This window comes from Phyllobates terribilis, unplaced genomic scaffold, assembly GCF_046119375.1.
Source record: "Phyllobates terribilis strain yellow unplaced genomic scaffold, ASM4611937v1 Scaffold_7__3_contigs__length_470593459, whole genome shotgun sequence".
In the NCBI taxonomy this organism is placed as follows: domain Eukaryota; kingdom Metazoa; phylum Chordata; class Amphibia; order Anura; family Dendrobatidae; genus Phyllobates; species Phyllobates terribilis.
The window spans coordinates 242,030,135-242,152,030 of record NW_027362767.1 but is presented as its reverse complement, the minus strand read 5'-3'; the positions used below and the strand labels follow the sequence as shown (position 1 = coordinate 242,152,030).

The window sequence follows — 121,896 nt, the reverse complement described above, 5'->3', positions numbered from 1 at the left end:
TACCTGGAAACCATCAGCAAGCAGCTGATGACTGATCTACCATTGTATTTCTATTAAGTGCCTAATATAGTGCACGTTTTTTTTAAGGTGTCCTTTGGAGCAGGGCCACTTTAAAAAACGTCTGGAAAAAAAAGCCTGAAAGTTTTTTCTAATTCATTATATATTGTAAGCGACATTTGCTGTTCTTATATTTAGGCTTTTGATTGTTTTTAACCTTTTAATGACCAGATTTTTTTTTCTACCTTTTTTTTTGCCCTCGCCCTTTTCAACATAGCCGTACAAGGGCTCGTTTTCTTTCTTTCTTTTTTTTTTATACGAGTTATAATTTCATTTTAATATATAATGTACTGAAAAAAAAAATCCAAATGTGTTGCAATGTTAATTAAAAAGCAATTCCACATTTTTTTTTTTTTTTTTTGGGGCGAGGTGTATTTTTTTTTTTTTTTAAGGATTTATTTGTGCAGTAAAAATGACCTGAAAAAAAAAAAAAAACTGATTCTTCAGGTCTGTACGATTACGATAACAAACTTACGTTGATTTTTTTTTTTAGATTTAATTGATTCAAAAAAAATCTGAATTTTTCACATTTTTTGGTTTGTGTTGCCATTTTCTGCAACCTCTAACATTGTAATTTTACACTTGATGGGGCTGAGTGAGGGCTTGGTTTTTTGCATGGTGATCCAATGTTTTTATTCGGGGTACATACGCTTTTTATTGCATTTTTTAGGGAGATGAAGTGATAACCAAAAAATGCAATTTTTTTTTTTTTTTATGGTGTTTACCGATCGGTTTGATTAATTTTATATTTTGATAGATCGGTCTTTTACGAACACAACGATACCAAATACATATATTTTTTTATTCCTTTCTATTTTATAAGGGATAAAAAAATGGGTGAGCTGAATTTTTATACTTTTTTAAATTTTTCTTTTATAGTTTAAAACTTTTTTCTTAGAATTTTGTAGCCCCTTAGAATCGGTATTTGATCGGTCGTCCCTTTCCCCACAAAGACAATTTTCGTGTTTGCATTTTTGTTTTTTTTCCTCCTCTTTTTTCAAGAGCCTTTTTTTCATTTTTCCGTCCCCATGGGCTTTTTTTTTTGCTGGGAAAACTTGTAGTTTTCAATGACACCATTCACTTTACCATATAATGTATTGGAAAACTGGAAAAAAATCCAAATAGGGTGAAAGTGAAAAAAAAAACAAAACAGAAAAAAGAAATTCCGCCATTGTTTTTTGGGGTTTTGTAAGCATTTTCGCCTCATAAAACAATAGCAATTCACTTGTTTAAAAAAAAAGAGGAAATCAACCACAGAAAAAAAAACGCTAATACACTTCAGGAAAATCATATAAAAAAAGCCTCAAATAGGTCACATTTCCGTCACTTGAAAATCTCATTATTTTTGACAGCTATAAAAAAAAACCCTCAGTGTGAACATCGACTAATAAGGCTCCAACAAAGACTTCTGGGGAGTTGTCTGCATTTCACAAGTCATATATAATTAGTATATAACCCCCAATTTTAAATTGACAGAAATAATTATTAGTATAAGATATAAAATCAAATTAATTAAAAACTAACTGGTCTTCACAATTTAATACGTCCGTCTCATTTCTCTCCCCCCCCCCCCCGGCTCTTTTCATTTTGGTTCGCTCCAAGTCTTGGCGCCAGAGACGCGCGGAAGACAGGACTACGATTCCCGAGATGCTTTGCGCACAACGCTTCTTTTTGATTGGCTGTTGCAGTAATCCGGAAGTGTGGGGATTGAGTGACGTCGCAGCATGGTGAGTTGGAGATCATAGATCGGTGTGATGGAATACAGTACGTGCCTTATTGTCCGGTGCTCTGTCATTGTGTGTGTTTTGTTGCAGGCGACAGGCATTGACCGGTTGGCCGGGGCCGGGCTAGTGGCGTTTAGCGCTGTACTGTTCCTGTATTACACAGTGTGGGTCATCTGCCTGGTAGGTAATGGCTTAGGAGCTGTGTGCGAGACAGAGGAAACCCTGGAGTCTGTGGGCCGTGTAGTACTACTAGTCCCAGCATGGCTTAGTGAGCTAAGCACAACCTATTCCTGCTGCCAGTGGCTACCCACCAGGACACGTACTACAAGTCCCAGCATAATTAACCTATTCCTGCTGCCAGTGGCTACCCACCAGGACACGTACTACAAGTCCCAGCATAATTAACCTATTCCTGCTGCCAGTGGCTACCCACCAGGACACGTACTACAAGTCCCAGCATAATTAACCTATTCCTGCTGCTAGCGACTACCCACCAGGACACATACTACAAGTCCCAGCATAATTAACCTATTCCTGCTGCCAGCGACTACCCACCAGGACACGTATTACAAGTCCCAGCACGCATCAGTAGGTTGAGGTTGAATACTCTGCTCAGGCAGCCATTGGGTACCCAGATGTTTGTGCACTACAAGTCCCAGCACACTGAGAATTCTGCATCAGCCCCAGAAAGGCTTCATTGTAACGTTCGTGTCATTAAACGCCGCCCGTAAATATTCATCCCCTGTAGCGGCCTCGAGCTTTCTGCTAAGAGTCGGTTGGCCATGTTGCCAGTCCCAGGCCAGTCTTCTTAGATCGGCCATGTTCTTGTAAACTCCGCTATTGCAGCTCCAAGGGGCAACTAATAAAGTTTAAAAAAAAAAAAAAAGTTTTAAAATAGTTAAAAGTTTATACCCCCCCCCCCCTCTATTTTCAGTATCATCGTGTCCATAAAAGTCTGATCTGTCAAAAATATCAACTTATTTAACCCATTACTTGCCGAAAAGAAAACCAAAACTAATTGTGACGCTTAAACTGCAGTTTTTCAGTCCCCCGAAAATGTGATAAGCGATCAAAACGTCGCATCAGCACCAAAAATGGTATCAGTAGAAACTACAGGTCCCCAAGCAAGAAATAAGCCCCGAAACAGCTTCATCATTGACGGGAAAATAGTTACGGGCCTCAGAATAAGTCGAGACGTATGATGTATTTTTATTTAGCTTTTTTTTTTTTTTAATAGAAAGTTTAGACTTTTTTTTTTCTTAAGCACTAAAATATATACACTGCTCAAAAATTAAAGGGAACACTCAAATAACACATCGTAGATCTGAATGAATGAAATATTCTCATTGAATACTTTGTTCTGTACAAAGTTGAATGTGCTGACAACAAAATCACACAAAAATCATCAATGGAAATCAAATTTATTAACCAATGGAGGCCTGGATTTGGAGTCACCCCCAAAATTAAAGTGGAAAAACAAACTACAGGCTGATCCAACTTTGATGTAATGTCCTTAAAACAAGTCAAAATGAGGCTCAGTATTGTGTGTGGCCTCCACGTGCCTGTATGACCTCCCTACAACGCCTGGACCTGCTCCTGATGAGGTTGCGGATGTTCTCCTGTGGGATCTCCTCCCAGACCTGGACCAAAGCATCCGCCAACTCCTGGACAGTCTGTGGTGCAACGTGACGTTGGTGGATGGAGTGAGACATGATGTCCCAGATGTGCTCAATCGGATTCAGGTCTGGGGAATGGGCGGGCCAGTCCATAGCTTCAATGCCTTCATCTTGCAGGAACTGCTGACACACTCCAGCCACATGAGGTCTGGCATTGTCCTGCATTAGGAGGAACCCAGGGCCAACCGCACCAGCATATGGTCTCACAAGGGGTCTGAGGATCTCACCTCGGTACCTAATGGCAGTCAGGCTACCTCTGGCGAGCACATGGAGGGCTGTGCGGCCCTCGAAAGAAATGCCACCACACAACATTACTGACCGACGGCCAAACTGATCATGCTGAAGGATGTTGCAGGCAGCAGATCGCTCTCCACTGTGGCTCCAGACTCTGTCACGTCTTTCACATGTGCTCAGTGTGAACCTGCTTTCATCTGTGAAGAGCACATGGCGCCAGTGGTGACTTTGCCAATCCTGGTGTTCTGTGGCAAATGCCAAGCGTCCTGCACGGTGTTTGGCTGTGAGCACAACCCCCATCTGTGGACGTTGGGCCCTCATACCACCCTCATGGAGTCGGTTTCTAACCGTTTGTGCAGACACATGCACATTTGTGGCCTGCTGGAGGTCATTTTGCAGGGCTCTGGCAGTGCTCCTCCTGTTCCTCCTTGCACAAAGGCGGAGGTAGCGGTCCTGCTGCTGGGTTGTTGCCCTCCTACGGCCCCCTCCACGTCTCCTGGTGTACTGGCCTGTCTCCTGGTAGCTCCTCCAGCCTCTGGACACTACGCTGACAGACACAGCAAACCTTCTTGCTACAGCTCGCATTGATGTGCCATCCTGGATGAGCTGCACTACCTGAGCAACTTCTGTGGGTTGTAGAGTCCGTCTCATGCTACCACGAGTGTGAAAGCACAACCAACATTCAAAAGGGACCAAAATATCAGCCAGAAAGCATTGGTACTGAGATGTGGTCTGTGGTCCCCACCTGCAGAACCACTCCTTTATTGAGGGTGTCTTGATAATTGCCAATAATCTCCATCTATTGTCTATTCCATTTGCACCACAGCATGTGAAATTGATTGTCAATCAGTGTTGCTTCCTAAGTGGACAGTTTGATTTCACAGAAGTTTGATTTACTTGGAGTTATATTCTGTTGTTTAAGTGTTCCCTTTATTTTTTTGAGCAGTGTTTCTTACAAGTTTGGTATCGCTGTAATCCTACTGACCTGGAGATTTGTGTTTCTGGGTCATTCTTAATGCAAAATCAACACTCTTAAAAAAAAAAAAAAAAAAAACTTGCTGACCTTTTTTTCCATTTTTTTCTTTTTTATGCCGCTTAATTTTTGCCTGTTTTTCAGTTTATTATATGGTAAAATGAATGGTGTCCTACGGCTATGTCAGTGGGTAAATAATGATTTTAAAAAAAGTTATGGCTTTGGGAAGAAAAAATAAAAACACAAAAATAGGAAATTACCCATTTCGGAAAGGGTTAAGCAGTATGGGGTTTTATCTTTGGAAATCATATGATAGATCCGATTGTATTCTTTCACAGACTGACAGCAGAGTTCTCCATTTCTTACATTTCCAGGCTTTGCTGTCATCCTCACATCCCTCCATCGCAGTTTGCCGGCAGACTCAGGCGCCCATTATAGCAGTGGTTGGCATGGATGCCCATTGATGATTGGCGTTGTTCTGCTTTTTCTGTCATCCTACAAAAACCACATGTCCTTACAACACGTTTCCCTGGTGCATTTTTATTCTCCATTTAGAAACAAACGTCGCACTTATGCCGAGAACGGGCAGTGCCGTGTGTCCCAGATATGTGCAGCGCGGGGTATGGATGAGTGGGCAAAGTATTAAAACTGTTCTCCTCTACCCATCTGTGTGTTTTGAGCAGGGAGAGGGGAATAAGGTGATGGCTCGAGGAACAAGTGATCAGACATGTAGAAATCCAACATGCCCAATCCTTCTGTCTGCCATCTGGACACCCCATATGCATTGTATTATAGTGCTCACCAACCCGTAGCTGTTGCAAGACTACAACTCCCAGCATGTCGTGTGCATGAGCCCCTTTGGTGTGATGTCGGCCATCAGGATAATGTTGACATTAATGCTGCCTCCTGTTTTCCTTTGTTTCCAGCCATTTATTGGCAGCGATCATGTGATCCATTCCTTCTTCCTCCCACGTGACTACGCAGTGCTGCTGCCCCTGTTGGCCGGGCTCATCCTGCTCCTCCTCATGGGTAAGTCATGTACCACACCAGGTCTGCCCGGACCCCAGGAGCCAGAAATACACGAGCTGCTGGTGCCAGACTCATTGGGTGTCTATGAGGCACCTTTTTAGGCCTCTCCAGCCCCACGACAAAGACCGAGCTGAGGACTAGTGCACTAGCTCATCTGTTACATCATTTCTTACAACTCCTATTTAGCCCCTTAAAGTGGTGCTCTTAGTGGCTGTAGCATCTACCATACACAGAGCCCCCGTATTGAATGGAGCAAAGCTGCACATGCTCCATCTTAGCCCTATTCATTGTCTATGGGACAGTCCGGAAATAGCAGAGCTATGCACTCGTCTTTATCCAGCAGCCCCATTCTTGAATACGGATGGGGGTTTACATACGATTTTAGGATTAACCTTTTAAATCCACAACATGCCCTTTAACTTAATTGTGGCTTATAGAATTGCTGCTCTTATACCACCAATAATCCTGTTCATGTATCTTCCCCCTTCTGTCAGGTGTCTTTGTGACCTATGTGATGTGGAAAAGTCGGAGTCCTAAAAAGAAGTCACAGTGAAGACTCTACAAAGTTACTGGACCCTTTTTTTTTGTATGCGACTGATTGAAACTCCCACCAACATTCCTGAGAACATTCCTGTCATCCATCATAAGGGACCGCATCTCCCAGCGCTGACCTGACCATGGATTGTTTAGGGTTATACCCCTGAACTGCAGCCCCCCATCCCCCTCTGCACATTGTAATACTCCGCCTGCAGACTGTACAGCGGTCAAACACTGCCATCTGGTGGCTGCACTGAGTGATGACAGGTTTACATTTATTGGCTTTCTCTGTCTAAAGACTGTGCTGCAGGTCTCATCTGTAACCCCAGACCATGAATTTGTATGATGATTGTGGTCCCCTGTATAATGCTGTATACAGTTACTGGATATGGATTTGATGATTTTTGGTTTATTATAGGAATATTGGTTTTAAATGCATTTAAAAAGCAACATGAAGGAGGAATGCGCCTGCGGTGCTGGGCCAGAATGTATTACTGATGTCCCTAATTATTCACATCATTGCATATATATGTGCACCACTGATACACCTTTAATGCATTTGGTATAGGTGTTATTTTGGGTATATTAAGGTATTACCTCTCCACAGGATAGGTGACAACTGCAGATCAGTAGGGGACTGACCACTGAGACCCTCACTTACCACCAGAATAGGTGCCTGGGAGCCACCATTTGAATTGAGAGGCTGCTATGAGACCGCGGAGCGTTACTCTCGGCTGTCTTTTAGTCAGTCCCATAGATGATGAAAGTGGTGTCAGTGCTCACCTGTGACTGCCAGTGCATTGCGACAACTGTCACTCTATACCCTTTCTGCCAAGGGTTCCACTTTAGTCATCCTCTACGGGACTGACGGACGTAGCTGAATTCAGCGCTTGGATTTCTTCCTTATTCTTATAGACCTTGATGGACAACTGGTGCTCCATTGATATTGGATACACAGGACCCCTATTAGGCCGGTTTCACATGTTCGGATATTTCCGGTACTGGAAAAACCAGTACTGGAGATGTCCGTGTGGCAACCGTGTGCCGCATCAGGATCACACGTACTGGCGTCTGGGAATCAACTGTACAGTTAGCGCTGTTTCCAAGCTCCAGGTGCTGAACGTTGCCCTCATCATTGTCCCCTACTTGCGCTGCAATCTGCACCAGCACGGGACAATGTTGAGAGTAGTATTCTGCTCCCGCTGTCTCCAACTGTAAAAATAAGAATAAAATAAAAAAATCCTTATACTCATCTGTCCTAAGTGTCCCCTGCTGTAATCCATGCGACCGCTCATGCCGAGGAGCCGGAGAAAATGACACGCTGCAGCAAGCGAGCCCTGGAGCTGCGCTCAGCGAGCGGTGTCCTTTCACTCACTGAGCTCAGCGCAGCTTCGGGGCCCGCTCGCTGTAGTGAGGCATACTCCCTGGCGCGAGCAGTCAGATGGATTACAGCGGGGGACACTTACGACAGGTGAGTATAAGGATTTTTTAAATTTTATTCTTATTTTTACAGTTGGAGACTACTATTCTCAACATTGCCCCCTGCTGGTGCCGATCGCAGCGCCGGCAGGGAACGATGATGATGATGGCGGCGTTCAGCACCCGGCGCTTGGGAACAGCGCTAATTGTACCGCTGATTCCGTGTGTCATTAGTGTGGGACGTTTTGCGGCCCGTGCAGGGGGTAAAAAACTGACATGTCAGTGTGTTGTGCCCACGGACACACGGTCCGTTTAAACACACTGACATGTTCACAGACCCATAGATTTGAATAGGTCTGCGTGTGTCAGTGTCTCCAGTACGTGTGGAAACTGTCACCACTCGTACCGGACAAACTAACGTGTGAAAGAGGCCTTACATTCAGTGGTGGGACCCACAACGATTTAGTAGTCATCCTGTAGATAGGTGATAACCTATTATTAGTGGAATACCCCTCTAGGATAAATATCAGCTCTGCCTATAGCATACGTTATCGCCTCCCCATGTGCCGAATACCGAGAAGGGAAACGTAACTAAATGCATTTGTTAATAAAAAAAAATTTTTATATTCCAGGTTCAGGTTCTTTATTTATTTTCTGTTGGCACTCTGAGGGATATAACCAGCTTGGTTAGAGTAGAGTAATTCCCGTCATTAAAGGTGATAACCTGCAGATTTATAGAGGCCCAACGCTCCTACAAACATCAGAATGAAGCTTTGGCCGCACATGCACAGCGCTGCTTCACCCCCATTGGGACTGCTAGGCGAAGCCTTTCTCTGGCAGTCCCATACACAAGGAGAGGAGCAGTGAACGAGCAATTATTTTTTTTTGTTAAATCAAGGAACTTTTCTTTAACATTTGTCAAAGTTAACAACAAGCATTTGGAAAAAGAATCATTATACATCTCATCCATATGCTTTACACACGGGCATTTGTATTTTCCACCAAAAGTATTTCAGCTGACAAGTCTGCCCCCCTCCGTTTTTGGTGTGCAACATAACAACCAGTCATGTTTTATTAGAGTATTAATAAGTTGAAAACTACATCTCTCGCCAGATCTACGGGAACCACCCTAGGGCACCTGATCCAATTACCCCATTGCTTACCGAATTTAGCTGTTGCTCCCCTTTTGATATTTACCTTCTTTTCCATCAAGCTTGTACTATTTAGACACCGGTTTATTTTGTCTATCGAGGAAGGATCATTGGCCAGCCAGGGTTTGGCAATGGGCTTCCTGGTTTGGTAAAATATTTTATTTATGGCCAGCTGGATTGGAGCCGAGCCTACCACATCCCCAAAAAGGCCCAAAACGCATGACTTGGGGTTGAGTGGAATTTGAAGACCATAAACTCCCGTGACTAGTTTGTCTACATTTTCCCACAACATAGTCAGTTGGGGACAGGATCAAAACATGTCCATTAAATCCGCTCCCTCCTCTCTGTATCGCAGATAGCCACCATCTATTCTGAGACCCATCTTGCTTATTACTTTGGGGGTCCTGTATACTCTGTGCACAAGGAATAATTGAGACCTTCTCTGGGTCATGTTCGGGGGTGCAGAGGGGGTGAGGAGCCCACTGACGCTAGTGCAAATTTTAACTGAATGGGCGTCCTAATCTTGGTCCAAATCTTGCACCGGGGCCAATCAGACCCTAGTTACGCCACTGGTCGTGCTAATCGAGATCTTCCCTGTCGATTCAAGGACCTTCTCCCACTCTTCCATAGACGTGGGAAATATTTCTATCTCCCAACTTACTGTAACCAAAGCTATGGGGTTTCCCAAATTGTTCAACAACAACTAATTGTATAGTAATGACATCAAGCCCTTAGTAGCTTTAGCGTTTACCACAAAGTCCAATACCCCATTAGATGAGATGTTGAGGTCAGAGATATTTTCCTGGGTTCTGATAGCATGCCTTAGTTGTAGATACTTAAAAAAAAAAATAAATAAATCTGATTTTCTCGAATTCTTGTTTCAGATGATCAAATAAACAGAAATATCCATCTATATACAATTGGTATACATACTTCAGACCCTGCCTTTTCCAGTTGCCAAATCCCCCCTGATGTAAAAGTTCCCTCAGACAAGGGTTATTCCAGATAGGGGTGTATTTAGAGCAATCCTTCATTCCCAGCCACCTCTTGCAGGCCCACCAAACTTTGTGGATAAGGACTAGAGTAGGATATTCTCTTGAATTACCTTTTACATTTATTAGATTCCAAAAAGTTTAAGAAGTTTTCACTTCCCCTTTTAGCACCGATGTCCCCGCCTCATGCATCCCCCTCTAAAGTGCTGGAATTGGGAGACTAGAGAGTATCCCCAGATATGTGGCAGTGCTGATCCCCCCCCACCCCCCTGATCTTTAGGTAACTGTAGCTTTTCCAGTTTTAATCTAGGCATGTCTCTGAAAATATTGTGTATTTTTCGAAACCAGTACTTGGGTATTGATATGGGGGAGTTAGAGAGAACACAAGGCATAAGGCACATTTTGATTAAATTCGTTCTACCCAGAGCCATTAGTGGTAAATTTCCCCAAGCACGAACTTTACTACTTATCCTAGTCACTATAGGACTGAGATTTAAGGGTATATATAATCTTGTGCTTTCCTTGTAATGCGGATACCAAGATATTTAAATTCCTGAACAACTGGAATATTTTCTAGAGCCAAGGTATATCTACTATCCAAGGGAGGAAGAAGCAGATTTTTACCAATTTATAGTTAGTCCCGAAAATAGCCCAAATTTCCCTATGATCCCCATTATTTATTTATTTTACTCACTTATATAGCACCATTAATTCCTCAGCACATTACAGACATCAGCATCACTGTCCCCACTGGGGCTCACAATCTACATTCCCTATCAGTCTTTGGAGTATTTGGGGAACTGGAGAACCCGGAGGAAACCCACGCAAACAGGAGGAGAACATACAGACTCCTTGCAGATGTTGTCCTTGGTGGGATTTGAACCCAGGACCCCAGCGCTGCAAGGCTGCCGTGCTAACCACTGAGCCACCATACTGCTCATTATAACTGGAAGTGAAATATTAGAATTATTAACGAATAAAAGGAGGTCATCAGCATATACAGCGATCCTTTACTCCCATATTTTAAGCCTTCTGTCTCGGGTTGCGTTCTAATACTGCAGGCTAGATGTTCTATCCTTTAAAGGGATATTCACATCTTCAAGATCCTAACCCAATATGTAATAGGTGTAATAATAATAATATTAGCAAATACCTCCAATTAGAAATGTAGTATAGTTTTCCTGATTCACTATTTCTCTTTCCTCATGTGCAGACATTGCAGGACCTTAGATATCCATGGTTACAACCACTAGCAGCTAGCTAACTGTCACTATATCAGTTAAAATGATTTTAATTGCTTTTGGGCCTCCTTCCAGCTCAACTCGTTTTCAGGACATTTATTTTGAATATAAGCCAATTCGGACATTTCTGAACGCAGCAACACCAAATATGTGTTGTTGTTTTTTTATTATTTTATTTTGAATGAGGCAAAAGGGGGGTGATTTGAACTTTTATTTATTTTTTTTTTTAAAAAACATTTTTTTTACTGGATTCAATAGCCCCCTTAGGCTATGTTCCCACCATCCGGAGCCGCTGCGGAGAAGCCGCCAGCGGCTTCCACTCAATATGCTAATGAGCAGCACCATTTTTTTTTTCCCACATGCAGACTTTCCTCATAGAGGTTAGGTCTATGAGGAAAGCCTGCATGCGGACCTGCCGGAGAAATTGACATGCTGCGGTCATGTCAGTTTCCGCGGGTGAGCCGCAGACACATAGTGGACATGGGATTTCTACAAATCCCATCCACTATGCTGTAACATCTGGCCGCTGTGGTTTGCACAAAGTGCGGTGCGTCCAAACCACAGCGATTACTGATTGTGTGCACATACCCAGAGAAGACTTGGAGCTGCGATCGTCTGATTGCCTGTCCTACACATAGCAGGGCTTCATAACAACCCATCGGCGCCCCATGATCACGTGACAGAGGCACCGATGGGCGTGTCTTGTGACGCGCTTCCTGTTATCGCGTGTTAAATGCCGCTGTCAGAGATTGACAGCACCATTTAACTTGTTAATAGCCGTGGGTTGATCACAAATCCACCCACGGCTTTTAGATGCACATGACAGCTGATCAAATTAGCTGTCGTGTGCCGGGAAAGATGTGGGCTCAACGCCGGAGTCCGAATCAAATGCAGGGACACGACCGATGACGTATCTATACATCATCAGTCATGAAGGGGTTACCCCCAAATTAGGTAATTCAAAGAATTCCACCAGTTTCTCCTTAATATAATTATAATTAATAAGTTGGAGCCAAAAAGGGTTAAGTCTCCAGCCCAGCGAATGTCTAGCCCTTAGTGGGTCCACCTGTACTTGGGATAGTAGAGGAGAGTGATCCAATAAGGATCTGGGAAGGTATTCAATATTTAACAGAAAAGGGATCAGAGGAGCGAGGGAGAGAATCAGGTCAATTCTTGAAAGGAAATGGGATGTTGAGGAGACACATGGAAAGATCCTGAGGGAAAGGTTCCCCTCCCTAAAAATATCTATTAGACCCATTTCACTAATAAGCTGACCGAAGGGAGACAACGTGTCATCACTCCCAGGTAAGCTATCTTTACAAGGATTACAAATATTACTAAAGTCACCTATAAAAATTATTAGCGGAATATCAGGCCAATTAGCAAGTTTTTCAAGTATTTTTTTTAGAGAGATATTTGAATATCGAGGAGAAAAGCCCCCCGTCCCTCTCCTGGCTAGAGAGCTAGTCAGGTATCGAAGTCCCTAAAGCAGAGCTCCCTCCATTGCTAAGTGATACCACAATTATGACAACAAAAAAGTCTAGTCTCTTAGTGGATCCAAGGTTTCAATCCAGGTACCGCATTAATTCCTTATGTCAGGAGGCCAAGTTCTGTCACCATAGCCTACATTAATTCAGGCTTTTTCGGCCCTCGTATCCTGCCGGATCTGACTCTCACAAGTGCCTAACCATCTTGGGCATACTTGGGAGAATCGAAGAACATAGTTGAACCGAGAGCCACCACTCTCAATTTAGCAGGATAAACAATAGAATATTGAATTGCCAGCGCCCTCATTCTCTTTTTAATGTCCAGAATCATAGATCATTTGTGTTGGACTTCCACAGAGAAATTCTAAAAGATTGAGATCTTTTGCCCACCAAGATTAATGTCTTCATTCTCCTGTGCCTTCCTTAGTATAATATCCCGGTCTTTATAGTGTAGGATTTTAATCAGAATTTGTCGAGGGGGTCTGCCCAATTGCCCGGGCCTTGTAGGGACTCTATGCGCCCTTTTCACCGCGAACAAGGGAGTGAGAAGCGCTTTGCCAAAGGTATCCAGTAGCCATTTTTCAAAAAACTGTCGGGGTATCCCCCTTCCACCTTTTCCATTACCCCAACTAGCCTGATATTATTACATCTCTGGCGATTCTCCAAATCACCCGCCTTAGCAAGTAGCGCCGCCACAGCTTGAGTATGGTTCTGAATGTCTGCGGACAGGAGGGTAGACATGACTCTACCCTCGACTGCCGTGGTACTCTCCGGCCCTTTCTGGACATCATGGCGGGTTTTGGAGATAGATTCCTGGATGTAGCCTACCGGGCTTGCCAGCCTAGAAAGTGTGGCGTTACATTTATTGACCTCAGTAATGACATCCATCAATGAAGGAGAATCCCTCGGGGACACTTATTTCCAGTAGGTGATCCCGAGCCCCCAGGAAGCCCAAATGTAGACACATCCATTTCAGAAGCTCTGTCCTCTTCCTCCTCCTGTGCCAAGGCATAGTATCTGGATGCTTTTGGGGATACACTTTGGGGCCCCTGCAGCTTTTCCCCCGGTTTCTCACCCATGGAGGTTGCAGTACTGACACTGACATCTCTCTGTCTCTTCCCACAGGACGCACGGGCGCCATCTTGAGAGCTCATCTGCTGCTCTCCATCTTCCTTGCTCAGATTCTTACTGTGGGTCATGGCCCCTCTTTAGCCCGCACACCAGGCACCAAGGATCTTTCAACACCTCTTTTACAGTCCCGCACTTACACTTGTGCCTGCCGCAGGGATTGATAGACGGTGGTGCAAGGAACCAGAGAGACCTCTCAATCGTCCTGGTCTCAGATGAGGGGATCAAAGACTCACCGCCGCGACCAAATAACAAACCCTGGAGCGCCCAGATCGGGTGAAGACCCGGCACTGTAGGTATTAAGCAACTGTGCCCCCTCTAGGTTTCCTCTCCTTCCCCGCAGCACCGCAACAAGGCACCAAGATGGCCGCCGATACTTCCACTGCGCGCAGCAGGCCAGGATCCCTTAGATCGCACTAGGACAGACCTCGGGCACCAGTAGTGGCTCCACGCAGCCCTTCACCCACAGGCGGGTTAGGGTGATTTTTCCCTCTGGAATAAGTGGATTCCCAGCAGGATTTTATTCAGGATAATGGGAGCTCTGCTCCAACACGTCCGTTCAGCACCAGAGCATAACCACGACTGCCAATGTATGAGCAATTTTAGAGCCAGGGGATCAGTGGTGGAGGGCCCCTATAGTCTTTTCCTCTACTGATCTATTCTTTCAATGGTGATAACTTTTAGGCGGTGTTTAGTATTTGGTGAGATTTTTACATCAGTATTTTACCATTTTGATCCCCATGTGTGTGTGTGACAAGTAAAATATTGCCCCAAAATCTATTAGCTGACTTATATTTCCCCTTTTATTACAGTAAGAGGGATGATGGGGGTCGATTCTTGTTCTGATCTTCCCTGCCGCTAAGGGTGGTCCTGATGGACTCCACGTTTGGATCTCTGATTACTTGTCACACTCCTATTCCCAAGGTTTCAGAGATCGGATGACGTTCCGGATTGGTGTTGTCTACAGTGATGCTCAGAGTGACATCTGTTGCATCATACTGCAGGGAGCAATGGGTTAACTGCATGGCGTACAATGCCACATACCCGTCATTATCCGAGCGCCTGCTCCCCAAGCGTCTCCTCGTTACAGGGCACAGTCATTGCACCTATTTGCACGCTGATTGCTGTAAATAGAGACAGGATTATAGGGTCCCAGGGGAAGGGGCCGTGACTTAAGAACAATTATAGGACCTGCCTGCGTCTTGCTGTGAGCAGGTAGGAGCCGTGACTTATATAATGAGGGTAGTGTGCCCGGCGCAGTGTATTTATTTATATAGTGCCATATCCTGCTGCTCCCGGGGGTCTCCTGCGTCAATGAGCCGTCCCCGGGGGGGAGGGGGGGAGAGCATAAAGTGTTACAAGTTGCATAATAGTTATTACACAGTTGCTACATATTAATACCCTGTTTTTAATTTTTTTATTTTTGGAACAATTAAGGTGAATGTCCACGAAACGAGCCCCAAGAATATGCCGATAATGGAATGATAATGTAATAAATAAATATAAATAAATAAATATAAATAAATTAAAATAATAAAGATGTTGTCCCCTTTCAGAATAGTTTTTCCTAGTAGCTCTGTTAGTAATAAGAAAAAAAAATGTAAATGGCGCCTTACTTACCCTTCCCAGGTCCAGCGATAATCACACCGCTTTTCCCCATTTGATGTTGCGTCGATTGTTCTGCAGCCAATCGATGAGCTCAGCGGTTCTGCCCAAGTAGACGGCACGAGCTGCCGAGCCCAATGATTGGCTACAATGCTGTCAACGTGCAGCGGCCGAGACTCAATAAAGGACCAGGGGAGGGTGATTAAAGAAAAGTTTGTTTTTTACTACTAATGGAGCTTGTAAGGAAAACCTTTTCGGAAAAGGGGACAAACCCTTTAAAGGGATTATGTATATAACACTAGGACATATGAACCTGCAGCAATCGGCTGATCCTTGGCCTGATGTTGGCAAAGCAGAGTTGAACATGTACGGCAATTAAGACGCACACTCGAGTCAATGGATGAAATCAATGTGAAACTTTAGACATCATGCAGCCCCTTTGCAGGTATTACCTTGGATTGAACGCAATGCATGTTAGCGCACTTAACCACTGAGCCACCCTCAGATTCCTGATTGAAAATAATGGGAGTAATGTATGCTGTCGATAGCTGAGCGGGGTGTATGATGCACCTTTCCGTATGAGATACTACCGGCGACTTGTATAAACGCAGAGGAGCCGTCACAGCTTGTCGGACACAGGGGAACCACAACAAAGCGAAACCGTCACTTGGCAACCGTGAAGGAAACTCCATGCTGATTTCAGCTGGGTCTCCCTGCCGCCCCACCCTCACCTCCTCAGACCAGCTTCCTGTGGATCTTCTGCAAGGTGCTTATTACTTGCGCTCCAGATTTTGACATTTGACCTTCTGCCCTTCTTCTGTCACCTTTACAAGCTCATCCTCCGAGTCGGCTTCACCGTACCAGCCGAACTCTGATGACATCATCACCGACATATAATATTTGGAAATTTTTAATCCATTTTTATTATTTTCCTATCATCTTTTTTTTTTTTTTAAATTTTGGATCTGTAACCAGCAATGAATTTCTATATCTTCCACCTGTAGAGTCCTTGAGCTTCCAGAATGATCACTGTCACCCTCAGCATTACCAATGGAGAAAATTAACAAGACCAGATCCCAAACTGGAAGCCGAGTGTCCGTAAGTATAGATCCTAGTGTAGTGGTCACTTTTCTCAGTTTTGTATCTGGCGGTTATCCATAAATTGCAAATCCCGTCTTTCTTTCTGCATTGTATCTGCATTAGAGCCGCGGCTCAGGCTCTCAGGGTCATGGTTTATGGGAAGGTAAAATCCACATGTACAATGTGCACTGACAGTAAAGACTTTTAGCTCTCAACACTGTAAGAGTTACGTTCACACGTACCTAAATGCTGCAGATTTTAAATCTGCTGTATCTCACTTTTTATTCTGCGAATGTCCGTGCGTATTTCACTTTTTGCAAAGCAGAAGGGTCAAATGTGTGGAGAGTCCGCACCCTTTCTGCAGTGACCTCCGCACTGGTATTTACCCCGTGTAGATTTTCTGTGTTTTTTTTTTTTTTTCCTGGTTCAGAAAATCTTTAGCATTTATGCCGTGCGGGAACTTACCCTAAGGCTTACTTACACTTCCATGTTTTTTTTTGTCAGGTGTGATTGTAAGGAGAAGGATATATTTCCTGCGTTTTATCATAATGTGAATTGGGATTTGCATTAGCAATGCTGATAATGTGTGTGGTTTGACAGGAACAGCAACAGTTAATGGTTGGGACTGGCCCAGTGTGGGAGGGGCTAAGCTGAAGGAAAGATATAGTTTCCTGTTGAGATGTGAGATAGGGCCCGGAGTGCATAGAGAAGAGACCTAAGGTCTGGTGTGAGCATTGCCGCATTCCATGGGTGTCCCTAGTAGTGAGAGGAGACCGGGAGAAAGAGATAGTGTGGTGCAGAAGCGAGGAAGACTTACTGAGACTCAGAGTGATTTACCAGATATGGGTCCTGGGAGAGGACATCTAGCAGTATGGTCAGTTTTTATAACTCTTAAAAGTAATGGGCCTAGAGAAGACGGAGTACATGAGATGAAGAGAGTGCCCCAGGTGGGAGTTCCAGAGTGTCAAGGACAGAGGAAATAAGTACCGGACATACAGGCACCACAGTTACCCAAAGGGGAAAGAAGACGCTAAACCACGGGTTCAATAAAGGACTCTTGCTAGCCGAACTGTAGTGTCGAGCTGGGTGGTGGTGAAGTAGTGAGGAATAGTAAAGGAAGAGAAGGGAAAGGGATTGAATTTGTGTGACGAAAATGTTATGCATTATCAAGGAAATGTTTGAGAAGATATGTACCTGTTATCTACTGTATATAACCTTCCCCAAATTTATATTCAGTAAAAGGTTTATTTTGAACTGGTAGTCTCACTCATTAAACTGTCAAACATCTGGTCCTGGCTAACCAGCAACATCGGTTAAATGCCGCCTGAATGGGCATAGCGCCCCCACAGCACAAGTCCACTCACCTAGCCAGGACCCCCACCTTCATGTAATGTGCCAGGGCGCAAGAGACGAGTACCTCGTCCCCGGCTACCGCCCCGCGGCTTATGCTCCAGGTCTCCACAGTACATAATTTTGCCTCCATTTTTATTTCCATTCATTTCTTTTTTCACTTTTGATTGACTCTTAACAATGGATCAATGAAAAATGTATTAAACTTGGATGGAAATGTGACGTACAGAGTCTGTCTTCCACATTTCATCTGTTTCCCCATAGTTTTTAATGGTCTAGTCTGATCTGCAAAACAGATGTGAATAGGTTACGCTCTGAGTCTCGCGGATCGTCCATCTTTGAACGTATTGATCAATGAAACTTTATCGGTCTGTGAGTGCCTGAAAAAAAAAATGGACAGCACACGGATGTACCTTACCGTGAAATCCCACAGACTGTATAGTCAGCAGATGTTTGGGCACAAAATGGTGCGTGGAAAATCCGCTGTCTATTACAGGATCAGCAATGCGGATAAGATTTCTCAAAATCTCAGGCTGAGAAAATCCTTTTCATAAATTAGGTACAGGCTTGAAATCTGCAGCCTGCCTATCTATTCCACCTATATTATCACAGATACAAAATGTGCAGAAAAAAGCCACTGCACTTCCGCCATATCTGCCGTACATCAAATCCGTCCTGGTTTTTGTTGCAGAATAGGCGCAGACTTCATCCTTAAGCATTGCAGGGGTGAAATCCATGATGAATTCTGGAAAATCTGTGTGCAAAATCCACAAATTAAGACAACGTATGCATTTACTCTACTTTTTTGCGCCCCATTAAAATTTAGACTGTTTTTCATCAGTATGATGGATCCAATTGTCATCCATGTGCCCATTTTTACCCACAGGGTTGCATCTGTTTTTGTTTTTTTTCTCTCCTATGCAAAAACTAAAATCTAACTAAGCTGTTGCTAGGTTTCCTTTGTTAATTCTGTGCATTAGTAATTAGTGACCAAAGCCACAGGACTGACCCCACCGCTTATGTACAGTACTAAGTGCTCCGGGAAGAGCCATGTATCCAGAACATGGACCTTTTCACCCCCCAGACGAAAAAACTCAGGTAAGCCTGATACACAGCGATGCTCCAGTCATCCAGCATCTCATATTCTGCTGATAGGAGGAATTCCAAAATTTAATACAAGCTTTGCAATTTTTTGGACTCTTTTTGTGATTTTTTTTTTTTCCTTGCATTTGTGCATTTTTTTTTTGTCTTTCAGTTCTTGTCATTTTTATCAAAACGCATCATGTGTTTCAGCCACTTTTCCGTAGACTATGCGAAAGAAAAAAAGTTAAAAATAATAAAATAAGTATGTAAAAAATGTGTGAACTAAAAAACACCATAGAAATCTCATGTAAAAAAATGCATAAAAGTATTAAGTATTTTTTTTTACAAGACCCCCCCTCCCCTATAAATGCCTTAACTATTCCTAATCACATGGAGTTTTTTTAAGAGCAGATCTGCTGCAAAATCCTTATCTAAAACCAATTGGAAAACTTTTCCTATTCATTTAATGTAGGAAATCCATTTTTCTGTTCCTCTGAAGAGTTTTATATAGTGGGTATTTTTTTCATGTAGAGATATTGACAAACTCCTGGTGGGGAAAAAAATTAAAAAGTACATGTCGCCTCCAAACTAGGCACTGTCCAATCATAAGGTTATTACAAAAAAAAAAAACCTCTTCTGGAAGCAAAAAACTCATCCAACAGCTTCTTAAAAAAACAAAAACATTTCTTGAATGCTTCAAAAATCTCCATGTGAGCATTACCTTAGGCTTCCTTAGCACAGATTTATTTATTTTCGGCTCGTCGGCAACCTGATTTTCACTTTTTTACAAGCTTTTTTTTAATTCACATGCATTCTATTAATGTGTTTTTTTCCCTAAAAAGAAGCCTATAGTAATGTGCATGAAAAATAAAGCCATGCCTAGAGCAATGCTGTGTTTGGGGAAAAAAAAATGCCAAAAATCTAAAATTTTACTGATAGTATAAAAAAAAAACCTACAAAAATACACAACAACTTTATGCGCCACAGCTGTCTCTGTATGTGGGAACCCCTCTCTAGTAGTAAATTGTGTGTTCATATTGTATTTAGGATTAATTTTTGGTTCTTCTTCCTCTTACTTTCCTATTAACGTCTGATTAATATTACGTCTGTTAATCCCATTGTTGCCAGATTAAAGGGGTTCTCCAGAAACAGAAAAAATAATGAAAACATAAATAAATTCCTAAAGACCTCTAAATAGCAAATCACATTTGTTTTTGTCTAGGGAGGTAATCACTGCATCATTAAACTGTCTGCATCTTGTTACACAGACAGAAACCTTTAATATTAATAGGCCAGGAGCTGGTGAACATGTGCAATAGGAAGTTCCCTTCATTTGTAGGAAGGCTGCCAAATACTACTGTCTGCCTTGTCTATCTAATCTATTACTGGAGATACCAGTACGGCTGAGGTAAACAGAGACTGCTCACACTGCTGTCCACCCTGTCTATCTGATCTACTACTGGAGAAACAAGGGGAACTGAGGTAAGAAGAGGCTGCTCACACTACTGTCTATTTGATCTACTTCTGAAGAAACCAGGGGCGATGAGGTAAGAGGCCACTCACACCGCTGTCCTCCCTGTTGGAGATACTGGGAGTGTTGAGGTAAGAAGAGGCTGCTCACACTGCTGTCCTCCCAATTTGTCTAATCTAACACTGGAGATACCAGGAGTGCTGAAGTAAGAAGAGGCTGGTCACACTGCTGTCCATCCTGTCTTTCTGATCTAACACTGGAGATACCGGGGCTACTGAGTTAAGAACAGGGTGCTCACACTGTTGTCCACCCTATCTATCTGATCTAATACTAGAGACACCAGGGGTGCTGAGGTAAGAAGAGATTGCTCACAGTGCTGTCCACCCTGTCTATCCGATCTAATACTGGAGATACCAAGGGTTCAGAGGTAAGAAGAAGCTGCTCATACTGCTGTCCAACCTGTGTATCTGATCTAACACTGGAGACACCAGGGGTGCTGAGGTAATAAGAGGCTGCTCACACTGCTGTCCACCCTGTCTATGTGATATACTACTCGAGAAACCAGGGGAACTGAGGTAAGAAGAGGCTGCTCACACTGCTGTCCATCCTGTCTATCTGATCTAACACTGGAGACACCAGGGGTGCTGAGGTAAGAAGAGGCTGCTCACACTGCTGTCCACCCTGTCTATGTGATATACTACTCGAGAAACCAGGGGAACTGAGGTAAGAAGAGGCTGCTCACACTGCTGTCCAACCTGTGTATCTGATCTAACACTGGAGACACCAGGGGTGCTGAGGTAAGAAGAGGCTGCTCACACTGCTGTCCACCATGTGTATGTGATATACTACTCGAGAAACCAGGGGAACTGAGGTAAGAAGAGGCTGCTCACACTGCTGTTCATCCTGTCTACCTGATCTACTACTGGAGACACCAGGGGTGCTGAGGTAAGAAGAGGCTGCTCACACTGCTGTCCACCCTGTCCAGGTGATATACTACTTGAGAAACCAGGGGTGCTGAGGTAAGAAGAGGCTGCTCACACTGCTGTCCACCCTGTCCAGGTGATATACTACTTGAGAAAACAGGGGTGCTGAGGTAAGAAGAGGCTGCTCACACTGCTGCCCACCCTGTCTATCTGATCTAACAATGGAGATATCAGGGGTGCAGAAATAAGAAGAGGCTGCCCACACTCTTGTACTGTTGCATCCATAAATGTCTGATCTGTCGAAATTTAAAATTAACTAACTCGACTGGTAAAAACTGTAAATAAAAGAAAATTGAAATTCCACAATAGTATTTTTTGGTTGCCACAACATTGTATCTACCTCAAAATGGAATCAATAAAAACATCAGGATTCCCTGCAGAAAATAAGCCCCAACACAACCCGGTTGACCAAAAAATGAAAGTGTTCCGGGTCTCGGAAAATGGCGACTCAAGTAAAATGTATATTTGGAAAAAACTAAAGCGCAAAAAATGAAACAGCCTGGTTCTTAAGGAGTTAAAGGAATAATCTTGTACTCAGTAAGGCCTCCCATACTTAGAACTGGCTCAGACGGGTGGTCACTAAATTCTAGCACTATGGAGCTATTGGGATGAGCTCAGACGGCCGTATTTCATGGTTCATACATGAATCACAACGCCTGGACTGACCACAAGTCTCCTGGTCCAAACTTGCCTCGTATATGCCCATGAGGCTGTGAGATCGAGTCCGGCACACCCCGCAGTCAGTCTGGACATTGCGATCACGATATGGGTCATGAAATATGAGCCCGTTCCAATACCTCCATGGTGCAGGTAAAATTTAATGACCGCCTGAATATTTTTTTCACCCCTCTCTAGTCCATATTTTGCAGCATTTTTTCCCCTAGAAGATCAGGCTTGCCTTTTTCTCTCCCGTCAGCTGATGCCGTATAATCAATGTGTGCTGACTTTTCCAGTGAGCTATTTGCAGTCTACAAATTGTCAATGGGATTGCTTGTGTGCCGTCCTCCCTGTACTGCAGTGATTTTAATGGATCAGGCTATTATATGGGGTGTGGGGAGGAGGCGTCCTCGGCAGAGATACAGGAGCAGGTGATCCTATATGCACTCTGCCATCTGAGCCGCCTGTATAAGGGGGGTATTTTCCATAGCTGGTGGGTGCAGATCTATAATACAGGGCACCCTCTTCCGTGCTGTCCAGGGAGGGTCATTGAGGGTGAGCAGGGGGTGCGTAATAGCACAGGGGAAAAGATATGTAGAAGGAAATACTGTACAGCAATCATCGGAAGAAGAAGCAGCGACGGAGACTCACTGTGACTTATTATGACTTGACGACACGTGGGGGCTGACAACTGTGACACATGGAAGAATGGAGGGGGAAGGAAGACGTGACTCAGTCCACAGTGCCATGATCAAGGTGAGCAGCAATTCTTATCTGTGCCCTGCCCCATCATGTGCCCATTCTGCATCACAGACCCCGGGCAGTCATGGACTAACATAACTTGGATCAGTTTCTAGACTAACATAACTTGGATCAGTTTCTAGCTTGCCTAAAATCAATGTCTTAATGTAATTCTTCACTTTTTATGATCACAACATTTTTTGGGTCAAAATTCAGTGCAGACTAATATCTGAATATCTATAAATCCTCTGCATTATCCTGCAGCCGCCACTAGAGGGAGCCACACTGTTATTCTGTAAGCTCCTCAGCTCCCCCTGGTGGCGACTGCAGGCAGTCAGAATATCAGGGTTTTAAATTTTGAATCCAAGTCTGTGCAGAGGATTTGGAGCTTTGTGTTAGGAACATTGCTTTAAAGATATTTTAAGAGTGAACCCAGAATAGTATGGTATAAAAAAAATACTTCTCCATTTGCAATTATTTTATTTAATGTATTTTATTTTCTGAAGCGGTGGCATAAACTTGTACCCTCTGTCTCAGATTCCATAGATATTTGTTTTAACTACTTGTTGTTGGTTTACTTTTTTTTTAATCTTTGGGAAATCTTCAGCAATCTTACGCTATATGTCACAAGCTCTGTTTGTTTAAGGCTCTGTTTTGATTTTTTCCAGAAATGGCAACACTGTCCATGGACAATATGTATTTTTTTCCATTATTTAAGTAACTATGTCTGAGCTGCAATACCAGCTATGACCTGTGGTCCACCGTGGCGCTGTCTGCTATTGGAACCCCATTCTTCACTTTATTCACATGTCAGACCTGAAAAAGTCTGGAGACACTATGGTGAATGTTATCCTGATGCAACATCATCCATCTTGACCACTTTGGCGGTGGGTTTGTGATGTTCCTTGGTAGGTTGTGTAATCCTCCAAATGATAGCCAATGGCCCCCTGACTGCTGCTGTTTGATACCAAGATGAAATCCTCAGAGCCATTGTCAGACCTTACCGTGGTGCAGTTGGCCCTGGGTTCCTCCTGTTGCAGGACAATGCCGGGCCTCATGTGTCCAGGGCCTGGTTGACGAAGACATTGATGCCAATGACTGATGCTCATGTTCCCTAGACCTGAATCCAACCGAGACCCTCTGGCACATTTTATATTGGAACATCCAATGCCGCAACGCAGCTCACAGACTGTCCAGTCACTCACTGATCCAGGTCTGGGGGGTGAGATCTCCTAGGACACTTTCCATCATGGCCTGACGGTTTCATGAGTGCACACAGGCACGTCGGGGCCTTACACATTACTGAGTCACATTATAAGCTGCCATGATGATTTCGATTGCAATTTTTTTGCATTGATTTTCGGGATGATTTGGAATCCAAGCCCTTCATTAGTTGATGATTTCGGTCTCCATTGATCGTTGATAACGAATTACACAATTTCTGTCTGTAAAGATTTGCAAATTAAATTTTGTGCTGTGCGATTTGAGGGTCCTGTGAATTTTCGAAGCACAGTGTATGTATGTGTGTGTGTGTGTGTATATATATATATATATATATATATATATATATATATATATATATATGTATATACACTGTGTTCCAAATTATTATGCAAATAATATTTTTTCAGATTTTCCCAAATTACCTATATGAATTGCAGTCATTGTAATTTTCCAGTCAAATAACTATTAGAGTACAATTGAAAGGTTTTTGTACAAACTGCCTATGATAACAGTATATTTTTAAAAAAATAAAAAACTCAAACTGCACTCAAAATGCATGTTCCAAATTATTATGCACAGCAGAGTTTTCAACCTTTTCATTTTAATAAAGAACAAAAAAAATGGTCATTTTTGAAATTCTAAGCATTAGCAGGTTATTACAAACTGAAATCAAACAGTTTTCACCTCAAAACTTTATTCTAGGTGATGTTTACATTTGCACATAGGACCGCTTGTTCGAAAGGAGCTTCTGAACTCTCTCGTCCATTGAATTTGTCAGGTTTTGGATGGTTTCTGCTTCAATTGTTTTGCATGAGGACAGAATACCCTCCCAGAGCTGTTGCTTAGATGTGAACTGCCTCCCGCCATCATAGACACTCCTTTTGATGATGCTCCAGAGGTTCTCAATGGGGTTGAGGACAGGGGAGCATGGGTGCCACACCATAGGAGACAAGAAGCTGCAGTTATCTGATCGTTTCTGTTACACAGAGGCGATGAGCAGATCGCCTGTAGGCAGTAGAAATGCTCACTTGCTATGAGCGCCGACCACTGGGTGGCGCTCATAGCAAGCGAGACATGACAACCACAGGGGTCTGCTGCAGACCCCGGGTTGTCATGCCAACTCAGCGGTGACCCGCGATCATGTGACGGGGTCACTGATTGGCGGGGCCTAGGACGCGCTTCCTTTGAGCGCGAGTTAAATGCCGCTGTCAGAGATTGACAGCGGCATTTAACTGGTTAAAAGCCGCGGGTGGATCGCGATTCCACCCGCGGCTGTTGCGGGCACATGTCAGCTGTAAGAATCAGCTGACATGTGCCCGGTTCAGTGCGGGCTCAGCGCCGGAGCCCGCGCTGAAATGGGGGTGATAGCCTATAGTGTACTAATACGTCATAGGCTATTAAGGGGTTTAAATTAGGCCATTGGGCCATTTGCTTTTTACTGCCCTTGCATAACATATTATATTATTCCAATATTTTATTGTAGGATCTATTAATTAAAATTTACTTTGTTACTTTAAGTTTGTTTCCATATGAAAAAGTTCAATGTTATATTTGATGATAAAGAAAAACTTCCTCAATTGTAGACATTTTTTTTTAATAAATGTCAAGGTCCGCAACTTTGTCCAAGCTTTTAATGTATTTGAGTATTTAATGTATCTGTATATTTGAGTTTGACATCCCTGAGTTAGATAGTTTCCTCTGGTGAATAGCAATCTTCAAATCTGACCACAGATTCTCAATTGAATTAAGGTCTGGGCTTTGACCAGGCCACTCCAAAATATTTACACATTTCCCCATAAACCACTGGAGTGCTGCTTTAGCAGTAGGCTTTGGGTCATTGTCTTGTTGGAAGGTGAACCTCCATCCCAGTCTCAAATCACTGGCAGACTGAAACAGGTTTTGCTCAAGAATATACCTGTATTTCTCACCCATCCATCTTTCACTCGACTCGGACCATTTTCCCTGTCCCTGCTGCCGAAAAACATCCCCCACAGCATGATGCTGCCACCACCATGTTTCACTGTGGGGATGGTGTTCTTGAGGTGATGAGCAGTGTTGGTTTGGTGCCAAAAAGTTCAATTTTGGTCTCATCCGACCACAGCATCTTCCACCATACATTTGGGGAGTCTCCCACATGTCTTTTGGCAAACTCAAAACGAGCCTTACAATTTTTGTGTGCAAGTAAAAGCTTTTTTCTGTCCACTCTTCCATAAAGGCCACCTCTATGGAGTGTACGGCTTATTGTGGTCGTATGGACAGATACTTCAGTCTCTGATTGGGAACTCTGCAGCTCGTTTAGGGTTACCTTTGGTCTCTGTGTTGCCTCTCTGTTTAATGTTCTCCTTGCCTGGGCTGAGAGTTTTGGTGGGCGCCCTCTCTTGGCTGGTTTGTTGTGGTACCGGTTTCTTTTCATTTGATGATAATGAATTTGATGGTGATCCGGGGGATCATCAGAGATTGGGATATTTTTTTAAAACCCAACCCTGACTTGTACTTCTCAACAACTTTGTCCCTGACTTGTGTGGAGATCTCCTTGGTCTTCATGGTGTTGTTTGGTTAGTGGTGCCTCTTGTTAATGGTGTTGCAGCATCTGTGGCCTTTCAGAAAAGGTAAAGTGTATATACTGACAGACATGTGACACTTACAGTTGGTACGGAAAGAATTCAGACCCCTTTAAATTTTTCACTCTTTGTTTCATTGCAGCCATTTGGTAAATTCTAAAAAATTCATATTTTTTCTCATTTCTCACTCTGCACCTCATCTTGACTGAAAAAAAAAACAGAAATGTAAAAATTGTTGCAAATTTATTAAAAAAAAAGAAAAACTGAAATATCACATGGTCGTAAGTATTCAGACCCTTTGCTCAGTATTGAGTAGAAGCACCCTTTTGAGCTAGTACAGCCATGAGTCTTCTTGGGAATGATGCAACAAGTTTTTCACACCTGGATTTGGGGATCCTCTGCCATTCTTCCTTGCAGATCCTCTCCAATTCCGTCAGGTTGGATGGTGAACGTTGGTGGACAGCCATTTTCAGGTTTCTCCAGAGATGCTCAATTGGGTTTAGGTCAGGGCTCTGGCTGGGCCAGTCAAGAATGGTCACAGAGCTGTTCTGAAGCCACTCCTTTGTTATTTTAGCTGTGTGCTTAGGGTCATTGTCTTGTTGGAAGGTGAACCTTCAGCCAAGTCTGAGGTCCAGAGAACTCTGGAAGAGGTTTTCATCCAAGGATATATCTGTATTTGGCTGCATTCATGTTTCCTTCAATTGCAACCAGTCATCCTGTCCCTGCAGCTGAAAAACACCCCCATAGCATGATGCTGCCACCTCCATGTTTCACTGTTGGGATTGTATTGGGCAGGTGATGAGCAGTGCCTGGTTTTCTCCACACATATTGCTTAGAATTATCACCAAAAAGTTCTATCTTCGTTTCATCAGACCAGAGAATCTTATTTCTCATAGTCTGGGAGTCCTTCATGTGTTTTTGAGCAAACTCTATGCGGGCTTTCATATGTCTTGCACTGAGGAGAGGCTTCCATCGGGCCACTCTGCCATAAAGGCCCGACTAGTGGAGGGCTGCAGTGATAGTTGACTTTGTGGAACTTTCTCCCATCTCCCTACTGCATCTCTGGAGCTCAGCCACAGTGATCTTGAGGTTCTTCTTTACCTCTCTCACCAAGGCTCTTCTCCCACGATTGCTCAGTTCGGCTGGACGGCCACGTCTAGGAAAACTTCTGCTGGTCCCAAACTTCTTCCATTTAAGGATTATGGAGGCCACTGTGCTCTTAGGAACCTTGAGTAATGCAGAAATTCTTTTGCAGCCTTGGCCAGATCTGTGCCTTGCCACAATTCTGTCTGTGAGCTCCTTGGGCAGTTCCTTTTGAGCTCATGATTCTCATTTGGTCTGACATGCACTGTGAGCTGTGAGGTCTTATATAGACAGGTGTGTGCCTTTACAAATCAAGTCCTATCAGTTTAATTAAACACAGCTGGACTCCAATGAAGGAGTAGAACCATCTCAAGGAGGATCACAAGGAAATGGACAGCATGTGACTTAAATATGAGTGTCTGAGCAAAGGGTCTGAATACTTATGACCATGTGATATTTCAGTTTTTCTTTTTTAATAAATTTGCAAAAATTTCTACATTTGTTTTTTTTTAGTCAAGATGGGGTGCAGAGTGTACTTTAATGAGAAAAAAAAATTAACTTTTTAGAATTTACCAAATGGCTGCAATGAAACAAAGAGTGAAAAATTTAAAGGGGTCTGAATACTGTCTGTACCTATTGTACATTGCACACAGGTGGACGTCCTGTCACTAAGTTTGTGACTTATGAAAGTAATTGCTTGCGCCAGAAATTTTTAGGGGCTTCATAGCAAAATGGATGAATACATATGCACATGAATATTTTTAGTTAGTTGATCCCCAAAATATAATTTATTCCTTATTTTTTTCTCACTTCACCAACTTAGACTATTTAGTGCAGATGCATCACACACAAATCTGATTACAAAAATATTTACACATAGTTTGTAATGTAACAAAATAGGAAAAAAGCCAAAGGGGAGTGAATACTCTTGCAAGCCACTGTAGATATATGTATGTGTGTTACAGTATATAGTCTGTATAGCTGTTACAGCAGATGAGCATCTGTGAAGGCTGATGACACATGGCTCACATGGTCGGATCACACCCTCTTGCAAATGCTCTGACAGTGCAGGACTGAGCCTGGAACCATTGTGTCATCCTCATTCTCTGCCGCCCGTCCATAGAGCACTCAGTGGTACTGTGCCAGTGCTGTCATTTTCTGCTTCGCTGAGTGCCCCTCTACTTCTGCCCAGTCTATCGCCATTCACATCTCGCCGCGGTCGTCATCGTTCCCATATCCGTTCATGGTGCTGTAATGATTCATATGTTTGTTCCTCTCCGTACAGTTGTTCTAAAAAAAAAATTCCCCTAATTTTTCTTGCCTTCGTTATTAGGGGGATTCCCGGGGAAGCTCGAGGAGACGCGGCCTCTTCTGGAAGCTCCGACAAAGATGGAAACTACTTGGTCTTTTTGAAATTGATAAGGATCATGAATTTTACCCACTGACCTGCGATCTGAAAGAAGGACTGAAAGATGCTGTTCAGGATGCCATCCAGAGGGAGGCCGCGGTGAGACAAGTAGAACGCCCACTGGGCATCTGTCTGGCCCTTTAAGGGTTATTTTAAACTTGGCAAGTTATTACCTGACCACAGTATAGGTGAAAAGTTACTGGGGGTCCCCCCCATCCTAAGAATCGGGTACTTGCATGTCTTTTTGGAATGAAGCAGTGGCCGCTCATCCATTTATTGCCTCTGGGATTGCCGGAGGAGGCCGAGCACAGCAATGTGCAATAAACACAAGGTGCCCGTCCGGCTTTTTAAAGCCCCCTTTTCTTGGGATTGCTGACGGAAAGGCGATAACATGCCAAGTTAGAAATACCCCTATAAGCTTATAATGACACAGCAATTTTTTTTTTTTTAAATTGTGCTTTCATTTTTACCTCTTCTTCCTAGAGCTATACTTTTTTTTTATTATTATTTTCCTGTCAACATATTTTACCATATAATGTACTGAAAAATGGGAAAGAAAAAGTTTAGTGAAATTACAAAAAAAAATAAAAAAATTCTCAGCTTTTTTTTTTTCTTTTGGATTGGAGGAGGTTGTGTTTTGGCGGTATGCATGTTTTAGGGGTGGTGACCCCCCCAAAGGGATTCGGTAGGGTCACCAAAAAAAATTTATTATTTTTTTTTCTTTATAGTGTTTATCTAATGGGTTAGATGACTTTATATTTTGATAAATCGGCTCGGTAATACTAACCATGCTTATTTTTTTGGGAAGGCAAAGAATTTTTTTTTTCCTAGTACACTTCATTTTTTTTTTTTTCCCCCCAATAACGGACTAAATATAATATTGTTTATTGCTGGTACTATATATTGCAATTCTTTAGTGTTGATGTATACAGTAAATTATGGTCTGCTATAAAGCCCGGCCTGTGGCAGAGTTTGACAGCAACAATTTTTGGGGTACGGAGCGGAGTCAACTCCCTCGCCCTCCCTATGACATACTATAACGTCCTGGGAAGAAAAGGCGTTAAAGGGTTCGTCCTTTTTTAAAATTCGGCCCATGGGAAGATCATCTGCTCATCCTGGTAGCTCAGGAATTGTCCTGATGCAGCAGACTCTTTATCTCAGACATATTAGCTGTGATTCCTGTTTGACTGGTGGAGGGTCCAACCGTTAAATAGAACTTAGGTTCCCGGTAGTGTCATTTGCTCGTCCGGTCTCTCTCCATTGACACTAAATGGCTGTTATCTACTAAAATTCCTTTAATCTGTCATCTGTTAATCCAGACAGTCCTAATCTAGCCCTTTTTATATCACAGAACAGCATTATAATGATTTTGTCTCCGCTTTTTGTCTCCTATATGACAGGTGGCGACTTGTGGTTTGTGCATGTTAACTTAAAAATTAATTTTCTTTATTTCAGCAGCCGATTCTTACAGATGAGGATTTCAGCGCTAAACTTACGCAGGGCCATGAGGTAGGTCTTAAGTGTAATTTTTAGCCTTCACTCCATCCTTCTTTTATAAGTGCGTCTGATTCTGAAAACCCATTTTCAAATACCAGCAGCTACAAAGAGTGTAATACTTAATTTTCCCTGCGGAGGCACTGCAGGGAAATCAAACACTTGTAGTCAGGTTCTTACAGCCAATTGCTGGTGGTTGCAGCAGCAAAACACCCTGTTATCCACTTCATAAATGGGGATCTTCAGTATTTCCTAAAAGATGAATCTTATAAGCTGACGGGTGTTTTCATGGTGTTCTTTCTCCCACAGGGATATGACATGAGGACGTACGCGGGGCCAGTGTTCAAGCATTTTCGGCAGTCTCTGGGTATATCAGAGGAAAGTTACCAGAGATCTCTGTCTTCCTGTGGACTGTACCTTCAATTCATTAGCAACTCAAAGAGCAAAGCGGACTTCTTCCTGACGTGAGTATAAAGGGTTAAGTGCATAAGTCACAAATGCTCTGCTGACTCCATAACAACGGAGTCCAGACCTCCTCTGGTATTAACATCAGCACAAACACTGCACCCCCGCCAGGAGTTTCATGGCCGAGCAGCTGCATGCAGCCTTACATCACCAAGCACAATGCAGAGCGTCGGATGGAGTGGTGTAAAGCCGCTACCACTGGACTCATTTATCGTACCGAAGTCATATTTCCTCCCTCGAACATGACCCAATTCATAGATGACTTCTGCTAATTTTGCGTTGGGTCAGACATCAATGGCTTTTAACCATGAGTCCCTCCAGCTGTTGCAAAATTACAACTTCCAGCATACTGTGAAAGCCAAATGCTGTAAGGGGCATGCTGGGAGTTGTAGTCTCGCAACAGCTGGAGAGATGCATGGTTAGATGTGATTTCAGAATTTCTAGACTTGCAGAATTTGTGGATAATCTCACAATTGTCTGTGCCGACGATGAATATCACATGTGGGATTAAAAGGTTCTCTCTTTGCAGAAATGACAAGCGGCTTTTTCTGAAGACACAGAGTAAGAGAGAGGTTCACTTCCTCCTGCACATTCTACCCAAGTACATCCAGCACTTCCAATCCTATCCGCACTCCCTGCTCGTGAAGATATTGGGTGAGTTGTACTTGATAGGGTCATATTCGCTTAACATTAAAATTACAGCACCAAGAAGGAAAAGCCATGGAATTATGGAGATCACAGGATGAATAGACAGGTTACTGATCTGCAAATGATGGAAACCTGGAAATAAAATTTTCAAAACATCTCGATTTCTTCAATCTGGAGTCTGAGCCACGTGCAGAATCCCCGCACTTACAGCCTCAGCAGCTATCAGTGAGTTTACTAATTGTTGTCAGAGGAAAGTTCTGCTGTGCTGAATGTACTTGGGCAAATCATCAAGATCCGCTGTTGGCAGCTCGTGTGCAATCACCGACCAATAACATCCCAGATGTGCAGGATGGGAGACAAGTCTGGAGATGCTGCAGGTCATGGTAGCGCGTTTAGGCCACACAGGCCGCTCACAGTAGCATAAGCAACATGCGGCCAGGCAGATCTGCGACGTCAGTGCATAAGACGCTGCCAGCAGCAGATCTTGATGATTTGCCCAAGTGCATTCCGCGTGCCAGAACCTTTTTCAGACGACCATTAATATCCTCCCTGATAGCAGCCGAGGCTGTAAGTGCCAGGATTTCTGCATGTGGCGTTTTATTTTCTATTTTCTCATTATTTGCATATCATTAACACACCTATCCATCCTGTGATTTCCATCATTCAACGACTTTTACTTCTTGGTGTTGTAATTTCAATATTGAGGGGTCAATATGGATACATAGATTTATACATAGCTATAACGATTGTGTGTGTGTGTGTGTGTGTGTGTGTGTATATATATATATATATATATATATATATATTATATATATATATAGGTGTGTGTGTGTGTGTATATTTCTTTAAACTTTATATATTTATATATATATCTAGACCTTTCTTGTCTTTTTCTCTAGGTGTACACAGTATCACCAGAGCTCAGGAGAAAAAGGTAAGAAGCCACGTGTTCTGTCTCCAATATATGTGGAGTTTTAATTATCATTTTCAAAATCTCTGATTACTGTCAGTGGAAGGGAACACTCTTATTTAGATCTAGAGGCCACAATGTTCAGTTCTCAGAAGTAGATATGATTGTATCAAATATACTGTCTGTGCTGCTGACGTCTAGATAGGCAGGATGACACAACTGACATTGTGCACCTGGGCTGTGTTCACACCACGTTCAGGTATCATATCCAGCATATGTCTTCTATAGACCTGACTGTATAATATACAAGGGCACACGTCAGGGCTTCACATTGTGCACATACAGTGGGGAAAATAAGTATTTGATACTCTGCTGATTTTGCACGTTTTCCCACCTACAAAGAATGGAGAGGTCTGTAATTTTAATCGTATGTACACTTAATCTGTGAGAGACAGAATCTAAAAATAAAATCCAGAAAATCACATTGTATGATTTTTACGTAATTAAATTGCATTTGGTTGTATGACATAAATAGTTGATAAAACAGAACTTAATATTTGGTTTAGAAACCTTTGTTTGCAATTACAGAGGTCAGATGTTTCCTGTAGTTCTTGACCAGGTTTGCACACAGTGCAGCAGGGATTTTGGCCCACTCCTCCGTAGAGATCTTCTCCAGATCTTTCAAGTTTTGGGGCTGTCGCTGGGCAACATTGAGGTTCAGCTTCCTCCAAAGATTTACTATTGGGTTCAGGTCTGGAGACTGGCTAGGCCACTCCAGGACCTTGAAATGCTTCTGATGGAGCCTCTCCTTAGTTGCCCTGGTTGTGTGTTTCTGGTCATTGTCATACTGGAAGATCAGCCATGATCCATCTTCAATGCTCTTACTGAGGGAAGGAGGTTGTTGGCCAAAATCTCGGGATACATCCTCCCTTCAATAGGGTGCAGTCGTTCTGTCCCCTTTGCAAAAAAGCACCCCCAAAGCATGATGTTTCCCCCACCATGCTTCATGGTTGGGATGGTGTTCTTGGGGTTGTACTCATCCTTCTTCTTCCTCCAAACACGGTGAGTGGAGTTGATACCAAAAAGTTCCATTTTGGTCTCATCTGACCACATGACCTTCTCCCATGCCTCCTCTGGATCATCCAAATGGTGACTGACAAACTTCAAAGTGCCTGGATATGTGCTGGCATGAGCAGGTGGACCTTGCGTGCCCTGTGGGATTTTAATCCATGATGGCGCAGTGTGTTACTAACAGTAATGTTTGAGTCTGTGGTCCCAGCTCTCGTCAGGTCATTGACCAGGTCCTCCCGTGTAGTTCTGGGCTGATTCCTGACCTTTCTCAGAATCATCCTTACCCCACGAGGTGAGATCTTGCATGGAGCCCCAGACCGAGGAAGATTGACAGTCATGTTGTATTTCTTCCATTTTGTAATAATTGGACCAACAGTTGTTGCCTTCTCACCAAGCTGCTAGCCTATTGTCCTGTAGCCATTCCCAGCCTTGTACAGGTCTACAATTTTGTCCCTGTTGTCCTTAGACAGCTCTTTGGTCTTGGCCATGATGGAGAGGTTGGAATTTGATTGATTGAGTGTGTGGACAGGTATATTTTATACAGGTAACGAGTTCAAACAGGTTTAATTAATACAGGTAATGAGCGCAGAGTAAGAGGACTTCTTTAAGAAAAACTAACAGGTCTGTGAGAGCCAGAATTCTTGCTGGTTGGTAGGTGATCAAATACTTATTTCATGAAATAAAATGCAAATTAATTATGGAAAAATCATACAATGTGATTTTCTTCATTTTTTTATTTTTAGATTTTGTCTCTCACAGTTGAAGTGAAGTTAATAAATAAAACAATAAAAATTACAGACCTCTCCATTCTTTGTAGGTTGGAAAACTTGCAAAATCGGTATTGTATCAAATGCTTATTTTCCCCACTGTATATATACCAGGATGTGGTATGTGTGTGCCAGCAATATGGCAGCCCAAAGCTCACACGTCACCAGCTTCTATGGCGTTTTGTATCACTAATCCATGTTTATTATCTTCCATTACAGAAATACTTTATCATTATGCAGAGCGTCTTTTTCCCGGATGAGCGGATCACTGGCCGGTGAGGTTGGAGGTCATAACTTCCCTGTTGTCCCCCTCTATCGACGTTCTGGTTTGTAGGTAATAAGCATTTTTCTCCGGTTTCAGCTACGATATTAAAGGCTGTCATGTGAGCCGCTGGACTGAGCCAGAACCGGAGGGTAGTAGAGTCCTGCAGGTCTTCAAGGATCAAAACTTCGAAGGAAATGTTATCTGTTTGGGTATGTTGTCAAATCCGGTAATCAATTATTCTTAAAGGGGTTTTCACTCTGAGCAATCCCTTTATCTTAGAATTGACCCCTTCCCAATGATAATCTGATCAGTGTCTCTCGCTGCCTGGTCCCCAATAACTGTGAATCTGGAAACAGGTGCATCACTTCCCTGCAGTGCCCCAGCAGGGAAAAATGAAGCATTACACAGCCCATATTAAAATTTATGGGCTGTCCGTGAATTGCTCGAACATGTTGTTCTTCCAAAAACTGAGGCACTCTTGTAAATCCAATAGGCAAGGGTCCCAACTTTAAAAAGCTGTAATTGCCGCAAAAGGAGGCTTTACAAAGTACTGACATTAGTGGGGGTGAATAGTTATGCACACTGAAGTTTTCAGTTATTTTGTCCTGTTTGTTGTTGGCTTCACAATGAAAAGAAAACCAATTGCCCACAGTTGTAGGCATGTTTTTATATGAACTGATGCAAACCCTCAAAAAACAGTGAAGTTCCAGGTTGTAAGGTAGCAAAACACGAAAAATGCCAAGTGGGTTAATACTTTTGCAAGCCACTGTACCTTTAATATCTTCGGCCTCTGGTAGAGACATATGGAGGTGAGTTGTCTACCCTGAGAACAAGTGGATTCAGTATTCTCTGTCCTTCTTCATGTTGGGAGGCCCGAATATAAAGAAGATGGTTGACCTGAACTGCCAAAATCGGTGGGATTGGACAACTTCGCATTAATGTGTATGGACACATTTAGAGGACGTGTCCACAAGAAGTTCTGCATGATGAAAAAATACATTAGAACTAAGAGGGGATCTTGGGGTTTCCATCCAGGCAACAGGAAGCATGAGGAAGGAGGCCATGGAGTCACGAGAGGGCAAACACTGAGGAACATCTTAGTAAGCACAAGTCCTGTGGGAGGAATTTATCAACACTGTGTTACGGGCCCGGGTGGTGGAACCTCTGTGCTTCAGTGCAAGGAGGGTCCAGAGGGGCGTAACTAAGTGCCTACTCGGACCGACCCAGGTCACACGGCGGCTTAGTCGACTCCGTGAACCAGGGAGGGACCGGGCAGGTGAACCAGGTGCCAATCTGGGACCGACCTTGTGTGAGAGCAGGCGACTCCCACGGGTCAGATGACAGGAGCTGACCGGCACAGCGGATGAGCACGGCAGGAAGGCTGGCGGGTGGTTCAGGTAGATAAGCAGGCAGGTACGGCTGATAGCCAGACAGGTGCTCCGGGTAGGCAAGCTGGCGGGCACGGCAGGTAACTGGCAGGTGCTCCAGGTAGGCAGGCTGGCGGGCAGGACTGACAGGCAGCGGGACCTGAGGGCTGAGTAAAGAGTTAGCACACAAAACAACAACCTTGCACAGGCACCTCCATTTTGGCCGGACCAGGACAGGCGGTGACGGGAACAGCGTCTCTGCCCGGCAGGAGGCAGAGACGCCGATGCTACAGTGCCCCCTCTTCTTTAGGCCCGCGAGAAATTTTTTAAGAAGATGAGGGGCATGAATGTTCTCCCTGGGTTCCCAAGACCTCTCCTCCAGGCCAAACCCCTTCCAATCCACAAGAAAGAAAGTCTTTCCTCCTACCCTCTTGGTGGCCAAAATGTTCTCTATCTCAAAGACGTCCTAAGCGGAGACTGGAGCTGGAGTGGTACCTGGATCGTCAGAGAAAGAATTAAGGACAACTGGTTTGAGGAGAGATACATGAAAGGAGTTGGGAATCCGTAAGGTGACCGGGAGTTTCAGCTTGTAAGCCACGGGATTAATTTGGTTCAGAACCTCGAACGGACAGATGAACCGCGGACCCAACTTATAAGAAGGTATCTTGAGACGGACATATTTGGAAGAAAGCCAGACTTTGTCTCCTGGAGGGAATTGAGGCGGATCCAGAAGTCTCTTATCAGCATGCTTCTTCATACGCTCGGAGGACTGAAGAAGGGCAGATCTAGTGTCTTCCCAAATAGCCGAAAATTCACTGACGAGAGACTCCGCTGCAGGATTGTCCACTGAAGAGGAGACGGGAAACGGAATCCGGGGGTGTCGACCGTAGACCACAAAAAATGGGGATTTAGTAGAAGACTCGCTCTCATGGTTGTTATAGGAGAACTCGGCCCAGGGCAGGAGCTCAACCCAATCGCTATGGTGAGCGTTGACAAAGTGCCGAATAAATCTGGTAAGGATACGTTCCTGGTTGATACGTTCCACTTGACCATTGGACTGAGGATGATAAGCAGAAGAGAAATCTAAAGAGACATCCAGCAGCTTACAAGTGGCTCTACAGAAGTGAATTGAACTCCGCGATCCAAGACAATGTGGAGGGGTAGGCCGTGGAGACGGAAGATGTGATGGATGAAGTCCTTAGCCAGCACAGATGCAGACGGAAGACCAGGCAGAGGGATGAAGTGGGCCATCTTAGAAAAGCGGTCGAAGACCACCCAAATGACAGTACAACCGGCAGAAACAGGGAGATCCGTGATGAAGCCCATTGCAATGTGTTGCCATGGAGCGGAAGGCACGGGAAGAGAAAGGAGACGGCCGGCTGGAAGGTGCCTGGGAACCTTGTTACGGGCACAAGAGGAACAAGCCGCGACAAAGTCCGCAACATCCTTGCGCAGGGAAGGCCACTAGTAATGTCGGGCAACGAGCAGAAAGGTCTTCCTCTGGCCAGCATGACCGGCTAGTTTGGATGAATGGCCCCAGAGTAGAACCTTCTTTCGATCCGGAACCGCTACAAAGGTCTTACTAGGTGGAAGATGAGACAGGTCAAACGGAGCAACAGTCATTACTTTGGCGCGGTCAATGATATGTAGAGGCTCCTCCTCTTGGTCGGAAGACAGGAATGAGCGGGATAGAGCGTCAGCTTTAATATTCTTGTCCGCCGGGCGGTAGTGCAGAGTGAAGCAGAATCAGGCAAAGAATAGAGACCACCTGGCCTGACGCGGATTTAGTCTTTGGGCGTTCTGCAAATAAGCGAGGTTCTTATTGTCAGTGTAGATGACCACCGGGTGCAGAACCCCCTCAAGCAAATAGCGCCACTCCTCCAGCGCTAACTTGATGGCCAGCAGTTCTCGATCTCCTATAGAGTAGTTGCGTTTGGACGAGGAGAAGAGCTTGGAGAAGAATCCGCAGGTCACCATTCGTCCGGACGAGGATTTCTGGGTGAGCACTGCTCCGGCCCCGGAGGAGGACGCATCAACCTCCAGGAAGAACTGCTCGTTGCAATCCGGACGGTGTAGCACAGGAGCGGAAGAGAAGGCCTGTTTAAGGGAGACGAAGGCCTTCTCCGCTTCGGAAGTCCATTTCCTGGGATTTGCTCCTTTACGGGTTGGCGCAGAGAATGCCTGGAAGCTCCTGACAAACTACGGGTAGTGGGATTTAGGACATCGTATATATGTTCTGACAAACGTTTTCTCGAAGTGCGGCTTGTGGACCCAACATACTGTTTATTACACTGTGTGCAGAGAATCACATAAACATGTCAGGAGCCTCCAGGCATTTTTTGCATGAACATGGAGGTAATATCACCTGCTTACGTGTAAGTGCATTGGAATCTGTCCCTATATCTCATCGTGGTGGGGACAGGGTTAAATTATTACGGAAAAAAGAAGCACAGTGCATTTTGAAATTAAATACTAGATATCCAACAGGTTTAAATATGAGAAATGAATTAATGTATTTGTATTAATATTCCGGTTATTTCCACTTGCACTATTTTACACTAGCTGATTTCCTGCTATATTCATTATAATTGTCTGTTTCTAGGTTGATATTATATGACTTATATTTAGCGAGTTATATTTATGGAGTTTGCAATTATTTTGTGAACCTTCCATTTTTTTTCTTTTTAAATAGAAACAGTCATTTCATTTAGGGTTAAATTCATTCATTTTGAGTTTTCTGAGATTCTGGACTCATGTGTAATTGAGCTTCTGAACAGGTGATGTCGGTGGGCGGCTACTTTCTCCATATGCCTTAAAAGTTTTTCCATTTCAACATTGTATTATGCTATGAGTAAGGATCTATGTATCCAAAACGCGTAAGCCTCTGTACGCTTTTATTTGCACTATGGTCTCATGTTTTTAATTTTTTCAAAATAAAGGCTATTTTTTAAGTCAATTTCACGAGTTGCTGGATAACTACCCTTTTAAGACAGCAGACACCTTCTCGGGATCCATCCGCAGACCAGTCTCGGAGATAATATAGCCCTGGAACGGCAGAGAGGTCTGCTCAAAGAGGCATTTCTCGAATTTAGCGTATAGGCAATTCTTCCGGAGCCTCAGCAGAACCTGACGAACATCCCTCCGGTGTGAGGGCAGATCCGGAGAGAAAACCAAGATATCGTCCAGGTACACCACCACGCAAGAATACAGGAGATCTCGGAAGATGTCGTTGACCAGCTCCTGGAAGACGGCTGGAGCATTACAGAGACCAAAGGGCATTGTTATGTTCTGCTACCAAAGCTAAGGAAAGAGAGGAGATCTGTCCCTACTATAAGACTCAGCTGAATCCCTACGATGTAACAGGGAACCTGATCCTGCGATCAGACCTGCTAAAGTCCTAATCTAGTCTGTACGGAGACCTATAGATTTGGGGAGGGAATCCCTACAAGTACTAAGGACTGGGAGGAATATGGGACACCTCCTAACAGAAATAGCAGCAGACAGACGAACAAACAAAATAGATAGAACCTAGAGGTCCGTAGACCAAGCAAACTAACAGAGTTAGATACAGAGCACAGGCTAGCTAGAAAGTAGATATACAATGAAGTCCAGCAAAGCCAGAAGGGCGGAGCAGGATTAAATAGGCCAACAAGGTCATGTGACCAGCAAAGGAAAAAAAACCTAACAGCAAGGTTCTAACAGTACCCCCCCTTCTAAGAGGATCCTCCGGATCCCCTAGGACCAGGCTTATCAGGAAATCTCCTGTGAAACGCTCTGATAAGTCTGGACGCGGAAACATCATCTGACCTCACCCAAGAGTTATCCTCGGGTCCGAAACCTTTCCAGGCCACAAGATACTGCAAACTACCTCTATACCGTCTAGAGTCAAGGATGCGAGAAATTTCATATTCCCCGTCCTCCACCACCGGAGGAACAGAGGCAGAGGCGTCACCATCCGACACAACAGCTTTTTTTAACAGAGAGACATGAAAGACCGGATTAATTCTCCAGGAGGTAGGAACCTCCAACCTAACAGCAGATTGGTTGACAACCTGAAGCACCTTAAAGGGCCCTACAAACTTGGGACCCAATTTCTTAGAAGGAATCCTCAACCGCAGATTCCTAGAGGACAACCAAACCATGTCACCAACAGCGAACAAAACCTCCTGTCGTTTCCTATCAAAGTAGTCTTTAGATTTTCTGTTGGCCTCCTGAAGATTACCACGCACATCCGTCCAAACTCTTTCCAAATCACCGGAAAAATTCTCCTCCTCAGGCACGGCAGATCCCAACTTGGAGAACGACCCAAACGACGGATGTCTCCCAGAACAACAAAAAAAAGGCGAACAACCAGCAGAAGAAGATGTATGATTGTTCAGAGCAAATTCGGCAAGTGGCAGAAACTCAGACCACCCCTCTTGATTGTCTGCCACAAAACAACGCAAGAACTGCTCAACATCCTGGTTTTTCCTTTCTGTCTGGCCATTAGATTCAGGATGATATCCGGACGAAAACGACAAATGAATTCCCAACCTGTCACAAAAGGCACGCCAAAAACGAGCCACGAACTGAGGACCCCTATCAGAAACAATGTCAGTAGGAACGCCATGAAGTCTGACAATTTCCTTGACAAAGGCCTTAGCGAGAGTTTTAGCGCAGGGCAGTTTGACGAAGGGAACCAAGTGACACATCTTGCTAAAACGGTCCACGACCACCCAGATGACAGTAAAACCCTCAGAGGGGGGAAGGTCAGTTATAAAGTCCATAGCCAAATGTGTCCAAGGAGCACTGGGGACCTCCAAAGGACAAAGCAACCCCGCAGCAGGAGTATGTGAGGACTTAGATCTAGCACATATAGTACATTGGCGCACCCACTTAATGACTTCCTTCTGCCATCCAGGCCACCAAAAACTGCGACCCACCAGTCTCTTGGTCTCAGAGATTCCGGGATGACCTGCCAACCGAGATTCGTGACACTCAACAAACAAATCTCTCCTAAAGGTCCCAGGCACAAACAACCTCCCATGAGGAGTGTTAGATGGGGCATTCTCCTGAGCTTTAAGAATCTCATCTTCCAAAACGGAGTCTAAAGCAGCTATCACAACACCTTCTTGTAAAATGTTTTCCTCTTTCTCAGCACCGACTATGGGAGAAAAACTGCGAGACAAGGCATCCGCCTTAACATTCTTAGTACCAGGGATGTAAGTAACGGAGAAATTAAACCGCGAGAAAAACAGTGCCCACCTAGCCTGACGGGCATTCAGGCGCTTGGCAGCGTCAAGATATATCAGATTTTTATGATCCGTAAGAACCTGAACGGGAAATTCCGCACCTTCCAAGAAGTGGCGCCAGTGTTCAAATGCGAGTTTAATAGCCAATAATTCCCGATTACCAATATCGTAATTCAATTCAGTCTCCGAAAATTTTTTTGAAAAAAATGCACAGGGATGTAATCCATCCCCGTTATCCTGAGACAATACTGCGCCAACCCCCACAGAGGAAGCATCAACCTCAACCAAAAACGGCCTAGTAACATCAGGCTGCATAAGGATGGGAGCAGAGGTGAACCTCTCCTTGAGATACACAAAAGCTTCAATGGCCTCAGAAGACCACTGAACCGCATCAGCACCTTTCCTGGTGAGATCAGTCAGAGGTTTGACAATACTAGAAAAATTTTTTATGAATTTTCTATAGTAATTGGCGAAACCCAAAAACCTCTGTATTGATTTCAAACCAATAGGCCTAGGCCATTCCTGCACAGCCTGAACCTTAACCGGATCCATCTCAAAACCTTTGCTGGAGATAATGTAGCCCAAAAAACTAATTCTCTGTACAGCGAACTCACATTTCTCCAGCTTAGCAAAAAGCGAATTGTCCATTAATAACTGTAATACCTCACGCACGCTCCGCCAATGAGACTCCAGATCTGGCGAATAAATCAAAATGTCATCCAAATACACAACCACATTTTTACCGATCAAAGGTCTAAGGATGTCATTAATCAGATTCTGAAAAAATGCAGGAGCATTAGTAAGACCAAAAGGCATAACCAGATTCTCAAAATGACCCACAGGAGTGTTAAAAGCAGTCTTCCATTCATCACCCTCCTTCATGCGCAACAGATTGTATGCCCCCTTAAGGTCAATTTTAGAGAACCACTTGGCCCCCAATAACTGGTTAAACAGATCAGGAATCAATGGCAGTGGGTAAGGATTGCGTACCGTAATTTTGTTAATCTCACGAAAATCCAGACAAGGACGTAAACCGCCGTCCTTTTTTTTTACAAAAAAAAATCCAACCGCCACAGGAGACTTAGAGGGCCTAATGTGACCGGCGGCTAAACTTGTCTGTATGTATTCCTCCAAAGCCTTCCTCTCAGGAATAGTAAGGTTAAATAAACGACTTTTAGGAAGAGTCGCTCCAGGGACAAATTCAATAGAACAATCATAGTCTCTATGGGGAGGCAAAACCTGCGATTCTTTCTCAGAAAAAACTCTCCAAAAATCCTGAATAGGAACAGGCAATTCTCCCCTATCCAAAGCTGCAATACGCCCGTTACAACACTTGTCATAACATTTATGGCTCCAGGATTTAATTTCACTGGTAGACCAATCCAGTACAGGATTGTGAAATTTTAACCAGGGCAAACCCAATATTACTGGAGAAGGCAAGTTATTCAACACTACCAAATCCAATTTCTCATGGTGAACACCATTAATAGTGAGAGGAAATTCACTGACCTTGAGAGTAATATTCTTCAAAGGGGAGCCATCCACAGAAACCACAGCAATGGGGGATGATAAAGGTTCAGGTTTTAAATTGAGTTTTTCCACGAATCCCCCATCAATAACATTCAGTGTAGACCCGCAATCAACAAACACCCGAAATTCCATTAATTTTTCCTGAGCAATCGTGGAAGCAGCTAAAAATATACCCTTGGAATTTAAACAGGCAATACGGGCGTGACTGACCATTTTTTTTTCTTTCTTCATACGAAGCTCACAGCCTTTAATCAAATGACCAGATTTTCCACAATAGAAACACAAGCCTTCTGAAAAACGACGGTGTTTTTCTTGAGAGCGAGGTGCCACCGATCCAATCTCCATCGGTTCACCACTGTTAGTACACACATTATCATAACCAGAAACTGACATAGCAGAGGATTTGCTCTCATTAACCCTAGCACGCAGTCTTCTGTCCACCCGTATAGCTAATTGCATAGCCTGTTGCAAATCCTCAGGTGTAGGATAAGCAATTAGCAGGTCTTTAACCTTTTCACTGAGCCCAGCAAGAAATAGACTTTTCAGAGCAGAATCGTTCCACCCTGTTTGAGTGGACCAACGACGAAAATGTGTACAATATTTTTCCATATTACCTGATCCTTGTTTTAAACGTCTCAACTCAGTCTCAGCTGATGCCACACGGTCAGGATCATCATATAATAGTCCTAAAGCAGAAAAAAAACTATCCACTGATCTGAAGCATGTATCACTAGGTTGCAAAGAAAAGGCCCACTCCTGAGGCTCTTTGCGCAAAAGTGACATTATGAACCCTACGCGCTGGGATTCATCCCCAGAGGACTTGGGTCTCAAACGAAAATACAATAAGCAAGCATTTTTAAATGAAAAAAATTCTCGATGTTCACCAAAAAATAAATCCGGCAAACATACCTTAGGCTCCAAGAAATATGCTCCAGGACAGTTACTCACGTGCTGACGGAGCTCGGCCACTTCCAGAGAGAGTCCCTGCAGGTGTTTAGCCAAATCCTGAACCGACACCATGATGGAACAAAAAAAAATCTTTCCTTAGAGAATTTACAGGCTGGACTTACTGTTATGTTCTGCTACCAAAGCTAAGGAAAGAGAGGAGATCTGTCCCTACTATAAGACTCAGCTGAATCCCTACGATGTAACAGGGAACCTGATCCTGCGATCAGACCTGCTAAAGTCCTAATCTAGTCTGTACGGAGACCTATAGATTTGGGGAGGGAATCCCTACAAGTACTAAGGACTGGGAGGAATATGGGACACCTCCTAACAGAAATAGCAGCAGACAGACGAACAAACAAAATAGATAGAACCTAGAGGTCCGTAGACCAAGCAAACTAACAGAGTTAGATACAGAGCACAGGCTAGCTAGAAAGTAGATATACAATGAAGTCCAGCAAAGCCAGAAGGGCGGAGCAGGATTAAATAGGCCAACAAGGTCATGTGACCAGCAAAGGAAAAAAAACCTAACAGCAAGGTTCTAACAGGCATCATACGATATTCGTAGTGACCGTCCCGGGTGTTGAATGCCGTCTTCCACTCGTCTCCCTGGTGAATCCGGACCAAATTGTACGCCCCACGAAGATCGAGCTTGGTGAAGATCTTCAAGCCTTTAAGGCGGTCAAACAGCTCCGAGATGAGAGGCAGGGGGTACTTATTTTTGATGGTGATCTGGTTTAGGCCCCTGTAATCGATACAGGGACGTAGAGAGCCGTCTTTCTTCTTGACGAAGAAGAATCCTGCTCCAGCCGGAGAGGTGGATTTCTGGATAAATCCTCTAGCAAGGTTCTCCTCTATGTACTCAGACATGGCACGGGTCTCAGCCAGCGACAAAGGGTAGATTCGCCCACGGGGATGAGAAGCACCAGGTACCAGGTCGATGGGGCAATCATACGGCCTATGAGGTGGTAGTGTCTCAGCCTCATTTTTGTCAAAGACATCCACATAGGACCAGTAGGGCGCCGGCAGACCAGGTAGATTTGCCGGAGTAGATGGGGGTCGAGCAGGACGAACCGGAACCAGGCAGAACTCATGGCATTCCTGACCCCAACGGAGCACTTCACCAGATCTTCAATTCAGGATGGGCTCATGTCTTTGTAACTAGGGTAGACCAAGCAAGAGGGAGTGAGAGAGACCAGACAGCACATGAAAGGAGATCCTCTCCGAGTGCAGCATTCCCACCTGAAGAGTTACAGGTTCAGTGACAAGCAAGATGGTTTCCGGGAGAAGCTTCCCATCCACAGAGGCAACCGCCAACGGTTCAGCCAGACATACGGTAGGAATCTGATAATGCTCCACAATGGCCTGTTGAATGAGATTCCCAGCGGCTCTGGAATCCAGATGGGCTGTCTTGAAGAAGCGGGTCTCACCACTGGAAATGGAAACAGACAGAGTCATAGATGGAGAGGATTTACTCTTGCCTAGGACGACCTCTCTGAGCAGTCCTAGACACTGGAGTTTCCCGGCCTCACCGGGCAGGAACGGATCAGATGCTCTATACTGCCACAGTAGAAGCAACTCCCCTCGGCTCGGCGTGCCTCCAGGCGAGACTTGACCATCTTGGTTTGGGAAATTTGTATAGGTTCTGACGAACATGCCCGGGGGATTGCTGGTTGCGAGGCTGGCCTTTGGAATGTTGGAGCGAGATGCGGAAATCTTCTCTCCCAGGTCGTCTCCTTAGCACGCTCCAGAAAAAACATGTCAATCCGGGTAGCTAATGACACCAGGTCCTCCAGGGTGGAAGGGATGTCACGACCGGCTAGCTCATCCTTGATCCATCTGGAAAGACCCTCCCAAAAGGTGGACACCAGGGCCTCATTGTTCCAGGCAAGTTCAGATGCGGGGGTTCGGAAACGTACGGCATACTGGCCCACAGTGAGATTCCCTTGGCGGAGACGGAGAAGTGAGGAGGAAGTAGAAGGTTTTCATCCGGGCTCATCGAAGACCCTCCGGAAGGCAGAGAGGAAAGCCAGAAGATCGGACACCAGGGGATCCCCTCTTTCCCACAGAGGGTTAAGCCATGCCAATGCCTCTCCGGTGAGGTGAGACATGATGAACGCCTCCTTGGCCCGGTCGGAGGTGAACTGGTGTGCCAGAAGTTGAAAGTGCAGCGTGCACTGATTTAAGAAGCCCCGGCATAGGACGGGGTCACCACCAAAACGTGGAGGCGCAGAGAGCAGGGGTCCAAAGCCGGGTGCCACAGCGCCACTGGGTTGAGGCGTCGCCGGAGCGGATGCAGCTCGGCTAGAGACGGACACAGACGGGGTGGACAGCGTGTCCAGTCGGGAGTTGACAGTCCGCAGATAGGACAGGATAGTTTCCTGTTGGGATCTCTGACGTGAGACCTCCTGGTACAGGTCAGAGAGCGAAGGAGCCTGGGAGCCACCGGATTCCATGTCCTGTGCAAACTGTTACGGGTTCGGGTGGTGGAACCTTTGTGCTTTGGTGCAAAGAGGGACCAGAGGGGCGTAACTAAGTGCCTACTTGGACCGATCCAGGTCACATGACGGCTTAGTCGACTCTGTGAACCAGGGAGGGACCGGGCAGGTGAACCAGGTGCCACTCTGGGACCGACCTTGTGTGAGAGCAGGTGACTCCCACGGGTCAGATGACAGGAGCTGACCGGTACAGCGGATGAGCACGGCAGGAAGGCTGGCGGGTGGTCCGGGTAGATAAGCAGGCAGGTACGGCTGATAGCCAGACAGGTGATCCGGGTAGGCAAACAGGTGGGTACGGCGGAGAGCCAGACAGGTGCTCCGGGTAGGCAAGCTGGTGGGCACAGCAGGTAACTGGCAGGTGCTCCAGGTAGGCAGGCTGGCGGGCAGGACTGTTAGATAGACTGGCGGGCAGGACTGACAGGCAGGGGGAACTGAGGGCTGAGGAAAGTGTTAGCACACAAAACAACAACCTTGCACAGGCACCTCCATTTTGGAGGAGGTGACTTATAAAGGGGAAGTCCTCCGGCCATTGGCCGGGGACTCTTTAGGATGGCGCACGCAGCCCCTTTAAGAGGGAGCGCTCGCCCTAAGCACAGTGCCCGGGAAGCTGCGCGCGGTGTGTGCCACAGCAGCAGCAGGAGGGGAGCAGGAAGACGCCGGACCAGGACCGCGGCGGTGAGGGGAACGGCGTCTCTGCCTGGCAGGAGGCTGAGACGCCGATGCTACACACTGGTGTAAAGTGAGTGGGGGAGGTGTCCCTAGCGACCAATGAGATTCCACCGCTCATGTTTCAAAGGCCCGTCAGAAAATTAAATCTGCTCTCTGATTGGTTGCCATCGGCAGCTCCTCCCTTCTTCCCTTTTGAACCAGTTTCACTTCCCACTTCTCCTCCAGATCAACAACGTTCCTGGCTTCTTCGTCAGACGGAGCTGGACACGCTTTTCTTAAAGGAGCTCAATGTTCTGGATTACAGTCTTCTGGTTGGATTTCAGCCTCTACATCAAGATGAGAAAAACCAGAGCTGGTCTTTGGCCAACCTAATCGTCCGCACTAAAAGGTGAGGCATCTGGCGTTTTAAACCTTCACTGAACAATACGTTGGAGGCATACATCAAATAGTATCTTGAAATAGCGTCACACTTTTTTTATAGGTTGGGTCTGGTATTGCAGCTTACACTCATACAATAAAATAAAACTGAGCTGCAATACCAGACGTAACCACATAGAGAAGAGAGGTGTTGTTTCGGGTGGGAAATAAGATTTTTTTTTCCTAAACTTTTTCTAATTCTCCTGTACCCTCCAGGTCTGTAAATGGGACTGGTAGTCCCACTACGTCTCAGTGCGCTTCTGTGCCTGGAACTGTAGAAGAAGAAAGTGAATCCACGGATAAAGAAGACGACGGGACCGAGTTTAGCGACACCCCAGATGTGACTTCTACTAGACGCGCGCCCCTGAAAAAAATTGGTCAGCAGGTCAGCACTGTGTCCGATATCTCCGAGGTTATGGCCCAAAATCGCCGCCTACTTCCTAATTACAGGAACCCTCTGCATGTGATGGACGGGCCGGAACTGAGATACTTCATTGGAATCATTGACATATTCACCGTCTACGGCCTGAAGAAACGACTGGAACATTTGTGGAAGAGCATGCGTTACCACGGGCAGGAGTTCTCCACCGTCAGCCCCTCTCGCTATTCACAGCGGCTATGTCACTGGGTGCAGACGCACACCGTGTAGTCGGACGTCGGCGCCAAAGTCAATTACTGTGAAACTATTTATATATATTCTTGGCCTTGGAGATGACGCTTCATTTTATGTAAAACATTTAGGTAAATCTCTCACGGATCTGATAATGGATGATGCATGAGCTTATGCCAAAAAGTTACTTTAGAGTGTGGTTCTAAAAAGCCACCACTAGAGGGCGAGCTTCCTTCTTACTTTACTGCTTGCTGTGAAATGCAGCTGGTTTAAAACAGTCGGAATATAATGAATATACCCCAATTCAGTTCAGTCACGACACACAAAGGTAGCAGCCATTGTGTCGTTTTTGGGGACAAATTACAATGCAAATAATTGGTTCATTTACTCTCTTTTATGGGGACACCTCCCTTTCCTTAATAGAGATTAAGATCTCTTAAAAGGGGACTTTGGGACCAAGAATTGCCTTTATTTTCAGAAACAGCACCACTCTTGTCCACAGGCCAAGTCTGGTATTGCAGCTCGGCCTGATTTTTAAAGTTTCATAAAACTTTTGAAATCTTGAAAGTTTTGGTCAGTGTCTGTTCCAAGTGCTGAGACCTCCCTCACCACCCCCCCAACATCAAATATGCGCTCAATAGAAAGTCTATAAGTCTGTCTTCTGCCCCATGTCGCTATGAATCAACAAAGTCGCTGTTACATGCGTTAATAGTCTACTCAATGGCCGCCTCTCCTTTGTGGGAACGTACAGATCCCAGCTAACCTCACTGTATTGTAAAACGGAAGCTTGATCCTAAATATAATAATGTGCTACAGCTCAGAATTATATATGCTACTGTTTAACACGACAATTTAAAAATTCCTTTAGTTCAGAAATTCCAATAACCCGCTACTGGACTGCTAAAACCATCTCATAAGCTACAGTTTCTCAAGGCAGGAAGCAGTATACTGGGGTGTTGCTATAGAGGGAACAGAAGTGACAGCTAAGGGGGTGCAAAGACCCCTCTGCTACAGTACCATGATAGGTGGTAGGCAACATTAGTGATCATGCATTGTGGCCCAGGAGCTTAAAGTTGCCCCTCTGCTGCTAGAAGGGATCGTAACAATGGTTTATGATAACGATGGCCTATCCTTCGGGTAATTCATCAATATTAGAGGGTGGGGGCCCAACACCCGGCACCACCACCGATTAACCGTTTTCAGATCTGAATATAAACAATGGACGGAACTGCAACAGCCTAGCTCCATACAATGTAGAGGCCACGTTCTGGTACTACTGAAGTGAATAGGAGCTGATGTGCAGTACATTGTATGGAGCTGGGCTGGATCTCGGTGATCGGTGGTGGTGCCGGGTGTTGGACCCCCACCCTCTGATATTTGATGAATTATCCTAAGGATAGGTCATCAACATCTAGGGCCTGGACAATCCCTTTAAAAATCTTTACTAATTATGAAAGTGTAATTTACCTCTCTTAATCCAGAATATTGGATATTACTGTGCCTTTTGATGATGATGATGAATTAAAGGAACTTTACTGTTATTCATATTTTTTTCCTCTTTCCTGCTTAAAGAGAAAAAATAATAAGCAGACTTCAATGAGAATTTATATTACAGACCCTAAAGCTGTCATATGGGTGGTCACATTTCTTTCTTTGATACAATTTTTTTTTGCATGCAATTGGGTCTAAATATAATTTTTGGAATTTCGTTTCATTAAAAAAAATTGCACCGTTTGCTTTCTATAGCCTCTGTCTTTCACTGACAATTGCTGGCTTTAGAATGAGTTAACTGAGAACCTGTAAGTAAGCCCACTATGATGATCTGATGGGGAGTTTGTAACTCTTTGTTTGATCCTATCAGCTGATTTATAACCACAGACCACATCGGAGATGAATGTGCAGGAAAATAGAGCCTGTAAAAGCAAAACGGTTCAAAAATTATTTTTTTAGCTATAAATGCAGGTAAAGAGGTGGACAATCCCTTTAAAGGCTTTGTTCATCTCTGCTCACTTCCTCATCGAGAAGTGAGTGGGGCAGGTGATGTTCTGCTCCTGTCCTATTCTAATCAATGGGAAAGTTGCGTGATACTGGCTGATCGTGAACACAGTTCGGGAGGGATCACTGCACTGCTCGCTTCTCAATGTGGAAGTGAATGAATTTGCCAACATATTCAGCTATACATCCCCTCTTCTCCGATATGACTGCATATACCTTCAGTACGAGCGTTCACCAAACAGCTATTACTCCTGATCCTCCCCTGGCACCCCATATACATGAATGCACCTCAGTGTGTTCTCAATGGGAATGGGGGATTAAAGGGGTTGTCCAGGATTATACAAACATGGCTGCTTTCAGGAGACAGACCACCTAGGACTATGGGTTGTTCCTGGTATTACAGCTCAGCTCCATTCAGTTCATAGGGATTGAGTTGCAATACCAGACCCCACCCATGGCTATGGGTGGCACTGTTTCTGAAAGAAAGCAGCCGTGTTTTTCTAATCCTGAACAATCCCTTTAAACTGGTGCCAGACACTCATCTCCTGTGCAAACAAAAAAGATTGAAATGCAAATACCAAATATGGTCCCACTGGCGGCTTTGAACAATTTTGCTATGAAGGTGTTGTCCAGGATTAGAAAAACATGGCTTTTTTTTTTTTTTTTTTTTTTTTTTTTTTTTAAGAAATGGCACTACTCCTGACCAATAGGGCTGTGTTATCTACTGTATATAGAGGTGTTATCAGTCATTGTACAGGAGGAGGAGGAGGTGAGCTGTGATATCATCTATTGTGAATGGTGGATCCTCTGTCATCTACTGTTAATAGAGGCGTTATCAGGCATTGTACAGGAGGGGGAGGAGGTGAGCTGTGACATCACCTATTGTGAATGGCAGACTTTGTGTAATCTACTGTATATAGAGGTGTTATCAGGCATTGTAAAATAAAACCATCATGTAAAAATACAAAGTAAAAAAACATTTGCTAAACATGGCCTCCGCCCTAACTGACATGTTTCTGCTTCCTATATAAAGCAGTCATGGCTTTTGTTCATTTAGATAAATATACCCGATGAAGACGATTTTATGTCGAAACGCGTTGTATGGTGAAATAAGAGTTGTACAGGAAATAATATTTGTCTATATTTACCTGTATTATCGATTATTGGGAGCGCATTTAGCGTGGAGAGAAATCGATGTCCAAAGTAAAAAAACAATAATTTAAACAATAGGTAATTTTATAATAAAACATTCTCTTTAAGTTAAATGAGAAGTACATTCCAATATCGGGCCTACTCTACATACCTGCAGTTTAGATCCAGATAATGTTGGTTGACATCACAAAAAAACAGTCTATATAAAAAGATTTTTGAGCAATTATTTATTTTGTAAAATAACGGTGTGTATACATTGTTAATCAGAAATGTTTTAATATATTCGTATTATTTACATTTTTTTCCATTTATGCCACCCATAGATGCAAAGTATAAAGTACCATCTGACCAATTCTGAGCTGTGGTAACAATAATCACTCTGTCTGATCTATTAAGAAAATCAATAAATCAATTTAAATCAAGAAAATTTATCAAAATGTTATGTACTTGTGGATTTTCAGGACATAAGTATACTACTCATTTTACTATTTTAGAATATTGTAAGTTTCTAGAAAATTTGATGGAGATTTAACAACCCCTTTAAAGAGTCATCCAACTTTAAGAAAAAAAAAAAAGTTTATAAAATAAAGTTTCTGCCATTTGAAAAGTTATTTTTGGAAAATAACTTCCCCTTTACGTATATATTTTAATGGTAGATAGCCACCCAGCTTTTCCAGAACACTGCAGGTATGTTCACACAGATTTGATTTTTTTCAGGAATTATTGCTGAAGAAACTGTCCAATATCCTCCTCCTTGTTTGTTTTGAGTTTTCTCTCTAAAAACTTAGCAAAAAGGCTGTGTGAACATACCCTAAGGCTCACTCTGGGGTTTTTCTTTTTGGGCATTCAAAAACGATGAATTTTTCAAGCAGAACCCTCCTTTTTTAAAGTTATTATTTTCTTTAAACATTTCCTGAAAGAGTGTTAGGTTCTTCAGGAAAAAAAATTTTTTACTCTTGCAGCCTTTTAATCGGACAGTTCCTAGTTCGGAGAATTTCCCGTTTCACAGACGTGACATGCACATTTTTTTTTCCCCACAAGTAATTTTTCAAAACTTCTTTGGGGTATAAAACGCTAAAAAAAAAAAAAAAAAAAAAAAGAAGAAACTCCTCATACGAACATAGAAATGAAACAGAAGAGTTTTTGAAGCAATATTTAAGGAAGATTTTGGAAATTATCGAAAAAAAACAAACCTCAGTGTGAATATAGTTTAAGGATGACAGAGCCTTCACCAGGGTAAAAGTTCAGTTTACTGCCCTAGCCTGGTGTCTATATGTCATGGCCAAGGCAAGATGTTTGGCTTTGGTGACCCCTCCTGGAACCCAACGTCTGGAAGGAGCCAGTATAGGAATCTAGAAAAGTTATCACCCAACTTTTCCAGAAAGAGCTATAACTAAGAAACAGTCAATGGCGCAGACGACTCAGGAGGAAGGTTCTAGATGTTCTTCAGACAGGTCCGCCATGTTCTCAGGCCCATATCAGTTTGCTGCTTGGCTCCGTTGATATGACAAAATCTCCTGACAGCTTCGGTAGATCTCCCTCAGGCACTCCAGACGGGGCTGAGAGCTCTGGAAGACGGGAACCACCTGGGACACCCCAGCCAGGGGGTCACTGGGATCTTTGAGGAGGAGGCACAGGTAGTAGTTCACCCGATGCATGGAGATGCCCTCATTGATGACGACGTCTTGGATCCTGCACATCTCCACAAAGACGGTATTTTCCCGGCCGGAGGCGTACGTAGTCGTCCTCTGGATCCCCAGGGAGCCCAGGATTAGCAGGGACTCGTTATCGACCTTCACCAGGTGCAAGTAAAGTAGAAGCCCTACGATGGACACCATGATGGCCACCGTAAGGACAGCGCTGTGCTGCGTGTAGAAGAATATGGCGTAAGCGACAATCCATACGATGCACGTCCAGGTGGTGAGGGAGCGGACGGAAAGCTTGGCGCTGGTGACAGTGAAGTCCTGGCAGGTGTCCCCATACGTCTGCTGCTGCAGCGTAATCGGATTCCCATAGATGTCCATATACTCCTTACCCTCCATTGCGAAAAGGGCAAATGCTGGATCCTAGAGTGCTGCAGGACCTGTGATGATGTCACCGCCATGTGATCAGTCACATGACTAGATGAGTAAATGATCATGTTATCAACACACCAGGGAAGACAATGACTGCTCTGAGCTGTGTGCTCTGGAAAGGAAAGAGTTAATGCAACCATTCTTAACTCCACCTAATCTGCAACGGCTTCATATTTAACCCTATCATGCTGCGAGCGCGCAGATTACAGCGTTCATTTACAACCCGTGTCAGACGGGCAATGTTATCCCTAATCTGTCTGCACTGGAAATGAAATGGTTAACACATACTTACAGGATTAATAACACAGAGAAAAACTCCGCCTGTCACAAATGATTAACTCTGTCATTTCCAGAACGCACTGCTTGGAGGGAATATTGCAAGGGCATGATGGGAGTTGTGGCACCATATCTCCCAACTTTGAAAGACAGGAAAAAGGGTCACATACTGCAGCAGGCAGCGCACCGCAGGGATTTCTATTTTATGCTAAGCCACTTCTCTAACCTCGCCCAGTCCTTTATATGTGCCCACACAGAAATATTGCTTCTAGTGAAGTCCAATAGAGTTCACACACTGTATGGTACTGCTTTCCAGGCCCACATAGTGCCCCATACACACAGTATGATGCCACCTCAGTATATTCCCCGACCCTGGAGACAATATTTGGCCATGTGTCTAAGGTCAGAGGTGTACCTAGGTCTTCCTGCACCAGAGGTAAGAATTCAGTTTGGCACCTTGCCCCCAAACACATATGTGATTTGCACACTTAGTCACATGCCTGTGAGCTGCTCTCCCTAATTCTCTCAATGTTCAGAGAAAAACTGAGAAACAGGAAGAAAAGCTCGTTGTCACGTGACCGTAAGTATGAAAATCGCATGAGTGAAGTGGCCATTTGATGACTGCTAAAACCTGCAAGCAGAGCTGAATCCTGGCAGTGAGTATATTACACACTGTTAGGATTGGCTGCAGGGCTTCATTTTATAATTAAAGGGCTCGTCCAGACTTTTAAGACTCTTCCTTGCCGGTAGCAAGTGTGGACAGTTATATCAGCACAAGTATGCGAATTGTATATTTCTGGCCACATTCAGACTAGACGTGTCCTGCCTCGTTTAATCCATTTTCATTGACTGAGGTCCTGCATGTCTAGTTGGCACGTTACCACATGTATACAAATCGTCAGCACTAGAGAATCCTGACAGCGTGCAGTGCGCACTGTGAGAAGAAGTCTGCACAGAAGTCTGCAGTCACATAGAATGACTGCAGACTCATCATAAACTTGGACGTTGTCTCTGATTGGAGTCCTTCTCTTTATTTTCTTCATCTTGTCCAGACTCCATGATGACTTTTCACAGCCACAGCTCGTCTCTGCAGACTTCCATCTTCTCCGGTCTTCTGCAGCACATCCCCACATGATGTCCTTAAAAATAAGTGTCATTACAATGCTCCTTAATAAAAATATCTGCCCTACACTGAGCCCCTGAATAAATAATTGACCCTCACTATATTCCATGCAAAAAATATGACCCCCACACTGCCCCTCTTATGGTACATGCCCTCCACACTGCCCTCTCCCTTCCATACTGGGCCCCCTCTTCACACAGTCCTCTTACACTGTGCCCCCCCTATAGGGCCCAGCCTCTATACTGTGCCCCCACATCACACTCCCCCTCCTTGGCTTACTGTCCCCTCCTGGCTGTGACCTTACACTTTCACCCCATGCTAACCCCCTAACACTACTCAGTCTTTATTCTGTGCCCACTCACACTTTTCACCCCCTGATTCACCATACTGTGTCTGCACCCACACCCCCACTCACCATACTGTGTCTACACCCATCTCACTCACCATACTGTGTCGGCACCCATCCCCCCCATACTGTTTCCTTATAGATGCCCCCATCTCCCCCCTTTCTCCTCATACTGTGCCTTCAAATTTGTCTTGCTCCCCATATTGTGTCTGCACTTGTCCTTTCCTTGCTCCCCCAAACTTGTGTCCTCAAATCTCCCCCACCCCACACTAAATCTCCCCCCACACCCACACTAAATCTCCTGCCATACTAAATCTCCCCTTCGTTACACTTAATTTTCGGTGTCTTCAGCTCCACTTGGGCACTTACCGCCAATATGTGCCTCTGCAGCGCCAGCGAGTGACGTCAGCAGCGTGATCACATGACCTGATCACATTGCTGACGTCTCCCTGACTGGTCAACTCGCAGTCCTGGGGGCGACAAAAGGAAGCCGCAAGGGGAGACCCTCGGACCGACACAGATGCCCGTCTGTCCCCCCTAGATACGCCTTTGTCCAAGTCGCCCGCAAGTATAACAGCGCAGTAGGTTGGACAAATGACAGGTCCTGTTTGTAAACCTTTGTCCACAGATGTAGTTGAGGTCAGGACATACCCCCGACGTTGCGGGATAGCTCTCAAAATTGGGGTTTGGCCCACTGGTTTTCAGAATGGTTGGGAGGTATGGTTTTGCAACATATGGCTGTATCATTCTCAATATCTAAACTGTACAGATTTCAAGTTTTTAGAGGAAATCTATCTGCAGGATTTTGCTATTTCATCTGAGAGTAGCATAATGTAGGGGCAGAGAACCATATTCTATCAATGTGTCACTAGTTTCAATAAAATCACTGTTTTATTCCGCAGGAGATTATCACTAGTTGTAGTATCGTGTCTCCTAGTCCTTCTGCTCTGTGTAACCCCGACCCCACCACCGATTGGCTGCTTTCTGCTCATGCACAGTGTACACAGAGAGCTAACAACAATCAGTGGTGTGAGTGGGGATATGCAGGGCTCAGCACTAAGAACGGGTAGATTTGCAGCAGATAAAACAGTTTATTTTATCAAAACTACACCAAACAGCACGGAAAGGTTGTTCCCTCTCCCCGCTACTCTTCCTACTCGCAATTGAACCCTTAGCAATCAGCCTTAGCCTCAATCCATACATCCAAGGCAAGAAATCGCGTCAGTCCCCTACAAACCTCTTCTGTTTGCAGACGATGTTTTGCTTTTTCTCACCATCCCTCAAACCTCGCTCCCTGCCTTACTTCAATCCCTGTCTAACTTCGAACAAATATCTGGCCTAGAGATCAATCAAAATCTCAAGCCATGAACATCTCTCTCCCCGCTACTACAATAACTCAACTAAAGCAAGACTTTCCCTTCCAGTGGTCCACACACCAACTCAATTAACTAGGCGTGAAGTTGAAAATTAAGACTTTGGAGTGGACTAGTCAAAGTCCTGCCCTTAATCCGATTGAGATGCTGTGGTATGACCTTAACCCTTTCACCCCGAAGGCTGTTTTCACCTTCCTGACCGGGCCAATTTTTTGAATTCTGACCACCGTCACTTTGTGAGGTAATAACTCTGGAACGCTTCAACGGATTCCACTGATTCTGAGACTGTTTTTTTCGTGACATATTGTACTTCATGATAGTGGTAAAATTTCTTTGATATAACTTACGTTTATTTGTGAAAAAAATCTGAAATTTGTCGAAAATGTTAAAAATTCTGCAATTTTCAAACTTTTAATTTTTATGCCCTTAAAACAGAGAGATATGTCACAAAAAATAGTTAATAAATGACATTTCCTACATGTCTACTTTACATCAGCACAATTTTTGAAACATCATTTTTTTTTTTTGCTAGGAAGTTACAAGGGTTAAAAGTTGACCACATCACATTTGAAGTGACTTTGAGGGGTCTGTATGACAGAAAATACCCAAAGGTGACACCATTTCTAAAAACTGCACCCCCCCCCAAGGTGCTCAAAACCACATTCAGGAAGTTTATTAACTTTTCAGGTGCTTCACAGGAATTCATGGAATGAATTCCTGAATGCAAAAATACCTCATATGTGGCTGTACAGTACTACTTAGCCACACGGCAAGACTCCTGGAACGCAGATTTTCTAGAATAGATTGCAAATTCCATATATAGAGCCCCTAAGTGCTAGTGACTCGCCCCCTGGGCCGTAGGGCACCCGGAACCGGGCTTTAGTGCGATGATGGGGGTAGTAGTGGCAACCCGATCCCGTGGCTCAGGGTGGTCAGACCAAATGCTGTGGCAGTCTATTTGTAGAGTTATGAATGTCCGACTACGCCACCCGTGGATTGCGGTCAGGGACGACCGCCGCTGCTAGGCAGACCGCTGAGGCTGATGTTGGTGTACAGCACAGGGGTAGGATAACTCCCCACGGGAAGAGTGTAGCCTCAGGGCAGTGTAATAGGATACTGGGGGTGATGGTGCAGGCCGCAGTAGTAAGAGTTCAGAGTCCTCTTCAAACAGTCCAGGGTCTTTATTGTTGGTATTACTAATGACCCAACAGGAGTACTGGGCAGGAATGGGCCTGGGTGTCTGAGGGCATTCGGGCGAGCCCCACTGGTCAGGGTGAGTGTGAAGGCCTACCGTTCTCTCTCTGCCCTTGCTGACTATCCCCCTTTTCGTGGTGTAATAGCCCACGTCCCTGAGCTGGCTGTGTACTTCGCCTGTATGGCTTGCGACTCTGGCCTTAGGTACCTTTCGCTTTTCCGTGCTGTACCGGTCCCTCTGTGTGGCGGAGCCTCCAGGCTTCTTAGGCCAAGGAACCTGAAATCCCTTACGGGTTGGTTATCTGCTGCAGGGCTTGCAACCCTGCCAGCCTCGGATCCCAATGTCCGGTGGTGATTCTCTCAGCCAGGACCGGCTCTCGTCGCCTCTGTCCCTGGCTCGCAGCTTCTCCTCTGCCTCACGGACTCCTTGGCTACAGCTCAACTGTCCCTCCTTCTCTGGGACTAGTCTCAGTCCTGAGCTAGGTTGTCCAGTTCTCTCTAACCCTGCCCTCAGTACCAGTTTTTATAGGGGCAGCCAGCTCCCCCTACTGGCCTGGGACAGGAGGTGCTGTATGCTAATTGTCCCTGACCAGGGAACCTCCCTCCTGCTCTCAGACACAGCCTTTAATATTTGTGGCATCCAGGCCTGGGGTGACACACTAGAGTGTAATGACGACTTTGACTCCATGGGTGTTTTCCAGAAACAAGCAGCAGTGGATGTTGCCGAGTGAATTGCAAACTGCCGTTGTAGTGACCAGTACGTTGTAGTGCCCAGCTCATGCTTCTGGAGACATGTACCCATAAATTAGTCGGGCTCTCGTCGCTACAGAAATGCCGAACATGTGGATGCTAAATGTGGTTTAGGTACACTGTGGAGTTCAGAAGGGAGAGGAGATTTGGATTTGGAAATGCATAATTCGCTAAATTTGTTTTAGGGGGTGAGGAGCCATAGTGCTTTTCCAGAGCCTTTGTGCTACCAGTAACGTGGAAGCTCCCTATATTTCCAATAACAGATGAGGAACCTGAGTGGGGACTTGTTTATGGACTGAGTTGAAGCTTTTATTGGGAACATTTTACATAACATTGAGCACTTACTTTTCTAATTTCCATTTAAATCTCCGAGAGAAGTGACAGATGAAACCCTTGACGGACTCATTCACTAAAATAAGGCAGCAGAGTTACTCTGGACTCCGTTTGGCCTCCGTTCAGCGGTGTCCTTTTCAGAAGTGCACAAAACTGTGGCCGACGGCACTTTTAGGCATGCCTAAAAGGACGGACACCGCCGGATCACGGGGCACACTGCATCCACAGTGCCTCCATCTGCCTCATTATAGGGAATCTTCCGTCTGAATCACGTATTTCAGAGATTTACACGGAAACTCCGGTGTAAGCACTAAGCACAGAGCGCAGGATAAATGTGAACAGAGCCTTACTGCGGTCTTTGAGAGGCAGAATGAACACAACAGCAGCAGGTAAAGAACTGGATTTATTTATTTTTTACCCTATTCCTCGTGCGGTATAAGTGATTAGATGACTTTTATTCTTCTGGTTGGTGTGATTACAGCGATAACAGATTTATAGCGTTTTTTCTGTTTGGCAGCTGTCACACACTAAAGGACGCTTTTTATTGAAAAAACAAGTTTTTGCATTGCCATATTTTGAGACCTATAATTTTTCCATATTTCTGCCGACAGTCATGTGAGGGTTTTTTTTTGTGGGACGATTTGACGTTTTTACTGGTACCATTTTCAGGCACATGATGTTTTTTGATGGCTTTCTATTTTGATTTTTGGGAGGCAGAATGAACAAACACCAGCAATTCATTGTTTATGCCTTTCCGCGTGTGGCCAAATTAATAACACAGCTTTATTCTTCGAGTCAGTACGAATACAGCGATACCACATTTATACAGTTTTTTTTAATGTTTTGGGGCTTTTACATAAAAACAAATAGAAAAAAAAACATAAAAACACATAGAAAAAAAAAAAATTTGCATCACTTTATTCTGAGGGCTATCTTTTTTATTTTTCTGTTGACTAAGCTGTACGTAGGCTTGTTTTTTGCTGCACAAGATGACGTTTTCAGCTGTACCATTTTTATTTACATTTGTCTTTTTGATCGCATTTTATTCCACTTTTTGTTTGGCGGTATAAAGCATTGTTTTGGCAGTATAAACCAGTCATTGCACGGGTTACCCATTCACCACAGAATACAATACAAACTCATCTCTCTCACACGCAAAGCTCTCCACAGTTCTGCACCGCCCTACATCTCATCCCTCATTTCTGTCTATCACCCCTCCTGTGCCCTCCATTGTGCAACTGATCTAAGACTGATACCCTCCTTAATCCGAACCTCACACCTCCGTCTCCAATACTTCTCTCGTGCTGCGCCAATTTTCTGGAATGCACTTCCCCAAACGATCCGACTGATATCTAGCCCCCATGTCTTCAAACGTGCTTTAAAAACACATCTGTTTAGACAAGCCTACCACCTCAACTCACCAACCTAACTCTCCCCTGTTCCCTCCTAAATGTTAATCTTAATCTGCCCCTGCCTATTCATCTGTCTCCACATCCTCCATGCACCAAATAGCACACGGTAACTGCACTTAGACAGATACTGGCCGATGACCATGTTCTACCTATTGTGTCCCCCTATTTCTATATAGATTGTAAGCTTGCGAGCAGGACCCTCAATCTTCCTGTAACTGTTGAAATATGATACATTGTATTGTTTATATTGTCTGTACATGTCCCTACTTAATTGTAAAGTGCTGTGGAATATGTTGGCGCTATATAAATAAAAATTATTATTATTATAGTCTTTTGCCTCTTTTTTTTTTTTTAACGGTGTTCACTGAAGGGGTTAATTAGTGTGACAGTTTTATAGGTCGGGTCATTCCGGACGCGGCGCTATCAAATACAGTGGGGAAAAAATTATTTAGTCAGCCACCAATTGTGCAAGTTCTCCCACTTAAAAAGATGAGAGGCCTGTAATTCACATCATAGGTCGACCTCAACTATGAGAGACAAAATGAGAAAACAAATCCTGAAAATCACATTGTCTGATTTGGAAAGACTAGCCAGTCTCCAGATCTAAACCCTATAGAAAACCTTTGGAGGGAGTTGAAAGTCCGTGTTGCCCAGCGACAGCCCCAAAACATCACTGCTCTAGACCAGTGGTCCCCAACCATTTTTGCACCAGGGACCGGCTTGAAGCAAGATCATTTTTCCATGGCCCAGCAAGGAGGGGGTGGGGTGGGCGGGGCTTTGGTCATATGGGGGCGGGGTAATGGAGGGATTTGGAGTTTAGTGCATACTTATCATATAGTGTAGACCAGGTCCCCGCCAGGAGCTATGCCAGGAGCCCCACATAATGTGCTGTGCCAGGAGCCGCATCACTGAGGCCCCATCACGCCCTGCAGCAGGACAGGGCAGCTGTCCTGACAGCTGCTGTTCAGCTGCATTTACTTCATCCCAGGGGCGGACACAGACTGCAGTGGGCCCCTGTGCAAGAAATTTTTGGGGGCCCCCCCCGCCCTTCATAAGGCAACAAAGTTATGTAAACATAACCCCCCCATGTGCATCTCTCACCCCCCCATGTGCAGCTCACCCCCGTGCATCTCTCATCCCCCTCCGTGCATCTCTCACCCCCCTCCGTGCATCTCTCACCCCCCTCCGTGCATCTCTCATCCCCCTCCGTGCATCTCTCATCCACCCCCCGTGCATCTCTCATCCCCCCCGTGCATCTCTCACCCCCCGTGCATCTCTCATCCACCCCCCGTGCATCTCTCATCTCTCCCCTCCCTCCCATGTGCATCTCTCATCTCTCCCCTCCCCCCATGTGGATCTCTCATCTCTCCCCTCCCCCATGTGCATCTCTCATCTCTCCCCTCCCCCCCATGTGGATCTCTCATCTCTCCCCTCCCCCATGTGCATCTCTCATCTCTCCCCTCCCCCCATGTGCATCTCCCATTCCCCCCACTCCTAGTTAATTGTATTTAAAAAAAAATAAAACTTGTTATACTTACCCCCATGCGATCCCTGCAGAATCCTGGCGCTCGTCCAAATCGCTGACACCAGGTTCTCCTGACTTCCGGCCATGTGACGGCGCCGTCACATGACCGGAAGTCAGGGGAATCATGAAGGTGCTGCCGCAGCAGCGCAGCGCTAAGATGTCCCGGACCCAGCGCTTAGCATGCGGCCGGGGGCCCCATGAGGAGAGAGACGCACAAGAGGGGGGCTCCGAGGGGGCTCCTACCGGCCGGGCCCCATACTGGAGTCAGGGCAGTCATGCCCTGATGGCGGCCCTGCTGGAGGCTGGAGGGGCCCCCTCTCCCCGCGGACCGGCTGAAAAACCCCAACGGCCCGGTCCTGGTCCGCGGACCGGCGGTTGGGGACCTCTGTTCTAGAGGAGATCTGTATGGAGGAATGGGCCAACATACCAGCAACAGTGTGTGCCAACCTTGTGAAGACTTACAGAAAACGTTTCACCTCTGTCATTGCCAACAAAGGATATGTAACAAAGTACTGAGATGAACTTTTGTAATTGACCAAATACTTATTTTCCACCAAAATGTGAAAAAAAATTCTTTCCAAATCAGACAATGTGATTTTCAGGATTTGTTTTCTCATTTTGTCTCTCATAGTTGAGGTCGACCTATGATGTCAATTACAGGCCTCTCATCTTTTTAAGTGGGAGAACTTGCACAATTGGTGGCTGACTAAATACTTTTTTTCCCCAGTGCATGTGTAATTTTTCTGTTTGTTTATTCTTGTTTTTACATAAATAAATGTATTTAATGGAGTAATATTTCTTCTTTTGTTCTTTTTTTTTTTTTTTTATATTTTTACAATTTTAATAAACTTTTTTTTTTTTTTACTTTTTCACATTGTCCCACGATGGGACATCATCTTTACACTGTCAGATCGCTGATACACCGCAATGCTTCTGCACTGCAGGGCATCAAAGCAGCGTCTGACAGGCAGGGAGGAAGCGGGTCAGCTCCTTCTATGAGCAAGAGCTCACAGGCCACCTTCCCTGAAGGACCCCGCTGCCATCTTGAGACCCGGGGTCACGCATGAATCGCGTTGTGCTGACGGGTGCACTCCCTCTGAGATACCCTGCGATGTCGCTGTCACTATTGCACAGCCCCTTTAATACTCTGATGCTAGAAACAAACTATAAAGTCATGATGAGATGGTATCTGAACCGAGCCAGAGTTGCTAAAGCTGTTCCCATTGCTTCAGGGGCTGCAGATCCACTGGTGACATGTACCAATTTCTCATCCTCATCGGTCACAGACCATAACCTTAAGAAAAATCCCTGAAAGGCCTTGCTCAACAAACGTATCCATAACATCCCCAAATAGTCACGTACCCTTATTCCTAGCGACTAAACAAACTATACCTTCAGCATGTGAAAAAGCAGGACTAAACTTCTCAGAAGTCAAAAGGCAAATTTCTTGGTATATGATTATCGAAAAATGAATCAGCTATACTTACTGATAAGATATATAAATTCAAGACAATTTTGTTACCCTGGTCAGAATACACTGACCATATTTCCTTTGCTTCACCACCGCTACATCTAGAGGCCTCCGCCAATTCTGAATCTCCTTGAGGTACTCTCCTCCAAGAGATATACCTGGTCTCCGCCTCGGGCTTCTCCCCCTCTTCATTCCGCCCTCATATCACCCAGCAACATTACCCCCTAGGGTTCTTCTTTTTATGTTACTATTCAATTGTTTGTATTACTGCAACTTGCTGTATTTTGCTATGTATGTTCTTAAATCTTCAATAAAAACTCACAGTTTAAAATAAACTGCAGGAAGCAGCCCAGTAAGTGACATCACTGGAATCAGGGTTTCTGTCCCTACATCATGCTGCTCTCAGATTACATCGCAAAACACAAGGTGAAAGATTACCTTTAAAACTTGGCCAATTTTCTTTCTTTCCTCTTCTTCTTCCAAGAACCACAACTTTTGTTTTTCTTCTGTCATCACAGCTGTATTAGGGCTTGTTTTTTCTGCAGGATGAGTTGTGATTTTAAAATAAACCATTAATTTTACCATATAATGTATTGAAAAATGGGAGGGAGGGGAACACAAATATGGAAAATTGTGGAGATAAAAAAAGCATACAGTCCTGGCTGAAAGTGCTGGCACCCTTGAAATTGTCCCAGAACATGAAGTGTTTCTCCCAGAAAATTATTGTAATTACACATGTGTTGTTATCCAAGTTTATTTTCCTTGTGTGTATTGGACCAACACAAAAAACAGTGATAAAAAGGCAAATTGGACCTAATTTCACACAAAACCCAAAAATGGGCGAGACAAAATTGTTGCTATCTTTCCAAAATTGTGCGTAAACAACTTTGTTTCAAGCATGTGATGCTCGTTCAAACTCACCTGTGGCAAGTCACAGGTGTTGACAATATGAAAATCAAACCTCAAACCAGATAAAAAGAGAAGTTGACTCCATCTTTGCATTGTGTGTTTGGGTGTGCCACGCTAAGCATGGAGAAAAGAAAGAGGAGAAGAGAACTGTCTGAGGACTTGAGAACCAAAATTGTTGAACAATATCAACAATCTCAAGGTTACAAGTCCATCTCCAGAGGTCTTGATGTTGATTTGTCCAAGGTGAGCAACATAATCAAGAAGTTTACAACTCATGGCACTGTAGCTAATCTCCCTGGATGTGGACAGCAGAGAAAAATTGATGAACGGTTGTAACGCAGGATAGTCCGGAAGGTGGATAAGCAGCTCCAATCAAGTTCCAAAGAAATTCAAGCTGTCCTGCAGGCTCAGGGTGCATCAGTGGCAGCGCAAAATATCAGTCGACATTTGAATTAAATGAAAAGCTATGACAAGAGACCAAGGAGGACCCCACTGCTGACATAGAGACATAAAAAAGCTAGACTGCAGTTTGCCAAAATGTGCGTGAGTAAGCCAAAATCCTTCTGGGAAAGATAAGACCAAGATAGAGCTTTTAGGTAAAGCACATCTGTCACGACTCTGTTGTCAGGTATCCCGGGACCGGGGGCTCATTCCCTGTTCCTAACGCTAAGGGGCGCCCTACCTATCCCTGTTCCCCGGATTACTTCTGAAGGTGAAGATGCCGGGGCAACATACCTGTCACGGGTATGTCAGGTTTGACAGACAATCATTCTGGATCCAGCAGTAGAAGGTCGCTGCGCTTGGCCTTGCAGATACCTTCTTGATCCTTTCATCATCTCTCCCTCTCTAGGACCCACCTTCTGCTGTTAATTAACACACCCTTGCTGGATCTTTAAATACACTCAGTTTCTCTAGAGAGTTGCTGGTGATAGAGTAAATTCCTCTGTTCAGGTCTGGAATTCTAGCAGTTGGCTAGATTCTCCATGGAGTTCCTTTGTGGATTGTAGTCGTGATCACTCTGATGTCTTCTCAAGCTAAGTGTATCCCCTTGTCTGTTTCCCTTGTTTGTCTTTAGTTTCAGTGGGGCTGACTAGTGCTCACCCTTCCCCCTCCCTATCTAGCCTAGCTTTAGGTTCAGCCAGGGCTAAGGTTTCCTGCTCGGCGATAGGTGAGGAACCTATTTAGGGACGAAAGGGCAGTCAGGGTGTCTTTAGATCTGCTTAGGGGTCTCCATTCTCCCTTTCCCTAGTTGCAGGGCTTCCCCCCTTTTCCCGTCGTTGTACGCTGGGTTTTTCCCATACCTAGCATGACATTATCACCAGCTATTTAAAAAAAAAAGAAAAACAAAAACAAAAAAAAATGACTTTTGTTTGTTTTTTTGGGGTGTTTTTTTTTCCCGGGTTATTATGGATCCCATTTTGGTGCTGGCAGAGCAGCTTCGGAGTTTGTCACTGGAGGTGATTGACCTTCGATTAGAGGTTCAGCAGCAACTGCAGCGGCCACAGACTCCTAATGTTGGGGACTCTGCGGGTAGGCCGGTCCAGCTTGAACCCAAAATTGCCCTCCCGGACAGGTTTTCAAGAAGTAGAGACAAGTTTTTTGTATTTAAAGAAGCTTGTAAGTTGTATTTTAAGCTTCAACCTTACTCCTCTGGAGGTGAGGTGCAACGAGTGGGGATTGTGATCTCACTGTTGCAAGGAGATCCTCAATCCTGGGCTTTCTCATTGCCACAGGTGTAGCGCTGGCGTCCCTGCCCTCTGCTAGGCAGGGACGCTGCTCCCCTCACCGCTCTGCTCCGTGCCCGGCGTCCTCTCCCCGCTCTGCTGTCAGCGCGCGCTCCTGCCCGGCGTCCTCTCCCCGCTCTGCTGTCAGTGCGCGCTCCGTCCCGGCGTCCTCCTCCTGCTCTGCTCTCGGCGCGCGCTCCTTCCCGGCCCCTGTGCTTAGGGCGCGCGCGCGCGCGCTCCCCTCCTCTTAAAGGGGCCGCGCGCGCCGCCCTAAAGAGTCCCCGGCCAATGGCCGGAGGACTTCATCATATAAAAGGCACCTCCTCCAAAATGGAGGTGCCCGAGCAATGTTGTTTGCACCTGTGTCTCACCTGTGCTTCAGCCCTCAGGTCCCGTTGCCAGTTACCTGCCAGTTATCTGCCAGTTACCTGCCAGTTTCCTGCTAGTTTACCTGCCAGTTACCTGCCTGATTCCTGCCTGAATACTTGTTACCTGTCTGCCAGTCTGAGGTCCGACGGTCTGCCTTACTACTCCTGTCAGTCTGTCTAAAGGACCAGCCTGCCCGCTCACCTGGGAGCGCATATCAGCTACCTGCCTGCTTGCCTGAGGTCCGACGGTCTGCCTTACTACTCCGGTCAGTCTGTCTATGGACCAGCTTGCCCGCTCACCTGGGAGCGCTTCTCCGTTATCTGCCTGCTTGCCAGCCCGGAGGCTCCGTTGTCACGTGCTGTGACCACCAGCTATCTCAGAGACTCTTGCCCGCTCACCTGGGAGCGCATCTCCGTTACCTGCCTGCTTGCCAGCCCGGAGGTCCCGTTGTCACGTGCGGTGACCACCAGCTATTCCAGAGACTCTTGCCCGCTCACCTGGGAGCGCTTCTCCGTTACCTACCTGCCTGCCAGCCCGGAGGTTCCGCCGTCACGTGCCGTGACCACCTGCTATTCCAGAGACTCTCGCTTGCTCACCTGGGAGCACACATCTACCATCTGCCTGCTAGCCTACCCGGAGGCTCTGCCATCACAGGTCGTACCTACCCCTTACCCAGAGACTGCCCTGATCACTTGCCGTAACTCCCTGTCCGTTCACCCAGAGACTGCCACCCGCTCCCTTACAAGGGCCGCCCCCTTGTATAGTAGCTCAGAGGTTCCGCCTCCCGGACCCGTTACAGTTTGCTCGGGCCATGGAACCCGGTGGCACCCAAGCTCCCTCGCTCTCGGACCTCTGTCTTGAACTGTCCCGTCAGAGGTCCCAACAGGAGACCATCCTGGGTCACCTGCGGAATGTTAATACTCGCCTGAACACTCTGTCTGATCCACCAACAACCTCCGCCAGTACCATGGTATCCTTTTCCGGACCCCGGCTCTCTGCACCTCCTCGCTTCGGAGGCGACTCCGTCCTGGCTCGGGGCTTCATAAATCAGTGCACCCTGCATTTTGAACTATTATCCCACCAGTTTAACTCCGACCGAGCCAAAATTGCCTTTATCATGTCCCATCTCACCGGGGAGGCCCTGGCCTGGCTAAATCCTCTATGGGAGAGAGGAGATCCCCTGGTGTCCGACTTGCCTGCCTTTCTCATGGCTTTCCGGAAAGCCTTCGACGAACCCGGACGGAGGACCTCATCCGCATCTTCTCTGCTTCGCCTCCGTCAGGGAAGCCTCACCGTGGGCCAATATGCCATACGGTTCCGTACCCTTGCCTCGGAGCTGGCCTGGGATAACGAAGCCCTGGTATCCGTCTTCTGGGAGGGTCTGTCCGGCCGTATTAAAGATGAACTTGCTGGTCGGGACATTCCTACCACTCTCGATGATCTAATAACCCTTGCCACCCGGATTGACCTACGGTTCCAGGAGCGTGCCAAAGAGGTCACCCGTGAGAGAAGGATTCCACGTCTAGCTCCTACTTTCCAGGAACCCGTCATTCCTTCCGTTTCTCCACAGGTACACTCTCCTGAGCCTATGCAGGTCGACCAGACCAAGATGGTCAAATCCCGTCAGGATTTCCGCCGTGCCGAGGGGAGCTGCTTCTACTGTGGCAGTAAGGAGCATCTGATCCGTGCCTGCCCGGAGAGGTCGGGAGAACGCCTGTATCTAGGTTCACTCAGAGGGGTCGATCTAGACAAAAATAAATCCTCTCCATCCCTGCTGTTGTCAGTCTCAATCATCTGCGGGGAGAATCGTTATTCCGAACTAGCCCAACTTGACTCTGGAGCAGCCGGAAATCTTATTTCACAGTCCCTGGTGGAGAAATTCCGCATCCCCACCAAACCTCTGGCTGTACCCTTGTCTGTTGTTGCCGTGGATGGGGGCCTCTTACCTCGCCCCATCCAATTCATCACCGAATCCATTACTCTGCAGGTGGGAATGCTGCATTCAGAGAGTATCTCCTTTCACGTTCTGCCTGGTCTCCCTCACGCCCTCTTGCTAGGTCTGCCTTGGCTCCAGAGACATGCACCCGTGCTTGACTGGCAAACCGGAGAAGTCCTTCACTGGGGACAGGCCTGTCATAAAACCTGCCTGGTTCCCGTCCATTCCGTCCGTCCCTCTCCTATCCCAGCTAATCTACCTGGACTTCCGATTCCTTATTGGTCTAGTGCTGATGTCTTTGTTAAGGAGGAGGCAGAGACATCACCACCTCATAGACCATGTGACTGCCCCATCGATCCCGCCAGAGTAATGCAGGTGGCTCCCGTGAGTCTAAATTGTCTCCCTCCTGGTAAGACGTTCGTATCGGTACCTGATCGGGAGAGAATCCTACACTGGGGTCATTCGTCTAAACTAGCTGACCACGCCGGTCGGAAAAAGACCCTCCAGCTTATTACCCGACACTACTGGTGGCCTAACCTGCACAAGGATGTTATGGACTTTGTTTCTGCCTGTGTGTCCTGCGCCCGCAACAAAGTTCCGAGACACCTGTCGGCCGGCCGCCTTCTTCCTCTGCCAGTACCTGCTGCCCCCTGGCAGCATTTAGCGATGGACCCTCCTCAATTCCGTCCTGGGGATAAAGTCTGGCTCTCGTCCAAATATGTCCGACTCAAGATCCCTTCCTATAAGTTAGGGTCTCGGTTCATCGGCCCACTGGTGGTCATCGGTCAGATCAACCCGGTAGCCTATAAATTGAAACTCCCGGCCAACTTACGGATCCCTAACTCCTTCCATGTATCTCTCCTCAAACCTGTGGTACTTAACTCTTTTTCTAAGTCTACAGGTACGCCTCCTGCTCTGGTTTCTGCTGAGGACAAGTTTGAGGTAGAGAACATTCTTGCCAGCAAAAGGGTAAGAGGAAAGACCTTTTTTCTGGTAGATTGGAGGGGGTTTGGTCCTGAGGAGAGAACGTGGGAACCCCGGGAGAACATCCATGCCCCTCTCATCCTAGCTAAATTTCTGTCTGGCCTAAAAAAGGGGGGGCCTAAAGGGGGGGGTACTGTAGCGCTGGCGTCCCTGCCCTCTGCTAGGCAGGGACGCTGCTCCCCTCACCGCTCTGCTCCGTGCCCGGCGTCCTCTCCCCGCTCTGCTGTCAGCGCGCGCTCCTGCCCGGCGTCCTCTCCCCGCTCTGCTGTCAGCGCGCGCTCCGTCCCGGCGTCCTCCTCCTGCTCTGCTCTCGGCGCGCGCTCCTTCCCGGCCCCTGTGCTTAGGGCGCGCGCGCGCGCGCTCCCCTCCTCTTAAAGGGGCCGCGCGCGCCGCCCTAAAGAGTCCCCGGCCAATGGCCGGAGGACTTCATCATATAAAAGGCACCTCCTCCAAAATGGAGGTGCCCGAGCAATGTTGTTTGCACCTGTGTCTCACCTGTGCTTCAGCCCTCAGGTCCCGTTGCCAGTTACCTGCCAGTTACCTGCCAGTTACCTGCCAGTTTCCTGCTAGTTTACCTGCCAGTTACCTGCCTGATTCCTGCCTGAATACTTGTTACCTGTCTGCCAGTCTGAGGTCCGACGGTCTGCCTTACTACTCCTGTCAGTCTGTCTAAAGGACCAGCCTGCCCGCTCACCTGGGAGCGCATATCAGCTACCTGCCTGCTTGCCTGAGGTCCGACGGTCTGCCTTACTACTCCGGTCAGTCTGTCTATGGACCAGCTTGCCCGCTCACCTGGGAGCGCTTCTCCGTTATCTGCCTGCTTGCCAGCCCGGAGGCTCCGTTGTCACGTGCTGTGACCACCAGCTATCTCAGAGACTCTTGCCCGCTCACCTGGGAGCGCATCTCCGTTACCTGCCTGCTTGCCAGCCCGGAGGTCCCGTTGTCACGTGCGGTGACCACCAGCTATTCCAGAGACTCTTGCCCGCTCACCTGGGAGCGCTTCTCCGTTACCTACCTGCCTGCCAGCCCGGAGGTTCCGCCGTCACGTGCCGTGACCACCTGCTATTCCAGAGACTCTCGCTTGCTCACCTGGGAGCACACATCTACCATCTGCCTGCTAGCCTACCCGGAGGCTCTGCCATCACAGGTCGTACCTACCCCTTACCCAGAGACTGCCCTGATCACTTGCCGTAACTCCCTGTCCGTTCACCCAGAGACTGCCACCCGCTCCCTTACAAGGGCCGCCCCCTTGTATAGTAGCTCAGAGGTTCCGCCTCCCGGACCCGTTACAACAGGTCTCTGCTTGCCTCCGATCGGTTGAGGGCTCTGGCCCTCATCTATGATGATCCTGACCGAATCTCCTTGGCTGAATCCAGGCTGCCTTCAGCAGGGGAATCGGTCAGTGGAGACTTATAGTTCCGAATTCCGTAGATGGGCAACCGATACCAAATGGAATGACCCAGCTCTTAGAAGCCAATTTTGTCAGGGTCTTTCAGAAAGGTTGAAGGATGCCTTGGCAGTTTACGAAACCCCGGGGTCCTTGGAGGCTGCCATGTCATTGGCTATACGCGTGGATAGACGTCTTCGGGATAGGAGGGTGAGACCACCTTCTCCTGAGTCCCCTTTTTGGGGCAACGCCCCTTTTCCGGGGGAAGCAGTCTGGGGGTGAACCTGTACTTATAGAGTTAGAGGAATCCATGCAGTTAGGGGGAGCTACTGCGTCGCATATTTCCCATGAAATAAGCAAGAGAAAGGGTGTGTGTTTTTTTTTGTGGTAAAAAGGGACATTTTATTGGGGTCTTTCCCTCGGTTCCTAAGCAAAGAGAAACTCGATTAACCCTTTGTAGTGTGGAGTTGGATAATCAGGGGGCGTGTTTGTCTTCAACATGCAGTTCTCGGTTTGTCCTGACGGCAGTGGTGGTGCTAGAGAGCAGAACTGAGAAAATTTCGGTGTTTGTGAACAGTGGAGCTGGTGTCAGCATGGTTGATGCTGGGTTTGTGAGAACTCATGGGCTTACTTGCTGTACGTTAACTAAGCCCATCCCTATTTATGCCATCGACTCAGCGCCACTTGCACCGAGATCTCTGACTCAGATTGTACATAATATAAGACTGAGGGTGGGGCACCTTCATTAAGAAGTAATTCCTTGTTATGTCCTGGGGGGCCTTCTCACTCCTGTTGTACTGGGTCTACCCTGATTAGTGAAACATAATACGATAGGGAATTGACAATCCAGGGAAATTGTGGAATGGGGAGATTACTGTCATGAAAACTGTTTAAAAATTTCCATTTCTGCGGTCTCTATGGAGACCTTATCTGCGTTTTTGTCTGGTTTTGAGGATGTATTTTCGGAGAAGAGGTGTCAGGATTTGCCTGCTCATCGTGCATATGACAGTCCTATTAACCTGACTCCCGGAGCTAAACTATCCAAGTCCAGACTGTATAATCTTTCTGGCCCTAAGAGACAAGCCATGAAGGATTTCATTGCTGAGAGTCTGGAGAAGGGACATATCAGACCCTCATCTTCGCCCGTGGCGGCAGGGTACTTCTTCGTTAAGAAGAAAGATGGGAGTCTCCGCCCCAGTTTAGATTTCCGGGAATTGAATCAAATTACCGTCCGAGATCCTTATCCTCTGTGTTACGGATCCGGGTGGTGGAACCTCTGTGCTGTGGTGCAAAGAGGGACCAGAGGAGCGTGACTAAGTATCTACTCGGCCTGACCAAGGTCACATGGCGGCTCAGTCGACTCCGTGAACTAGGGAGGGACCGAGCAGAGGGACCAGGTGCCACTCTGGGACCGACCTTGTATGAGAGCAGCTGACTCCCACGGGTCAGAAGGCAAGAACTGACCGGTACAGCGGAAGAGCACAGCAGGCAGGCTGACGGGTGGTCCGGGTAGACAGGCAGGCTGATTCGGCTGATAGCCAGACAGGTGCTCCGAGTAGGCAAGCTGGCGGGCGCAACAGGTAACAGGCAGGTGCTTCCAGGTAAGCAGGCTGGCGGGCACGGCAGGTAACAGGCAGGTGCTTCCAGGTAAGTAGGCGGGCAGAGCCCATAGACAGGCTGGCGGACTGGACTGCAGGCAGACTGTCGGGCTGGAAAGTAGGCAGACTGGTAGACTGGACTGAAGAACAGACTGGCAGACAGGACTGACTTGCAGAGGACCTGAGGGCTGAAGCAAAGTAAGTATAACAGAGCAACAACCTTGCAAGGGCACCTCCATATTGGAGGAGGTGCCTTTCATAGAGAAAGTCCTCCGGCCATTGGCCGGGGACTTTTTAGGACGGCGCGCGCGGCCCCTTTTAGAGGGAGGGAGCGCGCGCCCTAAGCACAGTGCCAGGGAAGCTGCGTGCACCATCAGCATCAGCAGCAGGGAGGCAGGAAGACGCCGGAGCAGGACCGCGGCGGTAGGGGGGACGGCGTCTCTGCCTGGCTTCTCCCTGGGTTCCCAAGACCTCTCCTCTGGGCCAAACCCCTTCCAATCCACCAGAAAAAAAGGTTTTTCCTCTTACCCTTTTGGTGGCCAAAATGTTCTCTACCTTATAGACGTCCTCAGTGGAGACTGGAGCTGGAGTGGTACCTGGATCATCAGAAAAAGAATTAAGAACAACTGGTTTGAGGAGAGATATGTGGAAGGAGTTGGGAATCCGTAAGGTGGCCGGGAGTTTTAGCTTGTAAGCCACGGGATTGATTTGCTTGAGAACCTCAAACAGGCCAATGAACCGCGGACCCAACTTATACGATGGTATTTTGAACCGAACATGTTTGGAGGAGAGCCAGACACGTCTCCCAGACGGAATTGAGGCGGATCCAGACGTCTCTTATCGGCAAGTTTCTTCATCCGCTCAGAGGACAGAAGAAGTGTGGATCTAGCGTTTTCCCAAATAGCAGAAAATTCGCTGACCAGAGACTCCGCGGCAGGATTGTCCTCAGAAGCGGAGACGGGAAATGGAATGGGGTGTTGACCGTAGACCACAAAGAACAGGGATTTGGAAGAAGACTTATTCTCATGGTTGTTATAGGAGAACTCGGCACAGGGCAGGAGCTCAACCTAATCATTATGGTGAGCATTGACGAAATGCAGGAGAAAGCTGGCAAGGACCTGGTAGATATGTTCAACTTGACCATTGGACTGGGGATGATAAGCAGAGGTGAAATCCAGGGTGACATCCAGCAGCTTACACGTAGCTCTCCAGAAGCGTGAAGTGAACTGAACCCCGCGATCAGACACAATGTGGAGGGGAAGGCCGTGGAGACGAAAGATGTGATGGATGAAGTCCTTAGCCAGCACAGATGCGGACAGGAGACCAGGCAGAGTGATGAAGTCGGCCATTTTAGAAAAGCGGTCAGAGACCACCCAAATGACAGTACACCCGGCAGAAACAGGGAGATCCATAATAAAGTCCATAGCTATGTGTTGCCACGTGGCGGAAGGTACGGGTAGAGGCAGGAGACGGCCGGTGGGAAGATGCCTGGGAACTTTGTTACAGGCACAAGAGGAACAAGCCATGATGAGATCCGCAACATCCTTGCGTAGAGAGGGCCACCAGTAATGCCGGGCGATGAGCAGGAAGGTCTTCCTCTGGCCTGCATGGCCGGCTAGTTTGGACAAATGACCCCAGAGAAGAACCTTCTTACGATCCGGAACAGCTACAAAAGTCTTAACGGGTGGAAAACGAGACAGGTCAAAGGGGGCCACAGTCATTACTCTGGAGGGGTCGATGATATGCAGAGGCTTCTCCTCTAGGTCGGAGGACAGGAATGAGCGGGATAGAGTGTTGGCTTTAATGTTCTTGTCCGCAGGGCGGTAATGTAGAGTAAAGCAGAATCGGGCAAAGAACAGAGACCACTGGGCCTGACGTGGATTGAGTCTCTGGGCGTTTTGTAAATAGGCCAGATTTTTGTGGTCTGTGTAGATGATTACCAGGTGCAGAGCCCCTTCCAGCAGGAAGCGCCACTCCTCCAGCGCCAATTTGATGGCAAGCAGCTCACGATCTCCTATGGAGTAGTTGCGCTCGGATGAGGAGAAGAGATTGGAGAAGAAGCCGCAGGTTACCATTCTCCCGGACGGGGATTTCTGGGTGAGCATCGCTCCGGCTCCGGAGGAGGAAGCATCAACCTCCAGGAAGAACTGCTTGTTGCAATCCGGACGGTGCAGCACAGGGGCGGAGGAGAAGGCTTGTTTTAGGGAGATGAAGGCCTCCTTCGCTTCGGAAGTCCATTCCTTGGGATTTGCTCCCTTACGGGTGTGTGTGGAGATGGGGGCGGTCCGGGAGGAGAAATGAGGGATGAAGAGGCGGTAATAATTTGCGAAGCCTAGGAATCGCTGAATTGCCTTCAACCCCTCCGGTCGGGGCCATTTTAAGACGGCAGAAACCTTCTCGGGGTCCATCCGAAGACCAGTCTCGGAGATAATATATCCCAGGAACGGAAGGGAAGTCTGCTCGAAGAGACATTTCTCAAATTTTGCGTAGAGACGATTCTGCCAGTGCCTTAGCAGAACCTGACGAACATTCCTCCGGTGTGTGGGCAGATCCGGAGAGAAGACCAAGATATCGTCCAGGTTCACCACTACGCAAGAATACAAGAGATCTCGGAAGATGTCGTTAACCAGCTCCTGGAAGATGTCTGGAGCATTACAGAGACCGAAGGGCATCACGCGGTATTCATAGTGACCGTCCTGGGTGTTGAATGCTGTCTCCCTGGCGGATCCGGAACAAATTGTACTCCCCACGAAGATCAAGCTTGGTGAAGATCCTCGCGCCTTTAAGGCGGTCGAACAGCTCCGAGATAAGAGGCAGGGGGTACTTATTCTTGATGGTAATCTGGTTAAGGCCCCTGTAGTCGATACACGGCCATAGTGAGTCATCTTTCTTTTTAATGAAGAAGAATCCTGCTCCAGCCGGGGAAGTAGATTTCTGAATGAATCCCCTAGCAAGATTCTCCTCAATGTACTGAGACATGGCCCCGGTCTCAGCCAGCGACAAGGGGTACATATGCCCGCGGGGAGGAGAAGCACCGGGTACCAGGTCGATTGGGCAATCATATGGCCTATGAGGTGGTAGTGTTTCAGCTTCCTTCTTGTCGAAGATGTCCGCCTAGGACCAGTAGGGTGCCGGCAGACCAGGTAGATTAGTCGGAGAAGACGGAGGTCGAGCCGGACGAACCGGAACCAGGCAGGTCTCATGGCAATGCTGCCCCCAACGGAGCACCTCACCAGATCGCCAATTCAGGACGGGTTCATGTCTCTGTAGCCAGGGTAGACCTAGCAATAGGGAGTGAGAGAGTCCGGATAGCACATGAAAGGAGATCCTCTCCGAGTGCAGCATTCCCACCTGAAGGGTTACTGGCTCTGTGACGAGCAAGATGGTTTCCGGAAGGAGTCTCCCATCCACGGAAGTGACTGCCAATGGTTCAGCCATACGTTTGGTAGGAATCTGATACCGCTCCACAAGGACCTGAGAAATGAGATTCCCAGCGACTCCGGAATCCAGGTCTCACCACTGGAAATAGAAACGGATAGAGTCAAGGATAGAGAGGATTTACTCTTGCCTAGGATGACCTCTCCAAGCGGCCCTAGACACTGGAGTTTCCCGGCTTCACCGGACAGGAACGGATCAGATGCCCCTTACTGCCACAGTAGAAGCAGCTCCCCTCGGCTCGGCGCGTCTCTTGGCGAGACTTGACCATCTTGGTCTGGTCAATTTGCATGGGTTTGGGCGAGCTTGCCCGGGGAATTGCTGGTTGGGAGGCAGGTTTCTGGAATACAGGAGCGAGATGAGGAAATCTCTCCCGGGTAGTCTCCTTAACTCGTTCCAAGAAACGGATGTCAATCCGGGTAGCTAGTGACACCAGGTTGTCCAGGGTGGAAGGGATGTCACGACCTGCTAGCTTGTCACGCTGTCTCTGTATACTGGAGGTAGGGGGCCTAAGCTGACCCTAAGCTGGGGCCCTGACTAGTCCCTCAACCTGGAGGTACTGTTAAAGGTACAGAGGTCCAGGCCGCCAGCGTAACCCCTACCTCCTGAGGATCCCTGCACCTAAGTAATCTAGTCCTGAGAAGGACCCCGATCACAACAAAAGGGGACAAGTAATAATATGCCCACACACAGTACTTAGACGAACGAGACAGTACAAGGGAAAAACCAAAACCACCTTGCATACAACTACACAACTACAACAGAGGGAACACCAACGGGAAAGGAGATAAATGATAAAGCGAGGAAGGGAAAAAACACTCCAAATACACTTATCTCAGAAACTCCAAACACCACGATCCGCTCTGTTAGTCTGAATGAAATGCTTTCACCGACACTTCCCAAACAGACCAGCAGGCATTTGAAGGAGTCTCACTACAGCAGTATTGATTGCAGCTGGGCGAGGCTGGACCTCGTCTAGCACAGAGAGAGAGAGAATTAACTCCCTCACTGCCGAAAAACACAAAGCACCAACAAGTCAGCTGCGAGAAGTCAGGCTGTGTACTCGTGACGATCTTCGTGGCGACACACCCGTGACAGTACCCCCCCTTCTACGAGGGGCCTCCGGACCCTCAGGGCCAGGTTTATCCGGGTGAATCGTGTGGAAGGCCCGAACTAATCGGTCTGCGTTAATATCCGACGCAGGAACCCACATCCTCTCCTCAGGACCATACCCTTTCCAATGAACCAGGTACTGAAGGGACCGGCGATTAAAGCGTGAATCGATGACCCTCGATACCTGGAACTCCAAGTTACCATTGACCACCACTGGAGGGGGAGGTAAAGGTGACGGTACCACCGGCGCCACATACCTCTTAAGCAACGATCTGTGGAACACGTTGTGAATTTTAAACGTAGGGGGGAGGTCAAGACGGAATGCCACCGGATTAATAATAGAACTGATTCTGTACGGCCCGATGAACCTGGGACCCAGTTTCCAGGAGGGAACCTTAAGTTTAATATTCCTGGTAGACAACCATACCCGATCGTTCACACTTAGGTCCGGACCAGACACTCTCCTCCTATCAGCCATACGTTTGTATCGGTTCCCCATAGTATTCAGATTCTTCAGCACCCCTCTCCATACTGAAGCGAGTGATGAGGAAAATCGTTCCTCCTCAGGAACCCCCGAAGAGCCCCCCCTACTGAAAGTACAAAACTGGGGGTGAAAACCATATGCCCCAAAAAACGGGGACTTACCAGTGGACTCGCTCCGCCTATTATTAAGAGCAAACTCTGCCAGAGGTAAGAAAGAAGCCCAGTCCTCCTGGTTCTCTGACACAAAACACCGGAGATATGTCTCCAAGCTCTGGTTCATACGTTCCGTCTGACCATTGGTCTGAGGATGAAAAGCCGATGAGAATGACAAATGCATCCCCCGCCGTGCACAAAACGCCTTCCAGAACTTGGACACAAACTGAGACCCCCGATCAGACACCACCTCGGAGGGTACCCCGTGAAGCGTCACAATCTCCCCAATGAACACCTGCGCAAGAGTTTTAGCATTAGGGAGAGCCGGAAGAGCGATAAAATGTGCCATCTTGCTGAACCTGTCCACTACAACGAGTATGACCGTTTTACCCGAAGACGGAGGGAGGTCCGTAATAAAGTCCATAGACAGATGAGTCCAAGGACGCTCCGGGATCTTCAAAGGTAAGAGGGCCCCAGACGGACGGGTATGTGAGGTCTTAGAGCGCGCACAAACCCCACAGGACGCGACAAAAGTTACCACCTCCTTATGTAAGTTAGGCCACCAAAACTGACGCGAGAGGAGATCCACAGTTGCTTTACTCCCCGGGTGTCCTGCAAAAACTGAGTTATGGTGTGCCTCGATCACCTTTTGTCGCAACTGATCTGGAACAAACAGTCTCCCCGGAGGTCCAACAGGGGCGTCCCCCTGAGCCTCCAATACCTCCTCCTCCAGCTCAGAGCATACTGCCGAAACCACCACCCCCTCCTGAAGGATAGGAATCGGGTCGTCCGTATTCCCGGCCCCAGGGAAACTACGAGATAAGGCATCCGCCTTTACATTTTTTGACCCAGGACGATATGTAACGACAAAATTAAACCTGGTAAAAAACAATGACCACCTAGCTTGTCTGGGATTCAGACGTTTCGCGGACTCCAGATATAGCAGGTTCTTGTGATCGGTGATGACGGTGACCGGATGGACTGCCCCCTCCAAAAAATGGCGCCACTCCTCAAAAGCTAACTTAATGGCCAAGAGTTCCCTATTGCCGACATCGTAATTCCTCTCAGCGGACGACAATTTTTTAGAGAAAAAGGCGCACGGATGCCACTTACCAGGGGACGAACCCTGTGACAATACTGCTCCCACCCCTACCTCGGAAGCGTCTACCTCTACAATGAATGGCTGTGACGCATCAGGTTGAATGAGTATGGGTGCCGAGGCAAAACATTTTTTCAAGGAGGAGAATGCTTGACAAGCCTTGTCAGACCACCTAGAAAAATCCGTCCCCTTTTTAGTCATGTCTGTGAGAGGCTTAACCATGGACGAGAAATTACGAATGAACTTCCGGTAATAATTAGCAAACCCCAGGAAACGTTGTAGTGCCTTAAGATTCTCTGGCCGATCCCACTCAAGAACTGCCCGCACTTTCCCAGGGTCCATACGAAAACCGGACGCTGAAACCCGGAAGCCTAAAAACTGGAGTTCCTGTACGGCGAACACACACTTTTCCCATTTGGCATACAGTTTATTATCCCGCAAGATCTGTAACACCTGCCTAACGTGCTCCTGATGAGACACCAGATCCGGCGAGTAAATTAAGATATCATCCAGATATATGACAACAAACTGTCCCACCAGGCGGCGAAAAATGTCATTAACAAAGTGTTGGAACACCGCCGGGGCATTAGTCAGACCGAATGGCATGACAAGGTTCTCATAATGCCCCTCCGGAGTGTTAAACGCCGTCTTCCACTCATCCCCCTCCTTCATCCTAATCAGATTGTACGCCCCCCTGAGATCCAACTTAGAGAACCATTTGGCGCCCACGATCTGATTAAAGAGATCGGGAATAAGTGGGAGCGGATACGGATCTCGGACCGTAATCCGATTAAGTTCACGGAAATCCAGGCAAGGGCGTAGGCCTCCATCTTTCTTCTTAACAAAGAAGAACCCCGCAGCCACCGGTGAAGATGAAGGTCTAATATGCCCCTTAGCCAGACTTTCTGAAATATAATCCTTCATGGCCTGCCTCTCAGGACCAGAAAGGTTATACAACCTAGCTTTAGGTAACTTGGCCTCAGGGAGCAGTTTTACAGAACAGTCATACTCGCGATGAGGAGGTAGTTCCTGACACCCTTTCTCCGAGAATACATCCTCAAAGTCCGCCAGGAATGGAGGTAAGACCCAAGGAGTAACCGCACCGATGACCGTGTTCATGCAGTTTTTATTACAGAATTTACTCCATTGGCTTATCTCTCTGGTTTGCCAATTAATAACCGGGTTATGCTTAGCTAACCAAGGAAGGCCCAACACTATAGGAGTGGGAAGACCCTCCAACACGTAGCAAGACAACAGTTCTTTATGTATCGCCCCCACTTGAAGTTTTACGTCATGCACAGCTTGCAAAAAACTTCCCTGACCGAGAGGCCTGGCATCGATCGAGAATATGGGGATGGGTTTAGCCAACTCACTCAATCGCATACCTTGAACCCGGGCAAACCGAGCATCAACCAGATTAGCCCCGGCCCCACTATCCAGAAGAACAGATATCCTCTCAGTTCTCGTACCCACCACCACCTCCGCCGGTACGAGAAACTGAGACGAACCTAGGGACGAAATACCTACTCCCAGATTGCCGTCCACCACACAACCTGGGATCAACAGTTTTCCGACGACTCTTCACTCTGCAAGGGACGGGATGGACACCCCCCAATAAAATGTCCCTTTCTCCCGCAGAAGAAACACCTTCCTGTCTTATGGCGCACCACCGGTCCCCTCCCCCGAAATGATGTCCCTCCTAATTGCATAGGCTCCTCTGGACTGACCAGGGGAACCACCATATGAGGGGACCTTGTAGGAGGTGGAGTCATCACAGGGGGTAGAGTTATCCCGCACCTCTCCCGAAGCCGTCTGTCAACGCGAATAGCAAGGGCCATAGCGGCTTCCAGTGACGCGGGAGAGTCATATTGTGCCAACACATCCTGTAATTTGTCGGATAAACCATGACAAAACTGGCTCCTAAGAGCCGGGTCATTCCACTGGGTGTCCGTGGCCCACCTACGGAACTCCGAACAGAATTCCTCCGCCGGACGATCTCCCTGCTGGATCCTACGTAACTTAGACTCAGCAAGGGAGATCCGATCTGGGTCATCATATACGAGTCCCAGAGCAGCGAAAAACCTATCCACTGACTGGAGAGCCGAGGAGCCCGGGGGAAGAGAGAACGCCCAAGATTGTGGGTTCCCTTGTAGGAGCGAGATGACAATTCCCACCCTTTGTTCTTCACTCCCCGATGACCGAGGCCGCAGCCGAAAGTACAACTTGCATGCCTCCCGGAAAACAAAAAACTTGTCCCGCCCCCCAGTGAACCTGTCAGGGAGAGCTACTTTAGGTTCTGGTCCGGCTTGCTCCTGAGGATGCAAAACCTTGGACCTAACGTCCGCCAGCTCCATGGACAAACTCTGCAACTGCCGAGCTAGACCGGCTACTGGATCCATGGTAGCTGGAGAAAAACTAAGTGGGTCGGTGAAAATGTCACGCTGTCTCTGTATACTGGAGGTAGGGGGCCTAAGCTGACCCTAAGCTGGGGCCCTGACTAGTCCCTCAACCTGGAGGTACTGTTAAAGGTACAGAGGTCCAGGCCGCCAGCGTAACCCCTACCTCCTGAGGATCCCTGCACCTAAGTAATCTAGTCCTGAGAAGGACCCCGATCACAACAAAAGGGGACAAGTAATAATATGCCCACACACAGTACTTAGACGAACGAGACAGTACAAGGGAAAAACCAAAACCACCTTGCATACAACAACTACACAACTACAACAGAGGGAACACCAACGGGAAAGGAGATAAATGATAAAGCGAGGAAGGGAAAAAACACTCCAAATACACTTATCTCAGAAACTCCAAACACCACGATCCGCTCTGTTAGTCTGAATGAAATGCTTTCACCGACACTTCCCAAACAGACCAGCAGGCATTTGAAGGAGTCTCACTACAGCAGTATTGATTGCAGCTGGGCGAGGCTGGACCTCGTCTAGCACAGAGAGAGAGAGAATTAACTCCCTCACTGCCGAAAAACACAAAGCACCAACAAGTCAGCTGCGAGAAGTCAGGCTGTGTACTCGTGACGATCTTCGTGGCGACACACCCGTGACATAGCTCATCCTTGATTCGTCCGGAAAGACCCTCCCAGAAGGTGGACACCAGGGTTTGTTTGTTCCAGGCAAGCTCAGATGCGAGGGTACGGAACTGTATGGCATACTAGCCCACGGTGAGACTCCCTTGGCGGAGATGGAGAAGAGAGGAGGCAGTAGAAGTCTTCGTCCGGGCTCATCAAAGACCTTCCGGAAGGCAGTGAGGAAAGCCGGAAGATCGGACACCAGGGGATCCCCTCTCTCCCATAGAGGGTTTAGCCATGCCAAAGCTTCCCCGGTGAGGTGAAACATGATGAACGCCACCTTGGCCCGGTCGGAGGGAAACTGATGTGCCAGGAGTTAAAAGTGCAGCGTGCACTGGTTTAGAAAACCCCGACATAAGACGGGGTCACCAACCAAAACGTGGAGGCTCAGAGAGCCAGGGACCAGGGCCGGATGCCATGACACTAGTAGGCTGAGGCGCCGCCGGAGCGGGTGCCGCTCGGCTCGAGACAGACACCGGACAGCGTGTCCAGGCAGGAGTTGACAGACCGCAGGTAGGTCAGGATAGTTTCCTGTTGGGATCTCTCACGAGAAACCTCCTGGTACAGGTCAGAAAGCGAAGGATTCTGGGAGCCACCGGGTTCCATGGCCCGTGCAAACTGTTATGGATCCGGGTGGTGGAACCTCTGTGCTGCGGTGCAAAGAGGGACCAGAGGGGCGTGACTAAGTATCTACTCGGCCTGACCAAGGTCGTACGGCGGCTCAGTCAACTCCATGAACCAGGGAGGAACCGAGCAGAGGGACCAGGTGCCACTCTGGGACCGACCTTGTATGAGAGCAGGTGACTCCCACGGGTCAGAAGACAGGAACTGACCGGTACAGCGGAAGAGCATGGCAGGCAGGCTGACGGGTGGTCCGGGTAGACAGGCAGGCTGATTCGGCTGATAGCCAGACAGGTGCTCTGGGTAGGCAAGCTGGCGGGCACAACAGGTAACAGGCAGGTGCTTCCAGGTAAGCAGGCTGGCGGGCACGGCAGGTACCAGGCAGGTGCTTCCAGGTAAGCAGGCGGGCAAAGCCCATAGACAGACTGGTGGACTGGACTGTAGGCAGACTGTCAGGCTGGAAAGTAGTCAAAATGGGGACTGGACCGAAGAACTGACTGGCGGACAGGACTGCCTTGCAGAGGACCTGAGGGCTGAAGCAAAGTAAGTATAACAGAGCAACAACTTTGCACGGGCACCTCCATATTGGAGGAGGTGCCTTTTATAGAGAAAGTCCTCCGGCCGGGACTTTTTAGGACGGCGCGCGCGGCCCCTTTAAGAGGGAGGGAGACCGTGCCCTAAGCACAGTGCCAGGGAAGCTGCGTGCACCAGCAGCAGCAGCAGGGAGGCCAGAAGACGCCGGAGCAGGACCGCGGCGGTAGGGGGGACGGCGTCTCTGCTTGGCAGGGGGCAGAGACGCCGATGCTACACTCTGATTCCAGATTTATTCAACCAGGTTGTGGGAGCTAAGGTGTTCTCCAATTTGGATTTAAGGGGAGTCTACAATCTGGTTAGAATCAGAGATGGTGATGAATGGAAAACGGCGTTCAATACACCTGAGGGGCATTTCGACAGTCTTCCTTTTGGTCTGACTAATGCTGCTGCGGTGTTCCAGCATGTCATAAACGATATTTTCCATCATTTAATGGGCAGGTTTGTGGTGGTCTATCTGGATGATATTTTGGTTTACTCACCTGATTTTGAGATGCATCAGGGTCATGTTAAACAGGTACTACATATATTAAGAGATAAACTATATGCCAAAATAGAGAAATGTGTTTTTGCTGTCCAGAAGGTGCAAATTTTGGGGTGCCTGTTGTCAGAATCGGGTTTTCGGATGGATCCGGAGAGTATCCGAGCTGTACTGGATTGGGACTGTCCCGAGAACCTGAAGGCATTACAACGCTTTATGGGCTTTACTAATTGTTACTGGAAATTTATCCCAAATTATTCGATAATTGTGAAACCCCTTACTGACAAGAAAGGGATCTGATCTTTCTAAATGGTCGAATGCCACCCAGCAGGTTTTTTCCTCCTTAAAGAGATGCTTTGCCACAGTACCTATACTCAGTCAACCCAATGTTTCTCAATCTTTCATCGTAGAAGTTGATGCGTAGGAGGTGGGGGTTGGGGCTGTGTTGTCTCAGGGTCCGTCCCTTATTAAATGGCGTCCATACGCTTTCTTTTCCAAAAAATTGTCTTCGGCCGAGAGAAATTATGACGTGGCTAATAGGGAGATTTTGGCGCTTATATTGGCTTTCGAAGAATGGCGACATTGGTTGGAGAGGCAGTCCATCCTATTACTGTTATCACGGACCATAAGAACCAGTCATATCTTCAGTCTGCTAAACGACTCTCAACCCTAGCCAGGCTAAATGGTCTCTGCTTTTCACTAGGTTCAATTTTGTTGTTGCTTTCCGTCCAGGGGTTAAAAACATCAAAGCTGATGCTTTATCCCAGAGCTTCCCTGGTGGTGGTGACCATGAGACCCCTGCCCCTATTTTACAGAAGGGGGTAGTCATTTCAGCTTTGTACCCTGACCTGGAGGGAGAGGTGTTGGAGGCTTAGGGGGGACGCCCCTGCCTCCTGCCCTTCGGGGAGTTTATTTGTACCATTTAATCTGCGCCGTAACATAATTAGGGAACATCACAACTCTTGCTTGCTGGTCATCCAGGTGGTAAGGCAACTGCGGACCTCCTTTCTCATCGTTTTTGGTGGCCAGGTTTGCATCAAGATGTGGTTGAACATGTGTCTGCTTGCAGTAATTGCGCGCGTTCTAAAATATTGCATACCCGTCCGTCTGGTCCTCTTCTGGCGTTACCTATTCCTAGCAGACCATGGACACACTTGTCCATGGATTTTATTACTGACCTACCGGTATCTGCAGGCAAGGCTGTGGTTCTGGTGGTTGTAGATAGGTTCAGTAAGATGGTACATTTCATCGCATTATCTGCATTTCCGAATGCCAAGAATCTTGCTCAGGTATTCATTAATGAGATTGTGAAGCTTCACGGGGTTTCTTTCGATATGGTGTTAGATCAGGGTACCCAGTTTGTTTCTAAATTCTGGAGAGCTTTCTGTACTCGACTGGGGGTGCAGTCGTCTTTTTCTTCTGCCTTCCATCCTCAGTCGAATAGACAGACCAAGCGCATTAATCAGAATTTGGAGACTTACCTCAGGTGTTTTGTCTCTGAAAACCAGGAGGATTGTGCATCTTACTTACCGTTGGCCGAGTTTGCTATTAATAATCGCCAAGAGTCTACTGGTAGGTGACCTTTCTTCCGTGCATACAGTTTTCATCCACAGTTTGGTACCTTTAGTGGGGGAGGGGCTTCTGGAGTTCCTGAGGAGGAACGTTTTGCTTCATCGCTCTCTTCTGTGTGGTGGGGGTGGGAGGGAGTTCAGAGTAATTTGAAGATCATGGGAGACAGATACAAATGTATGGCTGACAGGAAACTCACACTCAGGTCAGGACCTGGCGAGCATGACTTTGTTTGGTTGTCTACCAGAAATATCAAGTTGAAGGTTCCTTGTTGGAAGCTGGGACCTAGATTTATTGGTCCCTATAAAATAACCGCTGTCATTAACCCAGCAGCGTTTCGTCTGGAGTTACCTCAGGCTCTTAGGATCCACAATGTGTTTCACAGGTCTCTGCTTAAGAAGTATGTGGTACCTCTTGAGTTCTCCCCCCTGCTGCCGCCCACAATCATGGTTGATGGCAATTTGGAATTCCAAATTTTGAAGATTGTGGATTCTCATCTTCAACGTTGTTCCCTTCAGTACTTGGTGCACTGGAGGGGTTATGGTCCAGAGGAAAGGATGTGGGTTTCAGCATCAGAAGTGAATGCCCCTGGGTTGGTTCTTTCTTTCCATGCCTCTCATCCAGAGAAACCTGGTCCTGAGTGTCCGGAGGCCACTTGTAGAATGGGGGGGTACAGTCACGAATGTGTCAGGTTTGACAGTCATTCTGGATCCGGCTGTAGAAGGTTGCTGCGCTTGGCCTTGCAGACACCTTCTTGATCCTTTCATCATCCCTCCCTCTCTCTCTAGGACCCAGCGGTGATCTCCACCTTCTGCTGTTAATTAACACACCCTTGCTGGATCTTTAAATCAGGGCTGTGGAGTCGGTGCTCATTTTGGTGGAGTCGGAGTCGGTCCATTTTATACCGACTCCACCAAAACTCCTAAAATATATAATAAATTGGGTACAGTAGTTCAATGCAGAATGTGCTGAATATTTTTTCATAGGAATTTGGGAAAGTTATAAAATGTCCTATAAATGGCTGTTCTATTCCTGATCTAAGGCTACATTCACACACAGCGTTTTTGCTGCGTTTTTTGAGGATACGTTTTTCAGCTGCAAAAGCAGATCAGCTTTTTAAAAAACCACATCACCTGAAAGGTTTTTGAGCTCATAGATAATGTTTTCAATAGCAAAAGCAGATAAGAAAAACGCCGCACAAACTGACATGCTCATTCTTTGTGAGGATCCGTTTTTGAGCCCAAATATGGATCCTCACAAAACGATGTGTCTGAATGTCATATCTTGAAACCCATTGACTTTGCTGGGAAGCCCAGAGTCACTGCATTTTACTGCAAAAAAAGGATCCGCAAAAACGCTGTGTGTGAATCATGGCCGTAGCCAGCGAGGGGCAGATATGTTTAAAAGACAGCTCATACAGCTTGTTGTGAAGGATGGTGTACCATTATCATTATTTGCACGACCAGCTTTTACAGCTCTTAATGGAGAAATGGCCTGCAAATTTGGTGTTTCTCTGGAAAGAGAAAGTATTAGAAAATTAGTGATTGAAGAAGCCCTTAAACAAAAGGAAGATCTTAAAAAGACTCTCAAAAGAAGCTTCATGTTTCTTAAAATGGATGCCTGCACACGTCGCAGAGTGAACTATTTTGCCATCAATGTTCGATATGTTTGTGATAACAAAGAAATTGTTACCAAGACACTGGCAGTAAAAGATACTAAAGCTCATCACACCAGCCAGTTTCTCCAGGCCTTAGTGGAAAAAGTTCTGCAAGATTACGAACTCAAAAAAGAACAGGTTCTTGCTATTGTAACGGACAATGCTTCAAACATGATAAGTACAATTAAACTGATGAATGAGAGTAATGAACAACAGCTAGAAGAAAATTTAGGATTCAGTATGTTTGAGATGGAAGGCCACAGTGCTGTTAATGTAACTGAGGAGCAAACAGATATTACAACAGAAGAACAGCAAAATTATACTTTAGAAATAGATGATCTTGTTGAAGCTGCTTCAAAACACTTTCCTATTCATCACATGCGCTGTGTTGTGCACACGCTGCAGCTGGCAATAAGAGATAATCTGCAAGAGGGACATGCGGGAAATCTGATTGGAAAAGTGAGGAAATTGGTTATTGCTGCCAGAACCCCTAAAATTGATTCCATCTTGAAGAGACGTGCTGGGAAAGGGGCAATTGTCGATCAAGCCACTCGGTGGGGCAGCACTTATGTAATGATTGAACAAAAACCGTTTCTTATAGATATGGCGAACACTCAGGTAACCCTAAATGAAGGTCAATGGACACAGGTGGCTGAATTGAAGGAATTGCTTAATCACCCATTTACCGTGACTAAAAAATTACAAGCTGAGGATTTAACTCCTGGCATTTTCATAAGGGAGTGGAAGAACTTGCTATTTTTCCTGTCCCAAAGAGGAGGTTTAATCGCAGATGGCATTTCTGCTTCAATGAAACGGAGAGAAACACAGCTATTGGAAAATAAAAATTTTCTGGCAGCTGTTTATGTGGACCCAAGTCATCGCATACTGCTTGATGATCAACAGCTTACTAAAGGAAAAGAAGCTCTGACTGAGGTAGCAGTTAGGATGAGTGGCCTACAGGAGGACTGCCAGGCGCAAGAGGACTTGGGTCCTGACAGTGCTACTGCTGCCATATCTTCATCCTCATCAGATGAGGAGTTTGACTTTGACAAGTATTTGGATGACATGGAGCAGGCAAAGCGTTGCCGCTTGAAAAAGATTTCACTCTGTCTCCTATAGCAAGCAGATTGACCATATTTCAGCAAAATGTTTCACTTGCTCTCAAAGAAATAGAAAAATTCAACCGTTCATCAAAACTGACTGTGCATGAGGCAATTCCTTTATACCCAGAAATTGTTAGAGATGTTGCCCATGTGGTTACGGCTTTGCCTCCAACCCAAGTTAGTGTAGAGAGGTTGTTCTCCAGCCTTAAAATGATTAAGTCAGATTTGAGGTCATCTATGAAGGAGGATCTGATGGAGGCAATTCTATTTCTTAGAACAAATTAATAGACTGCACAAATGTTATTTAGTATGTTTTTGTTGAAAACTGTTTTTTTGCCACTTACATAGTTTATTACATAGTGTTATATACAGTACAGACCAAAAGTTTGGACACATCTTCTCATTTAAAGATTTTTCTGTATTTTCATGACTATAAAAATTGTACATTCACACTGAAGGCATCAAAACTATGAATTAACACATGTGGAATTACAGTCATATGAAAAAGTTTGGGCACCCCTATTAATCTTAAGCTTAATGTTCTATAAAAATTGGTGTTTTTGCAACAGCTATTTCAGTTTGATATATGTAATAACTGTTGGACACAGTAATGTTTCTGCCTTGAAATGAGGTTTATTGTACTAACAGAAAATGTGCAATCTGCATTCAAACAAAATTTGAAAGGTGCATAAGTATGGGCACCCTTATCATTTTCTTGTTTTAAATACTCCTACCTACTTTTTACTGACTTACTAAAGCACTTTTTTTGGTTTGGTAACCTCATGGAGCTTTGAACTTTATAGCCAGGTGTATGCAATCATGAGAAAAGCTACTTAAAGTGGCCCCTTGCAAGTTGTTCTCCTGTTTGAATCTCCTCTGAAGAGTGGCATCATGTGCTCCTCAAAACAACTGTCAAATGATCTGAAAACAAAGATTATTAAACATAGTTGTTCAGGGGAAGCATACAAAAAGCTGTCTCAGAGATTTAACCTGTCAGTTTCCACTGTGAGGAACATAGTAAGGAAATGGAAGAACACAGGGACAGTTCTTGTTAAGGCCAGAAGTGGCAGGCCAAGAAAAACATCAGAAAGGCAGAGAAGAAGAATGGTGAGATCAGTCAAGGACAATCCTCAGACCACCTCCAGAGAGCTGCAGCATCAACTTGCTGCAGATGGTGTCACTGTGCATCGGTCAACTATACAAGGCACTTTGCACAAGGAGAAGCTGTATGGGAGAGTGATGCGAAAGAAGCCGTTTCTGCAAGCACGCCACAAACAGAGTTGGCTGAGGTATGCAAAAGCACATTTGGAGAAGCCAATTTCTTTTTGGAAGAAGGTCCTGAGGACTGATGAAATCAAGATTGAGTTATTTGGTCATACAAAAAGGCGTTATGCATGGTGGCAAAAAAACACAGCATTCCAAGAAAAACACTTGCTACCCACAGTAAAATTTGGTGGAGGTTCCATCATGCTTTGGGGCTGTGTGGTCAATGCTGGCACTGGGAATCTTGTTAAAGTTGAGGGACGCATGGATTCCACTCAGTATCAGCAGATTCTTGACAATAGTGTTCAAGAATCAGTGATAAATATGAAGTTACAAAGTGAATGGATCTTTCAGCAAGACAATGATCCAAAACACCGCTCCAAATCTACTCAGGCATTCATGCAGAGGAACAACTACAATGTTCTGGAATGGCCATCCCAGTCCCCAGACCTGAATATCATTGAACATCTGTGGGATCATTTGAAGAGGGCTGTCCATGCTCGGCGACCATCAAACTTAACTGAACTGGAATTGTTTTGTAAAGAGGAATGGTCAAAAATACCTTCATCCAGGATACAGGAACTCATTAAAAGCTACAGGAAGCGACTAGAGGCTGTTATTTTTGCAAAAGGAGGATCTACTAACTATTAATGTCACTTTTCTGGTGAGGTGCCCATACTTATGCACCTGTCAAATTTTGTTTGAATGCAGATTGCACATTTTCTGTTAGTACAATGAACCTCATTTCAAGGCAGAAACATTACTGTATCCAACAGTTATTACATATATCAAACTGAAATAGCTGTTGCAAAAACACCAATTTTTATAGAACATTAAGCTTAAGATTAATAGGGGTGCCCAAACTTTTTCATATGACTGTATATACTTAACAAAAAAGTGTGAAACAACTGAAAATATGCCTTATATTCTAGGTTCTTCAAAGTAGCCACCTTTTGCTTTGATGACTGCTTTGCACACTCTTGGCATTCTCTTGATGAGCTTCAAGAGGTAGTCACCGGAAATGGTTTTCACTTCACAGGTGTGCCCTGTCAGGTTTAATAAGTGGGATTTCTTGCCTTATAAATGGGGTTGGGACCATCAGTTGTGTTGTGCAGAAGTCAGGTGGATACACAGCTGATAGTCCTACTGAATAGACTGTTAGAATTTGTATTATGGCAAGAAAAAAGCAGCTAAGTAAAGAAAAACGAGTGGCCATCATTACTTTAAGAAATGAAGGTCAGTCAGTCCGAAAAATTGGGAAAACTTTGAATGTGTCCCCAAGTGCAGTTGCATAAACCATCAAGCGCTACAAAGAAACTGGCTCACATGAGGATCGCCCCAGGAAAGGAAGACCAAGAGTCACCTCTGCTTCTGAGGATAAGTTTATCTGAGTCACCAGCCTCAGAAATCGCAGGTTAACAGCAGCTCAGATTAGAGACCAGGTGAATGCCACACAGAGTTCTAGCAGCAGACACATCTCTACAACAACTGTTAAGAGGAGACTTTGTGCAGCAGGCCTTCATGGTAAAATAGCTGCTAGGAAACCACTGCTAAGGGCAGGCAACAAGCAGAAGAGACTTGTTTGGGCTAAAGAACACAAGGAATGGACATTAGACCAGTGGAAATTTGTGCTTTGGTCTGATGAGTCCAAATTTGAGATCTTTGGTTCCAACCACCGTGTCTTTGTGCGATGCAGAAAAGGTGAACGGATGGACTCTACATGCCTGGTTCCCACCGAGAAGCATGGAGGAGGAGGTATGATGGTGTGGGGGTGCTTTGCTGGTGACACTGTTGGGGATTTATTCAAAATTGAAGGCATACTGAACAAGCATGGCTACCACAGCCTCTTGCAGCGGCATGCTATTCCATCTGGTTTGCGTTTAGTTGGACCATCATTTATTTTTCAACAGGACAATGACCCCAAACACACCTCCAGGCTGTGTAAGGGCTATTTGACCAAGAAGGAGAGTGATGGGGTGCTACGCCAGATGACCTGGCCTCCACAGTCACCAGACCTGAACTCAATCGAGATGGTTTGGGGTGAGCTGGACCGCAGAGTGAAGGCAAAAGGGCCAACAAGTGCTAAGCATCTCTGGGAACTCCTTCAAGATTGTTGGAAGACCATTTCCAGTGACTACCTCTTAAAGCTCATCAAGACAATGCCAAGAGTGTGCAAAGCAGTCATCAAAGCAAAAGGTGGCTACTTTGAAGAACCTAGAATATAAGACATATTTTCAGTTGTTTCACACTTTTTTGTTAAGTATATAATTCCACATGTGTTAATTCATAGTTTTGATGCCTTCGGTGTGAATGGACAATTTTCAAAGTCATGAAAATACAGAAAAATCTGTAAATGAGGTGTGTCCAAACTTTTGGTCTGTACTGTATATATACAATATATATATATGTAATCGATATTACATAGTGTATTACATATTTACAATTTAGAAACACAAAACCCAAATACATGGTTGCTGGGGGCACGTCAATACCCATAGGTAGGAATGTGCCACAACAGCAGCATAGCTCCGAAAAGCATATAACGACAGGAGACAACAGGAGCTTTTAAATGCAAGTAAAAAGATTCTTTATTAAATATATATATAAACTGTAAAGATTCACATAGAGTCCATAAAAAATATATGATGTGTTCAGAACAGAAGCAGACACCCCGTCAGAGTGACCAGCCCAAAGGGTAAAGTGCAAGATGAAAGGAATTGTAAGGTATACAAAACCACATGTCCACACTAGACTACCTGGCACACTAAAGCTTTGAAAAGTCAAATTAGTAGAGTGGAGGCAGACATTGCTGCTGTAGCACCCCACAAAAAGTCAAGGGCAACGAGCAGAGAGCAACAAGTATTAGCCCTCATAAGAAATTGTGCTGCAGGTAAGACTAAATGGGGCTAGTAGTGGGACACTTACCCAAGGGTTGGAGACCCCCCAATGGGATGAAAAGGTGCTGTGATAGCTTCCCAACGCGCGTTTCGCGTTGACAATGGGCTACAGGTGATTAATTTGTCTTCCCGTGTCCTTTCTAAAAATGAACTTGATGTTCTGAGTAGGGGCCTTACTTTTTCACCAACTAATGGGTTTCATTACTTTAGAGCTCTGAAGGATCTGCAGCTCTTTTCCCGGAAATTGATTCTTAAAAACTACATCATAAGAATCTCACTACACCTTCACTAGTGAGCCCGGCTGAGAGGGAGGCCATCCAGGTGCTGGAGGACCTTCTCAATGAACAGACATCTGTTACCCAAGGTGGGTTTCCTCAAAATATTTTACCTAAATCGACACGTTTACCCCCCTGTCCTTGAGCCCTGCGGTAGAAATTTTTACAAAATTGGTGTCCGAAGATTTTAAAAAATTGTCTACACGACGCACTTCTGACAACCTTACATCTGCCCAACGGACGGCAATTAGGGATTTACAATCCTACCGCGATTTCGTTTTTAAACAGGCAGACAAGGGGGGGGAACACTGTCGTGTGGCCATGCACGCTTTATGAACGTGAGGCCTTTAGACAACTGAGGGACAAAAACATTTATTTGAGATTGCCCTGTAGCCCTCTGGCCTCCTTCTCGGCTGAACTCCAAAATATCCTCGTCAGTGCCTTTGAATCAGGGACTATAACTAAAAAGGTTCTGGACGGACTTACTGTCCGTTTTCCCAAGGTTCCAACATTTTACCTGTTGCCCAAGATCCACAAAGATGCCGTCAACCTGCCTGGGCGTCCGATAGTGTCGGGGGTTGAGGGCCTATGTGAACCAATCTGCAAATTTATAGATTTCTATCTTAAACCTTTGGTTGAGACCTTGCCCTCATTCATCAAGGACACGACGGACGTCCTCACGCGGTTTGACGGCATCTCTGTGGATGAAAATGTCCTCTTTGTCACTGCTGACGTGGAGACACTATATACTTGCATTGAACACGAGGATGGTTTGGAGGCTGTCCGCCTCTTCCTGGGTGCCTCCGACCTGGACGGCCCCTTGTGCGGGTTCATTCTGGAGCTGCTGCGCTTCGTACTCTCCCACAATTTTTTACCTTCAAAGATCTATTCTATCTACAGAGGCGTGGCACGGCCATGGGTGCGGCCTGCGCCCCCTCGTATGCCAATCTCTTCCTGGGCTCATGGGAGAGATACATTTTTGGTGACGAGGGGGCATGGGCTGCTGACCATGTGCTGTGCTGGTATAGATATATTGACGTTATTTTATTTCTGTTGAGAGGTACGGCGCAGCAACTTGGGACCTTCATGGACAGACTTAATAAAAATAATCTAAACATCCGTTTGACCTATAAATATGATCCACTGAAAACTGATTTCCTGGATGTCAGTCTCGAGGTCGACTCTAGGTCGTCCGTCCAGACTGACGTCTTTAGAAAAACAACAGCAGTCAATGCTCTTATTCATACTTCGTCTGCCCATGACCCCGCCACTATAAGGGCCGTCCCGGTCAGACAGTTTCTCCGGGTTAGGCGGATTTGTTCCTCCAACTATCTGTTCGAGGCACAGGCAAAGGACCTCCAAACTAGGTTCATACAACGTGGCTATAGCCGACGCGCAATCAAGAGAGGATATGTTAGGGCCAAAACAACTCTCAGATCCAAATTACTTTATCAACAAAAAAGAGAGGACACGGGGAACAACAAAATCCGATTCACCTCCACATATCATAGCGAGTGGAGGAACATAAGGGCAATTTTAGAAAAACACTGGCCTATCCTCAGTGCTGAACCATCACTGGCTAACTTTTTGGGTGAACAACCCTCTATGACATCCATAAGGGCTCGCAATTTAAGTGATCTCATTGTTAAGAGCCTTTATGTCCCTCCTAACAGTACATTTTTGTCATCCTTTAAACCCACTTTGGGGTGTTACCCCTGTGGCCACTTCCTGTCCTGCATGAATGTCCTTCGCTGTAAGACCTTTGACTCTGCTGGAGGTGACCGACAATTTAAGATCCTACATTGGATCTCATGTAGCAGTAGCAATGTTATCTACTATGCTACATGTGGCTGTCCCCTTATTTATGTGGGACTCACATCCAGAGAACTCAGAGTCAGGGTCCGCGAACATGTTAGGGACATAAATGCAGCGAGGCATGTGACCGATACCTCGGAACTGAAAACGATTCCCCGCCATTTCAAGGATTTTCACAATTGTGATCCTCGATCCCTTATGATTAGAGGTATTGATTTGGTACATCTGGGGACGAGGGGTGGCAACATCAAAAAATTGCTCGCACAACGCGAAGCACGATGGATTGTCACACTCGATACTATGGCCCCTAAGGGCCTTAACGAGTCCCTCAGCTTTGCTTAGTTTCTCTAAATAACCTCTATTGCGGCCTCCTTATGGTTTCATTTCATTGATCATCTTTTGTCGTTTTCTTTCCCTCTTTACGTTACTATTTTCTGCTCTCAGTGCTGGTTCCCCCCCCCCCCCATTTACTTTTTCTTCCATTTCCCGTTTATTTTGTATTTCCCTCATCGGGTTTTTATTCTACTTTTCCCCAACTTTTTCTTCAATATTTTATGATCTGGTGTTGATTTTTTGTATATTGTCGCCCCATTCCATATATTGTTTTTAATTATACTAATTTATTTGTATTTTATCTAGGATCCTTTTTGTTTCCTTTCCCAGGTTCTTTCAAGTGACCTAGTATTTCACCTCTTAATGCTTTCTACTCCATGGACGATCGGTTCTGAGGCGATCAACAAATTACTTTTCAAGACTCTTGTTGATTTGCTTCCCTCCCCTTGTGTAATACACTAACAATTGATGTTTTTCTATATTTCTTTTATTGCATATTTGGTTTTGTCTGTGTTATTCTATTGATTGCATTCTGTGGGGGGTCCAGGCTGGTCATTCACTAGTATTTTAGTTAGTAAATGTCTATATTCACCATTGGTGGCGCTGTGGAGCACGTGTGCCTCCTGGGGTCGCGTCCATTCGCCGCTTCCCGGTGTCTCCATGCCTGTGCGTGCACTGCACCAGTCGGCACAGCTGTCTGTTTGTGGTGTGCGCATTCCACAGGTTTGACTGCCGAGAGCGCGACGGGGGGGGCGTGGCCTGCCGGACGCGCATGCGCCACTATAAGCAACGCCATTGGTGGGTTGCTGCCGGCCACGTGATATTCCATGTGACCGGTTACCAGGGATACGTAAAGGTCCTGGAAGGGCGCTGCTATACCTTCCCTTGAGAAAGCAACGCATTGTCAACGCGAAACGCGCATTGGGAAGCTATCACAGCACCTTTTCATCCCATTGGGGGGTCTCCAGCCCTTGGATAAGTGTCCCACTACTAGCCCCATTTAGTCTTACCTGCAGCACAATTTCTTATGAGGGCTACTACTTGTTGCTCTCTGCTCTTTGCCCTTGACTTTTTGTGGGGTGCTACAGCAGCAATGTCTGCCTCCACTCTACTAATCTGACTTTTCAAAGCTTTAGTGTGCCAGGTAGTCTAGTGTGGACATGTGGTTTTGTATACCTTACAATCCCTTTCATCTTGCACTTTACCCTTTGGGCTGGTCACTCTGACGGGGTGTCTGCTTCTGTTCTGAACACATCATATATTTTTTATGGACTCTATGTGAATCTTTACAGTTTATATATATATTTAATAAAGAATCTTTTTACTTGCATTTAAAAGCTCCTGTTGTCTCCTGTCGTTATATTTACAATTTATTAGTTTTTTGTGTTCTGAAGTTGTATTCCAATAAATATATATTATGTTCTATCTAAATATCTTGATTATTGTATCATAAAAATTATTAAATGTCTGATGTTCACATTGTACTACAATAAATTTTTCACTTAAATATAAGCAATATATGTGGGAGTCGGAGTCGTGGAGTCGGTGTAAGGGAAATTGAGGAGTTGGAGTCGGAGTCGCACGTTTGGCTTACCGACTCCACAGCCCTGCAAAATACACTCAGTTTCTCCAGAGAGTTGCTGGTGATAAGAGTAAATTCCTCAATCAAGGAGTTTACAACCCATGGAACTCTAGCTAATCTCGCTGCAGGTGGGCAGCAGAGAAAGATTGATGAAAGGTTGTAACGCAGGATGGTCCGGATGGTGGATAACCAGCCCCAATCAAGTTGCAAAGAAATTCAAGCTGTCCTCAGGCTCAGGGTGCATCAGTGGTAGCGCAAACTATCAGTCGACATTTGAATGAAATGAAACGCTATGGCAGGAAATCCCCACTGCTGACATAGAGACATAAAAAAGCTAGACTGCAGTTTGCCAAAATGTACATGAGCAAGCCAAAATCCTTCTGGGAAAGCGTCTTTTGGAAAGATAAGATCAAGATAGAGCTTTTAGGTAAAGAACATCTGTCACGACTCTGTTGTCGGGTATCCCGGGACCGGTGGCTCATTCCCTCTTCCTAACTCTAAGGGGCGCCCAACCTATCCCTGTTCCCCAGATTACTTCTGAAGGCGAAGACGCCAGGGCCACATACCTGTCACGAACGTGTCAGGTTTGACAGACAGTCATTCTGGATGCGGCTGTAGAAGGTCGCGACGCTTGGCCTTGCAGACACTTTCTTAATCATCCCTCCCTCTCTAGGATCCAGCGGTGATCTCCACCTTCTGCTGTTAATTAACACACCCTTGCTGGATCTTTAAAATACACTCAGTTTCTCCAGAGAGTTGCTGATGATAGAGTAAATTCCTCTGTTCAGGTCTGGAATTCTAGCAATTGGCTAGATTCTCCTTGGAGTTCCTTTGTGGATTGTAGTCATGATCTCTCTGGTGTCTTCTCAAGCTAAATGTATCCCCTTGTCTGTCTTTAGTTGCAGTGGGGCTGACTAGTGCTCAAATTTCCCCCTCCCTACCTAGGGCCTAGCTTTAGGTTCAGCCGGGGCTAAGGTTTCCTGCTCGGGCGATAGGTGCGGAACCTATTTAGGGACGATAGGGCAGCCAGGGTGTTGTTAGATCTGCTTAGGGATCTCCACTCTCCCTTGTTGCAGGGTTTCCCCCCTTTTCCCGTCATTGTATGCTGGGTTCTTCCCATAACTAGCATTACAGTACGTTGCTGAGCTCCTGAATCCGCTCTCAGTCTGTTCCCTACCCCCACCCAGGGAACAGGGAAGTAGTGGTGTATGGCAATACACCAACTAGAATAACAAGGTAATAATAACAGGGATAAAGGAAAACACCAATCATACAAATATGCATGCACACACACACACGCACGCACACACTCACACACACCAGAGGAAAACACCGGGGAGTGGAGGATGGGGGAAAACCAAAGTAGGAGGAGAGGATTTGCACACAACTAAAACCATGCAATTCTCAGATAAATCCACCAAATGCCTTCTCAAACAACAACCCTCCACCAACTCCTGAACCATGCAGCAATTAAGCTAGTTCTAGCAATGACTGCTTGCCAGAGTCCAGTATATATAAGAGCGGGGAGAGGCCAAAGTGAACAGCTGAGAGCCTTAATGCAGGTAAGCTTCCAGGAGCTCACAACTGAGAAAATTAACCCCTGCACTTCTAGAATAAACCTACACCATTTAATATGAAGGAGAAGTGCTTCTAGTCAGTGAAGGAGTACGCATAAATCAGACTGCGCAGTCTTCTAGCTCTTCTCTGTCGCGTTAAACCCATGACAACATCATTCTACCGTTTACTGAAAACTGAATGAGACGTACAAAGGAAAGAACACAGTACCTATAGTCAAATATGGTGACGGTTCAAAGATGTTTTGGGGTTGTTTTGCTGCCTCTGGCACTGGGTGCCTTGTCTGTGTGCAAGGCATCATGAAATCTGAAGATTCCCAAAAAATTTTTGGGTCGCAATGAAGTGCCCAGTGTTAGAAAGCTGGGTTTGCGTCCTAGGTCATGTGTCTTCCAGCAGGACAATGGCCCCAACATACTTCAAGAAGCACCCATAAATGGATGAAAACAAAGCACTGGAGAGTTCTGAAGTGGCAGCAATGAGTCCGTATCTAAATCCCATTGAACACCTGTGGAGAGATCTTACAATTGCTGTTGGGAGAAGGAGCCTCCACATATGAGAGACCTGGAGCAGTTTACAAAAGAAGAGTCCAAGATCCCAGGTGAGAGATGTAAGAAGCTTGTTGATGGTTATAGGAAGCGAATGATTTTGGTTATTTATTCTAAAGGGTGTGAAACCAAATATTAAGTTGTGAGTGCCAACAATTTTGTCCTTCTCATTTTTGGGGTGTTGTGTGAAATTATGTTCAATTTGCCCCTTTTCTATTTTTTGTGTTGTTCCAATACACACAAAGGATATAAACATGTGTATAACATAACATGTGTAATTGCAATAATTTTCTGGGAGAAATACTTCTCTTTCTGCAACAATTTCAAGGATGGCAATTTTTGGCCATGACTGTATGGCGGTACCAAGCTTATATAGTTTTATATATATATATATATATATATATATACACAGGGTGGTCCAAAAGTAGGTGGACAGAAAGTGTAATAAGGTTATGAAGGAGGGGATTTATCAAACACTAAATTGCAGCCGCCTGTCTGGATCATCCTCCAATAAACCATGAATTAGATGTGGACGATAAGCTTTCCACCCAATAGATTTCATGATTCGCATGATAGAAGCTCGTGAAATTCCCAATTCCAAAGACGCTCTTCTCATGGACTTTTTTGGACTCTGAGCAAATGTTTCAGCAACAAGTTGTTTATTATCTTCTGTACAGACTGTTTTGGGTCGAGCAGTTTTTGGAGCATTAAGGATTGAGCCAGTGGCATTGAATTTGTCACGAATGCGGTAAATGGTTTGTCTCTTTGGGGCTTGAGTACCAAATGTTTCAACCCAATTTGCTCTAACGGTTTCAGCATTTTGAGATTTCCAATACTGTGTTAAAATCCATTTTCTTTGATCTGTATTTCAATTATTTGCCATTATGTGTTATCTGAATTATCTGAAAAGAAAACAGATTTGGGGAGATCTATCTGTGAAAACTAGATCTGTGAAACTGGCTCAGTTGCCCTTAGCAACCAATCAGATTCCACCTTTCATTTTCCAAAGAGTCTGTGAGGAATGAAAAGTGGAATCTGATTGGTTGCTAAGGGCAACTGAGCCAGTTTCACTTTACAGCATGTTTGACAAATCTCCCCCTTCATAACCTTATTACACTTTCTGTCCACCTACTTTTGGACCACCCTGTATATACACTGCTCAAAAAAATAAAGGGAACACTCAAATAACGCATCCTAGATCTGAATGAATGAAATATTCTCATTGAATACTTTGTTCTGTACAAAGTTGAATGTGCTGACAACAAAATCACTCAAAAATCATCAATGGAAATCTAATTTATTAACCAATGGAGGCCTGGATGTGGAGTCACCCCCAAAATTAAAGTGGAAAAACACACTACAGGCTGATCCAACTTTGATGTAATGTCCTTAAAACAAGTCAAAATGAGGCTCAGTATTGTGTGTGGCCTCCACATGCCTGTATGATCTCCCTACAATGCCTGGGCATGCTCCTGATGAGGTTGCGGATGGTCTCCTGTGGGATCTCCTCCAGGATGGCACATCAATGCAAGCTGTGGCAAGAAGGTTTGCTGTGTCTGTCAGTGTAGTGTCCAGAGGCTGGAGGCGCTACCAGGAGACAGGCCAGTACACCAGGAGACGTGGAGGGGGCCGTAGGAGGTCAACAACCCAGCAGCAGGACCGCTACCTCCGCCTTTGTGCAAGGAGGAACAGGAGGAGCACTGCCAGAGCCCTGCAAAATGACCTCCAGCAGGCCACAAATGTGCATGTGTCTGCACAAACGGTTAGAAACCAACTCCATGAGGGTGGTATGAGGGCCCGACGTCCACAGATGGGGGTTGTGCTCACAGCCCAACACCGTGCAGGAGGCTTGGCATTTGCCACAGAACACCAGGATTGGCAAAGTCGCCACTGGCGCCCTGTGCTCTTCACAGATGAAAGCAGGTTCACATTGAGCACATGTGACAGACGTGACAGAGTCTGGAGACGCCATGGAGAGCGATCTGCTGCCTGCAACCTCCTTCAGCATGACCGGTTTGGCAGTGGGTCAGTAATGGTGTGGGGTGGCATTTCTTTGGAGGGCCGCACAGCCCTCCATGTGCTCGCCAGAGGTAGCCTGACTGCCATTAGGTACAGAGATGAGATCCTCAGACTCCTTGTGAGACCATATGCTGGTGCTGTTGGCCCTGGGTTCCTCCTAATGCAGGACAATGCCAGACCTCATGTGGCTGGAGTGTGTCAGCAGTTCCTGCAAGATGAAGGCATTGAAGCTATGGACTGGCCCACCCGTTCCCCAGAACTGAATCCGATTGAGCACATCTGGGACATCATGTCTCGCTCCATCCACCAACGTCACGTTGCACCACAGACTGTCCAGGAGTTGGCGGATGCTTTAGTCCAGGTCTGGGAGGAGATCCCACAGGAGACCATCCGCAACCTCATCAGGAGCATGCCCAGGCGTTGTAGGGAGGTCATTCAGGCACGTGGAGGCCACACACAATACTGAGCCTCATTTTGACTTGTTTTAAGGACATTACATAAAAGTTGGATGAGCCTGTAGTGTATTTTTCCACTTTAATTTTGGGGGTGACTCCAAATCCAGGCCTCCATTGGTTAATAAATTTGATTTCCATTGATGATTTTTGTGTGATTTTGTTGTCAGCACATTCAACTTTGTACAGAACAAAGTATTCAATGAGAATATTTCATTCATTCAGATTTAGGATGTGTTATTTGAGTGTTCCCTTTATTTTTTTGAGCAGTATATATATATATATATATATATATATATATATATATGCGCTAAAAACATTCAGAACTTTGGGAAAAAATGAATTCAGTTTATCGCCATTTTCTGAGACCCATAACTTTTATTTTTGCGTTGATGGAACTGCGCAAGACATTGTGTTTTGTGTCTCGAATTGCAATTTTTATTAGTACTATTTTGGGGTACATACAACATATTGATGAGTTTGTATTGCACTTTTTGGGGTAGGTGCAGTGTTTGAAAAATTGCAATTCTGGCATTTTTGGGGTTTTTTTTGCCCCAGAGTTTACCTTATGGGTAGATGCCATGAAGAAAAGCAGAAGACTGTAATGACAGCTGTTCTTTTTTTATTAAAGGGACGCTGCCACTATTTTAATGCTGGCCAAACTACGGGAAAACAGATTGAAAAGCCGGACAGGGACTATAGGAAGAGACAGGACTAGCCCAGCACTGCCCCTCGGCCGGCTTCTCCCCACCCTGCTCCAGTTGATTAGCAGGTCTATGTACATCTGTGCATTGAGGATTGTGGTTATGATTGCCATCAGTCCTGGTCATTTACCTCATTTCACAAATAAGTGGGGAAATGTGCGACCCCAAAAAAAACTTTGCCGCCTCATCTCCTTGGACATTGCAAATTGGTCTAATCAAGAAGCATCATTTGTCAAAGTCTACTCGTCGGCATGTCTTCTTTCTGGTACCATGTACTCCCCAGGTAAGTGACGCATAAGCACCCAGCCATTTACATGATGTAAAAGAAAATGTGATTGATCAGTCCAAAGCAGTCTTCCTCCATTGCTCCATGGTCCAGGTCTGACACTCATTGGAGGCGCTTTCTATTGCAGACAAGGGAGAACACTGGCACTTTGACCGGTCTGTAGCTACATAGCAAGCTGCGATGCTCTGTGTGGTCCTACACCTTTCTATCATAGCTGCGGTGCTCCGCGTGTCCTGAAACCTTTCTATCATAGCTGCGATGCTCCGCGTGTCGTGACACCTTTCTATCATACCTGCAATGCTCTGTGTCCTGACACCTATCAAAGCTGCGATGCTTTGATATCCTAACACATATCTCAGCTGTGATGCCCTCCGTCTCCTGACACCTATCATAGCAGCGATGCACTGATATGCCGACACCCTTCTATCAAAGCTGCGATGCTCATAGTCCTGACATCTATCATAGCCAACAATGCTCTGACACTTTTTCATCATAGCTGCTATGCTCTGACTTTTCTATCATAGCTGCAATGTTCTGCGTGATCTGACACCTTTCTATCATAGCTGCGATGCTGTGACAGCTTTCCTTTGGGCAGGAAGAAGGAGCCTCCATATTACATCGTGTGTGTGCTACACAAAACAGGTGATTATCTGACACTATTTGGGTTTCCTTTTTCTTATTTCCATACAATGTGCTAGTAACCTATAAAGCGACAGTTTATATTGATAAGGTTATATGCCATATCTGATTTATGTTGTGGTCTGCATGCACTAAAGCACTTTACTGATATCTATATTATATGCTGCCACCTATATACCTTTATTGATTCCACATGATTCAGCGGTGTTACATGATTTTGATACTAATTTCAGTGTAGGCACATGCCATATCTGATTAATTTTGTGATCTATATGCACTTAAGCACTTTACTGATATTGTATGTTGCTATCTATATACCTTTATTGATTTCATGTGACTTGGAGGTGTTATATTATTTTTTCAGTATAGGATGATTATAGTTAATAATTGAAGGATTTCTATGACACATTTATAGTGCTTTCCATATTCACCAGCTATGCTTGTTATAAAAAAGGCTTCCTTGGTCTTCCATTTTTTCGGTACCTTGTTCCTTTTTAATTGTATTTTTATCATGTCTAAATAAAATAATAATTTTTATACATATTATTGTGGTTACTTCTATTTATTACTGGGTGATTAACCAATCTCCTTGTAAAGTGTTGTGTACCTTTCTATCATAGCTGTGATGCTCTGCGTGTGGTGACACCTTTCTATCATAGCTGCAATGCTCTGTGTGTCCTGACACCTATCAAAGCTGCGATGCTTTGATATCCTAACACATCACAGCTGTGATGCCCTCTGTCACCTGACACCTATCATAGCTGCGATGCACTGATATGCCGACACCCTTCTATCAAAGCTTCGATGCTCATAGTCCTGACATCTATCATAGCCGACAATGCTCTGACACTTTTCCATCATAGCTGCAATGCTCTGACTTTTCTATCATAGTTGCAATGTTCTGCGTGATCTGACACCTTTCTATCAAAGCTGTGATGCGGTGACACCTTTCTGTCATAGCCGAGAATGCTCTGACAACTTTCCATGCTCTGCATGTCTTGACGCCTTTCCATCATAGCTAAGAAGCTCTGATACCCTTCTATCATAGCTGAGATGCTCTCCTTGTTGACATCTATCATAGTTGCGATGCTGACACCTTTCTATCATAGCTATGATGCTCTCCTTGTTGACATCTATCATAGTTGCGATGCGGACACCTTTCTATCATAGCTGCGATGATGACACCTTATCATAGCTGCGATGCTCTGCAGGATTTGACACCTTTCTATTATAGGCAGCAGAAACTTTTGCAACATTTTGTACTACATCAGGGATGGCCCGGAATAGAACAGCCTTTTGTTCCGTATTATAAAACATACAGACATACACTTTGTTCCAGCCTGTCTTTATTTCCGGTCAGGATTACAACACGCAACTTTAGTGTCACAAACACAATATACAGCACAAAGGGGTACCAGGCATAGGCGATTTTGGGGTGGAGCAGATGTGCACACGAAGCGGGGCGGTAATAATGGGCAGGAGAAAAAGAGGGGGATGTTCAGTACCCGAAGTGCACGCAGCAGGGATTATCCTCGAACCATCTTGGTTGCTTCGCTTTACTAATCCACACCAGAGCTGGTGTCAGTAGACATGGCCGCCATCACCGTCCCGACCTACCTATACTATACAGAGCGAACTGGCCTCTGAAGTGTTAAATTCTGCATCAATCCCATTATTGTGCAAGAAGAGCCTAAGACGCCGTTGCAATGTGCAAACATCACAGATTGCTAAAAGGAAATCTAGAACTAACCCGGAAGCATAAAAACGGGTGCGTATAGCCGAGGGGCCCCTGCAAATCTTATTCCCTGCCAGGAGGGTCAATGGGTAGATCAAAAGTTCAATTACAATACTGCAGGGGGAACAGTTAACAACATGATGCGGTGCAGCCCTGCCCACCTGGCATGGAGAGAGATTGGCAGGAGAAGGGTAACATAGCAATGCTCTGCACGGTTCTGGTAAAGAGGGGGAAAAGGGTTACACAGCAATGCTCTGCAGGAAGACAGTCTCTGGTAGAATGAGATGGGATTTTTCCTGTGTTTTGGTACAGATATAGATCATTAAATATATTTATATATTATATATTTTATAAACATCACGGACACGACATTCTCCCATTAATATTCACTCGGGCAGCCGGGCTGCATCACTGCACATCAGAATATCACAACCTGAAGTTTGAGCTCACTGATCGGCTACGGAGAAGCCTGCGGGATGGAAAGAAGGAAAAGGAAAACCAGGGCAGGGAGGAAAACATAAAAAGAGGCAGAAAGTAATAGGGAAAACAACAATAAAAGGATAAATGAAAGAAGAGAAGAGAATCATTAAAGGCTTTCAGAGCTGTAAAGATCCCCCCCACCCCTGATCAGGAATAATCCAACATTAATCCAATATGATCGGAACCATCAATCTACAAAGCGGCTTATTTGACCTAAAAAATCATCAGATTCTACAAAAGGAGAGGTAATAGAAAAATATAGTTTGCTCTTGTTGAGAAACAGCACCACTCTAGTTTATAGGTCGCGTTGGATATTGCAATTTAGCCTCAATCACTTGAATGGGGCAAAAATGCAATACCAGGAGCAGACGAGGAACAGGGAGGGTATCAGGTGGAGGAGCAAACCCTTTTATTTTCTAATCTCAATCAACCCCTTTAATTTTGCGATTTTGCGTTGCCCTAAGGGAGTAATTCTCATCTGACTCTTCTTAGCTGTTACTATAGTACAGACGGGATTGGCAACCTGAAGCATGCCAGCTATTGCAAAACTACAACTCCCAGCATGCTTTCTGTTAGTTAACACCTGTCAGGGCATGCTAGGAGCGCTGCAGGTTACAGACTCCCACTGTAGAAATAACGGACAGTGACTACACACTGTGTGTGTGTGTGTGTGTGTGTGTGTGTGTGTGTGTGTGTGTGTGTGTGTGTGTGTGTGTGTGTGTGTGTGTGTGTGTGTGTGTGTGTGTGTGTGTATCTTTGCCTTCATCATTTCTTCTAGGTACTTGTGCACAGTTTTTGAAGGAACTTGGCAGGAGGTGGTTCCAAACATCTTGGAGAACTGACCCCACATCTTCTGTGGATGTCACTTGTGCAAATCCTTCTCTCTCTTCATGTGATCCCAGACTGGATGATGTCAGATCAGGGATCTGTGGGGGCCAGATCATCACTTCCAGGACTCCTTGTTCTTCTTTACGAAGAGGTAAGTTATTAATGACATTAGCTATATGTTCGGGGTTGTTGTTCTGCTTCAGAATAAATTTGGAGCCAGTCAGATTCCTCCCTGATGACATTGCATGATAGATACAGTTGAAACCAGAAGTTTCCATACACTATATAAAAAGACACATCTGCATGTTTTTCTCAATATCTGACAAGAAATCAGATTAAACCTTTCCCGTTTTAGGTCAATTAGGATTACCATAATTTTTAACATTTGCCAAATGCCAGAATAATGAGAGAGAGAATGTTTTAAGTCATTTTTATTATTCACTGCAAAGACAAAAGTTTCCATACATTTCATTAGTATTTGGTACCATTGCCCTTAAACTGAATGACTTGGGTGAAACGTTTGGGATATCCTTCCACAAGCTTCTCACAATAGTTGGTCGGAATTTGGGCCCATTCCTCCTGACAAAACTGGTGTAACTGATCCAGGTTTGTAGGTCGCCTTGCTCACACCTGGCTTTTCAGCTTTGCCCAGAATTTTTCAATAGAATTGAGATCAGGGCTTTGTGATGGCCACTACAAAACATTGACTTTGTTATCCTTAAGCCACTTTGTTACCATTTTGTCAGTATGCTTCGGGTTATTTTCCCTTTGGAAGACCCATTTCCGCCCAAGCTTTAACTTCCTGGCTGATGTCTTGAGATGTTGCGTCAGTATTGCCACATAATTTTCTTTTCCCATGATGCCATTTATTTTGTGAAGTGCACCAGTCCCTCCTGCAGCAAAACAACCCGACAACATGATGCTGCCACCTCTGTGTTTCACAGGTGGGATGGTGTTTTTAGGCTTCCAAACTTCTCCCTATTTTCTCTAAAAACGTAACGATGGTCATTATGCCCAAAAAGTTACATTTTAGTTTCATCAGACCACAGGACATGTCTCCAAAATGTAAGGTTTTTGTTCCTGTGTGCATTTGCAAACATTAATCTGGCTTTATGTTTCTTGTGGAGTAATGGCTTCTTCCTGGAAGAGTGGCCTTTCAGCCCATGTTGATACAGTACTCGTTTCACTGTGGTTATTGACACAATCTTACCAGCTTCCACCACAATCTTCACAAGGTCTTTTGCTTTTGTCCTTGGGTTGATATGTACATGTCGGACCAAAGAACGTTCATCTCTGGGACACAGAACCCGTCTCCTTCCTGAGCGGTATGATGGCTGGACATTCCCATCTTGTTTGTACTTGCGTATAATTGTTTGCACAGATGAACGAGGCACCTTCAGGTAACTTGAAATTGTACCCAAGGATGAGCCAGACTTGTGCAAGTCCACAATCCTGATTTCTTTACACTTTCCCATGATGCTACACAAAGAAGCAGTGTGTTTCAGGTGTTCATTAAAATACATCCACAGGTGTGTATCAAACACAGATGTTGCCAAAAAAACGATTAGAAGCTTCCAAACACATGACATCATATGGGCAGTCCAGAATTGTTTAAAGGCATAGTGATCTTAGTGTATGTAAACTTTTAATTTGGCAGTAAGTAATAAAAATGCCTTAAAACATTCCATCTCTCTCATTCTAGCATTTGGCAAATATTAAAAATTATGGTAATTCTAATTGACCTAAAACGGGAAAGGTTTATTCTGATTTCATGTCAGTTATTGAGAAAAACATGCATGCGTGTCTTTTTATATAGTGTATGGAAACTTCTGGTTTCAGCTGTAAGTTTCTGCCTGTCAGCATTGAGGACATCATTAATCCGTAACAAATCCCCAACGCCTTTTGATGAAATGCAGCCCCAAACAAACTTGCAAGACCCCCCACCATCTTCACTATTCCTGCAGACTCTCATAAATGTGCCGTTCTTTAGCCATTCAGCCTTTTGTTACAGCCAAATATTGCACATTTTGACTCCTTAGTGCAGAGCACCTGCTGCCATTTTTATGCACCCCAGTTCCTATGTTTTTATGAATAGTTGCGCTCTAGCCAGACTTGGCTGTAGCTGGGTCACACTGGTATCTGCCAGCTCTGAGCTGATGGCACTGCTGGACATCTTCCGATTTTTCATCTGCTGAACTGAGTTTCCCTGGCTGACCACTGCATCTATAGTCCTCAATGTTGCCCATTTCTTGGTGCTTCTTCAAAAGAACTTTAACAACTCATCTGCAAACCCCAGTCTTCTTTGAAATCTTTGCCTTGGAAATACCTTGCTGATGCAGTGTAACTACCTTGTGTCTTAATGCTGTGCTCAGTCTTTCCATTTGGGCTGTAACCTTAGACATGAACCTATCTTCCAAAACCTCACCTTTATAGCAGAGTTTGGCTGTTTCTCATCCACTTTTTAGCCTCCTAAACAGCCGTTTCTGTTTCATCCTACATATAAAAATGATGATCAGTATCACCTGTCTGGTATAATTGGTTACTCATACACCTGACTATAATCCTACAAAATTCCTGACTTTATGGAAGTGTACCTAGAAGAATTGATGAAGGCAAAAGGGCGGTCACCCAAATATTGATGGATTTAGATATATATATTACATATATACATACACATATATACACAGTACGGACCAAAAGTTTGGACACACCTTCTCATTTAAAGATTTTTCTGTATTTTCATGACTATGAAAATAGTACATTCACACTGAAGGCATCAAAACTATGAATTAACACATGTGGAATTATATACTTAACAAAAAAGTGTGAAACAACTGAAAATATGTCTTATATTCTAGGTTCTTCAAAGTAGCCACCTTTTGCTTTGATGACTGCTTTGCACACTCTTGGCATTCTCTTGATGAGCTTCAAGAGGTAGTCACCGGAAATGGTTTTCACTTCACAGGTGTGCCATGTCAGGTTTAATAAGTGGGATTTCTTGCCTTATAAATGGGGTTGGGACTATCAGTTGTGTTGTGCAGAAGTCTGGTGGATACACAGCTGATAGTCCTACTGAATAGACTGTTAGAATTTATATTATGGCAAGAAAAAAGCAGCTAAGTTAAGAAAAACGAGTCGCCATCATTACTTTAAGAAATGAAAGTCAGTGAGTGCGAAAAATTGGGAAAACTTTGAAAGTGTCCCCAAGTGCAGTTGCAAAAACCATCAAGCGCTACAAAGAAACTGGCTCACATGAGGACCGCCCCAGGAAAGGAAGACCAAGAGTCACCTCTGCTTCTGAGGATAAGTTTATCCGAGTCACCAGCCTCAGAAATGGCAGGTTAACAGCAGCTCAGATTAGAGACCAGGTCAATGCCACACAGAGTTCTAGCAGCAGACACATCTCTACAACAACTGTTAAGAGGAGACTTTGGGCAGCAGGCCTTCATGGTAAAATAGCTGCTAGGAAACCACTGCTAAGGACAGGCAACAAGCAGAAGAGACTTGTTTGCGCTAAAGAACACAAGGAATGGACATTAGACCAGTGGAAATCTGTGCTTTGGTCTGATGAGTCCAAATTTGAGATCTTTGGTTCCAACCACCGTGTCTTTGTGTGACGCAGAAAAGGTGAACGGATGGACTCTACATGCCTGGTTCCCACCGTGAAGCATGGAGGAGGAGGTGTGATGGTGTGGGGGTGCTTTGCTGGTGACACTGTTGGGGATTTATTCAAAATTGAAGGCATACTGAACCAGCATGGCTACCACAGCATCTAGCAGCGGCATGCTATTCCATCCGGTTTGCGTTTAGTTGGACCATCATTTTTCAACAGGACAATGACCCCAAACACACCTCCAGGCTGTGTAAGGGCTATTTGACCAAGAAGGAGAGTGATGGGGTGCTACGCCAGATGACCTGGCCTCCACAGTCACCAGACCTGAACCCAATCGAGATGGTTTGGGGTGAGCTGGACCGCAGAGTGAAGGCAAAAGGGCCAACAAGTGCTAAGCATCTCTGGGAACTCCTTCAAGATTGTTGGAAGACCATTTCCGGTGACTAACTCTTGAAGCTCATCAAGAGAATGCCAAGAGTGTGCAAAGCAGTCATCAAAGCAAAAGGTGGCTACTTTGAAGAACCTAGAATATAAGACATATTTTCAGTTGTTTCACACTTTTTTGTTAAGTATATAATTCCACATGTGTTAATTCATAGTTTTGATGCCTTCAGTGTCAATGTGCAATTTTCATAGTCATGAAAATACAGAAAAATCTTTAAATGAGGTGTGTCTAAACTTTTGGTCTGTGCTTTAATTATACATACACATATATATACACATATATACACACTGCTCAAAAAAATAAAGGGAACACTCAAATAACACATCCTAGATCTGAATGAATGAAATGTTCTCATTGAATACTTTGTTCTGTACAAAGTTGAATGTGCTGACAACAAAATCACACAAAAATCATCAATGGAAATCAAATTTATTAATCAATGGAGGCCTGGATTTTGAGTCACCCCCAAAATTAAAGTGGAAAAACACACTACAGGCTGATCCAACTTTGATGTAATGTCCTTAAAACAAGTCAAAATGAGGCTCAGTATTGTGTGTGGCCTCCACGTGCCTGTATGACCTCCCTACCTCTGTGGTGCAGTCTGTGGTGCAAGAAATGACACAGAACACCAGGATTGGCAAAGTCGCCACTGGCGCCCTGTGCTCTTCACAGATGAAAGCTGGTTCACACTGAGCACATGTGACAGACGTGACAGAGTCTGGAGACGCCGTGGAGAGCGATTTGCTGCGTGCAACATCCTTCAGCATGACCGGTTTGGCAGTAGGTCAGTAATGGTGTGGGGTGGCATTTCTTTGGAGGGCCGCACAGCCCTCCATGTGCTCGCCAGAGGTAGCCTGACTGCCATTAGGTACCGAGATGAGATCCTCAGACCCCTTGTGAGACCATATGCTGGTGCGGTTGGCCCTGGGTTCCTCCTAATGCAGGACAATGCCAGACCTCATGTGGCTGGAGTGTGTCAGCAGTTCCTGCAAGATGAAGGCATTGAAGCTATGAACTGGCCCGCCCGTTCCCCAGACCTGAATCTGATTGAGCACATCTGGGACATCATGTCTCACTCCATCCACCGACGTCACGTTGCACCACAGTCTGTCCAGGAGTTGGCGGATGCTTTAGTCCAGGTCTGAGAGGAGATCCCACAGGAGACCATCCGCAACCTCATCAGGAGCATGCCCAGGCGTTGTAGGGAGGTCATACAGGCACGTGGAGGCCACACACAATACTCAGCCTCATTTTGACTTGTTTTAAGGACATTACATCAAAGTTGGATCAGCCGGTAGTGAGTTTTTCCACTTTAATTTTGGGGGTGACTCCAAATCCAGGCGTCCATTGGTTAATAAATGTGATTTCCATTGATGATTTGTGTGTGATTTTGTTGTCAGCACATTCAACTTTGTACAGAACAAAGTATTCAATGAGAATATTTCATTCATTCAGATCTAGGATGTGTTATTGGAGTGTTCCCTTTATTTTTTTGAGCAGTGTACATAATTTATATATATACACACACACATACACACACACACACAGCACTGGATCTGATGGGAACAGGATGTAATGTAATAGGGAGGGAGAGAAATCGCTTTTCCATAGTAATAAGTAATGACGTGGCAATTTAGGGAGAGCGGACTGTGGTGGAGACAAGATGATACATGGAGGGGGATGGGTGCAGACTTGAGAAAGGCAATGTGACATTTGAGTGGGAGAGAAGGAGAGTGATGCAGAAGGAGAAAAGGAGGAGGGGACCTGAGAAACGACAAATGGTGGGATACAGACATATTGGGTGGAGGGGAGATAAAGCGACCAGAAGGTGTGTAGATGCAGCAGAAACACAAGGGGATGATTCATAGAGCGAGACCAGGAGATGAGTCATAAAGACACTGATGGGGGTAGTGGTTGTGATTAGGACCACATACAATAACAGGAGGAGAGAGGTAAGAAGGAGATTCATGCCTTGCACAATGGGGAGGGGATAGAGGGATGCGGGATGACAGGTGCATGGTCCCTTTAATAGATGATACATCATTTCGTCTATGAGAAGAAAGGGTAAAATTAGAAAAACTGTGGGGGCAAGAATAAAATACTGGGCATGCTGGATTTCAACATGCCTAATCCTTTTGTTTAAACGGTCAGAGGTGATTGGCAGCAGCCTATTCGCCTTTAGCATGGCTGAACCGAGTGTGCATGTGTATGGGATCGAGTGGAATAGCATCCAGGCGAATGATCATTGTGTACAGCCAGTGTGTATAGTCGTGTCCGCGGTGATGGAATTTCGGAGGCTACAATCCTGTGCTAAGAGTTTACTGCAGTTGGATCTAGTATAGACAGAGGACCTAATCCATTGTAACAAACCATCAGGGCAAAGATAGTTCTGCTTCCGATATATTTGGCGCACTAAAGACTGTGTAAACTGGATATAATTGGAGCAAACCCTCAACTGTGGTGAAGAACAAGGATTATCTCATCCATGACTACAAACAAGAATGTATCTATTCACTGACTGCAAACAGAGATCTTAACAACGACAAGCAATTCAAACACTAGTGAAAGGTATAAAAGGAGCAATCAGATTTTTGCAAAAGTGTCTGCAAAATCTCCAGGGTTTAGCTGACTTTTCTTATGTGTATGAGCACCTATACAATCGTGGCCGAAAGTGTTGGCACCCTTGAAATTGTTCCAGAAAATTAAGTATTTCTCCCAAAAAATTATTGCAATTACACGGTTTGTTATACACGTTTATTTCCTTTGTGTGTATTGGAACAACACAAAAAAACTGAGAAAAAAATGGCAAATTGGACACAATTTCATCCAAAACCCCAAAAATGGACCGGACAAAATTGTTGGCACCCTCAACTTAATATTTGGTTGCACACTCTTTGGAATAAACTGCAATCAATCGTTTCCTATAACCATCCACAAGCTTACACCTCTCAGCCGTAATTTTGGATCCCTCTCCTTTTGCAGACTACTCCAGGTCTCTCATATGTGAAGACACCTTCTCCCAACAGCAATTGTAAGATCTCTCTGCAGGTATTCAATGGGATTTAGATCCGGACTCATTGCTGCCACTTCAGAACTCTCCAGCGCTTTGTTTCCATCCATTTCTGGGGGCTTCCTGAAGTATGTTTGGGGTCATTGTCCTACTAGAAGACCCACGACCTAAGAAGCAAACCCAGCTTTCTGACACTGGGCACTACATTGTGACCCAAAATCCTTTGGTAATCTTCAGATTTCATGATGCCTTGCACACAGTCAAGGCACCCAGTGCCAGAGGCAGCAAAACATCTTTGAACCTCCACCATACTTGACTGTAGGTACGGTGTTCTTTTCTTTGCAGGCCTCATTCCGTTTTCGGTAAGCAGTAGAATGATGTGCTTAACCAAAAAGCTCTATCTTGTCTCATCTGTCCATAAGACGCTTTCCCAGAAGGATTTTGGCTTACTCGCGTACATTTTAGCAAACTGCAGTCTAGCTTTTATATATCTCCGTGTCAACAGTGGGGTCCCACTGGGTCTCCTGCCATAGCGTTTCATTTCATTCAAATGTCGACGGATAGTTTGCGCTCACATTGATGCACCCTGAGCCTGCACCTGTTACTTGCCACAGGTGAGTTTAAACGAGTATCACATGCTTGAAATAAAGTTCTTTACCCACAATTTCAGAAAGGTGCCAACAATTTTGTGAGGCCCATTTTTGGAGTTGTGTGTGAAATTGTGTCCAATTTGCCTTTTTTTGTGTTGTTCCAATACACACAAAGGAAATAAACATGTGTATAACAAAACGTGTGATTTCAATAATTTTCTCTGAGAAATACTTTTTTCTGGAACAAATCCAAGGGTCACAACACTTTCAGCCAGGACTGTATAACCTGCACACACGAACATATTGCGCACGAAACACGGGGTACCATATTCTACACCACATCCCTCCCTAAAAGCACTGACTATAAAAATCTCAGTTTTAGAATTTTTTTTCTCAAAACCCGAGAGTGTATGAATGGCAACACTGATTCCCCATCAATGACGACGGGAGGCAGTGTGTGGTGCAGCAATTTTCCTGTGCAATCTTACCCTTGGTGCGGCTTTTTATTTTTTTTTTTTTAATAAATGTTTGCACCATTATCCCCTTTAGTCGGTCATTGGATTTTAGGAAACATTCTGCAGATGATTTATTATCAGCAAACCTGGAAAGTCTCCTCCATATGCTCCACTAGGCACTCAAACATTATAAAGGGAGGGGGTCCACGTTTGGCCAGAGAGGAGAGCCACTTTAATATATTGCTATACTCCGCTCATATATTTAATGTATTTTAATCAATCGATGGTGATCAGGAATCTCCATATCACTCTACATAAAGAGGTTCTGCATCAGCTGACGTGTGTTTTATAGGCAATAATATACTTCAATAGTCTTCAATTTATAACTTGCGGCCCTTTATCTCTACTATAAATATATATTGTTCGTTATTATTACATTTATACAGTAGTTTTACTATACATTTGTGTTGTTCTTTTTCGTTTTTGACCTTGTATTTTTTTTTTATCATACTATAGCTATGGAATTACTTTCCCACTGGCTTCAATAACACATTAGGTACTTGTTCTTTCTTACGTCTTGGATTTGTTGTCTTTGGCAGAAGTTTCCTATTATTACTCTAGGACAGGTGTAGGATATAGTTTTGCTTACCACCGAGACACTCACCAGCTCACATCTGGTTGGAGAAGGAGGTCGGCACACCTTGCTGGCTATACCCTCCTTGGCTGTACCCCTGTTGGTTATATTCAGGCTGTTGGCCGTAATAGTCGGGTTGATAACCTCCTTGTTGCTGTCCATAAGAGTCCTGCTGAGCGTAGCCCTGACCCTGCGCGTAGGTGTCTGGCGCCGGCTGTTTCTCCTGGGCGGGCGGTGGCTGTTTCATAAATGGAGCGGTCCATCCTGTCTCTTTGAATACGAACCAGAGGTTTCCAAGCCAGATTAGACAGTTCAGAAATCCAAAGGCCTGGAAAAGAGATAACAAAGTAAAAAAATACCTGGGCGACATCAAAAAACATTTAAAGGGTTTGTTAAGAAAAAAAAATAAAAAAAAAAGAGATTTACTCACTCTCCCCAGGTCCAGAGAGGAGTCTCCATAGCTGCTCCTGGTGTCTTTTGTTGTCTGATGTGATGTTGACAGCACTCAGCGGCTCTGATCAAGTTAACGACACAAACCGCTCAGCTCACCGATTGGCTGCAGCGCTGTCAACGTGATTTCAGCGCTACACACAATAACAGGCATTCAGAGCAGCGGTGGAGACTCCGCTCTGGACCACAGGAGGGGGAGTAAAACATAGCTTTTTATTTTTCTTAAGCAAACTGCAGTTGGGGAACAAGGAAAACTTGAAAATCCCTTTAATACTTTTTTTTTTTATAATATAAAAATTTGAGAATGCAAAAAATTCTAGCAGCAATTTGGAGTAAAAACTGGTGTAAAATATATAGCTAAGAGAATATGTCAGCAGGTTTTGTTATGTAATCTGAAAGCAGCATGATGTAGGGACCGAGAGCCTGATTCCAGCAATGTGTCACCCAAGGTGTGGCAGCAGTTGTGATAGAATCACAGTTTTCTCTGCTGAAGATCTAGCAGAGCTCGGAGTGCTGAGCTGTGTACATTGGTAGCATTCTGTCACTATATAATCAGTGGTGGGGGCGGGGATGGACTAGGAAGCACAAGGCACCCAGTCCTGTAGTGATAATCTGCTGCTGATAAAACACTGATTTTATTGAAGCAGTAAAACACAGTGCAGTAAGCGTGTCATTGCTGGAATCAGGTTCTCTACATCTCAGATTACATTAGCAAAAAGCTGCTGACAGATTCCTTTTAAAAGGGTTGTGCAGAACTTACATAATAATGACTTATCTTAAAGATGTGTAATCAAAACAGTGTATGAAGCTGGAGCGGAACAACACAGCTCCGTTCACTTTGTAGCGTCCATTTTCAGGTCCTGCAGCTCATCTCCCATTCACTTCAACAGGAGCGGAGCTGCAGCACCCAGGCACGGCCACTACACACCGAGGGAGCTCATCAATGCAAATAGTAAGTAATGGACACCTCTTAATAAGTTAGGCACATCTTTGGGTTCATGTGAAATGGGCCGAAATTCACATAATCTCTGAGCCGACGTAGATTTATTTTATGCCAATTTCCGGTGTAAATGATGGTAAATTTACACATCAGCAAATAAGGATAAAACCACAAAAAATTGCTAAATTTTTCAGGAATTCCGCCCCACCCCCCTCAAAATCTGTTGGCATTATATTAGTGGGGGTTATATGGTTATATACTTTTCTATGAGCCTATAATCCTTCATAATATTCTATTTACCGGGTGGTAATCCTACAATCACCATACGTGTATTTGCCCATCTTCACATTGTGATATGCAGGGCGCAGAAATGCTGGAGGCAATCGCCACCAAACCACCCGCACTATAAAAGGTCCTGCACCCCCATGCAAGACCTGTAAGGATACGGGTGCTTTCTTATGGGGCAGGGAAGGCATTTAGTCCCAATCTGTCATAAAAATGGCAAGTGTGAATGTGCCCTAAAGAGGCTGCAGTTGTAGAAGAAATAGCAATGTAATTAACAGAATGGCCACTAGAGGGCGCCACTGTTACCAGTGATGGGTGAGGCGCTAGTCTGGATATAGCATATACTCACCACAGAGGTATTGAGCCCGGACATAACAGGATCCCTCACTTCTTGACATCTGTTTTCTGGATTCTCGCATGCGGGGATCTGATCTTTGATCAACTCGGGGTCAGTCGCCAGCTTTATATCAGACAAGCCCTTGGCCCATGCGCTTGAACTTACCAGCCAGAGGAAGGCAAAGACTGCTGTCACTATACAGTCCTAAAAAGAAAAAGGCAAATAGTGAAATAGGGGCGTAAAAACGAGAAGTGCAAGAGTAAAGTAGAACTTGGGGCCATACACATAGCAATATTGTGCCACACAGACAAAAGCAGCATTAAAGAGGACCAGTCACTAGGTCAAAAATTGCCTGTTTTTGCTATAAACTCATTCCCGCTGCTCCCCTGAGCATTACTTTTTTTGTTTGGCTAAAATCCACCATATGGTTCCAGACATATGGGCCTTTATATTTAGTGCTCATTTTTGTGGGCGTGGCTGAAAGTGTAAAAGCAGAGCTACCTAAAGACACGCACCTGAAGAGTCTTAGCCACACCCCTGAGGAGTCTGGGCCACGCCCCCAAGGATCCTCAGTCACGGCAGAACTAAATAAAAAGTCTTTATCTCTGGAACTGTATGGCGGATTTTAAAAAAAAACAAAAAAAAACAGAATATTCAGGGGAGCAACGGGAATAAAATAAGAGCAAAAACGGGACACTTTTGAGTTGGTGACAGGTCCTAAAATACAAGTTATGGCTAGACTACCATTAGATGTAAGAGGTTGTCCCTCTGTTCCACAAATGTTTGCACTGTTCCCTTTCCAGGTACTCGTGGTTGACTTACGATCATGGGGCCCTTGTTGTTCTCGCGGTATTTGTTCTGTAGGAATATGTAAGTGACCAGAGCTCCAAGAGAGTAAAGGAAAGCGAACACTGCGATGGTGACAAAAAACTCAGCAGAGGAGGAATAATCCCCGACCAGGAACACCTTGGTTGTAGCACCGCCCCGGCATGTTGGAGCTTCAAAGTATTCCTGGTGCAGCCTACAGGACAGAAAACAAGTGATGTGAAGCAGATCGGGGGGCACATAAAGGCCCAATAAATGGGTACTTTTGATACACAGAAATGGTATTAATAACAGTTTTTTTATTTTTATTTTTTAAAAACCTCTAAAACGCTTTTTTTTCTGCATGAAAAAAAAAATGCATCAGCTGCTAAGTGTAAACAAGCCCTTATAAAAATCAAGAATTAAAGTCTAAAAGTTTAAACCATATATTAAGAAATTGCATATACAGCAATTACATAATATTGTAATTATGGGAACATAAAAAGTTATACACTGGAAAAAGCTCCCATACCTATACAGCTCCGTTATAGGGGTATTCCCATCTCCAAGATCCTATCTGTAGTAGGTGTAATAATAATATTAGCAAATACCTCCAATTAGAAATGTAGTATAGTATTTTTGATTCACTATGTCTCTTTCCTTATATGCAGGCATTGCAGGACCTTAGGTATCCACGGTTACGACCACTGATAAAGTGACAGTTAGCTAGCTAGCCGCTAGTGGTCGTAACCGTGGATACCTGAGGTCCTGTGATGCCTGCACATGAGATAAGTGGCATAGCGAATCAAAAATACTATACTACATTTCTAATTGGAAGTATTTGCTAATATAATAATAATAATAATAATAATAATACCTATAGGGATAGGACCTTGGAGATGAGAATACCCCTTTAAGCCTATGGATGCCAAAAAAGTGTCCTTTTGACTTATTTTCCACTGTTATACACCTGACTGATATGTTGGCCAGAAGGATTGAATGCTGTGTGAACAGGGCCGTAGGCTGTGTTCACACTCAGTTTTTTTTCAGTATTTTTTCTTGGGAGTAGATTACCTCCATAATCCTCCTCAAAACCTGCTTCAAAAACTTTTCCTATTCATTTCTATGGGAAATCCACTTTACTGTTCATAAGAGAAGTTTTTTAAAGAGTTTTTTTTTTTCCTAAAGAGATTTTCAAAAAATACCTGGTGGGGAAAAAAAAAAAAAAAAGTACACGTCACTTCTTTGAAGCGGATCCCGATGGAAAACGGTCCAAACTGGGCATAGTCCAATCAAATGGCTGCAAGAAACTTCAGAAAAAAAAAAAAAAGTTTTTCTAAAATTTTTCAGGAAAAGAAAAAAACTTCTCCAAAAAAAGGAGCGTCTCCTTAAGAGGTTTCCGCTTGAAAATCGTGTGTGGACATAGCCTTATATGACCTACAGGGCTCAGATGTAATACTTTAGGCATTGCCTTGCAGACCCATCAGTGCACAGCGCCACACCTGCACTTGGGTTGTGTCTGGTATTGCAGCTCAGCTCTAAAGTGAAGCTGCAATACCAGATATAACCTGTGCACAGGTGTGGCGCTGTTTTTGAAATCTTACCCTTGTCGCAAAAAGAAGTACAACAAGTACTATATTAATAAAAGGCTATTTAGGCGGTTGCCTGTAATATAGCTTACAGCGCAAAACTACATCACACTCACTTAAAGGGATATTCAAAGTCCACTTTTATATTCCGCTTGCTCTCGGTCTTGTTGACGCAGTCGATGCTCAGGGTGAATTGTCCGGAGTAACTTCCACACGTTGCGAAGGCAAAGATGGAAAATAGCTGTAACAGAAAGACAAGGGGTGGTCAGGACCGGAGGACAATTGTGCAAGGAGAGATTAAAGGGGTTATGCAGAATTGGAAAAAATGGCCGCTTCTTAAAACAGTGCCCCTTCTGCTCATAGGTCGTGTGTGGAATTGCATCAGAGATCCATTGAAGCGAAATAGTTGCAATTCCACACCCAACCTTCGGACGGGTGTGGCGCTGTTTCAGAAAGAATGCAGCCATTTTTTTTTTAAACCTCAAAAGTGACTATTCTTCAACTAAGACCCGTCAGTAAAAATGAGGAGTATCACTTAGAATGGGCCGATTCGGTGCGTCCTTAATTTTAGCCAGTCCCTAAATTTTATTCATCAGTGGTCTAACACCGATCGACTAGATCCAAACATAAAGGCTCAATAAATGCAGGTTATTGACGGGTCCCACCAGGTGGTAGAGGGGCTCGCTCCATATGGAGGGAGACTGCTGTATCGGGAACACCCCACCCGCACAACCCCCACAGGGTAATATCAGACTGCGATCACAGCGGCACAAGACGGATTATGGAATTGCTCTTCATGCAGTTTTCCCATAGAATATTAATACGGCTCCTCAGCGGTGGGATCTTAGGAGTGGGTCCGAAAATGCCTGAACTTGTGCCACCCAAATTACTAGATAGAGCCCATAAATAAGCAGCTAATAATGTGCGGGAGGGTGTGGGGGGGGGGGGGCAAACACAAAATCTGACGGGAATTCACCCCGACCTCAATCAAAAGCTCATTAGTGTACGGATAGGTAAAGACCTATGGCCGCACTAGCACTATGGTGTCTTAGTGAGTGGCACAGTTTGGTGGGCAGTATGGTGTCTCAGTGGGTGGCACAGTTTGGTGGGCACCATGGTGTATCAGTGAGTGGCACAGTTTGGTGGGTAGTATGGGGTCTCAGTGGGTGGCACAGTTTGGTGGGCAGTATGGTGTCTCAGTGGGTGGCACAGTTTGGTGGGCACCATGGTGTATCAGTGAGTGGCACAGTTTGGTGGGTAGTATGGGGTCTCAGTGGGTGGCACAGTTTGGTGGGCACCATGGTGTCTCAGTGGGTGGCACAGTTTGGTGCGCACCATGGTGTCTCAGTGGGTGGCACAGTTTGGTGGGCACCATGGTGTCTCAGTGGGTGGCACAGTTTGGTGGGCAGTATGGGGTCTCAGTGGGTGGCACAGTTTGGTGGGCACCATGGTGTCTCAGTGAGTGGCACAGTTTGGTGGGCAGTATGGGGTCTCAGTGAGTGGCACAGTTTGGTGGGCAGTATGGGGTCTCAGTGGGTGGCACAGTTTGGTGGGCACCATGGTGTCTCAGTGGGTGGCACAGTTTGGTGGGCACCATGGTGTCTCAGTGGGTGGCACAGTTTGGTGCGCACCATGGTGTCTCAGTGGGTGGCACAGTTTGGTGGGCACCATGGTGTCTCAGTGGGTGGCACAGTTTGGTGGGCACCATGGTGTCTCAGTGAGTGGCACAGTTTGGTGGGCAGTATGGGGTCTCAGTGGGTGGCACAGTTTGGTGGGCACCATGGTGTCTCAGTGGGTGGCACAGTTTGGTGGGCAGTATGGGGTCTCAGTGGGCACCACTTGAATGCTGGATAAGAATATTCAGAAATGTAGAAGTAATAGGGAAACATGAGGCGTCGTATGTAGATTTGTTATCGGGGAGAAAATATGTCTTGTTCTTCTTCTGCCAAACATTAAGATGATAGGAAGTGGGTGGCACATACGATTTCTTGAGAAGCTCTCACAGTTGGCAAGTGATGCCAACAATCCCATCTTGAGCTGGTTTCTCTGCCGCAATCTGTTGCCAAGAAACATCCCAGTACCGAAAAATGTGTGATGGGCACATGTGGGGTTAAAACTCCAATAATGCACTTGTGGCGTGTGGCCCTTCACCCTCTGCTGCAGAGGAGCCCGCAGGAGGGGGCAGGTGGCGGTGCACAGCGGGCAGACTGGGCTGGATTTATGCTGCCGATAATCCTCAGAAGGATTGTGACCTCCTGCATCTCCGCAGAGACTGATGAGTATTTTTAGAGCATCGGCCATAGCAAACAGAAAAGAGGATTACAGTGTAACCTGGGGTGTGAGAATGCACAAGTGCCAGCGCTGCCAGCCAGAGCCGGGGCAAGACAAGGACCAGGGGGGGGGGGGGGGAGGCGGGAGGCCAAGACAGGGACGGGGAAGGGAGGAGGTCAAGACAGGGACGGGGGAAGGGAGGTCAAGTCACAGACGGGGGAAGGGGGGGGGACTAAGACACGGAAAGGGCGGGACCAAGACACGGACAAAGGGGGGGGGGGGACCAAGACATGGTCGGAGGGGTGCAAAGACCCTTAGTGAGAATGCAGAACAGAGCTGGTGCGAGTGCAAGAAAATGGCATCTACACTTCTGCCAGCCGCGCTGTACCATGCAGCCCGTGTAGTGTAAAATAAAGAGGCAAGTGCACTAAATGCCCATCAATGGGATGTTTTTCATAGCTAAAAAAGTGCCGGATTATCGAATCTTCTAGATTACTGGAGAAAACGTAAAAGGGGGTCATCTCATTAAACACATTAGTCATCAAAAAAAAGTGAGAAATGCATGATCACCGGGGGGTCTGAATGTTGGGACCTCTACAGATCCTGACATCGGGGGTCCTCTTTGTAAGTGAGCATGCTCGACAGCCGCCCCATTGAAGTGAACGGAACTGTGATGACGCGTGCTCCATTCACGTGGAAGACTTTGGAGACTTGCTCAGATCCCCAGGGATCATACATTGATCACCTATCCTACGAATGGAAATTACACAGCCTTTATGCCAGGTGTGAACAATCTCTGGATCACCAGATGCCAGTTTAAGGCCACGGCTCCACTATCAGTATTTGGTCAGTATTCGGTCAGTATTTTTTCTCAGGAGTGGGAGCCAAAACCAGATGAGGAACAATCAGAGAAAAGGTATAATAGAAACAAGTCACCAATTCTGCATTTATCACCCACTCCTGGTTTTGGCTCCCACTCCTGAGAAAATACTGACCGAATACTGATAGTGGAGCCGTGGCCTAAAGGACATTTACAGACTCAGTGAGGATTTATGCACAGGATAGAGGTGGTCCGGTCTCGCAGTCATGCAGCAGGGCCCATTGGGACGAATTCCCCAAGAGGGGCACATTCCAGTCCTGAATATTTATAAAGCGTTACGGGGAATAAGTTCCGCCATCAGTGCTCCTCCGTCTCTCTCTCTTTCTCATCATTTATTTATGACCCAGATGAACAAGGATTTCTCACAGCCTGTCACGCAAAGGCATCCACATGGGCATCCTGCACACAACGCACCACGTATAGCAGCATGGAAGATGATGGCAGTATAAAAAAAACACGTAACGCAAGGACAAGATACAAGGTCATAAACACACACAAAAAAAAAAGACAAAGAATATAGAGAATTACTCACCCATTCCAGAACTTTAATGAATCCCAAAGGCTCCTTCACTACACGAAACTGCCCCCCTGCCACCAGCTGTGGGTACATAATACATACATTAGTGTGCCGCTATCCAAGGTGCTGAAGGGCGGCTTCCCCAGCTGCACTCCTCACACACATGTGATAATGTATACCGCCACTCACTCAGATGACAAATCATCGCGGCTCCTTCAAGCTGCTTTTTTTTTTTTTTTTTTAAGAAGTTGCAAAGAACGAAATAAATTAGGACAAGATCTACGGAACCTTTACCAGACTTCTATAAGGAAACCAAAAGGACTACAACTCTCACTGGACACTCAGCTGATGGGCCGCATCTAATCTTGTGGGGTTGTCCAGCCATTGCGGACATTTCTATTTATTTTTTTTTTACTTAAAATGTTGTCTTTCTGCTGGATGGAGTCAACTGAGAATCCATCAGTGAGATGGTTCTGAGAGTTTGTAGCTCTTTTATCTGTCTTTTTTCTGAGCTCCTCTCAGCTGATTTAGGACCACATCAAAGTAGA

At 45.6% G+C, this 121,896-nt stretch overlaps 4 protein-coding genes across 9 annotated transcripts in view; 2 read left to right on the top strand and 2 right to left on the bottom strand.

Annotated features, from left to right (window-relative positions):
* The first annotated feature begins 1,675 nt into the window (after positions 1-1,675).
* DPM2 (dolichyl-phosphate mannosyltransferase subunit 2, regulatory) lies at positions 1,676-8,256 on the top strand. Of its 2 annotated transcripts, XM_073639991.1 has the most exons (4): positions 1,676-1,784; positions 1,872-1,961; positions 5,591-5,693; positions 6,188-7,448. In XM_073639991.1, the coding sequence occupies exons 1-4, from the start codon at positions 1,782-1,784 to the stop codon at positions 6,244-6,246; spliced, it is 255 nt and encodes an 84-aa protein (XP_073496092.1). In that variant the 5' UTR covers positions 1,676-1,781; the 3' UTR covers positions 6,247-7,448. The 2 variants fall into 2 exon arrangements, with proteins under 2 accessions (XP_073496092.1, XP_073496091.1); XM_073639990.1 differs by lacking the exon at positions 1,676-1,784 and having other exon boundaries at positions 1,812-1,961; positions 6,188-8,256.
* Positions 8,257-15,882: 7,626 nt separating this feature from the next.
* PIP5KL1 (phosphatidylinositol-4-phosphate 5-kinase like 1) lies at positions 15,883-50,472 on the top strand. Of its 4 annotated transcripts, none has more exons than XM_073639987.1 (11): positions 15,883-16,019; positions 16,258-16,351; positions 28,820-28,993; positions 30,353-30,403; positions 30,698-30,852; positions 31,383-31,507; positions 32,401-32,435; positions 34,469-34,524; positions 34,611-34,723; positions 46,980-47,142; positions 47,388-50,472. In XM_073639987.1, the coding sequence occupies exons 2-11, from the start codon at positions 16,304-16,306 to the stop codon at positions 47,818-47,820; spliced, it is 1,353 nt and encodes a 450-aa protein (XP_073496088.1). In that variant the 5' UTR covers positions 15,883-16,019; positions 16,258-16,303; the 3' UTR covers positions 47,821-50,472. The 4 variants fall into 4 exon arrangements, with proteins under 4 accessions (XP_073496088.1, XP_073496086.1, XP_073496087.1 ...); XM_073639985.1 differs by having other exon boundaries at positions 15,884-16,019; positions 30,350-30,403; XM_073639986.1 differs by lacking the exons at positions 15,883-16,019; positions 16,258-16,351 and adding an exon at positions 22,220-22,633 and having other exon boundaries at positions 30,350-30,403.
* Positions 50,473-51,140: 668 nt separating this feature from the next.
* On the bottom strand, positions 51,141-53,075 carry PIGH (phosphatidylinositol glycan anchor biosynthesis class H). The gene has a single exon (XM_073639989.1). The coding sequence runs from the start codon at positions 52,968-52,970 to the stop codon at positions 52,407-52,409; it is 564 nt and encodes a 187-aa protein (XP_073496090.1). The 5' UTR covers positions 52,971-53,075; the 3' UTR covers positions 51,141-52,406.
* A 49,739-nt stretch (positions 53,076-102,814) lies between these two features.
* Positions 102,815-121,896, bottom strand: part of SYP (synaptophysin) — a 21,410-nt gene continuing 2,328 nt past the window's right edge. The window contains exons 2-7 of one of the 2 annotated variants that reach the window (XM_073639983.1): positions 121,364-121,429; positions 117,797-117,921; positions 116,110-116,308; positions 115,300-115,491; positions 113,291-113,603; positions 102,815-103,689 (exon numbers count right to left, since the gene is read on the bottom strand). In XM_073639983.1, the coding sequence (XP_073496084.1) occupies positions 113,310-113,603; positions 115,300-115,491; positions 116,110-116,308; positions 117,797-117,921; positions 121,364-121,429 (876 nt within the window). In that variant the 3' untranslated portion in view covers positions 102,815-103,689; positions 113,291-113,309. The remainder of the gene's footprint in view (positions 103,690-113,290; positions 113,604-115,299; positions 115,492-116,109; positions 116,309-117,796; positions 117,922-121,363; positions 121,430-121,896) is intronic. The other variant, XM_073639982.1, reaches the window with a different exon arrangement.

Bases quoted from the DNA above. Each gene is read 5' to 3' on its own strand.
- DPM2 (XM_073639990.1), top strand. From the start codon at position 1,812: ATGGAATACAGTACGTGCCTTATTGTCCGGTGCTCTGTCATTGTGTGT. The intron at 1,962-5,590 runs GTAGGTAATGGC...CTTTGTTTCCAG, and splicing joins CAGTGTGGGTCATCTGCCTG to CCATTTATTGGCAGCGATCA. The intron at 5,694-6,187 runs GTAAGTCATGTA...CCCTTCTGTCAG, and splicing joins CATCCTGCTCCTCCTCATGG to GTGTCTTTGTGACCTATGTG.
- PIP5KL1 (XM_073639985.1), top strand. From the start codon at position 16,304: ATGGAGAAAATTAACAAGACCAGATCCCAAACTGGAAGCCGAGTGTCC. The intron at 30,853-31,382 runs GTGAGTATAAAG...CTCTCTTTGCAG, and splicing joins AAAGCGGACTTCTTCCTGAC to AAATGACAAGCGGCTTTTTC. The intron at 34,724-46,979 runs GTATGTTGTCAA...CTTCTCCTCCAG, and splicing joins AGGAAATGTTATCTGTTTGG to ATCAACAACGTTCCTGGCTT.
- PIGH (XM_073639989.1), bottom strand. From the start codon at position 52,970: ATGGAGGGTAAGGAGTATATGGACATCTATGGGAATCCGATTACGCTG.